The sequence below is a fragment of the Triturus cristatus genome, chromosome 6 (assembly GCF_964204655.1).
Source record: "Triturus cristatus chromosome 6, aTriCri1.1, whole genome shotgun sequence".
In the NCBI taxonomy this organism is placed as follows: domain Eukaryota; kingdom Metazoa; phylum Chordata; class Amphibia; order Caudata; family Salamandridae; genus Triturus; species Triturus cristatus.
In genome coordinates this window covers 1,377,548,150-1,377,692,328 of record NC_140589.1, presented here as the reverse complement: position 1 = coordinate 1,377,692,328, position 144,179 = coordinate 1,377,548,150, and positions in this window count along the sequence as shown.

Sequence of the window (144,179 nt, the reverse complement as noted above, 5' to 3'; positions counted from 1 at the left end):
GCAGGGAAAAAACTCCTTTTTTTAATATTATTAGGTCATCCCTAAGAAGGCCTTGCAACCCACAATGTAGGGTGTAAGGTATGTAATGGTATTAACTATGGGAATTCATGTTACATTGTTCCCACAGTGACAAGGCCCAACAAAACTAGTTACAATTTGATAAACCTAGCTACCCTATTTAGAAAACCACAGTACAGATTACAATACTACTACTGTATCTCGGGAATGGCATAAGCTAGAAAAATAATGAAAGCACTATTTTTAATAGTTATTAAAATCCAATTCACTGCTGAAGTCGAATTTTTAATAAATATTAAGTACAAATAACTTTTAAAAATTCACCTTTCCCCTGCCTGAAGTTACTGGAGGCTAATTTGCATTTGTTATCTAGCTTTACTCAGCATGTACTTGGTCCTGAATAAGCTATGAAATTCCCCTCTGGACCCTGCTGTAGGCCTCTAACTAACCCTCTTTGAGTCTATATGTCCCTTCCCCGAGGTACTGGAGGTTTTAGCAGTGTGGTTGTTTGGGCCCCAGAAGAAAGTTTGGAACTTTCTGACAATGCTTCCTTCAGACTGGTGGGATTTAGAAACTTTTCTGAACTTTTCTAACTTCCAGACTTTAACCAGGACCAATCCACTTGGTATATCTGACCTGGGCTCCATAGCAGTCATCTTTATATTGCACCTTGGTCCCAGTCTACAACGATCATTGACTATCATTGGTGCTTTACCATTTCTTGACACTATTTCTACTTAAATAGTTTTTAATTCATATGTCCACTTATAGGATTTTTGTCATTTGTGTATGGGATTTTAATCCATTCTTTCTAATTTGGCTTGGGGTTTCTATTTTTTATGAATTTTAACTTTATTACTGTTTTGGTACAGCATAAATACTTTACACATTACCCTAAGGATAGCCTGCCTGCTCTATGTCAATCCCTACCAGGGTGCTCAGCTCAGGTTAATTTAGCGACTTTAAGGGTTCACACTGAGAAGAGATTGTAATTACTCAATGAGGTGGGCAGTCAAGCACACCAAATAATAATCCAGTTTCGTACAGCAACAATAAAGAACCATGATTTAGCACATAACAATCATTACTACAAACACACACATGCAATCATTAGGGCAAACACACAAATACAGCCCCACTGAAATTTAGCAGTTGTCACAAATCTCAGTTACAGTGAAATAGTCCTTCATGTACTACTACAAATCCTTGATCTGTCTCACGGAGAAGCCAAGTAAAGGGTGAGGAGAAGTATAATGAGGCAGCCATGAAAAACGCCGAACCTGCTATTGCCCCTCTTGAAAGAAATAATACATGTCCAGAAAAAATTAAGAAGATGTAGTGATCAAGTCCACTCAGTTGAGATCATTTAAGGAGGTTTATTAGAAGATGGTACAAGATCACAGGAAGATTAGAACAGGACCAGATCAAGATAAGTTCAGGTCCAGAGGGAGACCCCACCAGGAGCAGCCAGCAGGCAGCTCAGCCCAGTCAACTGTCATTACTCTCTGCAGATTCCCAACATTCTGACAGCATCATCATATTAACATTCCACTGGTGGTAGAATGGCATTGCATTAGCATTAGCAGGATATAACAGAAGAGAGCAAAACAGTGATCATAAATAGAATGTCTACCCTGCTGCTGCCCCTTCACACAACAACATACACTTGGCCTCTTATCCTCTTCCACCTTCCTCTAGGAGCTGCCTTTGAAACATACATAAAACCCCGCCACCCCCCGTCCTGTGCTAAACCCCTTCAGCCTTCAGTGGTCAATCCCCAGTCCAATCCTCCTGTACATCATCCTATGTGAATGGTGGTAACAGGGAGCTACCTCCATCCAAAGGAGGAACAGTACCCCACACCATTTCTTGCACACCCACCTCACTGATAACACACATACTCACCTACCCCTCTTCAGATTTTTCCACCTTTACCCATACTTAAAAATATACAAGGCTTCCACATACCTCTCTCCCCAAGTGATGAGAGTCGCAGTAACTGCTCCGTGCTCAGAAGCAGCTCTACAACGGTAACAGATCATTCCTCTCTTCACCTCACTGTCAGAGAGACCAAGATGTGACAGAGGAAGGAGAAGGCAGATGGAGTAGAAACAATTACCTCTTCTTTACTTCCCTCAAGTCCTTAAAGATTGAGAAAGGCAGAGTAGTGCGATGTAATGCCACAGGGCCCTCGCGTTCAGTGAATCACTCAGGTTTGTTGAAATTTGGGGAGTCATGGGAATGTGACTAGAGGCAGCGCTGCAGCATTTGCATATCTTGGGATGGTGGGAGAGGTGCTGTCAGCAGGAGCAAGGTTTATAGATTGCCCTCATTTCTGTGGAGTTAGGAGCAATTGTTTCTGTCAACGGTGATGCTGCCAATGGAGTTAAACTGCCAGAATCCTCCTTGGGTACAAAGTCTTCCTGAGGACATAAGAACTGGTTTTGTTGTATCAGGGCCAGCTTTAGCGCTGGTGGCGCCCCCCTTCCCAGGACCACCTCCTCCTATTCCCTCACTACCACCCTGCCAAAGTGCCCCTCATCTCTCCATAGCCCTTCTCTCACATACATTTCTATTGTTTTAAAGTGCTGGCTCTACTAATCCACTCAGCTAACACATAACATGCAGATCTGTTGTTTGCAGCTGGTATATCAACCCTCTGCTCTACTTTATGGCGAGTCAAAACAGCCACTAGACAAACCTTTAATCTCTCTCTCTCTAGCAGGAACATCCACCATCAGCTATCTTGCCATTGTTATTGCTGCCTAAAAGTTGGACGCACAAGGAACTCTGCAGCAGGTGCTTTTAAATCTTAAGTTATTGCTACACACAGCGCCCCCCTCCAGGTCAGCGCCCAGTGCAGCTGCACCAGTCACACCACCCTAAAGCCGGCACTGAGTTGTATGTTAGCCGACGCTTCTCAAGGAGGAGACTCGCATGTCTTTCCTGCTGGATGCTGTGTCCGCACCATCCCTTGGTGGTGCAATCATAATGGCAGGAAAAGCAGGATTTCAGGGCACGTTCTGCAGGCGCCATGAAATAAAGGCAATAAAGGCCTCACTGTGTGTGCTGATTATGAATGGAGAAATACGATTTTTATAATTACAATTAAATGCTTTACAGGTCTTTTACACACCATCGGCAATTAGATCAGAAAAAAACTGCACACACTGCGTTGACATTTACAAAGCCTCCTTTTTATAGTTCAATTAAATGTTATGTATTAAAATAGGAATCTTTGTTGCAAGACAATCAATAAAATACAATATTTTTTATATTATACTTTTAACACATTTCAGTAATTTATGTTGTTCAGGATCCAGGACCACTTACGCTTTGAGCGGGAAATAGACTTCAATAGACTTTCTGCTAAATGTGTGTGCAGCTCTGATTTCAATATTGTTTTCATATGTAAACACATGAAAAAAAGAGGAAATTGATTTTTCTTTAATAGATTACACGTTTATCAAAAGGTCAACACAGATACTTGCAATGTAGCCTGTCCATGCTCCTTGATAAATGGGAGCTATGAAACACAGACTTCTGATGCTGTGTTCTACAGTCCAGTTCTTAAGAATACCTTTGCTAGCTAGGCCAGGGCATCAACCCCAAGAGAAAATGCATGACGTGTTACAGCACAATCAATTCAATACTTACATAATAAAAATTCCCAAAACCACACACATTGTAAAAGGAATGATTTTACTAAACAAAGAACTTCAAGCATGATTAAAAAATAAAAGAAGGAAAAATAAAACAACAATAATATTATTTCATCCAAAGCACCCAGCAGGGGCCAGTAGTGCTTTGTGATGTATTATTTGAGGGAAGTAGCCAGCGAAAGGGAATGTTCACATAGGTCAGGTGGGTTGGGGCATAGTCAGTTACCCTATTTTGATTTCCCACTGTTTCCGTACTGAGAAAACTATGGGAAAGTTCCAAATAGTGTTCAAATTTGTATCAATCTATAGAAGAACCTCTTTGGGTGAGAGCAATAACAGTCAGCCATATTGACTTAGACATCTCACAGAACAGCATGACATTCTTTCTTGAGAGCAGGCCTCCTCTAACATCAAAACCTAAATATCCTCAGGGCTGGAGTTACAGCATCCAGTAAGTATGGTTGAGAACTCTGTTTAAACTGCCCCCTCTCTGGGGCCAGGGCTGCAGGAGCTCCCCAGCAGTCATTTTTTTCCAGCAGAACAAGGTTTAAATATCCTTGCACAGAACTTCAGTATTCAGGCCCCCACACTTCCTGGACGAAAAGATTTATGTCAGGAGAAGAGGTGTCTATAGTTCATCTGAAAAGTGGTAGAAATCCTTCTTGCAGTAGGCAGGAGGAATCCTTTTTCGTCCATTTCTTTTTTAAATTATTTTTATTTTCTTCTGCCACATAGCTCTTTATGATTCGAAACACCAAAAACTTGCAAAAGTGTTCAAAGACAGACATGTTTCATTCACAGGAAGTCGCTATATGGCACTCCTCACAGTGGCTGTTGCCATTCCACTGCAATTTTGGTGTCCCACATGCAGATTCCACTTGCTTGTGTATATTAGCAGGACACACTGAAAAGTATTTACTTAGATCTGTGGATGAGCCATGATTTAGTCTTCCCTTTTGTGACTCATCACCATAATGTTTACCAATCGATATTAGGTCAATCACAGTTCGCTATTGACTTTTCTACATTTTGAGGTATCCTAGCATACAGTAATTTGCAATAGGCATAGCTGTTTCTCCTGACTTATCTAAGCAGCCGTTTAAGCATATATCTATTTGTACCCTTTGATAAGACTGCAGTTTGTACCCGAGGAAAGTTGTCATCATTTTGTTTCGTTAGACAAAATGGTCCTCAACTGCTACCCAGAATTTCATGTCTAGAAATATCGTCTGACATAAATTTCATGTTCTAAAACTCGTTTACAAAAATATTGTTGGTGTGGATTTTGTATTATTGACACAAATGGGGCGATACATTTTTCATTGACATTTAGGAGCATATTTACAATAGGATATTGCCACCAGAACAACACTTTTAGCGACGTTCTGGTGTCGATATCCCCTTCTCCTTATTTACAAACCGGCGCCTTTTCATACTTCATTTAGCATGAAAGGGGCGTGCAATGGGTGTTGCAGTGGGCGTTCCACCGCAACGCCTATTGCTTTTTGACGCTGCCCCATATTTACAAGGCTGGGGCAGCCCAAAAACGAAGACTAGGGAATGGCTGGTCTTAGACAGGCGATACAAGGATAAATGATTAATTTCTCCTTGTTTTTTGCTCTTTCCATGTGTGCTGATTTCTACAGCACACATATAAAGAGCAATTTGCCTTTGAAGATTGTTTATGTGCAGGAAGGTGTCCCTTCCTGCACATAAACACTGGCCCCTGCAGTGCAGGCACCCTTGCAACATGGTGCAAGGGTGCCTGCCTTGGCGCTAGGCAGCTTTATTAGCGCCACCCCTAGGGGAAGCACAGGGGTGCAACGTATTTTTGTTAATACATCGCATCCCTTCATTTTAAAAATGTTGGAGCACGGCATTACCAATTTTGGCGTAACTCCGCTCTCTGACATTTGTTTGTAAATATCCCCCTCTACATATATAAAACGATTTTCTGACAACTGTTCTGGACCACAGCTACCCTAAGTTGTGGTGAACTCGCTTATGCGAACAATGGTAAGGTGCCTAATGTACCTGTTTGTAATTCAGCATTATCAATTTAGATGCATGCAGTGTTGCCTAGCAATTTCTATCTGAAAAAAACAATGGTTAGGGAATAAAGCCACTTTAAAGGAATATCATATAAGTACAGCTTGGTCACAAAAAATAAAAACACCAGATATTTCTGCGAAGTGTTTAAAGGGCACTTAAGTGGGTGGTACAATCAGTGTTTCAGGCCGACTAGTGGCATTTAATTTACAGGCCCTGGGTACATGTAGTGCATGTTACTAGGGACTTATAAGTAAATTAAGTGTGCCAATTGGGTATGAGCCAATGATAACATGTGCTGGGGAGGAGCACAAGCACTTTAGCACCGGCTAGCAGTGGTAAAGTGCGCAGAGTTCTAAGCTAGGCCATCGTCCGGAGATATGTGATTTTCTTTTATTGACAAAAGGTCGCTTTTAATCCAATAGGTAAACTCATTGTCATTTTTACTTAGTAAAGTAATGTATTATTGAGTACAATGCAGCAGTGGATGAAAGGTCTAGCGCGCAGTTGAATGTTTTAAATAATAATAAATGCGTCATTGCATTTTGTAGCAATGTTATATACATTAATGCGACAAAAATGAACGAGAGCAGTAATTCTCTGAGGAGAAAAAATATTTTGTGGATTCGAAATGTATACATAGGAACAGTTGAAAACTGAAGAGTTAAATATATGTGGGACCTTAATCAGGGTCACTCTATCATCTAGCTCTTCTGAGCCCAGAGATATCAGTTGCATCTTAAAGTGATGATTGAATTAAATTGTCCTCATCATGAAATACCTTTTCACTTATCACCTCTTCTTATTCTGCATATTTGTCTACAGCACGTGAGCACACAATTTCTGCAGAACTGTTACCCAAGGTGAACTCTGAAATATTTTTGTTAAATAGTCCCATTGGGCCCAATTAACAAAGCTGAAAATTCAGAAGCGAGGAGTAAGTCACAACTACTCACAGAAAAATCTTTGAGGCCGGCTGAGTCTGAATCAGCAGCATTCAATAGTATTTATTGTTGCCTATGAAATGCATATACTTGAAGGACAACTTGGATACTGCAAGCAACTTAGGTGTGACTAGAATACGCAACTGTATAACCCTCTGAGCTTCCATATGTTTAAAATATATTAATATGTTTCAAAGCGTGGGGGCCAAGTTGTTTCATTTAGACATTTTATTATGCACTTTCAGATATGAGCCTTTCAAGTTTTTGGAATCTAACAACATAATAATATAAAGCAAATATTTTTAGGATATGATTCTTGTAAGTATGCACCCTTTTCAAGTGTTTTTTATGGACTGCTGTTCTGGCATATTTGAGATTCTTGATACTTAGAGATCTCAAATCACAAAGGTAACCTTCCACATTTGTGTAAATGTACTACTTTTTGGTATTTACAAAGGTAAACTTAGACCTAAGGTCTAACTTTACTAATAGTAACTTACATTTGTGAATACCAAAAAGTAGTAAAGTTAGACGTTTGGTCTAAGTTTACCTTTGTGAGTATCGAAAAGTAGCAAACTTTCAAACAAATATACGTTTTCCTTTGTGAATCGGGCCTAGAGTCTGCACTGGCCCCCAAAACAGGACAAGTAACTATCAAATCCCAATTGGCATACTTGACTTTTACATAATGCCAAGGTAAACGTATGATAAACTGTGTAAATGGCATAACAGACATATGCCCCATGTGGACCACAGCGTGACCTTCCACCACTCACCTGAGTGACTTTAAAAGCCTGGCTTCATGGCTGCTATGTAGAAACATTAAAAACACAAAGAAGTACACCTGGTATATGTTAAGGGAAAAAAAGAGGAATCTTTTGTTAGAAAGAAAGTCTGAAGGAGAATGCTTCTCTTAGGATGAGAACCCTCACTCAGTCTTGGGTGACATGCTTCTTCATGGGGTTCCCTCCTCACACTCGTACCACAAGTTACTTGGGTTGGGCAACAACTCTCAAAAAGATAGGAGAGGAGGTGTTTTATAGGGGGGAATAGATGAGACAAAGATGTTTTAGTGAGGTGCAGAGTGCTGCTATGCCACTGCACCCCTGGAACTATTGTTGGCCAACAGTGCAGCAGGCACATGCTAAAATAAACCTCTTTGACTTGCTTCAACATTAACTATGTCATGTGTCAAATCTGCCTTGGAATCCCCAATTTGTAGAAGTGGAAATTGCTACATATGTTGTTTGCGATGTTTTTGAAGTAATAGAATTCAAAAGTGCTACTTACTGCTCAGGCTGAAGGTACTTTTCAGTTTGCAAAGGTCTGCTTCATTTATAAAATTCATATTTTTAGAACTCGGCTTAGGAATATCCTAGAAAATTAATCTTCATTGCATTTTTTGTTAATAGAATTTCTGGGGCTTCCTGTAGAACCCAGGATGTATGGGGAAGCTGCTCTGTTGGAGGATTCCTGAAAGAAAATGAGGGCAGGTTAATTACAGGAACTTCAACTCATATTTATATAAGAAATAAAAGGAAGCCTTAAAGAAACAGAAACCATGGATTTGTTGCTTGGGTCCCCTTGCTCAGCTCCTGAAAGTGTGGTAGTATTTGGAGTATCCAGAAAGTACTTATTCATATTTTGCAGACATTTAGCCTTAGAAATTGTCCGACCTCCAGTGGCGCAAGACAAGGTGCTGGGACAACCTCAGGAAAGCGCATAGTCAATGGAGAAAAAATTCGGGTTTATTGTTTTTGTAGCTATTTTCCTTGAGGTAACCAGATAGGCAACATTGGGAACGGGTCAGACATGTTTTTTATTCCACTGGGCATTTTTCCAGTGGGCTGCGGCCCTTGTAGGCCAGTTTTAAAAGTCCAGGGCAGACCTTTGTGCCTCTGCTACTTTCCCTAGCTCTTCAAGGCTACTTGCAGCAGACACAAGGAGGCTTCAAGATAGAGAGAGAGAAAGGAAGGGAGGGGGAAGGTAGAGAGTTGGCAATCAGAGAGGAAGAAGAGAAGGAGAGAGAGAATTGATGGATAAAAGAGAGATTGCCTTGTATGAGGCAACAAAGGGAGTGGTGCTAGTTTGAGCATGTTGTAGCTCCTATCCCCACTGCAGGATTCCAAGCTCCAAAAAAGTGACAACATCTGAACAGACAGACTTGTAGTGGAAAAATGGGGCACACTAGGGGACTTTGGTGGCTACAGTGTTCAAGTATGTCCCATTTGCAGCTTTTGGCACCAGAACTCAAGACATCAGGTGAACCTACATTCATTTTATCCAATCTCGTGGAGTTCTTGGTCACCAGAGTGTCCTTCCTTGACTCACTGAATATTTTTATTTCAAGAAAAACCTCAAAGTCTGAATATAATATAGCAGACGGGGACAAACCACTGTTCTTTACCTGATACACTCACAATGCTGGACATGCCTGGATGTGCACTTAGAACTTAGTATATGGTCACCCGCACCCCATAGGCTAACATTGACTTTGACCTTTATCACTATATCATTTTTGCTTTTCTCCCAAAAACTCATAACTCCTGATCCTGCTAACCAATTTTGAAAATGTTATGTTGTTTTAATCATTACTTTTCTATGTTTTAATAGCTTGGTGTTGGACTATTATCTTTTTAATTTCCTACCTTTAATGTTGTTGGAATGCTGCTACAAACCTTTAGGTTCATTTTCTCTGTGAAAATCTTGCCAACTTTGAGCTACAGCTACCATGATTAATCCCAGGATTTCTAGTTGAAACTATTATTTCTTAAGTACGGGGTTATCTAACCTTATAAGAATACATCATGTGCTCTCCTACCTTGATGACAATCCTTTAATAATAATAGCTCCTCTCAATAGTGAAGAAGTAGAGTCAGAAAATGAGCAGTAAGAGAAAAGGACTATTTAATAAGCCTGGGCGAAGCACTACGCTACGCTCGCGTAGTTTGCGAAGTTCACGCTACTTCGCACTACGCGAACTGCACGTAGCACAGTGCGAACACGCGTAGCGTAGTGTTGCGTAGTGCTGCGGTCATTTTTTGCTTGCTCGCGGTCCTCAACGTCAAGTTGGCGACCGCGAGCAAGCACAATGACATCCCGGTGAGACTTTTTCCTTGTTCACGATCAGCAACATCAAGTTGGCGATCGCGAGCATGGAAAATAAACCTACTGGCGAGATTCCCAACGCGAGGAGGTCAGGTTTCTCATTGCGAGGGGTCGCGTATGCTCGCGACCGCTCGCAATGAGAAACTACCAGTTCGCGTTGAGAAAGCTGCCGCTCGAGTAAAAATCTACTTGAGCAGCAGAAAACTACAGCTCGCACTGTGCAAGATGCCATTTTCAATGATTGCACAGTGCCGGTTGCTTGTCCGCACTGTGCAATCATTGAAAACAACATCTTGCACAGTGCGAACATGTTACTACGCAGTTCGCGAAGTGCTACGCGTAGCTCGCGTAGCTCGCGTAGTGCGAACTTCACTTTGCGTAGCTTCGCGAAGTGTTACTTCGCGAACTACGCCCACCCTTACTATTTAATGCGTTCTGTTTATTAATTGGCTTGTTATGTTTGGCTACATACAACTTTAAGTCTCTACCAGGGCTCAATGTGTACCAAAATGTGAGAAAGAAAGACGTTTACATGAAGGGGCTTTGACTCCTCCATATATTGATCTTTGTGTTTAAGATAGGTTGGTATTTAATTGGCTAGCAATTCTGTTAGTCGACCTACACTGTGTTGTCATGGAACTGTCCATGCACTGCAATGAAGATGCATGATTATCACATTAGTTATTGCTTTGTTTGAGTCTCATTCACATTTTGGATCAGGCCACTCAAGTATACATGGTGGTGATAACTGTAAACAAACAAAACAATGATGCGGAATCTGGAGATCTTGAATGAACATAAACACTGGATATTGAAACAGGCTGCCAAGTGAACCTCACTGGATTTTTAAGATACCTTTCATCCTCAGAGTCTGCCATGCTAGTTTAATGATGTAGTGGGCTGTATTCCAAGCATGCATGCACAAGTGCCTTCATTCATCATATTGCTTTATGAGTTTTAAGCCTGATACAACTATGCAGATGTAGCTGATATCCTGGTGTACCTCAATCATATGCCTTCTGTCTGCCCATGTGGGCTCATCCTAGGGTGTGGATTATGCACAAGAGAGCCTGGCAGGAGATTCAGGGATTTCTGGGGGTTCCAGGAATAGCTCAGAATAGGCGTTAGGCAGGCCACAGAGAGCTTGGTGTTGTAGCGCCATCTGAGCAACTGATCTAAGAGGTACCATGCTGTTGACATAGACCACCATGCCTGCTGGAATCAACTCCTGCATCAGAAATGTCCCTCCCACACAGGCTGAGCTGACCCCATCAGAGCAGTGAAAAGTCCTTTTGTGTCAAGTGAGCAACTTCAAATTCACAAAGTCTTGCCTCTAGCCAGCAATGGCCTTAGTGGCTCCTAGGAATCCTGGGACCGAGGAGCCGATATTTAAATTTGGCAATGCAATGAGCAGTGTTAGGGCTGCTTTGAGTCGTACATCTGTGTGTTTTATCTGGGTCATACTATGGTGGTACAGAGTTACATTTCCACAGTGGGATTTCAAAGCTGAACATCGCATTAGTGTTGATATTGTCACTGGAGATAGATACTAAGCATCTTAATCAACAACAACCCAAGTGCTGTACTCAATAGGCAAGATCAGCCCTGGAGACAGGTTTCCAGGTTAGTAACTCCCCATTCCCAGAGCCAACAGTCATCCTTTCAATCACTTTTGTTGTTTGTTCTGCAGATCAAGGCAAGCAAGCCCAGTGGCTAGTGATCATTTAGCAATGAGGTAAGCTTCAAATGTGCTCTTAACCAGTCAGTCATATCTAACAACCTGTTTGGGACTGGTCCTGTGTCTAGGGATTGGGGTTTATTAGATATTATTTTACATAGCAGGACACATATATTAAACAAATAAAAGAAAGTATGAATGGGGCAAATGTTGATTTTCAAAAAGAGAAAGTCAGGTTTGGCTGTTATATACATAGAACTGCAAATAATGTTATGCCAAATTGGCCACAGATTATTTGCACCTTCCCTCTGTGTAACGTGCAACAAGGAGGGCATGGGTATAAAAGGCCCTAAGAGGAATTTGCAATCAGATACGGCACCAATAGTCTGTGCACATTTGTATATGCTGGAGTTTGAATGAAATAGCTCACTAACACAAGACTGTTGACTTATCCAATGTATGTGTCCTTTACGAATGCCTCAATGAGGGTCAGATCCAGATTTTCAACTTCCAGGAACTGCCCTGTATCAAATTTAAGCTTTCTCAACAGAGTCCAGATTTGCTTGCACAAGAAAGAGATCTTATTTTTGCCACCTTTTGCACATTTCAAATCTGGAGTTCTCTTTATGGCTTCTATGTCCTAGTTTCCACATAGGAACCACATTGTGACATCGTTCTTAAAGGTGTCATGTTCTTAAGCCACAGGCCACTTATTTTTCCAATAGCTTTACACCAATAGCAGAACAATAACTGGTGGGAGATCTCATGTCTCAAAGATGCAAGAGAAGCCATCTCAGTTAGTCCGTATCACCCAGGCAAGACGGCAGCTGTGTAGCACAGCAGAGCGGCAGTTCCTTCAGAGTAGCAGTCCAGCAGAGTGTAAGTCCTTCAGCAGCACACCAGCCCATCTTCCTGGCAGAGTTTTCACAGGTTCAGAAGTATACTGAAGTGGTGGTGTCTGAGGTCCTACTCTTACACACAGCTGTGCCTTTGAAGTGGGAAGAAGCTTCTAGAGACATGCCTTTGAGGTGTGCAGATGTCCTGCCTTCCCTGCCCTGGCTCCAGACTAACTACAGGGTGTATGCAGTCCTTTGTGTGGAGACAGGACACAGCCTATTGAGGTGTAAGTGAGGTTGGGCCCACATCCTCCATCCCATCCTGCCAGTGATGGCCCACTCAGTCACACCTAAGCTCCCATTGAGTATGGCAGTCTAGGGGGAAAACACAAAGCCCAACTGCCAACTACACCCAGTCATGTGAGCACAGATAGACTGTGGGCACCAAATGGATAAGGCAAGAAAATGCCAACTTTCTAAAATTTAATTTTCAGAATTGCATTTTAAAATCTGACTTCACCATACGTTCGGATTTTCAATTGCAGATTTAGAGACACCAAACTTGAAGGAGTCATCTCTTCCTATTTGGAAATGACACTTATAAAATGTAATAAGGTAACTCCAATGTTATCATATGGGATAGACTTTGCAGTAGTGAAAAACAAATTTAGGAGTTTTTCACTCCCAGGACATGGAAAACTTAAAAGTATATATCCAACTTTTTAAGTACACTACACCCTGTTGTCTAGAGCATATCTTGGGGTTGACTAATATGTGTTATAAAGGAAGGCTTGGGCTTGGCAAAAGGGTTATTTTGCTAGGGCAACTTGGCAGGATAAACTGCACACACAGGCTCTGCAATAGAGGGCCTGAGACATGTTTAAAAGGCTACTTAAGTGGGTGGTACAATCAGTGCTTCAGACCCACTAGTAGCATTTAATTTACAGGCCCTGGGCACATGTAATGCACATTAATAGGGACTTATAAGTGAATTAAATATGCCAATTGGTTATGAGCCAATGTTAACATGTTTTAGGGGAAGAGCACAAGCACTTTAGTACTGGCTCACAGTGGTAAAGTGTGCAGAGTCCTAAACCAAGCAAAAAACGAAATCATCAAAACACAGGAGGTCTGATGGCAAAAAGGTTAGAGGGGAACCACGCCAAGGATGCCAGGTCTAACAATGACCTTTGTCTTGCAATTTATTTTTACTTACAGAATCTCCAACTTCTCGTTTGCATATCCTTCCCGTGGCCCATAAATGACTTCTAATACCTGTGTTATTTCTATCCCATTGAATGGCACTTTTGCCATATCAGAATGATAAAAGAATGAGTTCTTTCCAGCTTTGACCTTCTTTACCACACTAACTACACAACACAGCTGCAAGTGCATAACCAACAAAAGTATTGCCCTTCAGTACGACAGCAACCATATTATCCAAGTGCAAATGTATAATCCAATGAGCATTCGTGTATTGCTCACTATATATATATTTCCTGTCTCTTAATCGGGAATACCCAGATGGAATTAAAGCCAAGATGTACAAGATATTTAATGGTCACAATGGCTGCAATTTGCTGATTCATAGGGTTGGCATTCTCTCAATGACTTTTTAGTATGTGCTAAACCCATGATGTGAGTTACCAAATCACAAAATTAGTTTAGAATCACTCTTTGGAAAAGGGGTGTTTAGAGCGTCCCTTCTAAATAGTTATTCGTTAAGGGATATATCAATGTTTTGCGAATAAAAACTAGTTGCAAAACATCGAAAAGTTACCAACTCCAGAGTTGGGGTTGTAAAACATTCACGAAAGGGAAGGGATCCCTTGTTGACTCTTTCCCCTTTATGAATGGAAAAAAGGGGTTGTTGGGGAGTAGGCAGTGGTCTAAGGAATCACTGAAAACTCTCAAACAGACTTTAAAAAAATTATCTTTCCTTTTTAAATGCAGCCCTGTTTTCTTCAGAGAAAATGGGCTGTGTTAATTGTTTTTACTTTATTAAATCAAAGACATGGTGTTAAGCAGACCCCAGCCTGCCACCATCCATGTGATGGCATCCAATTGTAGTGAGTCACAATTTACGATCAACCTCATGATTGTTGATGTGATCAGATTAGTACTTACTACAATTCGGAATTTTGTGAAACAACATTTTAGTACATAGGTTGGTTTGCAAAATTGCTTTCCTTTCACAATTTTGCAAACACTATTTGTAGATGGAAATGTCATGCATCTGGCCCTATTGTCTTCAGTTCTCTGTTCCTAGATGTACAGTTCAATCAGCTACTACATATAAATGAAAAAAAACTGGGAGATATACATTGTGCTTTTAGGAATACATTCTCAACGCATCCATTGCAATTAATTGTGAGATAAGCATTCTACATGCTTTGATATTAGGATGTTTAAGATTCACTAGACCAGTTGAACTTGGCAATGTGGATGAATATGTAATCAAAAATTGGGTAATTAGGCATTGATCCGCATACTGACTATGGTGTATTGATAAAATGATCACTCACAAAAACAAAACAGAAATGTATTGAATGCTTGAATTAACGTCAGCCAAATGAAATTATTGGGTTTCACATTCCAATACTTAGTGGTTTTTCGATCCACTCTAAACAAAGATCGACCATAAGCAAATCAATTTTGGGCTTGATTCACAAAGCTGTTTGCCAGGAGGTTGTCTGAGTGAGATATCGTCTGAGATTTCCTGACAATTACCGTGGTGTGCCAATGGAAAGAGTGCATGAGCAGAGGAGGTCATAACCTGCCTCAGGAGGGTACACAAATGAGGAGCCATACAAATGCCAAAGAGAGAGTGGACGTAATGAATCGATATGAAGTGTAAAAAAAACGTGTGAAAAGCTTAGAATTCATAGATCTTTGAGCTAAGCGTATCACAGTGGCGTAACGAAAGTTCAAGGGGCCCCCTGCAATATACACGGAGGGGCCCCGCTCTGGATTTATTCCGGAGCGCTCAGGCATAAGTACTGTGCCGAGGGGGCCTCCTGCAGCTCGGGGCCCCCCGCACCGCGGGGGATGCAGGGGCATGTGTTAAGCCCCTGGCATATCACAAAAAACTGTGTCATGGGAAGGTTACCGTCTCCAACCCCAAAGAGATGTCTGTGGAGGTTGAGTATTTGCTACTCTTTTGCAGTGCTCTATGTATAACCTGCCCGGTGCAGGCTCCAAAGTCAGTAAGATTTCTTGGTTGGGTAATGCACATGGTGCACAAATTATGTGTCTGTGTAAAATTATTTTTTTATATGTGTTATCATGAACCTAACTCCAGGAAGTAACAGGGTGCTTTACATAGAACATTTCCATTCAGAATGAACATATCAAACTTAAGATTCTGACTAAGGAGCAATATTGTGTGAGCAGGATATTCTTGAAAACACATTGCATAAATGTTATAAAGAAGAGTCGAATAGCAGTTTGGCACATTACGAAGTATAGCAAACCATTAAGTACCTACATATGCTTACTTTGTCAGTATTTTTGGTCATCATTATTTCCGCTATGATAGTTTTGTTGTATGATGTTTAAACTCAATATTTCTGTGTGATACTCTACACAATGTAAATAGAGTTTTTACATCACATACATTTTTAGATTACACAAATTGATAGTTTGGTGTCAAAGAGATACAGTGATTTGCCCAAAATCAAAGTATTTTGGTGGCATGACAAAGCCGGGCTTAAAACACATGGGCTGTATTTCACAAGAGCCCTGGGTTGCAATGGGCGTGTGCGTCTGCTTTGTGCACCCATAGGGCACGTTGGTCTCACAGAAGGGGCTGCAGATGAATGTGCGGCCCTTCTGTAACTCTGATAGCACCGGTGCACACGTAGCACAAGCGCTATCGCAAAAAGGCATTCCCTCATTTACATGGTGGTGTCGCCTGATGGAAATGAGGGAATCTCTTTGCCTTTGCGCTCCTGTCAAATTACGGACGTGGACGCGTAGGGAAAGAAGCCGTCATAGACCCCTTAGACATCCCTCTGCAAGTGGGATCGATCACTCATTGCATCTGTCTGCAAGGGGATCTCCATCTCCTCTCTAGAGTACATGCAGGTGCCACCTGCAAAGGGAAACACAGAGAAGCTGATTAAAGTAGCCTTTCCATATTGCACTGAATATGTGCCTCCAGGGCAGGCACAAGTTCATGGAGGCCTTCATTGTAATCCAGTGCACTGTTCATGTTTGCGTCTGTCGCACCTGTTTTAAGGTGCACCATAGCACAAACATGAACAGTGCACCCGATATATAACATGGGGCCAGGTGTGCAAGATCCATGGTTGAGTTTAGAATAAGTACATTAGAACATGGTATTGAAAAAATGTTCGTCAAATTAGAATTGATAAGGCAGTATTCAGGGGAAAATGACAGGCTAACTCTTCCACTGTTCCAGTCTTAACAAATATTTTAAAAAATCACTTTTTGTTCAGATCGACTGTTTCCTCCTTCTCACACCCCTGGCTCCTCTCTCCTGTCAACATTCTCTTACTTCCACTCAGGGGAGTAGCCAGAAAAAAAATTACCCCCCACCTAGATCCACGTTTGATATGATCTTGAGTGAGTAAACATTTAAATTGTGCAAGCCCAAATTTATTTAGTTAATTTCAAGGGATGGACTTTGTACAGTATGAATATTGAAGAATTTAGAAAGAATAGCTTCACATTTTTGACTTATTTTTCTAGGCGTGGCAGAAAACTTAGGGGCTCATTTACAAGCCCCGTGCACCGCTGGTACATCACTTTTTCCCATATTGAAAGTGACATACCAGCGGCACGAGGGGCTTGTAAATAAGCCCCTTAGTCTGCTTACTGTGGCTCACGTTCCACAGTGTTTTTTGTGGGTTCCTTCCAAGAAAGGGGTGCATCTAATAAATTCAACCAGTCTCACATCCACACATCTAATTTGCTATAATCCACTACCGTTTTCGTATTTGCTTTTTGAGAAGTTTGAAATTCAGCAACCAGTGTACATGAAATTATTGTTTGATACATGTCAGTAACTAAATACTCTGGGTTAAAAGATCTTTGAAGGCCAATATATTCCCTCTGCTACTCGTTCAAGGCAGCGCGCTGTTGACGGAGAATGATGGTATTCAAGAACCATATTACTTTCTGGTAACTGCCTTGCACAGCAAAGTTCAACAACTGCTGGGCATTTAACTTACAACTGCAAATTTGGAGAAGAAGAAAAAATAGCATCATTGTAATTCAGTCATATACGTGAAGGGATACAGTTTTGCAGCAGTAGATGTACATTTAGTTATCTGTCAAATGAGGAAGAGGGGTACATTTAGTTATGCCAATAATTACATTTTAATTTTAATCCAAACAAGAGAAAACATTGGGCAAATGAGTGTTTGGAGTGGCATGTAATGAGGCAAGCAAGGGTAAGCCACTGATGCACTCTGACTCATAAAAGGAACTCTGGAAGATTGTGTTCTGCTTGTGGGTTACAGCTCCTATAAAGCAGCAGGTCTCCAGTTACTTGGAGGTGCATCCCTTACGGCCACGGTAGTGTTGCTCATTTCGGTACCTGGTGCTCTCTTCCTGTCACCAGCCTAGCGGGTTCGGCAGGAGTTAGCCAGCCCCCGCTTAAGCTGGTGGAGTGGGAGCCTCACGACACACTGCTTCCACTTTCCTGACTTCTGGTTGTTCTTTTCTTGCTCCCGTCTCCTAACTCAGCTGATTTCTAGCTTTCATCTCCTGCTCACTTTGCCACTGGATTCAAGCAAGCCTGGCTGAAGACGGCTGAAATGCCAGAAACCGGTCCTAGGAAGCTTGTTTCCGGTCCAGGAAAGACATGGCTTGGCAGTTCGGGCTGGACTGTTCCCATGAGGCACAGGGTCAGACTGATTTGCATATGGCCATGTCTGAACTGGGGTGGCAGAGTGGGCTAAAGAACGGTTATGGATTAAACCCAGATCAGTTGACTGGGGGTAAGTGCTTGCAATGTTCAACACTCCGTCCATCATTTCCTTTGGTTTTTGCTTTGTTCGCCATAAGTTGGCAGGGTATGCTCAGACGTGAGTCCCTTGCTCACTTTGCCACTGGATTCAAGCAAGCCTGGCTGAATACGGCTGAAATGCCAGAAACCGGTCCTAGGAAGCTTGTTTCCGGTCCAGGGAAGACATGGCTTGGCAGTTCGAGCTGGACTGTTCCCATGAGGCACAGGGTCAGACTGATTTGCATATGGCCATGTCTGAACTGGGGTGGCAGAGTGGGCTAAAGAACAGTGATGGATTAAACCCAGATCAGTTGACTGGGGGTGAGTGCTTGCAATGTTCAACACTCCGTCCATCATTTCCTTTGGTTTTTGCTTTGTCCACTCTTTTAATCATCTGCCTCCATTCTTTTGATTCCGGTCTCCTGAATCAACTGAGTGCAGACTGCTCTCTCATGACGTTTGACAACAATGTCTTGACACTGCTCACTTGGCTGCATGTCCCTTACTAAATTGTCGCTTGATTGCATCATTTGCACTTGTAACCCCATTCCTCTCCACTTCCTGCACTTCATTCCCTTATGGCTCAAATGATGCCTCACTCTGCTATTCCACAACATTACCATCCTGGCCCCTGACTGACAGCCTAACCATCCTGACTCCACTGTCTAGACTTCACTGAGTCCTAACACCACTCCTGCCTCTCCTATGCTCTGCGCTCTGTCCTGACTCCATATTCTCCTTGCTCCGTGATCTTGACTCGTATATTCAATGACCGATTAAGCGACTTCACTTTAGGCCTTTGTAATCGAGGGACAAAGGTCCATTGGTGTATTGATTTCATTTGATTCTATGTACTGGGTGACATATTCAGCCAATCCTAGCTTTGTAGCAAAGAGGATATTGCATTCTGAGACTTGTAGATTCACTTTTAACACTGCAATATCGAATCAGAAATCATGTTGGCTGAAAAGTTAAGGCTAGCTCCAGGAGCTATTGGACATGGACTTACTTTCCAGGGCCATATTGCTATACAAACTTGCATTGAGATGTAATTGTATCAGCATATGCCCAGCCTGAACATAGATTAGAAAGTGAACTCAACCAAGTGACTGGATCAGACTAGAGATTTGGGTGTGGAACAGAAGAGGTCTTGGAATGTGAGGGAGAGATGAAACCAGCGCCTGAGTTCCATCATGTCTCACTGACACCCACCCACTTATGCAGGCCCCTCAGCACACTGATTTACACACGTATTCCACCAAGTTCATCCAACACTCAACTGTGGATATTCCCAGGACTGTGAGTATATCTCAAAATATGGGAGACCTACTGGGTTGCCATTTGTTATGTAATGTGAAAATGCTTACATAGCGCAACAGCTACCCACTCGGATATTCATTGTGCTTTAGATACAATTTAGGTTACTCCGAGCACTTCTAATTCAGAACAGCCATGTTTTTAGTTGTCTGCTATAAACTTAAAACATTTGGAAAAGCGTATCTTTCAAAAAAGTGGTAGCACTTGGACCACTTCCACTTTTAGGGGTCCCTAACTTTTTCTGTACTGAGAGCTACCCATGTTCAATGAAACGCATTGAGAGCTACTAATATTATTAGTGTCGTATAATCTCAATATTGCTATATGTATATTAATTCAACCAAGCAAAAGCTTTCTAATTTAATAAGCCGGGCTACACACAGGTGAGCTACTCAGAGGTAGCTGGAGAGCTACAGTAGCTCACGAGCTCCTGGTTGGAGACCCCAAGATACTTGTACACATGTGTAGTCGTCTGAGTTGCTGTGTATCATCATACAATTAAACAGTTCAGCCCAGGAGCTCTACTTGCATACATTCGAAAATATTCCCAAATGAGATCCATATTTTCCAGCATGGCTTTCAGTGATTAATATTGTAATAGAATTTGCCCTCACTTCTTCACTTCAGAAAAAGATGCCTGCAGAAAGAAATCTAAACAATAACCAGTAACTTAGTTGTAGCCTCAGATTTGTAGCCATTTGAAGAAATTACACTGGCTCCCGGTTCGTTGTAGGATTCTTTTTAAAGCACTAACCCTTGCTTTTAAATCTTTGCACGGGTCATTACTTGCGTAAAAGAGTTTGTTATTACATCCCGTGCAGATCGCTTAGATCAGCCCATCAACATTTGATCTCAGAGCCAAGGATCTGCCGAGCACGCTGTGGAGGACGGTCTTTCCAGGTACAAGTAGCTCGTGCTTGGAATACTCTGCCTCTCCCCCTAAGACAGTCTACCTCCCTTTTGGAGTTTAGAAAACTATTAAAATAGCCAATCTGATCTGCTTCTCCTCCGTTCAATTGTCTGGGTGCATAGCCTTTGCCACTGTCTGTACTGTCATAGCGCCGGGACATTCTGTCGAGTAGCTGAGCGCTTTATAAATCCCTGTTTAACATAACATAACAGATCACAGAACCAAACGAGCTCTTCCGCTGGTGACCTGCACCTGTTGGTGTTTTTTTACAGCACTCTCAATTCCTTTTGCATCTTACTCAGTAGGTCACTGGTTGCAGATTCTCGATGAGAGAGGGATGTGCAGCTCTGGAAAAGTACTATCCGAGACGCCAGCAACATTAAGGGATTCAATAGCTGAGGTGAGTCAGGCAGGATGTGATGCAGCCGGCCGGTAAGTGATACCGCAATGACATGCTTCGGTTTTCTGTTGGTAAAAGGCACATCTGTGTTAATGTGATCCGGAGGAAATTGATTGGCTGATACAGCTAATGTGCCTAATCCGATTATCTTGTCCCTTGATTCAAAATATAATGCAACTAATCCAATGGATGCTGTCTCTGATTTAACCGGAATGCTTTTCCTGCCTGATAAGAGATGCTTTCCACTCACTAAGCAATGTAATCTCCAGGTGAAGGGCACTGATGATTTATGGTCCGTCGTTGGTTTCACTCGGTTGTACTGTGTGTCAGTTACCGCATCCGCCCATGTACCTAGATGCTAAGTAATGTCATACCTTTAAGTCTGTTTGAGCATTTTGTTCTTTTTTTAATGTTTTGATTTTGATTTTATCAACTATAAAAAGCTGAACATCATTTATTTATCAAAGGGCTTTGGAATAAGAATATGTTTCTATATTGTTTCATCTCGTTGATCTGGAACGTCAAAGAGTTTCCAACACTGTGAGGGCTGCATTTGCTTCTGAGTTCATAAACCTTCACCCCTTCTGCACCTCTTTAGTTTTAATAAGAGCCCAAACCAGCTTAGACCTTCGGATAAACATTGGTCTACTAATAAAGAAAAGGCTGTCAGTGACTGCAGTGGAGAGTCGGGTTTAGGGTACAGAATGATTGTATGGTCATACAGATTTGTGTACTGTACACCAGCGCCCTCCCTCCTGTCACGTATGTTTTTATAGTGTCAGTCTTCACTCAGGAAAGGTGTTCCGGAGGGACTCATAGCCTACAGGTTCAAGCAGAAACCGAAACGTGAGAACTCTCCCTGACAGCACAGACGTTGTATAGGAAGTGCTGTTCTATAGGATCTAGATCTTGATGTGTATGGACGGCAACCCTGTACCATAGGCCAGGGGTACAGTGTATACTAATCAGCAAGCTAAGGCTTGAATATATATCCATCAGACTACACAAAGCTTTTTTAAGAGGAAACACATATGTGATAGACAACAGAGCCACTGCTCAGGATATAGGTATCTCACAGGCTCATGCATCTGCAGCACAGATACCACATAGCTCTCAGAGCCAGATTCCTTTGATGGCAGAGCTTTCCTTCGATGGAGCAGTGTTGGGAAATATCTAGTCTTATATGAGACAGATATTTTTATTTTTATTTATAGTAAGTGTCCCAAGAATGATGGAAGGCATCTGAAACATATTAAGATTCACTGGACCCACTTCTAAAACACCACACAATATAAATGTAAAAGAAAAACTAACCTGTGTATGATAGGTTTCACATAGCTCTTTTCTGACATTGGGAACTTTCAACAATATGGGTGCTTTTGAAACAGCCTTTTTGCAAGGGAAACATACCAAGGTTAAAGTAAACATTTTTGTGAACATGTACTTTTGTAATTGATGCACTGCATATTGTTAGAGGTGCAGCAGTGGAAATTTACATCACACACGCAGATACACTCACATGTGTGTGCATTCGCACGAGTGCACACACACACACACACACACACACACACACACACGCTGCACTGTACCGACAGCAGCAGGACTAGCCTCTCTCAGGGGCAAAACTGGTACAGTGCAGACAAGAGCCCCAGCAAAAGTGTGATCTTTTTTCACACACAAAGAACTGTCAGAGCCCTAGAAGCTGTAGAGGACTGATCAGCCTATGCAGAAGTTCATTACAGGCTGGGGCCAGGAGCCAGAGCTCAGGTTGCACTTGCTAAATAGAGAAGTCATTTATCCAAGTACTCTGCAGAAAGCGATAAGCTGCCACATCAACTGAGATATATGGCGTTGTAGTGTGGAGACTTCTTAATTTGGCAACCATCCCTGATACTTTCTTCAATACACTAGATGAACCATATTAAAAATCTTTCTATCATCCTTGTCCTTATTGAAATGTTATTAAAGAAAAGTATGAGTTCCTGAGGGACCTGTTCAAAGGCCATTTATTTATATTTATGAGCTGGAAGGCCATCAATAGATATGCAGCATACAAAGGTCATGACCTGAGGCCCATTTAGGTTTCAAAACTTCGTTTAGTCTTCTTCCCATCATATTTACAATAAAAAAGAGCCAACACGTTTCCTTCTTTTTCCATACAGAAACTTCTTCATGGCTAATCCCATGCAATGCTAATTATGTAAAACAGTTCTCTACTGTGGCGCCATATGATCCAATATCAGTCCTTTGTGTGTACATATACCCATCAATAATTTATCCATGTAATATTGGAAAAAATCAGAGGTATCCTACAACACTGTAAACCTGAAAACTCGCACACATGTTTAATGGTGATGGTAAGGGAGAAGGTGGCACAGCGGCCAGAGCGGCTGACGCCGGAGTGTGGGGCACATGGTTCGATCGCCGGTGGCTGCTCAGCTCAGCATCATGTGACTCTGGGCAATAGCCCACTTAATCTCCTCGACGGCCCCTCAGCCTCTGGATACCCTTAGTGGTGATAAATTTGCACTTTACAAATGTGGTATTATTATTATTATTAATGGTGCTTTCAATGTAAGGCCATTCATTGCTACTGGAATGGCAACACCTCCCCAGCCTTTTCTTCAATTCACCCCAAATGGAGCTATTTCTGCTCCACTGAAGCTCTAATGCAGTAAGCTCCTGTTCAAGTAATCTAGTCTTCTAAAGGCATTTCACATGACCACCTGTGGCCCCCTCTGATAACTGCGAATTCCGTATATGAAGAAATTAGTACAAGAATGCGGCCCACTGATGATCTAATGATCTTGGCTGATTCATTGGCTGCCAATAGCACATTTTGTAAACTTTTTGAATACTTCAGGGTTGGAATTCTACTTTACTTATTTATATATTTCTTTTTTTCATTAGCTCAGAATTTATCAGGACGATGTTAAAGTGCTTCACATCCACTCAATAAAATGTACAATAGCTAATTACATAAATTGCGAAAATAGTAACAACTGCTGTTATAGATTGTTAGCAATGAGTGCAGTGAATCACTGACAAAATATCGATGGACAGAATATGGAGCTTCAAAAATATCGACACAAAAATATCAAAGTCTAGAATATCGGCATACTATCTACATCATGGTAAGTACAAAAATATTGAGAAAAAAATATCAATGTCAAAAATATCGTAAAAAATATCGTTTTTTTAAATGTTACAAAAAATAATGTAAATTAAAGTAAATAAAACATATATTTAAAAGAAACATAGTTAAAAATATAAAAACATGTTTAAAAATAATAATTCATACATATAATGTTAAAATAAATTAAACCAATACATATAAAAAATAATATATATACTCACTCCAGTGAATGCAACAGTAGGGAAAGTGTTGGATAGCGTAGAGGTTAAAATTACTATTCCCACTCCAGAGAGTGCAACAGTAGGGAATGTGTTGGATAGCGTAGAGGTTAAAATGACCATTCCCACTCCAGAGAGTGCAACAGTCGGGAAGGTGTTGGATAGTGTAGGGGTAAAAATTACTATTCCCACACCAGTGAGTGCAACAGTAGGGAAAGTGTTGGGTAGCGTAGGGGTTAATATTACTATTCCCACTCCAGAGAGTGCAACAGTAGGGAAAGTGTTGGATAGCGTAGGGGTAAAAATTACTATTCCCACACCAGTGAGTGCAACAATAGGTAAAGTGTTGGATAGCGTAAGGGTAAAAATTACTATTCCCACTCCAGTGAGTAGAACATTAGGGAAAGTGTAGGATAGCGTAGGGGTCAAATTTACTATTACCACTCCAGTGAGTGCAACAGTGGGCAAAGTGTTGGATAGCGTAGGGGTAAAAATTACTATTCCCACTACAGAGAGTGCAACAGTCTGGAAAGTATTGGATAGCGTAGGGGTAAACATTACTATTCCCACTCCAGAGAGTGCAACAGTAGGGAAAGTGTTGGATAGCACAGGGGTTAAATTTACTATTCCCACTCCAGTGAGTGCAACGGTAGGGAAAGTGTTGGATAGCGTAGGGGTGAAAATAACTATTCCCACTACAAAGAGTGCAACAGGAGGGAATGTGTTGGATAGCGTAGGGGTAAAATTTACTATTCCCACTTCAAAGAGTGTAACAGTAGGAAAAGCGTTAAATAGCGTAGGGGTTAAAAATAACGTACTTATAAATTAAAATATTTTTGTAATTAATTAATGATTTATTCATAAATTAACAATAAATTATTGAAAAATACCAATAAATAAAAATGTATAATTACTTAATTACAATTAAATTACTTCCCACCCTACTCCCTTTAAACCCACAACCCGCTCCAATAATAAATTAAAACAATTAATATAATTATCAATTAATAAAAATTAATTGCCATTTAATAATTAATTAACAATGATTTATCAATATCAATACATCAAAATTAATAATTACTTAATTACAATTAGATTACTTCCCACCCTATTCTCCTATAAACCCACAACCTGCTACAGAACTAAAACGCAAAAGGTATTTAAAAATAATTAATACTTCTCAAAAATTATTATTTAATTTACTATAATTAAATTACTTCCCACCCTATTACCCTATAAACCCACAACCCGCTACGGTACTAAAACACATAACTTACTTTAAAAAAAAATACTAACTTCTAAAAAATGTATACATATATTTAAAAAACAGTACAATACTTAACAAAAAATATAGAACACATACATATAAAATACACACTAAAATACGCAACACTAATATAAACATCAATATTATCAACATCAATATTTTTGCTATCAATATTAATAACGTCCATTTTAACAAAAACAATATTTCTTACCTTCTGTTCAATATTCTAGTGGTCGATATTCTTGATGTCGATATTCTGTCCCTACGACATTTCAAACTCGATATTAATGTAGGTCGATATATAAACTCGATATTTTGTCTGTGCACCGATTGCAGTTACAGTGAAAGACTAACAGACTTGTGTCATAGTTCCATATACTCGTGGGCAGTGAACATGGGAGTTTTTAAATAGTGATCAAGGTAGGGTGTCATGCATCTCATGAGGGGACATTTCATGGATTTGAGGTAAGAGAGGAGGAGTAATAAGTAGAAGAAAATCGTGTGAAGGCAAGGCATCAATGCAAGGGCAGTCAAGATTCACAAAAGCTAGTAAACAACGAGCTTCAGGTGTCAAATTTTTGGAGGGGTACTTAGCTAGCACACGTAGCCAGCTCCTCTTGAAAATGTTGTGCAAAAAAAAGGGACATGTCAGGAGGGATCGTTTGAGTCAAATACCCCCTCGCAGATTGACCACTTTCGTTTAGTTCCAGACTTATTGTATTGTATTGTATAGTGCTCTTGTATAGCGCAACCGTCACCCAACGGGTATCCTGGCGCTCAGAGACAAGGTGGAAAAAAAAACCGTAAAGAGTAAACGATTCAGCTAAACAAGGGGTTGCTGTCTGTTCAAGGCGAATAACCAGGTCTTGAGGCCTCTTCTAAACCCCATCAAGGATCCGGCCAGCCTTAAGTCCTGGGGAATCTTATTCCAGAGACGTGCGGCTGCCGTGCTGAAGGCCCTGCCTCCCATCCTAGCTAGTTTGATTTTAGCGGTAGAGGCTAGGCCTTGATTGGATGATTTTGGGTTCATACCATGAGAAACGCTCTCGCAAAGGAAGCGGCCCAGTATTGTGTAGAGCCTTGTAGACCAAAACCAAAGATTTAAAATTAATTCTGTCTTTTACAGGCAGCCAATGCAGATCCCTCAGGGCCTGTTGCACAGAGGAATTGCGCTGTTGATTCAGTGCCAGTTTAGCTGCCATAGACTGGATTCGTTGTAGCCCTTGCACAATGTATTGAGGAGCACCCAGGTACAAGGACTTACAATAATCCAGTCTGCTCAGGATTACACTCTGGACCACTAAAGGCCTTGCCTCGCTGGGTAAGAGTGGAAGAATTTGGCGAAGGGCTCTCAGCAAGGAGAGACAGGTGCTGATAGTTTTGTTGGCCTGAGTAAGCATCTGGAGGTTCTCATCTACCATAACCCCCAGGTTGCGGACCGTTTTAGCAGCTACTATGGGGATGTCCTCTGGTCGGAGCCTGAACTCACCCAGAATAGGATTAGGTATTCTAGCAGCATGACATAGCAGCAGCTCCGTTTTCTCGGCGTTCAGCTGCAGTGAGTTGATCTTCAGCCAGTCTGTGACCCGCCCCATGCATTCCTGGAAAGATCTTATGGAAACCGAGTCTTCCCCTTCGAGGGAGAACAACAATTGAATGTCGTCCGCATAGTTGACCACTTTGATCCCGAAAGATTTTATAATGGGGATCAGTGGACTAAGGTATACATTTAAAAGGATCGGGCTGATTGCCAATCCCTGAGGTACACCGTAGCGGACCGGGGACCAGGGGGAGGTGAAGGGAGTGATCATGACTGCCTGCTGCCGGCCCTCAAGATAGGAGCGCATCCATTCCAGGGCGCTACCCTTGACCCCTAGCTCTGTCAGTCTTGACAACAGTACAGCATGGCTGACCGTATCAAACGCGGCCGACATGTCTAACAGCACTAGTACTGAAGACTTTCCTTTGTCGGCTTGCATACGGAGTTCGTCCATTACCGTTGTCAGGGCAGTTTCCGTTCTATGTCCCGGTCGGAAGCCGAACTGATCACTGTCCAGCAGTAGATTCGCTTCCAGATGGTTAGACAGGGATTTACTAACCACCTTTTCCAGAATTTTAATTGGAAAAGGCAGTAGAGAAATGGGACGGAAATTAACGAGTAGCTTGGGGTCGAGAGAGGGCTTTTTCAACAGGGGAGTGACTATTGCCCGTTTCCAGCAGTCTGGTACTGTTCCCTCATTCAAAGATTGGCAACAGATATGCCAGAGGTCAGGAAAAAGGCTGCGGCCAGACTCCTTCCAGATTTTATGAGGAAGGGGGTCAAGAGGCAAGCCAGATGAAATTTGCTGAGCTATGATACCAAAGGCCTCCTCTGTGGGGGGTGGGAAGCAGATCAGAGAGGTGTCTGTCCTAACAACCTCACTGGTAGGCATCATATCCATTGAGCTGCAGTCAAGTCCGCCTACGATTTTGGTGACCTTGTCAGTAAAGAAGGAGGCGACCTCGTTGCACAAATTCTGCGATGGCTGGATTCTATTAACCATGCAGCCAGGGTTGCCAAGATCTCTGACAATGCTGAAGAGAGCCTTGGAGCTATTGGATGCCTGTAAGATGGAACTTGCGTAGAATTGTGCCTTGGCCTCCTTAATTGCTTGTTTGTATTGGGCTTGGATTGATTTTAAAGCTATTTTGTCAGATTCTTGGTATGCCCTACGCCACCTTCGCTCAGACTGCCGGCGGGCTAGACGCAGCCCTCTCAGCTCCTCGTTAAACCAGGGAGCCGAGGGTGTACTTCTGATCTTAAGCTTTTTCCTGGGGAGATGCTCTTCTAGAATAATGTTGATAGAGTTGCTGTATCTAGTGTAACTTTCCTCAACAGCCTCCCCGGGTTTAAGTATGGACTGATAATGAGATAGGGGGAGGGGCTTAGTTTGGAGAGTTTTACCCAGTCTCTCCCCCACCGATAGGTGGTTGAGTTATTGCCCGTCGGTTTGTTGTTTGGCAAGGTTATCCTGAACTGAATTAAAAAATGGTCAGTCCAGTTCATTGGCACTATGCTAAGAACCTCTGTTTCAGACTGATTAGCGAAGACTAAATCCAGGGTGTTACCTCCCTTATGAGTAGGTCTTTGAATAATCTGCTGCAGACCACAGTTCTCGCAAGTTTGACTCAGGGCTTCCAGATGACTCCCTAGATTCCCTGTGTTCCACAGATTGAAGTCTCCGAGGAGCAGCAGTCTAGAGTGTGAGAGAGCCAGGGTGGTGATGGTGTCTAGCAGGGTCTGATAATGACAATCCGTGCCCGGGGGCCTATAGCAGACCATACCTGACAGTACCTTCCCCCTGGGCTCCTGTAGGGAGAAACCCAGGAGTTCAAACCCTGCTATGGCGTTTATCGGCAAAGGGACGCAGTCCCATTTAAAGATTATCCCCACCCCTCCTCCTCTCCCCATCAGGCGTGGTTTTTGGAGAATTTTATAGCCTGCTGGGCATGCAAGTCCCAGCTCCACCGAGGAGTCAGGGGTAATCCAGGTTTCCGTAACAAATAGTAAGTCCAGGTCTCGGTCCTCCAGCAGGTCATGAATCTCCTGATAGTGTTTTATCATTGACCTGCTGTTGACCAACCCACAGATTAGCCCCTGCAGGGGGGCCCCTGACTTCCTCTTACCGATGTTAAGTAAGGTGTCCCTGGAGTAGTGGAGGCGGGCTGGATCAAATAGGGCAGCATTTGCTGCGCTCGGCGCGGCCAGAACGCGGACGGGCGCAGACGGGCTTGCCTCTGGCGCGCCTCCGGCGCGCCAGTGACGCACCCACTGCACGCGCGCTTGCATTCCCCTGGTTAAAATAGTCCCAGCCACTCAAGCCCAAACAAAGATGGCGCCTGTTGATTGGCCTGATCGGAGGGGGAGGAGTCTCGCTAAAAGCGAGTGGATAATCTGTTTTAAGGTGCGGGTAAGTGGAGTGTGCAGACTTTAAGACAAGTATTTAAAACAAGGTTCTCCTGACACAACAATTTTAAAAAGTTTAATTAGCAGCAGGTTAAAGTTAAAAAAGCGCTATGCTTAGGCTTCCAACCCTCGTGATCGTCCCCCTTCAATGAGAGCGTTCTACAGCGATGTGCGGGTGTTTTGGCTGAAAGTCTCTGGTCGTAGGCTAGCGCGCTTGCATTCCCCTGGTTAAAATAGTCCCAGCCACTCAAGCCCAAACAAAGATGGCGCCTGTTGATTGGCCTGATCGGAGGGGGAGGAGTCTCGCTAAAAGCGAGTGGATAATCTGTTTTAAGGTGTGGGTAAGTGGACTGTGCAGACTTTAAGACAAGTATTTAAAACAAGGTTCTCCTGACACAACAATTTAAAAAAGTTTAATTAGCAGCAGGTTAAAGTTAAAAAAGCGCTATGCTTAGGCTTCCAACCCTCGTGATCGTCCCCCTTCAATGAGAGCGTTCTACAGCGATGTGCGGGTGTTTTGGCTGAAAGTCTCTGGTCGTAGGCTAGCGCGCTTGCATTCCCCTGGTTAAAATAGTCCCAGCCACTCAAGCCCAAACAAAGATGGCGCCTGTTGAGTGGCCTGATCGGAGGGGGAGGAGTCTCGCTAAAAGCGAGTGGATAATCTGTTTTAAGGTGCGGGTAAGTGGACTGTGCAGACTTTAAGACAAGTATTTAAAACAAGGTTCTCCTGACACAACAATTTTAAAAAGTTTAATTAGCAGCAGGTTAAAGTTAAAAAAGCGCTATGCTTAGGCTTCCAACCCTCGTGATCGTCCCCCTTCAATGAGAGCGTTCTACAGCGATGTGCGGGTGTTTTGGCTGAAAGTCTCTGGTCGTAGCTCTTATCAGTGACAGTACACTCAATGGGACAGTGCCACAACTATTTCTGCGTGCCACACCTATTTCTGCAGTGCTTATCTCTCCCATGGACTTTATTTAATAATTCCTGTAGACTTCTACTTTAATGTAGGCACCCACTTTGTTACTATTAAATAGGTAGGGCCTGACTTATTAAAGAATCTCTCTGAATAATTGTGTTGAGTCTTACTTCTATCTTCAGTGTGAATTGCTCTTGTGCTTCCAGGACTGGTTTACAAAGCACATTTTGTGAGTAATGTGTGTCTTTCATCATACTTAAGTGTGAATCACTAATGAATTTCCGGTCTTAAGAAATACTTGCTAATGGAAAAAAAGCTTTGTTAATTGTAGTGGTGGGCACTAAACTGGGTTTCTCCGGTGGTGTTCACAGAGTTTTGCCCACTCCGCTCGGAGCATGGATTTTCAGAAAAACTCCACCAACTGCAGTGTGGCGGAAGTTTTATTGGCGCATGGCTCACTTCACTGCTTTGTATTCAGAGTAGCAGCCATCAGGAAGTAAGGGAGTGTAGTTTTGCTTTAACTCTTATGGAGCCTTCTATTCCCATAGAAGGTTGTGATGTAACGAATCTAAGAATGTTGATTCTGGAAAACTGGACAATTGGAAGCTGGACTCAGTGCTGGCTGTGACATTTTTAATGTACTGGAAGTACTTATAATAAAAACTGTGTTTTTACATTGGTGTCGTGTGGACCTGACTACTTCACATTGGCGACGTGGATGGGATTTGAAGTACCCAGCGTGAATAAGAGAGGAACGTTTCAACTCTTATATTATAGGAGGAAGGGGGATCTAGCTACAGAATGATCTTCAGGATGAACACTGGCTGTGGAAGGTGACTGGCTGTGGAGTATCCTAAAGTTTTGGACTATGATAATCAATTACGGCAAGTAAGCAGTCCGTGCTGCAGTCTATAACCTTACTGTTGATTGTGCGGCGCGTGCCTCTGCATACCTCTGCGTGCTTTACTGCCGCTTGTGCAGTGCATCCTACATTCTGTGTAATGCCACTGCGATGATTCCTTCACACGTATGCCGCTTGTGTGTGTGTGTCATCTTTATGCCGCCTCAGGGGATCAGCAGATCAAACCCCGACACGCTTGTCGCCATGATGGAGAGTAATGTTGGGACAGCACGATCTGTGGACTCTGTACAGGACCATAACCCAATGGTATATAAAAGTGGTGAGTTTCCACAACCAGTTATAGAAAAAGGTATATGTGATGACAGGTTAATTCTATCGTTGCGCCATGAATTTTCAGACTTCTTTAATGAAAAACTAGGTTGTCTGACTGAATATTCTCAAAAAATTGTCTTAAAAGAGAAAGCTGCTCCCAGTGTGACCAAAGTGAGGGGAGTCCCACTTGCTTTAAGACAAACCCTGGCAGATGAGATTGACAAGCTGAAGATTAAAGGAATTATTGAGGAGGTGGAAATGACTAAGTGGGGGGCTTCAGTTGTATTAGCTCACAAAGCGTCAGTGTAAAATTAAATATAGAGAAATTCTCTATTTAGGACGTAAGCTAACTAGAGCAGTAGTAATACCCAATGGTGAAAACCATTCAGACGCTCCCTAAACATGAAAACAAAGATGACTTAGTAACTTTTTTAGGAATGGGGGAATATTATAATAAATTTGATTGCCATTTTGCCAGTCACACCAATAGTCTGAGATTGTTCTTAAAAAAGAGGGTAAAGTATGTGTGGACACCAGAGTACATCGCTGAATTTGAAGATATAAAGAATGCGCTGTCTCAGGCTCCTTCGTTGCAGAGTTTTAATACACTAGAAAGCCCAATGTTTTGCAACGGATGCCAGCTCAAAAGGATTGGATGTGGTTTTAAAACAGGGTCATAGAGATAAGGAAAGAACTATCATGTTTATTTCCAGAAGTTTGATAGACCCTGTTATTGAGAGAGAAGGTCTGTGCATATTCTGGGCCATAAGGAAGCTAAAAAACATTTTATGGTAAAAACAGATAGATCATAAACCCCTCAAGTATGTGTTTGAAAAAAAGGGGTTGGATGCCATATCAAGTAGAACCTGTAGTTGGGTAATTTCATTACAAGAGTTTAATTTCAAGGTTGAAAACATCCCAGGTGCTGAAAATAGAGTGGAAGACTGTCTCTCGTGCTTGTTCACAGATTCACAAGATGAAGGAGATCAAGATGACACGTGGGATCTTGATGAGTACAATGTATGTGAGGTATTTTAAATGAAGGAGAGTGGAAAGACTTAGTCAAAGGTGATCAAGGTCTGCAGTAAATTATTGATTTGATTGAGAATGAGGGGAGTTCAAACCAAGGTGTGAGTGTGGAAGATGTAAAATATTGGAATGTGTTATCCGCACAGCATGGATTACTGTGAAGAGGAAATAGACTCATTCCCCCCAAATGTTTAGAGACATCTTAGTTTAGTTAGCACATCAAGGTCATCAAGGAACATGCAAAACCAAGGAGAGAATTAGATTGCATTTATGGTGTCAGGAGTGTATGTCAAGTGACAATGCAAAACTAGAATACAGCATATGGTGGTGAGGGAGTTTCCAGAAAAAGAAAGACCCGAAGAATGTTGATTCTAGAAACCTGGGCAGTTGGATGCTGGTCTCAGAGGTGGCTGGGAAGTTTTTAATGTACTGGAAATACTTACAATGAAAGTTTGTGTTTTTACATCAGTGATGTGTGGACCTGACTATTTCACAGGGGATCTTTCACGTTTAATTTCAGTTGGGCCCAACACAAATGACTCCGTTAATGGGCATTTCATTTGTTATCGTCTCATCCTTGACGGCTAACTGCAGCTCTAACACCTCGATACCACAACCATAGAGGAAACAAAGAGTGTCAGCTTGTCACTTGTTTGAGCCAAACTGTGATTTAGAGGCATGTTTTTGTATTTTTCAAGCTCTATATGTAAAAGGCATGTAACAATGTAAAAAGGTCAGATATATCTGTCTATATTAGTAATTAGATTAATAAAATTTCCTATATTACTTATTAATATGTCATTGTGAGAAACTGGGTCACTGGTTTACTGGGGTGTAATCCAAGGTCATGAAGCAAACACAGCCCTTGTCAAGGTAAGGCACAAGCAAACCCCAAATTAACCAGTGCTCAACTCGCTGGTAGCTTGAACAGAGCAGTCAGGCCCGGCATCAAGAAGGCATAAGTGCCCCACTAGTATATGTAAACTACTGACAAAAAGGCTTTGAAGGTGATGTTAATTTAATGTACAGAAAGGTACTATGACTTTCCTTTTATTATGGCCTAATGACATATACATTATAATGAAAGAATTGCAAATGTAGAATATTTGGCACCTGCAAATATGCAAATATTGAAGGTACTTCTGTTGGTCATAAGAAAAAAGTATGCTCTATACTCTGGCTCAGATCTAAAGAAGAGTGGTTGTGAGTCCTGATGAAGGTGAATTCTCCTGGGCGTTTTACACCGAAACATGCATCAACAACAGAATTACTCAATGTGCTCACTGAGTGGAATGCACTGGCTATTACAATACGAAGGAAAAAATAGGGGGCTCAGAACAATAAAGATACTCTTTATTGGTTGTGGATTGAGAGCAGCTATAGTTATTAAAAGTGAGAGCGTATTTGTCTGACAGTGATGGTTTGAAACCATGTGGCTGAGAAGTACAAGGGTATTGGTGGGGGTACAGAAAATTGGATGTTTGTGGGATGAGGGTCAAATAAGGAAATTGAAAAACGAAGCTAGTTATATTTCATCAAAATGGAATCAGGTGGAAATATACCTAGAAATGACGTTCTCTCATAGTGACCAATATGGGTTTTTATGAAATGTATTTCAGATTGTTAAATGATTTTGTAACAATTTTACATCAAAAATGTCCTGATATGGTTACTAAGTAAGTCTATATTTATATGTGATTAATATTTTAAAATAATTTAGTTATGTAATGAATAAAAGAAATTTGTGGACTTATGGACTAATTACTTGGTTTCTCCTGTTTTTTTTATGAGCTATGCTGTGATAAAAGAAATATAGGTCAGACTGTTTTTTTCTACTTTAATTAGATTTTGCACTATTGCCTTGCAGTATGGATGTAGCTCCTAGGTGCCAGTTAATAACTCACCGAGCTACAGGGCAATGGTTATAGTTTGTGGCCTGGAGGCAACAAAAGGTTCTATGCAGTAAAAGTAGTAGACTACTGAGCAGTCCACATAAATTTCAAATCTGTGACCTGCATTTTACACTTTGTGCTTTGCAGCAAGCACATTGACCATTTATGGCATTGAATGGCCAAACCTGTGGCTAGACAGTACACTGATTTCTCCAGTAAGTCCTTTAATCACCAGAGTTAAGGTAGTTATGTGACCATTTCAGTAAGTAAATGCTAATTTTTATGGTGTGATTTCTTTCTTTTTTTAAATAAATGTCTAACTTGATCGTCCGACTCAGTTCCTCATGATTCCACCAACTTTCAGCTGCCAATCCTTGATCCCTCATTTAAGGGATCAAAGAGCAATTTGTTCCATTTCCAGCACAGGTCTGCATCACGTGAGCATTCTCAAGGGCAAATAGGCTACCAAGATTGCCTCTTACCAATGGCGTTGTGAATATTAACGCTTCCTGGGGTGGTGTCTGGGAGGGTCCATGTAGAATCCAAGGGACACAATGAACTTGAACTGCTTCACTGGATTGGTGGTGGGGACTTGTCCCCATCAAAGCTGGTGCTGCGGGATAGGGTTTGTGCATGCACAATCATCCGCTGCGTCTGAGGGGGCATTTAGAAGTCATCTTATGTTGAGATGGTCTGCAGCGTCCTTTCATGGAACAGTGGGTAACCTGCCTGCCCCCAGCATACCATACTATGGATCTCCCCAAGGACACAGCACACAACTACACAGCAGAACACATTTCTTCTGTAGTACTATGCATGATGCTAGTTCAAACCAGTGCTTAATTTGAGCCAGTGGTTTCCAGTGCTCAGCACCAGCACTTAATTAGTAGCACCAGCGCTATAGTTTAATAATCACCAGTGAAGGACACGCTCATTTTTGGTAGACACAGGAATATTATGTGAATTGCCCTGAATCACAAGATGTTAAGCTGACACCAAAACCTGGGGGCATATCAACAAGCAGGCGATAAAAAACTGATCTCCGCTTTTGCGGCCGTTTTCGGCCGAAAAGCGGCGATAATTTTATCGCCTAATCAGCAAGGTCACGCTAACGCGTGAAACCTTGCTTTAGCGCCAGGATTCCTAACGCCCAGCTTTGTATCTCTAATGAGATGCAAAGTGGGCGTTCCTGACCTGACATGACAGGAGAAATGTCGCTAAGCGACATTTCTCCTATCAGCAAGCCTAACGCTATGAAGCATAGCGTCAGGAAAAGTAGCGATAACCCCTGTTATCGCTACTTTCCTTACGCCTGCTTCAGGACTGACTTAGCCATGATATCCTGTGGAAGGTGGATATCATGGCTAAGTTTGTGAGTCCCTATCAACTAGCTGACGTGAGATTATCGCTGGGTTTCCAGCAATAATCTCACGTTAGCCAGTTAGCGCTAGGATTTTTATCGCTGATGAGATAAGCGTTGCTAATAGCACGCTATCTCAGCGATATAAATCGGCGCTAGCCGGCGATAATTATCCGAGCGCTAAGAGCGCTCAGCGATAATTATCGCCGGTTGTTGTTGATATGCCCCCAAGTTCTCCAGCTCAGAGGTCGGCAGCTCTAGGCCATTAGGCTAGGTCCTGTCCCTAATCCCTGGTTAGTATTGGGCTCTGTTTTAAGGAGTGTTACAGGAGAAATGGGCTGGTACAAGCTACCTCCTGACAAGAGTCCCAGCACGTATTTTGTTTTACAAATTAACCACTGGTTCAAGCACACCACTGTTCACGATTTAACTAACCAGGCCCATGCATCCTAAAGGGTGGATTACATATAGTGCTGAGAGTAAAAATCCTTCACTTCGCGGATACAACTTTTAATGTAGTTATCTCGTTCTTAAATGCTAGGGCGAACCGGCGTCCAGGCGGAGATGAAATTGAAATGGATTCGCTAGCTGGTAAAAATTAATGATTTCCTTTCAACACAATTGCCAAATCCTCCGATATTCAGAAAGACAGCAAAGAAGGAAGTACCATCCTCTAGTGTCCCTTTATGGAGTTTACTTACAGACCCTAAGTAAGAGCGATATGTACCAACACATTTTCCCATAGATACAGAATGGGTAAAACCCTTTGATACATCTGGCCCTAAATCACTTGTTTGTCAAGTTGTTCTTAGAACGATATTTGTGAAATAAAGCTAAAAAGAGCATTGCATTTATGACATCAAAGCCTATATCAGTGCTATTGATTTTCAGTTTGATCTTCAATTTTAGCAACATTGTATTTGTAATATTATCCCATCAGCCACAGCGCGTTCATTCTATTTTCGCTTCAGGCAACAGATTGGCAGTGGTGTTAAATATATCATTGAAGTATAAACATCCAGTGGTGCTATTGCAGCGCAGTATAATTGATGAGCCTCTCTGTGCTCCCACATCAATGATTCTAGCATCAAAAGGGAACATGTCTTTTCAAAGATAAGCTGTGAAATAATCTGCAAAGCTTTTAAAGACAATTCCGAGCTGTCCTGCAATCTATAGCATGTAAACATTCAGGTGTTGGTCAGGTAGGGCAGTATGGGTCAGAGTTAGAAATCGATTTTGAGATTGTAAACCCTGTGGGGCATATTTACAATGAAATGTTGGCTCGCGGAGCTGCGACAAATTTGGCAGCGCTGCACTCTGACATTCCAAAAACGCCGGGATGTGCCGTATTTACAAGATTGTGGTGCACCCCTGTGTTTTCCCTAACGCTAAAATGATCTGCCTAGCGCCAACGCAGGTACCCTTGCACAATAGTGCAAGGGTGGCCCGTTGCAGAGAATTATTGTTTATGTGCAGGAAGATGTCCTTTCACGCACTTAAATAATCCATAATGGCTAGTTGCTGCTTCTGTGTGCTGCAGCACACATAGAAGTAGCAAATTGTCATTATGTAATGATTGTTTATGGGCAGGAAGAGACACCTCATTCACATAAACAGTTATTGATGGTCCTTTGCTCTTTCTATGTGTGCTACAGAATGCAGCAAGCATGGAAAAAGGAAACGAGGAGAAATAAAAGTATTTCTCCTTGTTTCGCCATTCTAACGCCTGCTCTTGCTTGGCGTTAGTTTTGGGTGCTGCCTCAGATTTACACATCCTTGTAAATCTGGGGCAGCATCAAAAAGCAATAAGTGTTGCGGTGGAACACCCACAGCAACACCCATTGCACGGCCCTTTCATGCTAAGAGATGCGTGTAAAGGGGTCATATTTACAATGCGCGTTAAGCCCCAAAAAGGGGCTTACCGCCGCTTTGTAATTATGGAGAAGGGCATAGCGCCACCAGAACGCCACTTAAAGTTGTGTTCTGATGGCACTATCCTCTTGTAAATATATTCCTGTGTTTGGTGCCAGTCACAGAGGGTCACACATTGTGACCTGCCTAATTAATATTCATTAAGCAGGACATTCGCAAATTCCATGTGAAAGGTTATTGTGAAAAGTTGCCTAATAGTACATAGGCCACTTCACAAAATCAAATACTGGTCCCAAAGAGTTGTTATGCAACCTGTTAAACTTTTTGAGACCTGTATGATGGTTCATTTGACCCTATGGTACCTATTTTTAGTTATTTTAAGCATGTCAATAGTTCAAATTTGATCCAAAAGCAAACAGAGTGCTATACCAATTCAAGCAAGATGAGACATCACCTTTGTTCAGGACGTTTTAATTGCATCCTCAGCATCTAGAGTACTATTTGGGAAACAGGCTTTGATTTCCTCGATGTTTGACATAGTTACAATTTTGTAGTGGCTTCAAGGGGGTTAAAGTAGAAAAACACAAAAACTACAGTTTTGTTTAATTTGAAAAGTTTAAATTCTTTCTGTTTCATGCTGCTTTACTTGAGAAAGAGTATGACATTTTGCTGTAACTATAGCAATAGCTTTTCCATTCACATGGTCCAACAGTTTTAGAAAAGACCAAGGCCTTATCTAGAGCTGAGTGGATACAGGACATCAGTCAAGAAATGGCAGTAGTCCAAATAAGGAGGGCATATATGTCAATGGAGCTCTGAATACACTGGACAGAACTCCTACCAACTTCTAAATAGTAACATTAATTTACTACACCAGATTTAGAATGGTCACTTGGCTTAGCCATAGACATTTAAAGATGAATGAAGATCTTTCTTTGAACTCTTCGCCCCTCTTCACAACTTGCAACTTGCATATATTTATTTGCGGGGAGTCAGAGAAGTGCCTCCAAATGAAATCTAGCTGCTTCATGACTTTTTTGTCCAACAATAGATGTGTAGCCATATTCCTGACCTTTTGTAGTCATCCAAGAACTATGGCCCTCATTAAGAGTTTAGCAGAATAGCGTGAACTATTTACCACACGGGGTAAATAACATGACCCCAGGGTGAGGTAGTTATCACATGTTGTAAATAACGTCTATTCCAAGTTTTTTAAAGGAAACTAGGTCATTACATGTGGAAAGACCTGGCCTGACGACTTGGGCTGGACTGTTCCTACTGGAGCAGGAACAAGGCTGACTTGCATATGGCTGGGTCCAAAGTGAGGTGGCATGCTGTGCAAAATAATGATGGACTGGATTGCAGTCCCAAATAATTACCAGTGACTAAGATTAATTTGAGCATTCCATCTATCGCTTTTGTTATATACATCACAGCCAGCACACTCTGCTTATCTTGAAGACAAGCTCACCACCTCAGGTGGTTCTTGGTACACCTTCAGCCAGATACACCAGCAGAATGCATACTAACAAGTTTGGAAAAGAAAAAAAAAACAATGCAGCAGGTATTTTCCATCTATGCACCCAGGATCTTGAACAACATCCCCGTATCCATCAGCACTCCTCCAATTTAAGAAAGAATTGTATACTCACCTCTTTAAAGGACAATCTATCACAATGCATTAACCGCCAACAAATCGGCTACCTGGCTTGACACTTGTTGACTTCATGCTTGTTTTTGACTCTCTACAGCACTCCACTGACTTTTGGCTAGGTTTGCCCAATAGAAATACCATATACATACATACTTACATGCATACAGTGTCAAACCAATTCATCAAGCACTTCCAATATAGGAAGCAAGGATGTGGCAGGGTTAGGTTACTACTGCTGACCAGTGCTAAAGTGCATGTGCTTCTCCCCTAAACATGCTTACATGGGTATATTCACAATTAGGACATTTAATTTATCTTTAAGTTCCTAGTAGAGCGCACTACCTGTTCCCAGGGCCTGTAAATTAAATGTTACAAGTGGGCCTGCAGCACTGATGGTGCCACCCACACCAGTAGCCCTTTAAAAATGTCTCAACCCTCTCATTGGAGAGCCTGTGTTTGCAGAGTTACTGCCATGCCAACTTAGCATTTAAAACCCTTGAAAAAAGAGTTAAACTCCTCCTTTATTACACATAGATCACCCCTAAGTTAGGCCCAGGTAGCAGGACTATGAGGCCCACCCATTTGGGAAAGTTGAACTATCTTAGCAGTAGCCTTAAAAGTTCACAGAGCCCTCAGTGATAGGACTACGAAGTCCTTCCTGTTGGGAAATATATAGAAACCCAAGTGACAGCCTTAGCAGGCCACAGAGCAAACAGTTGTAGATCTAAGAGGCCCTCCCTGTTGAGAATATGTAGCTACCTTAATCAATAGCCTTAGATACCAACTGAGCCTAAAGCAATGAAGCTCCACATTTGGCAAAGTGTAACCACCCTAGCAATAGCCTTTGAGCCTCATCGAGCCTACAGTAGTAAGTCTGTGAGGCCTATCTAGTTCTGAAAGTGTAGCTACATTAGCAATAGCCCTAGAAGCCTCATGATCCTACAGCAATAGGTCTATGAGGCCCACCCAGTTAGAATGGTGAACCAACCAAAGTTGAAGGCTTAGAACTCTATAGAATCTATAGCAGGAAGTTTATTAGGCCGACCCAGTTGGGGAAATACAGCTAGTGAGAGCCTTCAAAGCCCACAGATCCTACCATAGTAGGTCTATGAAGTGTACTCAGCTGAAAAATGCAGCTACACTAGTGAAAGCCTAGGAAGCCAAGACAGCCAACAGAAGAGGGTCTATGAGGTCCACCCAGTTTGTAAAGTGTAGCTACACAAGTTACAACTTAGAACCCACCAAGCCTAGAGTGGTAGGACTATGAGGAACACCCAATTGATAGTGTAGCTACTACAATGGTTGTAAACCCACAAAGCCTACTGTAGTTGGTCTATGAAGCCTACCGAGTTGAAAAAGCATTGTCAAATCCAATAGGTCTCCCATTTGGGAGCCAATTGGCTTTGCCAATAGTTTCAGCATATGTTACTTTATATACATTGCATATTTTATGTTAGAAAATACTTTTAATTTTCAAGCATTTATAAACGCTGTTTGCATTAGTGACGTTTTGCATTCTAATTTGTTTTTCTAAGTAAAGGCAAATCTAAGAGGTCTCAACTCTGCAAGGCTGGGATACTGGGTATTGCACTGCTTGTATGATTTGTGTGAGCTGAGTCAAGTTTAGGTGTCTGGGTGAGTTCTGGTTGTGGGAGGGTGTTCATAAAGAGCCACTATTGAGAGTTCACCAATTTCAGGTGGTTCTCGGTATACCTGCAGCAAGATACACCATCAGACTGCATACTAACAAGTGTAAAAAAGAGAAACAAAAATGATGCTGAAGGCAATGCGAGTCAGTGGCCCTAACAGTGTTCATATTATATGCTCATCCAACCCTTGACGCTCTCCAGTGCTCACATATTGATGGTCACATATGAACCATTTGTAATTACCAATTCTAATTGCTTGCAATAAAATCATTGTTCTTACTCATTTATATATCAAACTGCTAACAAGCATTCATAAATCCAATAGTTTTGGCTTGTTTTGGGCATATGTTTGTTATTGTGTGATAGCTATTCTTTAGAAAGCTGAAAAGGCGCAAAGAGGCATGTAAATGCTAGTCAGGCAGCAAGATGTGTAAAGTACAGGATTGTAGTTCACATATTGTACACAGGGGAAGCAACATGTAGGGCATATGGAAGGAAGCAAACTAGCAAAGAAAGAACATGAGGTGGGGATGCAAAGTAAATGGTTCAGAGAGCAACTAGAGAGGGTGTGGTAGAAGCACAGAGGCGAGACAGAGTGACACATGGAGTGCGGAGGAGGAGCAGAGGCACATTAGGAAGACAGCTGGAAAACACGTGACCCCTCGTGAATTGCTTAAAGAGCAAGATAATTTAGCACCTGAAAAATGAGCAGTGGAAACACACAAGTAATGTGTACATGCTCCAGGGGAGGGACAAACACATGAAGCGGAAGGAAAACACCTACAAGCTAATGAACATGAAGCAAGCAAATGACAGTTACAGTGAAGGGTGCCAATAGTTAGCAATGGGTGGAGTCTAGCTCCACTGTAAACTAACAATACATCTTACAACAGACAGTGCATGCACTGCCTTTTATGCGAAACCCAGAAAAGTAGCTATATTAGCGAATGTTTTAGATACCAAAAGCATCTACAGTAATAGGTATGGCCTGAAAAATGAGCAGTGGAAACACACAAGCAATGTGTACATGCTCCAGGGGAGGGATACACATGAAGCAGAAGGAAAACCCATACGAGCTAATGAAGAAGAAGCAAGCAAATGACGGTGACAATAAAGCCAACCAATGGTAAGCAATGCATGAACTCCAACTCCACTGTAACCTAACAGTACATCTTGCAACGGACAACGCATGCACTGCCTAGTAGGTCAAAGCTAACAAAGATGCTACATTAGCAAAAGCTTCAGATACCAAAAGTGTCTACAATAATAGGTCTGGTCCACCAGTTAGAATGTGTAGATACCCAAGTTATAGCCTTTGAAGCCCACTAATGCTACAGAAAAAGGTCTACGAGGCCCATCTAGTTGGTAAAGTGAAGCCACCATACTGATAGTTTTAGAAGCCTGCAGAGCCTATAGTAGTAGGTCAGTGAGCCCCACACAGTTGGGAAAGTTTAGTTACCCTAGCGATAGTCTTGGACACCCACATTACAAGGTCCATGAGATCCACATAGTTGCAGAAGTGTAGCTATTCTAGCGATAACCTCAGATCCCCAAAGAACCCACCATAAAGGTCTGTGAGGCTCATACATTTGGGACATTTTAGCTGCGAGTTACCGGTACAGAAGCCTGTAGATTTTATAGTAGCATGTTTGTGAGACCTACCGAGTTGAGAAGGTGTAGGTATAACCTGAGAAATTAAAATCATACTTCAATTTTATTCTGAGATGTATGTTTAAAGTTGTACAAAAGATTAAATATGCATATTTGAGGTGGCAGGTTTTGGCACACAAAGTTTAAACCACCCACAATTGCTGCTTTGAAGTAATCATCTCTCTAGCTCTCTTTGCCTTATTACCTCCCATCGCAGAAGAATTATCATTTTTATATCAGACAGATTGGCACACCCCGCATCTCTTTGAACTGAGCTGACTTAAAACATACACACTGTGCAGTTGGAACAGAATCTAAAGTTGTGTAAGTGCGAGACTCAATATGCCATATGTGCCGTCTGTCTCCATGTTACTACGTTACCATGGCATCTTTAAAATAAACGTTGAATAATTCCAGCGCATCTTGCAATGTGTTCACTGTTCTTATCTTTCTTCAAAATACATTTCTGTTGATGCCATTTTAAGTGCTGGTAATGCGATCTGCCATAACCACACTTATTATATTTTCCTGTTTTGGAAAAGAGCTTTGAAAGGAGAAAGGCACCCTTTGCTTGCTGGACGTAGGATGGTGCATTCTTTGTCTGCTGTGAGAGGACTGGTAAATCTTTGCTATTGAAAGGATTCAGTGCAGCTGCAAGGGCCCACAACGTCTCAATGTGTTTTTTGAAGCTGCAAATTAATGGGACCTCCTTGAACGGGAGAGCTTGGAGCACTACATTACACTTCCCCAAAAAGACAGGGCAGGAAGTCTTGCCAGGAACCCACTAAAAGGCAGGAACCAGTTTATGGGAAACAGTGTCAAAATGTTTTCATTGTTTACTAAATAATGTTCATTTTAGGGAGTTTTTCAGAGAAGAGGATAGCAGCCCACGAAAAGGGAACTAGAATTGCCCCCAATATCTGCTCACTGTAGAAACCAAAGAGAATAATCTTTCTGTCTGTTCGCACCACTGAGTTGCCAGAGTCCTTTTCAAGGTTCAGAAAAGACAGGATAAAATGAGCATAATCCATCAAAATCCAAGGGGCTTTGGGAGACAGAGTCGGTGGGGAACGGTGGCGAGGGGGAGGAGGGGGGAGGGGGTTCGCGGAGGGAGATGTAAGAAAATAAAATAAATTTTTAAACAACGTACCTCCTTCTCGCGCCGGCCATCTATGCCGCTCTGCTGCCTCTCCTCCATCGCAGTAGGAAGCACCCGGGCTCCCCACCAATCACAACGCATGGTCTGAGCGCCATGGTTCGGTGCTCAGACGGGGACAGGGAGTCTGGGCATGTTCCCCACCAACATTTTGAGTCACCGCACTGTAGTCGACAGCGTTTCGAACCCTAAACTAGATGTGGGGATCATCATCATCAGAACATAAGGAGTTATGCCTGAGACAAAATGCCAAAAAGGCAGCATGATTCACTGCAGCCGCGAGTCATCTAAGTGCACTACATCTTGCTCAGTCTGGCTCACTTTTCTCCACCTCTGGCGACACTGGCTTTTGTTTGCCAGCCCCATTCATTGTGGCTACTGTGCCCTGCTTTTTCCATCATACGTTACGAACAACTCAGCTTGCACTTTAGGCCGTTTTCAGTGATGTACCTTGCCAGTCTTTCCTGGCTTACCTTTTTCCTCTGTCAGGAGGTCCCGGCTGACATTCACCCATAAAAGGCCATACAGTGCTGCCTTTTTGGCATTTTGTCACAGGTATAACTCCTTCTGTCCTGATGATGATCCCTATATCAAGTTAAGGGATCAAAACGTCATTGACCAAGAACAGTTACAACAGGTTGACCTTGACTCAACCTGTTGTAACTGTTCTTTTGTACATATGAGCATGGGTACTTACAGCTTGTGACCTTACCATTGTGTTTTAATGTTTGTCACATGGAAAATGCCTGAGATTAGAAGTATTTCTTAACTTCGCTCTTGTTTGTTGACTCTTGACTTAATAAGTGCTAATGAGGTTTTCCATCTTGATATCAAACATAGACGTAATTGTATTTCTATTTATCAATGTTTTTTGCTACTTTGAGCGTAAGGGACCTGTGTTTCTTCAGATAAAAAAAGTTTGTAAGTAGATGGATTTACTGTTTGGCAGCATGTGTACAGATGTTTTTATTTTCCCATCGACTGTCAGCTGGCCATTGACCACCTCCTACACAGTATTTCACACAAATTCACGGGATGCGTAATGTGATTTGGAATGCTGTTACTTGAGCTACAAAAAAGGCCATTTGCATTTTCTAATCAAAATTCCCCCTCTACTTTAGCCACGAGTGGCTATAATCAGCTCAAGTATCCCCACTCTGTATTCATTTGTCAATCTTTTTTTTGTTGGGGCAGCATCTTGTGAATTTCTGAGTTTGGACGATTATCATCCGTTCAAAAAGACAATGCAAATGCTATTTATGCAGGTACTGAATGTATCTAGTGCCACAGCAATTCTACAGTGGTGATATCTGATTAGCATGGTTCCTCTGCGATATGCTAATTAGGGAAACTCTTTGCCTCTTAACCTGTGTTGCTTTAAAGGCACAGGGGGATATGTACAAGGAAGTGCAGGAGAGAGGCATTCCTGGCTTAACGCCTCTCTCCTCCACTTCTGAAACGCAAGGCTGCACCATATTTACAAGAATGTGGATCAGCCTTGCATTTCCCCCTGTGATGATGCTAAGTTTAGCAACTTAGCGCCAACGCAGGCACCCTTGCACCAGAGTGCAAGGGTGTCTGCGTGCAGGGGAGGATCGTTTATGTGTAGGAAAGTGTCTCTTCCTGCAAATAAACAATCCTAGAAATGCCATTCCGCCACTTTCATGCATGCTGCTTCATGCAGCACACTGAAAGTGACAAAATGGAATTTTTTAAAAAGTTTGTTTATGTACATGAAGGGACACCTTCCTGTACATAAACAAACCATGGTATTTTGATTTTTCCATGTGTGCTGCACAAGACAGTACACATGGAAAAAGCAAAAACGAGGAGAAATAATGCATCACTCCTCGTTTCGCCATCTTAAGACCAGTTTTTACCTGGTCATACTTTTGGCGCAGCCTCCTATGTACGCCACCCTTGTACATAGGGGGCAGAATCAAAATGAATGGGTGTTGTGGGGAAACGCTCAGCGCAACACCCACTGCCCACCGCTTTCACACTAACCATAGCATGAAAGGGGGCCTTATGTACAAGGCAGCGTTAAGCCATGTTAAAGAGCAGCCCATATCGCCACCACAACGTCAATATAGGTGACGCTGTGATGGCGATAGGTGCTTGTACATATGGCCCACAGTTTCAGAGGCATAGACACTGTCGGTATGTGCACTGAGTTTGCTCCAAAAACAGTTGGTGCAAAGTCAATGGCCCAAGAGACATTCCCCTCAAGTGGGTACAGTCACTCACTGCACCTGCCCGAAGGGGTGTCTCTATTACTTTTTGAAGTGCAGGCCAAATGCTGCCTGCACTGTTAATAACAGAGAGGCTGTTGCAAACATCCCCTCCATCTTTCACAAATACACTGCCCTTAGGGCAGCTACGAGTTCGGGCAGGGCAATGATTGCAATAAGGTGCATTGCACCTACTTTGCACCTGGCACACCTATTTAAGGGTGCATCACCATGCATACCAATGCAGTGCTCCTTTTCCATAATTTAGCCGAGATGAAGTATGAACACAATTATTTAGTCAATTGTTAACGTTCTCACCTCATTAAAGAAAAAAAGCCCAAAAATGGCATATGTAGGAATATGCCAAATGATCATGCATACATTCATGGGCTGAGTTACAACAAAAGACTGTGCAGAGGTTTATTGTACTCTTCCCCTGCACAGTATTCTCTAGTGACACTTCATAAAATCAGTGTGACATTAGAATGATTGCTTTGCTCTTCTCATCTGAGAAGCAACAATATTTTATACCCCAGAGACATTTTTCACTTTCCTTTCAGTCTTTCTTCAGTGATTTACCACTGTCAGAAACACCTCTAACTTGACTTCATTGCCATATACATCAAAAGATATCTGTATACCCCACATGAAAGATTATACACATTGGAACCTTTGGCGTGAGCTTCTCTAAATCGGTCACAATATACAGTATAACAGTGAAACATAAAAATCCAGAAGTTGGCCTGCAAAGCAAGCCTGTTGAAGGCGGTAATTTCCTCTTAGTATACTGAACGATCCAATACAATATTGTGTGCATTTTTACTGATGATGGAACTAAAACGATAGGTAAAAAAGATTGCTTGTTTGCAAACTGTTCATGGTGGCCTTGAACTGAGTGCAGGTTTTTGTTCCATTGAGAAGCCAAATAAAAAATATCTGTCCCTTACTGCTCATACCACAAATCGAAGCAAGCCTTGTGATAATTTTGGGCATCACAAATAATCCGATTTTGAGTTAGAGTGCTTGTGGGTTGATACATTTGTATGAAAATTTACTGTGTCTGTATGGTAAATATGTGCCAATACCATGCAATTACAATTTAAACTCTATCAAAAGGTGAATTTCCATTTGGGACCAAATTTGCCAGTTATAAAACCACACAGAATTCCCAATTCTGTGGGATTAATGCACATATTGACCTCCTGCTCCAAGCAGGTGGTAAAAGTAGGTTTCTGCCCCAGGAGTGGTGGGAGTGGGGTTAGGGAATGAGTGGAGTGGGAGGGAAGGGGGCCAGGGGCAAGGTCTGGTGGTGGAGCACGAATGTTCATTTCTGACAGAAATTATGTGTGGCTGCTGATGCAGCCAAAGCCTCCTGCGAGATTACCAAGTGGAATTACCATCTGGTAATATTTGATCTGGTGTTCCAACACCCGGGAATCCAGTGTCTGGGAACGCTTACCCACTATGAATCAGGCAAAGCGGACAGCATGGTAATTCTGCCCCTTCTGACTCATAATTGGGGTCTACCTGTTGCAACACTTGCCTGCTCTGAGTCACCCTAAGGAAATGCTAGCTAAATGTAGTGGCCATGTTTACTAAAATGCAAACAGGAAACACTAATGGCAGAAACATGAAAGCAGTGATTTTACTATAGAATGAAGGTGAAATTACAACTATAGTTCAATCTCCCGACTTCTGCTTCCAGCTAAGATTCTAGAAAAAAGTTTGAACTTAGAAATCATGACCTTTCTGGAATCTACTAACACCTTGAACCATTCACAACATGGGTTCAGACCCAATAATTTTACATAGTTAGCTCCTACAAAAGCAACGGAAGATGTCAAATCCATTGTTGATAATAGTAGAAAGGCTGCCCTGATCCTGCTTGATCTCTCTGCCACGTTCGATACGGTGGATCACTCTGTACTGATCAACTGTCTCAAACACATAGGCATCAGGGACCGAGCATTATAACTGCTTGCCTCCTTTTTGTCCAATCGCGAGCAAGTTGCCACCTTTGAAAGCTTCCCTTTACACTCTCATGTGGGGAGCCCACTGGGATCCTGGCACCATCCTACTCTTTTTAAGGTGTACATCGCCCCCCCATAATTGAGCTTATTACATCATATGGCTTTTCTGTACTTTCTTACGCTGACCACACCAATATATTGGTGTCAGGTTCCTCAAACGTAGCTAAGCAATTTAATACCTGCATGAGAAATATTTTTGAGTGGATGCTGAATAACTGCCTAAAAATTAATTCTGAGAAGACTGAGATGTTGCTTTTTGGTAGCAATACCTCCTTCTGGAATACCTCATGGTGGCCCTCCAATTTAGGTTCACTTTCATCACTGACAAAGCAAGAAACATTCTGGTCATCTTTGACTCCAAGCTGGTTTTTGCCGACCATGCTAATCAGTTGACTTCCTCCTGTTTCTTTACACTAAAAGTCTTGAAGAAAGTTCTCCCTTTTCTTTCCTTGGAGCTGCGAAAAACAGTAATTTTAGCCTTGGTAATTTCAAGACTAGATTACTGTAAGGCTCTCTATGTTCTGCTCCCAGCAGCATCCACTAAGAAAATTACAAACACTTCAAAATTTTGCAGCGAGAGTGTTGCTTCCTAAATGTAGCTCTATCTCACAGAGCATCTTGGACCTACATTGGTTACCAATCAGAGAGCTTATTAAGTTCAAAGCCCTGTGCTGGGCCCATAGCGCACTACACAAGGTTGGCCAACCCTCCTTCCTTCCAAAAGATTTTGAAATGGTATGTACCTACATGTAATCTGCGTCCACCGCTGCTAATAAGATAGTTGTCCCTAGAAATAGAAAGGCCCAGAGGGAGGAGAACTTTCTCCCAAACCACATGTACATGGTGGAATGCATTGCTTGGCCACCTCAGGTCGCAGGCCTAATCTGTTAATATTCAGAAAACAATTAAAAACCTGCCTTTTTCCCGACGGACACTAATTACGTCCCAGTTGCCATTCGATTTGGAATACTGTATAGACACTGGCGCCAAGACGCCATTTCTTTGCTATTCATGTGCTTTATATAAAATATTAACATCACATTAACATAACCTCGTTAGGATGTCGTCCTCGGGCAGGGTCCTAGTGCCCCAAAAATTAGGTCGGTCTATTACGACACTACATCCATACTCACCATAGTTTCCCTAGAGTAACTATTTACTCCTTTAGCCCTGTGTGTGCTAAATGTCTCTTACAAAAAAAATCTCCATGTCTAGGATTAAAATAAATGTAAAATCTCACACGTATTTATTTTTGTTCACGTGGAAAATAATTTTCCATGTAAAGTCGTCACCTCCCACCTTCTTTAAAAATTCTGACAAGCACTTAATATGCCTTTAGACAGACAGACATAAGTAAAAGGTGTTACCCAAAACATCCACCACAAAAACTCATAAACAGTGGCTGATAATGAAATAATCAAGAAACTTCACAGGAATGCACCATATCGATTTAGCAAGAAGGGAACCTTTACAAACCCTCACTAATGAAAGAAAACTCAGTAAACTGTACACGAATACTGACCTAAACTAAAGAATGCCTGCCTTAAAACAGGCAGAGTAGCCTAAAAAAATAATAATCCCTAATCCAAGTTGCATAGCCTGTCTGAACAATATACTTAAGGTGTCATATGATGAGAGAGCAACCCCAGGGTTGCAATTAAAAGTGGGACTTTACATCTAGTGTGTCATAAAACTGATTATGTGGAACAAACTATCTGGTCACACCTATCTTAAAATCACTAATAGCAACATACAATGGCATCATCTATTGAAACTCAGTTTGTGCAGTTTTCTAATAGAAAATTGTATGGAAATAAAATATATTAATGTTTTCAAATGCTCGGGACCCGGTTGTGACTTCAAGGTGTTATTTCAACTTTGCCAAAGTTAGTATTACTTTCTCCCTTTTTTGAAGCCTGTTGTGCATATCTGATTATCTCACTTCCAGACACGGCCGAATATCACTTTTTTATGACTTTTCGAAACAACCTTCAAAGTGAAGGCCTCTGGCTATCCGTTTAGCTATTTCTCTGCTGTCTGCTTGGACACGTTCATTTACATGGAGTAATAAAAAGCTTCTGGCCAGCAGCAGACCCGTGACCTCGGAAACAATATTCTGAGAGGAATGGCGTTCATAAAACTCTTGTCACCAGACATATCCGAATAAACTTAGTTCCACTCGGAGGAATTCTCTCCTAAAAAATAGTTATCTCTTAAATGCTCAAATCCATCACCAAAGGGGACAGTCAGTTGTTTAAAGAAGGTCAGAAGATAGTTAACACTTCATACAGTGCGTATAATGGACAGACTGGGACTAGGGTGGTGCGACTTTTTAAATGTAAAAATGGACACTTGTCGCCACTATTCCCCTGGTAATAACTTGAATGATTTAATTATTTGATAATGTACACATCCCGACCGATTTTAAAGGTCTCGCTCTGGAGTCATGTCCTTGCATGCTCCCACTTGCATGGTCAAAATGCATTTGAGGCTTTTGACTTTCCAAAAAATAGTGACTCAGCCTGCAAGAATTAGGGATTTTCCTGAAAAACATATTTGAATGGATTGTTGGTCAGCATCAAGCTATATCAACGCGTGCATTGTTTGCAACTTAAAATAAACTTGGAGTTACTGAACATTTCTTGGCATTTTCTAAAGCATTGCCCATTCAAATTTGCAAATTCTTCTTGTGTACACTGCCAAGAGTCACTACTAGATCACTAAAGTTAATTAGTAATTCACAACAGCAATGTCAGTTTATTATTTGTACTTTAAAATCTGAAACTTTATTTCAGGAAATTGCAATTATATTTTCAAAATCATTCAATTGAAATATAAATGGCTGCTAAAAAACTCCCCAGTCCAGTATCTTCCACGCCTACACAAAAAAGATCAATGCTACAATGTTGAAGATTAATGCCCTGATTACAAGTATGTCGGATGAGGCTGCACTCAGTAAATACCATTGCCTGGGGTAAGGTATTTACAAGGTGCGGTAAATTTCTCCCATTCCAAGTTTTTGACTTGGGAATGAGACAGACTATGTGGAATCAGTATGTAAAGCATCAAACTCTGCAAGTTCTGCCTTTTTTTCCGTTTTTTTCCAAAAATAAATTCGGCAGGATTGACCTGCCAAAATTTGTCAGGGGAAAAAATTTGAGGGTGCGATAGTTATTGCCCAGATCAGAACTCTGATCTCTAGGATAACTTCTGTTTGTTTAGGCATCTGAATTTAGCCTTGAAACTGTAATCAAGGTCTAAGACAAATGTATACCGACCATTATATGCAAATGTTAGAGACATCAGGGTAAAGAAGCAGAAACTATAAGCTAATTATAAGTATGGGAAGAAAATGAAAGATAAGAAGGAGATGCACCTAGAAATGTATCCAGAAAAGTATACGTATAAAGCAGTGAACATGTGACTACCAGTGTCTACGAAATATATTCTCTATTAAAAAAAGAAAGCTCACCCATGTCACACTTACTGCTGAATGCTTGTGAACACATACAAATACTCCTATTGTCCTTTCAAGAATAAACTTATGTTTGCAACACCTTAATGAAAAAACAATGCATGGTGTAAAAATCGAGCCACATGGTGCAAAGCATGTGGTGAGAAGCAAGTAAAATGTGGTTGGTTTTTGGTGCCTTTTCCCCCATCTCCTGTGCGGTGTTAATGAGGATTTTCCATGAGATACCACCCTCTGCAAAACAATTCTCAGCCATATCACTATCATTCATTGGGAATAAGGGGCCCGATTCACAGAACTAACTTAAGACAAAATCCTAAACTTACAACAATTTTGGTATTCACAGAAGTTAGTAGTCCTACCTTTAGGACTCCTAAATGCCTTCTGTGAATACCGAAAGTCTTAAAGTTCGGATTTTTCTCAGTTTAGTAGTAGTAAAGTTAGGATTCCTAACTTTACTACTCCTAAACTTAGAAAAATCCGAACTTTAAGACTTTCGGTATCCACAGAAGGCATTTAGGAGTCCTAAAGTTAGGACTACTAACTTCTGTGAATACCGAAATGAGTAAGTGCCTTCTGTGAATACCTAAATGAGTAAATGCCTTCTGTGAATACCAAAATGGTAGTAAGTTTAGGATTTTGTCTTAAGTTAGTTCTATGTATCGGGCCCCAAGTATTTTAATGAATTAAAAAAATATTTTTGAACATAACAGCAAAGTTTAATTATGTTTAGACATATTTAAACATTGTCAAATTTATAGAATAAAATAATGTGAAAAACGATGTTAATCCTGCGGCCGAATGATTTTTTTACATGGGGAGGCGCGGCATTAAAACGTTTGAAGACAACTGTTATAGACCCTTTATTGCAAGAGTGAGCATGTTCAGACATAGCCACTTTTTTAGTTCTCAAAAATATTCAATGCAGTCTTGAGCTATACCCAACGAGGATTCCACAAAATGAGATACATATTTTGGCAGTCCTGTGGCAGCCTTCTGTGCTTAATGGAAAAATCTTCAAACCTGGATAAACAACCAAATTGTAGGTAGCTAGGTTATGCTTTCTTTTTTAGCAGTTCAGTGCCTTCTCTCAGTTCTCCGGAGGCCAAAAATTGACAAAGTTCAAATTTGTTGATCGTGGTGGAAAGGTTATTTGTGTTTTTTCACACAATTCCCAGGCTTCCAGGGAAGATTTCTAATGTCCAGGTTGCTCTCCAGCCAGGTCTACAACAGGAACTAATGCAGTCCACATCCAAGAGGGCAGCAATTTCTCCCACACAGGATGGAGCCATTCTTCAATTTATTCTGTCCCTGATGCTGTACAGGAGGCCATCCAAATACCCTTTGAAGAGCACTTCCAATACCTGGGTACAAGTAGGGAGAAAGGCCCAACTCAGTTTTCTTCACCGGCAGGCCCAGACAGAATTTTCTTTCTTCTGATTCGCCACCAATCCCTGATATGTTGCTGAGATCTTGTGGTGTGATGCCATTTTTATCCTTAGCATGTGATTGGTGACAATTGCTGACTGAAGCCCTACTAAATTCCTGTAGTTCAGCCATCTCTGTTTGCAATAGTTCCTAACTGCTTGCTTGCATACAATTGGAGAAGCCTTTGTTCAAGAATGCGGGACACTGGGCTTCAGTATTCAGAGCTCATAACTCCTTGGAGGGCCAGCAATCAGACAGGAAACAAAAATAGGAAACAAAAAATCATCTGAGGATGATCCCTGTTCAATGGCTTCTTTCATGCTGTCAGTGGACCAGGGCAACAACCTGATCCTTTGTGATGTGTCAGTTCACTTCCAAATGCCACTTGTGAGCTAAGTGGCTAGTGATTAGTCGTTCCAGCATTCCTCCTCTGATAACCATATCTGCTGTTACCGTGTATTGTATTTGCATTTATATCGCGCTTACTACCCTTGACGGGGTGTCAAATCACTTTTTCGGTGAGTAGCACGCTACTCCAGAACCCATAAAGGATTAGTGGTGAATTATTATAGTGAAAATATAAAAGTAATTTGAGTGGTGGATATGTTAGTCAGTTATTTGGATTGAGAAGGATAGTGGAGGGATAGAAGCGGGACAAATGTTTGCATTTATATAGCGCTTGCTACCCTTGATGGGTTGTTGAAGCTCTCTCTCGGCGAGTAGCATGCTACTTCAGAACCCAGAAAGGATTAGTGATGAATTAGTATAGTGAAAATAGGAAAGTAATTAGAGTGGTGGATGTGTTAGTCAGTTATATGGATTGAGAAGGATAATGGAGGGATAGAGAAGGGAAAAGAGTTTGCATTTATATAGCGCTTGCTATCCCTGATGGTGAATAGCATGCTACATTGGAACCTGTACAGTGTTAGCGGTTGTTGAACTTGGCACTTTTTGCAGGGTCTTCCCAGAACATTTTGCCTTACTCCGGTATTTTTTCTGGCCTGTTGTTGGTGGTTTTAGGACTCTGGGCACTTTATCACTGCTGTTCAGTGTTGCAGTGCATGTGCTTCTCTATGGTAAGCTTGGTAAGATTGGTCTACACCTGTTTGGCGTATTTAATTTACCTATCAGTCCCTTGTAAAGTGGTATCTCATATACCCAGGGCCAGTAAATTAAATGCTACTGGTGGGCTTGCAGCACTACTTGCGCCACCCACCAAAGTGGCCTTTCAAACCTGTCTCAGGCCTCTGCCATTGCAGGGCCTGTGCCCACAGTTTACTGGCACTGTGACATGGCACATAAAGTGGTTGCCACGTCTGTGATTCCCCTTTTACTACATATCTGTCAACCCTAAGTTAGACCCTAGCTAGCCCTATGGGCAGGGTGTAGGTGAAAGGTAGGCCATGTGCCTTAACTGTGTGGCATGTCCTGGTAGTGACACACAGCCTATTCTCACTGGTTTCTCACTGTTGTGAGGCTGCCCTCTCATAGGAAGGCATTGGGGACTCCCTGATATGTGTTTCAGTGGGAATTCCTGAAAGGAGAGGGGTGGCGTGATCAAGTTTGGTATGTTTGGAATAGTGGCAATAAATGCTGCGTAATGGTGTTCGCAGATTTACTATCACTATTTTAGAAATGCCACTTTTAGAAGTGAGCAAAAACCAAAGGAAATGATGGACGGAGTGTTGAACATTGCAAGCACTCACCCCCAGTCAACTGATCTGGGTTTAATCCATCACCGTTCTTTAGCCCACTCTGCCACCCCAGTTCAGACATGGCCATATGCAAATCAGTCTGACCCTGTGCCTCATGGGAACAGTCCAGCCCGAACTGCCAAGCCATGTCTTCCCTGGACCGGAAAAAAGCTTCCTAGGACCGGTTTCTGGCATTTCAGCCGTCTTCAGCCAGGCTTGCTTGAATCCAGTGGCAAAGTGAGCAAGGGATTCACGTCTGAGCATACCCTGCCAACTTATGGCGAACAAAGCAAAAACCAAAGGAAATGATGGACGGAGTGTTGAACATTGCAAGCACTCACCCCCAGTCAACTGATCTGGGTTTAATCCATCACCGTTCTTTAGCCCACTCTGCCACCCCAGTTCAGACATGGCCATTTGCAAATCAGTCTGACCCTGTGCCTCATGGGAACAGTCCAGCCCGAACTGCCAAGCCATGTGTTCCCTGGACCGGAAAAAAGCTTCCTAGGACCGGTTTCTGGCATTTCAGCCGTATTCAGCCAGGCTTGCTTGAATCCAGTGGCAAAGTGAGCAAGGGACTCACGTCTGAGCATACCCTGCCAACTTATGGCGAACAAAGCAAAAACCAAAGGAAATGATGGACGGAGTGTTGAACATTGCAAGCACTCACCCCCAGTCAACTGATCTGGGTTTAATCCATCACCGTTCTTTAGCCCACTCTGCCACCCCAGTTCAGACATGGCCATATGCAAATCAGTCTGACCCTGTGCCTCATGGGAACAGTCCAGCCCGAACTGCCAAGCCATGTGTTCCCTGGACCGGAAAAAAGCTTCCTAGGACCGGTTTCTGGCATTTCAGCCGTATTCAGCCAGGCTTGCTTGAATCCAGTGGCAAAGTGAGCAAGGGACTCACGTCTGAGCATACCCTGCCAACTTATGGCGAACAAAGCAAAAACCAAAGGAAATGATGGACGGAGTGTTGAACATTGCAAGCACTCACCCCCAGTCAACTGATCTGGGTTTAATCCATCACCGTTCTTTAGCCCACTCTGCCACCCCAGTTCAGACATGGCCATATGCAAATCAGTCTGACCCTGTGCCTCATGGGAACAGTCCAGCCCGAACTGCCAAGCCATGTCTTCCCTGGACCGGACAAAAGCTTCCTAGAACCGGTTTCTGGCATTTTAGCCGTCTTCAGCCAGGCTTGCTTGAATCCAGTGGCAAAGTGAGCAAGGGACTCACGTCTGAGCATACCCTGCCAACTTATGGCGAACAAAGCAAAAACCAAAGGAAATGATGGACGGAGTGTTGAACATTGCAAGCACTCGCCCCCAGTCAACTGATCTGGGTTTAATCTATCACCGTTCTTTAGCCCACTCTGCCACCCCAGTTCAGACATGGCCATATGCAAATCAGTCTGACCCTGTGCCTCATGGGAACAGTCCAGCCCGAACTGCCAAGCCATGTATTCCCTGGACCGGAAAAACGCTTCCTAGGACCGGTTTCTGGCATTTCAGCCGTCTTCAGCCAGGCTTGCTTGAATCCAGTGGCAAAGTGAGCAAGGGACTCACGTCTGAGCATTCCCTGCCAACTTATGGCGAACAAAGCAAAAACCAAAGGAAATGATGGACGGAGTGTTGAACATTGCAAGCACTCACCCCCAGTCAACTGATCTGGGTTTAATCCATCACCGTTCTTTAGCCCACTCTGCCACCCCAGTTCAGACATGGCCATATGCAAATCAGTCTGACCCTGTGCCTCATGGGAACAGTCCAGCCCGAACTGCCAAGCCATGTCTTCCCTGGACCGGAAAAAAGCTTCCTAGGACCGGTTTCTGGCATTTCAGCCGTATTCAGCCAGGCTTGCTTGAATCCAGTGGCAAAGTGAGCAAGGGACTCACGTCTGAGCATACCCTGCCAACTTATGGCGAACAAAGCAAAAACCAAAGGAAATGATGGACGGAGTGTTGAACATTGCAAGCACTCACCCCCAGTCAACTGATCTGGGTTTAATCCATCACCGTTCTTTAGCCCACTCTGCCACCCCAGTTCAGACATGGCCATTTGCAAATCAGTCTGACCCTGTGCCTCATGGGAACAGTCCAGCCCGAACTGCCAAGCCATGTGTTCCCTGGACCGGAAAAAAGCTTCCTAGGACCGGTTTCTGGCATTTCAGCCGTATTCAGCCAGGCTTGCTTGAATCCAGTGGCAAAGTGAGCAAGGGACTCACGTCTGAGCATACCCTGCCAACTTATGGCGAACAAAGCAAAAACCAAAGGAAATGATGGACGGAGTGTTGAACATTGCAAGCACTCACCCCCAGTCAACTGATCTGGGTTTAATCCATCACCGTTCTTTAGCCCACTCTGCCACCCCAGTTCAGACATGGCCATATGCAAATCAGTCTGACCCTGTGCCTCATGGGAACAGTCCAGCCCGAACTGCCAAGCCATGTCTTCCCTGGACCGGACAAAAGCTTCCTAGAACCGGTTTCTGGCATTTTAGCCGTCTTCAGCCAGGCTTGCTTGAATCCAGTGGCAAAGTGAGCAAGGGACTCACGTCTGAGCATACCCTGCCAACTTATGGCGAACAAAGCAAAAACCAAAGGAAATGATGGACGGAGTGTTGAACATTGCAAGCACTCGCCCCCAGTCAACTGATCTGGGTTTAATCCATCACCGTTCTTTAGCCCACTCTGCCACCCCAGTTCAGACATGGCCATATGCAAATCAGTCTGACCCTGTGCCTCATGGGAACAGTCCAGCCCGAACTGCCAAGCCATGTCTTCCCTGGACCGGAAAAACGCTTCCTAGGACCGGTTTCTGGCATTTCAGCCGTCTTCAGCCAGGCTTGCTTGAATCCAGTGGCAAAGTGAGCAAGGGACTCACGTCTGAGCATTCCCTGCCAACTTATGGCGAACAAAGCAAAAACCAAAGGAAATGATGGACGGAGTGTTGAACATTGCAAGCACTCACCCCCAGTCAACTGATCTGGGTTTAATCCATCACCGTTCTTTAGCCCACTCTGCCACCCCAGTTCAGATATGGCCATATGCAAATCAGTCTGACCCTGTGCCTCATGGGAAGAGTCCAGCCCGAACTGCCAAGCCATGTGTTCCCTGGACCGGAAAAAAGCTTCCTAGGACCGGTTTCTGGCATTTCAGCCGTATTCAGCCAGGCTTGCTTGAATCCAGTGGCAAAGTGAGCAAGGGACTCACGTCTGAGCATACCCTGCCAACTTATGGCGAACAAAGCAAAAACCAAAGGAAATGATGGACGGAGTGTTGAACATTGCAAGCACTCACCCCCAGTCAACTGATCTGGGTTTAATCCATCACCGTTCTTTAGCCCACTCTGCCACCCCAGTTCAGACATGGCCATATGCTAATCAGTCTGACCCTGTGCCTCATGGGAACAGTCCAGCCCGAACTGCCAAGCCATGTCTTCTCTGGACCGGACAAAAGCTTCCTAGAACCGGTTTCTGGCATTTCAGTCGTCTTCAGCCAGGCTTGCTTGAATCCAGTGGCAAAGTGAGCAAGGGACTCACGTCTGAGCATACCCTGCCAACTTATGGCGAACAAAGCAAAAACCAAAGGAAATGATGGACGGAGTGTTGAACATTGCAAGCACTCACCCCCAGTCAACTGATCTGGGTTTAATCCATCACGGTTCTTTAGCCCACTCTGCCACCCCAGTTCAGACATGGCCATATGCAAATCAGTCTGACCCTGTGCCTCATGGGAACAGTCCAGCCCGAACTGCCAAGCCATGTCTTCCCTGGACCGGACAAAAGCTTCCTAGAACCGGTTTCTGGCATTTTAGCCGTCTTCAGCCAGGCTTGCTTGAATCCAGTGGCAAAGTGAGCAAGGGACTCACGTCTGAGCATACCCTGCCAACTCATGGCGAACAAAGCAAAAACCAAAGGAAATGATGGACGGAGTGTTGAACATTGCAAGCACTCGCCCCCAGTCAACTGATCTGGGTTTAATCCATCACCGTTCTTTAGCCCACTCTGCCACCCCAGTTCAGACATGGCCATATGCAAATCAGTCTGACCCTGTGCCTCATGGGAACAGTCCAGCCCGAACTGCCAAGCCATGTCTTCCCTGGACCGGAAAAACGCTTCCTAGGACCGGTTTCTGGCATCTCAGCCGTCTTCAGCCAGGCTTGCTTGAATCCAGTGGCAAAGTGAGCAAGGGACTCACGTCTGAGCATACCCTGCCAACTTATGGCGAACAAAGCAAAAACCAAAGGAAATGATGGACGGAGTGTTGAACATTGCAAGCACTCACCCCCAGTCAACTGATCTGGGTTTAATCCATCACCGTTCTTTAGCCCACTCTGCCACCCCAGTTCAGACATGGCCATATGCAAATCAGTCTGACCCTGTGCCTCATGGGAACAGTCCAGCCCGAACTGCCAAGCCATGTGTTCCCTGGACCGGAAAAAAGCTTCCTAGGACCGGTTTCTGGCATTTCAGCCGTATTCAGCCAGGCTTGCTTGAATCCAGTGGCAAAGTGAGCAAGGGACTCACGTCTGAGCATACCCTGCCAACTTATGGCGAACAAAGCAAAAACCAAAGGAAATGATGGACGGAGTGTTGAACATTGCAAGCACTCACCCCCAGTCAACTGATCTGGGTTTAATCCATCACCGTTCTTTAGCCCACTCTGCCACCCCAGTTCAGACATGGCCATATGCAAATCAGTCTGACCCTGTGCCTCATGGGAACAGTCCAGCCCGAACTGCCAAGCCATGTCTTCTCTGGACCGGACAAAAGCTTCCTAGAACCGGTTTCTGGCATTTCAGTCGTCTTCAGCCAGGCTTGCTTGAATCCAGTGGCAAAGTGAGCAAGGGACTCACGTCTGAGCATACCCTGCCAACTTATGGCGAACAAAGCAAAAACCAAAGGAAATGATGGACGGAGTGTTGAACATTGCAAGCACTCACCCCAGTCAACTGATCTGGGTTTAATCCATCACCGTTCTTTAGCCCACTCTGCCACCCCAGTTCAGACATGGCCATATGCAAATCAGTCTGACCCTGTGCCTCATGGGAACAGTCCAGCCCGAACTGCCAAGCCATGTCTTCCCTGGACCGGACAAAAGCTTCCTAGAACCGGTATTTGGCATTTTAGCCGTCTTCAGCCAGGCTTGCTTGAATCCAGTGGCAAAGTGAGCAAGGGACTCACGTCTGAGCATACCCTGCCAACTTATGGCGAACAAAGCAAAAACCAAAGGAAATGATGGACGGAGTGTTGAACATTGCAAGCACTCGCCCCCAGTCAACTGATCTGGGTTTAATCCATCACCGTTCTTTAGCCCACTCTGCCACCCCAGTTCAGACATGGCCATATGCAAATCAGTCTGACCCTGTGCCTCATGGGAACAGTCCAGCCCGAACTGCCAAGCCATGTCTTCCCTGGACCGGAAAAACGCTTCCTAGGACCGGTTTCTGGCATCTCAGCCGTCTTCAGCCAGGCTTGCTTGAATCCAGTGGCAAAGTGAGCAAGGGACTCACGTCTGAGCATACCCTGCCAACTTATGGCGAACAAAGCAAAAACCAAAGGAAATGATGGACGGAGTGTTGAACATTGCAAGCACTCACCCCCAGTCAACTGATCTGGGTTTAATCCATCACCGTTCTTTAGCCCACTCTGCCACCCCAGTTCAGACATGGCCATATGCAAATCAGTCTGACCCTGTGCCTCATGGGAACAGTCCAGCCCGAACTGCCAAGCCATGTGTTCCCTGGACCGGAAAAAAGCTTCCTAGGACCGGTTTCTGGCATTTCAGCCGTATTCAGCCAGGCTTGCTTGAATCCAGTGGCAAAGTGAGCAAGGGACTCACGTCTGAGCATACCCTGCCAACTTATGGCGAACAAAGCAAAAACCAAAGGAAATGATGGACGGAGTGTTGAACATTGCAAGCACTCACCCCCAGTCAACTGATCTGGGTTTAATCCATCACCGTTCTTTAGCCCACTCTGCCACCCCAGTTCAGACATGGCCATATGCAAATCAGTCTGACCCTGTGCCTCATGGGAACAGTCCAGCCCGAACTGCCAAGCCATGTCTTCTCTGGACCGGACAAAAGCTTCCTAGAACCGGTTTCTGGCATTTCAGCCGTCTTCAGCCAGGCTTGCTTGAATCCAGTGGCAAAGTGAGCAAGGGACTCACGTCTGAGCATACCCTGCCAACTTATGGCGAACAAAGCAAAAACCAAAGGAAATGATGGACGGAGTGTTGAACATTGCAAGCACTCACCCCCAGTCAACTGATCTGGGTTTAATCCATCACCGTTCTTTAGCCCACTCTGCCACCCCAGTTCAGACATGGCCATATGCAAATCAGTCTGACCCTGTGCCTCATGGGAACAGTCCAGCCCGAACTGCCAAGCCATGTCTTCCCTGGACTGGACAAAAGCTTCCTAGAACCGGTTTCTGGCATTTTAGCCGTCTTCAGCCAGGCTTGCTTGAATCCAGTGGCAAAGTGAGCAAGGGACTCACGTCTGAGCATACCCTGCCAACTTATGGCGAACAAAGCAAAAACCAAAGGAAATGATGGACGGAGTGTTGAACATTGCAAGCACTCGCCCCCAGTCAACTGATCTGGGTTTAATCCATCACCGTTCTTTAGCCCACTCTGCCACCCCAGTTCAGACATGGCCATATGCAAATCAGTCTGACCCTGTGCCTCATGGGAACAGTCCAGCCCGAACTGCCAAGCCATGTCTTCCCTGGACCGGAAAAACGCTTCCTAGGACCGGTTTCTGGCATCTCAGCCGTCTTCAGCCAGGCTTGCTTGAATCCAGTGGCAAAGTGAGCAAGGGACTCACGTCTGAGCATACCCTGCCAACTTATGGCGAACAAAGCAAAAACCAAAGGAAATGATGGACGGAGTGTTGAACATTACAAGCACTCACCCCCAGTCAACTGATCTGGGTTTAATCCATCACCGTTCTTTAGCCCACTCTGCCACCCCAGTTCAGACATGGCCATATGCAAATCAGTCTGACCCTGTGCCTCATGGGAACAGTCCAGCCCGAACTGCCAAGCCATGTGTTCCCTGGACCGGAAAAAAGCTTCCTAGGACCGGTTTCTGGCATTTCAGCCGTATTCAGCCAGGCTAGCTTGAATCCAGTGGCAAAGTGAGCAAGGGACTCACGTCTGAGCATACCCTGCCAACTTATGGCGAACAAAGCAAAAACCAAAGGAAATGATGGACGGAGTGTTGAACATTGCAAGCACTCACCCTCAGTCAACTGATCTGGGTTTAATCCATCACCGTTCTTTAGCCCACTCTGCCACCCCAGTTCAGACATGGCCATATGCAAATCAGTCTGACCCTGTGCCTCATGGGAACAGTCCAGCCCGAACTGCCAAGCCATGTGTTCTCTGGACCGGACAAAAGCTTCCTAGAACCGGTTTCTGGCATTTCAGCCGTCTTCAGCCAGGCTTGCTTGAATCCAGTGGCAAAGTGAGCAAGGGACTCACGTCTGAGCATACCCTGCCAACTTATGGCGAACAAAGCAAAAACCAAAGGAAATGATGGACGGAGTGTTGAACATTGCAAGCACTCACCCCCAGTCAACTGATCTGGGTTTAATCCATCACCGTTCTTTAGCCCACTCTGCCACCCCAGTTCAGACATGGCCATATGCAAATCAGTCTGACCCTGTGCCTCATGGGAACAGTCCAGCCCGAACTGCCAAGCCATGTCTTCCCTGGACCGGACAAAAACTTCCAAGAACCGGTTTCTGTCATTTTAGCCGTCTTCAGCCAGGCTTGCTTGAATCCAGTGGCAAAGTGAGCAAGGGACTCACGTCTGAGCATACCCTGCCAACTTATGGCGAACAAAGCAAAAACCAAAGGAAATGATGGACGGAGTGTTGAACATTGCAAGCACTCGCCCCCAGTCAACTGATCTGGGTTTAATCCATCACCGTTCTTTAGCCCACTCTGCCACCCCAGTTCAGACATGGCCATATGCAAATCAGTCTGACCCTGTGCCTCATGGGAACAGTCCAGCCCGAACTGCCAAGCCATGTGTTCCCTGGACCGGAAAAAAGCTTCCTAGGACCGGTTTCTGGCATTTCAGCCGTATTCAGCCAGGCTTGCTTGAATCCAGTGGCAAAGTGAGCAAGGGACTCACGTCTGAGCATACCCTGCCAACTTATGGCGAACAAAGCAAAAACCAAAGGAAATGATGGACGGAGTGTTGAACATTGCAAGCACTCACCCCCAGTCAACTGATCTGGGTTTAATCCATCACCGTTCTTTAGCCCACTCTGCCACCCCAGTTCAGACATGGCCATATGCAAATCAGTCTGACCCTGTGCCTCATGGGAACAGTCCAGCCCGAACTGCCAAGCCATGTCTTCCCTGGACCGGACAAAAGCTTCCTAGAACCGGTTTCTGGCATTTTAGCCGTCTTCAGCCAGGCTTGCTTGAATCCAGTGGCAAAGTGAGCAAGGGACTCACGTCTGAGCATACCCTGCCAACTTATGGCGAACAAAGCAAAAACCAAAGGAAATGATGGACGGAGTGTTGAACATTGCAAGCACTCGCCCCCAGTCAACTGATCTGGGTTTAATCCATCACCGTTCTTTAGCCCACTCTGCCACCCCAGTTCAGACATGGCCATATGCAAATCAGTCTGACCCTGTGCCTCATGGGAACAGTCCAGCCCGAACTGCCAAGCCATGTCTTCCCTGGACCGGAAAAACGCTTCCTAGGACCGGTTTCTGGCATTTCAGCCGTCTTCAGCCAGGCTTGCTTGAATCCAGTGGCAAAGTGAGCAAGGGACTCACGTCTGAGCATTCCCTGCCAACTTATGGCGAACAAAGCAAAAACCAAAGGAAATGATGGACGGAGTGTTGAACATTGCAAGCACTCACCCCCAGTCAACTGATCTGGGTTTAATCCATCACCGTTCTTTAGCCCACTCTGCCACCCCAGTTCAGATATGGCCATATGCAAATCAGTCTGACCCTGTGCCTCATGGGAACAGTCCAGCCCGAACTGCCAAGCCATGTGTTCCCTGGACCGGAAAAAAGCTTCCTAGGACCGGTTTCTGGCATTTCAGCCGTATTCAGCCAGGCTTGCTTGAATCCAGTGGCAAAGTGAGCAAGGGACTCACGTCTGAGCATACCCTGCCAACTTATGGCGAACAAAGCAAAAACCAAAGGAAATGATGGACGGAGTGTTGAACATTGCAAGCACTCACCCCCAGTCAACTGATCTGGGTTTAATCCATCACCGTTCTTTAGCCCACTCTGCCACCCCAGTTCAGACATGGCCATATGCTAATCAGTCTGACCCTGTGCCTCATGGGAACAGTCCAGCCCGAACTGCCAAGCCATGTCTTCTCTGGACCGGACAAAAGCTTCCTAGAACCGGTTTCTGGCATTTCAGTCGTCTTCAGCCAGGCTTGCTTGAATCCAGTGGCAAAGTGAGCAAGGGACTCACGTCTGAGCATACCCTGCCAACTTATGGCGAACAAAGCAAAAACCAAAGGAAATGATGGACGGAGTGTTGAACATTGCAAGCACTCACCCCCAGTCAACTGATCTGGGTTTAATCCATCACGGTTCTTTAGCCCACTCTGCCACCCCAGTTCAGACATGGCCATATGCAAATCAGTCTGACCCTGTGCCTCATGGGAACAGTCCAGCCCGAACTGCCAAGCCATGTCTTCCCTGGACCGGACAAAAGCTTCCTAGAACCGGTTTCTGGCATTTTAGCCGTCTTCAGCCAGGCTTGCTTGAATCCAGTGGCAAAGTGAGCAAGGGACTCACGTCTGAGCATACCCTGCCAACTCATGGCGAACAAAGCAAAAACCAAAGGAAATGATGGACGGAGTGTTGAACATTGCAAGCACTCGCCCCCAGTCAACTGATCTGGGTTTAATCCATCACCGTTCTTTAGCCCACTCTGCCACCCCAGTTCAGACATGGCCATATGCAAATCAGTCTGACCCTGTGCCTCATGGGAACAGTCCAGCCCGAACTGCCAAGCCATGTCTTCCCTGGACCGGAAAAACGCTTCCTAGGACCGGTTTCTGGCATCTCAGCCGTCTTCAGCCAGGCTTGCTTGAATCCAGTGGCAAAGTGAGCAAGGGACTCACGTCTGAGCATACCCTGCCAACTTATGGCGAACAAAGCAAAAACCAAAGGAAATGATGGACGGAGTGTTGAACATTGCAAGCACTCACCCCCAGTCAACTGATCTGGGTTTAATCCATCACCGTTCTTTAGCCCACTCTGCCACCCCAGTTCAGACATGGCCATATGCAAATCAGTCTGACCCTGTGCCTCATGGGAACAGTCCAGCCCGAACTGCCAAGCCATGTGTTCCCTGGACCGGAAAAAAGCTTCCTAGGACCGGTTTCTGGCATTTCAGCCGTATTCAGCCAGGCTTGCTTGAATCCAGTGGCAAAGTGAGCAAGGGACTCACGTCTGAGCATACCCTGCCAACTTATGGCGAACAAAGCAAAAACCAAAGGAAATGATGGACGGAGTGTTGAACATTGCAAGCACTCACCCCCAGTCAACTGATCTGGGTTTAATCCATCACTGTTCTTTAGCCCACTCTGCCACCCCAGTTCAGACATGGCCATATGCAAATCAGTCTGACCCTGTGCCTCATGGGAACAGTCCAGCCCGAACTGCCAAGCCATGTCTTCTCTGGACCGGACAAAAGCTTCCTAGAACCGGTTTCTGGCATTTCAGTCGTCTTCAGCCAGGCTTGCTTGAATCCAGTGGCAAAGTGAGCAAGGGACTCACGTCTGAGCATACCCTGCCAACTTATGGCGAACAAAGCAAAAACCAAAGGAAATGATGGACGGAGTGTTGAACATTGCAAGCACTCACCCCAGTCAACTGATCTGGGTTTAATCCATCACCGTTCTTTAGCCCACTCTGCCACCCCAGTTCAGACATGGCCATATGCAAATCAGTCTGACCCTGTGCCTCATGGGAACAGTCCAGCCCGAACTGCCAAGCCATGTCTTCCCTGGACCGGACAAAAGCTTCCTAGAACCGGTATTTGGCATTTTAGCCGTCTTCAGCCAGGCTTGCTTGAATCCAGTGGCAAAGTGAGCAAGGGACTCACGTCTGAGCATACCCTGCCAACTTATGGCGAACAAAGCAAAAACCAAAGGAAATGATGGACGGAGTGTTGAACATTGCAAGCACTCGCCCCCAGTCAACTGATCTGGGTTTAATCCATCACCGTTCTTTAGCCCACTCTGCCACCCCAGTTCAGACATGGCCATATGCAAATCAGTCTGACCCTGTGCCTCATGGGAACAGTCCAGCCCGAACTGCCAAGCCATGTCTTCCCTGGACCGGAAAAACGCTTCCTAGGACCGGTTTCTGGCATCTCAGCCGTCTTCAGCCAGGCTTGCTTGAATCCAGTGGCAAAGTGAGCAAGGGACTCACGTCTGAGCATACCCTGCCAACTTATGGCGAACAAAGCAAAAACCAAAGGAAATGATGGACGGAGTGTTGAACATTGCAAGCACTCACCCCCAGTCAACTGATCTGGGTTTAATCCATCACCGTTCTTTAGCCCACTCTGCCACCCCAGTTCAGACATGGCCATATGCAAATCAGTCTGACCCTGTGCCTCATGGGAACAGTCCAGCCCGAACTGCCAAGCCATGTGTTCCCTGGACCGGAAAAAAGCTTCCTAGGACCGGTTTCTGGCATTTCAGCCGTATTCAGCCAGGCTTGCTTGAATCCAGTGGCAAAGTGAGCAAGGGACTCACGTCTGAGCATACCCTGCCAACTTATGGCGAACAAAGCAAAAACCAAAGGAAATGATGGACGGAGTGTTGAACATTGCAAGCACTCACCCCCAGTCAACTGATCTGGGTTTAATCCATCACCGTTCTTTAGCCCACTCTGCCACCCCAGTTCAGACATGGCCATATGCAAATCAGTCTGACCCTGTGCCTCATGGGAACAGTCCAGCCCGAACTGCCAAGCCATGTCTTCTCTGGACCGGACAAAAGCTTCCTAGAACCGGTTTCTGGCATTTCAGTCGTCTTCAGCCAGGCTTGCTTGAATCCAGTGGCAAAGTGAGCAAGGGACTCACGTCTGAGCATACCCTGCCAACTTATGGCGAACAAAGCAAAAACCAAAGGAAATGATGGACGGAGTGTTGAACATTGCAAGCACTCACCCCAGTCAACTGATCTGGGTTTAATCCATCACCGTTCTTTAGCCCACTCTGCCACCCCAGTTCAGACATGGCCATATGCAAATCAGTCTGACCCTGTGCCTCATGGGAACAGTCCAGCCCGAACTGCCAAGCCATGTCTTCCCTGGACCGGACAAAAGCTTCCTAGAACCGGTATTTGGCATTTTAGCCGTCTTCAGCCAGGCTTGCTTGAATCCAGTGGCAAAGTGAGCAAGGGACTCACGTCTGAGCATACCCTGCCAACTTATGGCGAACAAAGCAAAAACCAAAGGAAATGATGGACGGAGTGTTGAACATTGCAAGCACTCGCCCCCAGTCAACTGATCTGGGTTTAATCCATCACCGTTCTTTAGCCCACTCTGCCACCCCAGTTCAGACATGGCCATATGCAAATCAGTCTGACCCTGTGCCTCATGGGAACAGTCCAGCCCGAACTGCCAAGCCATGTCTTCCCTGGACCGGAAAAACGCGTCCTAGGACCGGTTTCTGGCATCTCAGCCGTCTTCAGCCAGGCTTGCTTGAATCCAGTGGCAAAGTGAGCAAGGGACTCACGTCTGAGCATACCCTGCCAACTTATGGCGAACAAAGCAAAAACCAAAGGAAATGATGGACGGAGTGTTGAACATTGCAAGCACTCACCCCCAGTCAACTGATCTGGGTTTAATCCATCACCGTTCTTTAGCCCACTCTGCCACCCCAGTTCAGACATGGCCATATGCAAATCAGTCTGACCCTGTGCCTCATGGGAACAGTCCAGCCCGAACTGCCAAGCCATGTGTTCCCTGGACCGGAAAAAAGCTTCCTAGGACCGGTTTCTGGCATTTCAGCCGTATTCAGCCAGGCTTGCTTGAATCCAGTGGCAAAGTGAGCAAGGGACTCACGTCTGAGCATACCCTGCCAACTTATGGCGAACAAAGCAAAAACCAAAGGAAATGATGGACGGAGTGTTGAACATTGCAAGCACTCACCCCCAGTCAACTGATCTGGGTTTAATCCATCACCGTTCTTTAGCCCACTCTGCCACCCCAGTTCAGACATGGCCATATGCAAATCAGTCTGACCCTGTGCCTCATGGGAACAGTCCAGCCCGAACTGCCAAGCCATGTCTTCTCTGGACCGGACAAAAGCTTCCTAGAACCGGTTTCTGGCATTTCAGCCGTCTTCAGCCAGGCTTGCTTGAATCCAGTGGCAAAGTGAGCAAGGGACTCACGTCTGAGCATACCCTGCCAACTTATGGCGAACAAAGCAAAAACCAAAGGAAATGATGGACGGAGTGTTGAACATTGCAAGCACTCACCCCCAGTCAACTGATCTGGGTTTAATCCATCACCGTTCTTTAGCCCACTCTGCCACCCCAGTTCAGACATGGCCATATGCAAATCAGTCTGACCCTGTGCCTCATGGGAACAGTCCAGCCCGAACTGCCAAGCCATGTCTTCCCTGGACTGGACAAAAGCTTCCTAGAACCGGTTTCTGGCATTTTAGCCGTCTTCAGCCAGGCTTGCTTGAATCCAGTGGCAAAGTGAGCAAGGGACTCACGTCTGAGCATACCCTGCCAACTTATGGCGAACAAAGCAAAAACCAAAGGAAATGATGGACGGAGTGTTGAACATTGCAAGCACTCGCCCCCAGTCAACTGATCTGGGTTTAATCCATCACCGTTCTTTAGCCCACTCTGCCACCCCAGTTCAGACATGGCCATATGCAAATCAGTCTGACCCTGTGCCTCATGGGAACAGTCCAGCCCGAACTGCCAAGCCATGTCTTCCCTGGACCGGAAAAACGCTTCCTAGGACCGGTTTCTGGCATCTCAGCCGTCTTCAGCCAGGCTTGCTTGAATCCAGTGGCAAAGTGAGCAAGGGACTCACGTCTGAGCATACCCTGCCAACTTATGGCGAACAAAGCAAAAACCAAAGGAAATGATGGACGGAGTGTTGAACATTACAAGCACTCACCCCCAGTCAACTGATCTGGGTTTAATCCATCACCGTTCTTTAGCCCACTCTGCCACCCCAGTTCAGACATGGCCATATGCAAATCAGTCTGACCCTGTGCCTCATGGGAACAGTCCAGCCCGAACTGCCAAGCCATGTGTTCCCTGGACCGGAAAAAAGCTTCCTAGGACCGGTTTCTGGCATTTCAGCCGTATTCAGCCAGGCTTGCTTGAATCCAGTGGCAAAGTGAGCAAGGGACTCACGTCTGAGCATACCCTGCCAACTTATGGCGAACAAAGCAAAAACCAAAGGAAATGATGGACGGAGTGTTGAACATTGCAAGCACTCACCCTCAGTCAACTGATCTGGGTTTAATCCATCACCGTTCTTTAGCCCACTCTGCCACCCCAGTTCAGACATGGCCATATGCAAATCAGTCTGACCCTGTGCCTCATGGGAACAGTCCAGCCCGAACTGCCAAGCCATGTCTTCTCTGGACCGGACAAAAGATTCCTAGAACCGGTTTCTGGCATTTCAGCCGTCTTCAGCCAGGCTTGCTTGAATCCAGTGGCAAAGTGAGCAAGGGACTCACGTCTGAGCATACCCTGCCAACTTATGGCGAACAAAGCAAAAACCAAAGGAAATGATGGACGGAGTGTTGAACATTGCAAGCACTCACCCCCAGTCAACTGATCTGGGTTTAATCCATCACCGTTCTTTAGCCCACTCTGCCACCCCAGTTCAGACATGGCCATATGCAAATCAGTCTGACCCTGTGCCTCATGGGAACAGTCCAGCCCGAACTGCCAAGCCATGTCTTCCCTGGACCGGACAAAAGCTTCCAAGAACCGGTTTCTGTCATTTTAGCCGTCTTCAGCCAGGCTTGCTTGAATCCAGTGGCAAAGTGAGCAAGGGACTCACGTCTGAGCATACCCTGCCAACTTATGGCGAACAAAGCAAAAACCAAAGGAAATGATGGACGGAGTGTTGAACATTGCAAGCACTCGCCCCCAGTCAACTGATCTGGGTTTAATCCATCACCGTTCTTTAGCCCACTCTGCCACCCCAGTTCAGACATGGCCATATGCAAATCAGTCTGACCCTGTGCCTCATGGGAACAGTCCAGCCCGAACTGCCAAGCCATGTGTTCCCTGGACCGGAAAAAAGCTTCCTAGGACCGGTTTCTGGCATTTCAGCCGTATTCAGCCAGGCTTGCTTGAATCCAGTGGCAAAGTGAGCAAGGGACTCACGTCTGAGCATACCCTGCCAACTTATGGCGAACAAAGCAAAAACCAAAGGAAATGATGGACGGAGTGTTGAACATTGCAAGCACTCACCCCCAGTCAACTGATCTGGGTTTAATCCATCACCGTTCTTTAGCCCACTCTGCCACCCCAGTTCAGACATGGCCATATGCAAATCAGTCTGACCCTGTGCCTCATGGGAACAGTCCAGCCCGAACTGCCAAGCCATGTCTTCCCTGGACCGGACAAAAGCTTCCTAGAACCGGTTTCTGGCATTTTAGCCGTCTTCAGCCAGGCTTGCTTGAATCCAGTGGCAAAGTGAGCAAGGGACTCACGTCTGAGCATACCCTGCCAACTTATGGCGAACAAAGCAAAAACCAAAGGAAATGATGGACGGAGTGTTGAACATTGCAAGCACTCGCCCCCAGTCAACTGATCTGGGTTTAATCCATCACCGTTCTTTAGCCCACTCTGCCACCCCAGTTCAGACATGGCCATATGCAAATCAGTCTGACCCTGTGCCTCATGGGAACAGTCCAGCCCGAACTGCCAAGCCATGTCTTCCCTGGACCGGAAAAACGCTTCCTAGGACCGGTTTCTGGCATTTCAGCCGTCTTCAGCCAGGCTTGCTTGAATCCAGTGGCAAAGTGAGCAAGGGACTCACGTCTGAGCATTCCCTGCCAACTTATGGCGAACAAAGCAAAAACCAAAGGAAATGATGGACGGAGTGTTGAACATTGCAAGCACTCACCCCCAGTCAACTGATCTGGGTTTAATCCATCACCGTTCTTTAGCCCACTCTGCCACCCCAGTTCAGATATGGCCATATGCAAATCAGTCTGACCCTGTGCCTCATGGGAACAGTCCAGCCCGAACTGCCAAGCCATGTGTTCCCTGGACCGGAAAAAAGCTTCCTAGGACCGGTTTCTGGCATTTCAGCCGTATTCAGCCAGGCTTGCTTGAATCCAGTGGCAAAGTGAGCAAGGGACTCACGTCTGAGCATACCCTGCCAACTTATGGCGAACAAAGCAAAAACCAAAGGAAATGATGGACGGAGTGTTGAACATTGCAAGCACTCACCCCCAGTCAACTGATCTGGGTTTAATCCATCACCGTTCTTTAGCCCACTCTGCCACCCCAGTTCAGACATGGCCATATGCTAATCAGTCTGACCCTGTGCCTCATGGGAACAGTCCAGCCCGAACTGCCAAGCCATGTCTTCTCTGGACCGGACAAAAGCTTCCTAGAACCGGTTTCTGGCATTTCAGTCGTCTTCAGCCAGGCTTGCTTGAATCCAGTGGCAAAGTGAGCAAGGGACTCACGTCTGAGCATACCCTGCCAACTTATGGCGAACAAAGCAAAAACCAAAGGAAATGATGGACGGAGTGTTGAACATTGCAAGCACTCACCCCCAGTCAACTGATCTGGGTTTAATCCATCACGGTTCTTTAGCCCACTCTGCCACCCCAGTTCAGACATGGCCATATGCAAATCAGTCTGACCCTGTGCCTCATGGGAACAGTCCAGCCCGAACTGCCAAGCCATGTCTTCCCTGGACCGGACAAAAGCTTCCTAGAACCGGTTTCTGGCATTTTAGCCGTCTTCAGCCAGGCTTGCTTGAATCCAGTGGCAAAGTGAGCAAGGGACTCACGTCTGAGCATACCCTGCCAACTCATGGCGAACAAAGCAAAAACCAAAGGAAATGATGGACGGAGTGTTGAACATTGCAAGCACTCGCCCCCAGTCAACTGATCTGGGTTTAATCCATCACCGTTCTTTAGCCCACTCTGCCACCCCAGTTCAGACATGGCCATATGCAAATCAGTCTGACCCTGTGCCTCATGGGAACAGTCCAGCCCGAACTGCCAAGCCATGTCTTCCCTGGACCGGAAAAACGCTTCCTAGGACCGGTTTCTGGCATCTCAGCCGTCTTCAGCCAGGCTTGCTTGAATCCAGTGGCAAAGTGAGCAAGGGACTCACGTCTGAGCATACCCTGCCAACTTATGGCGAACAAAGCAAAAACCAAAGGAAATGATGGACGGAGTGTTGAACATTGCAAGCACTCACCCCCAGTCAACTGATCTGGGTTTAATCCATCACCGTTCTTTAGCCCACTCTGCCACCCCAGTTCAGACATGGCCATATGCAAATCAGTCTGACCCTGTGCCTCATGGGAACAGTCCAGCCCGAACTGCCAAGCCATGTGTTCCCTGGACCGGAAAAAAGCTTCCTAGGACCGGTTTCTGGCATTTCAGCCGTATTCAGCCAGGCTTGCTTGAATCCAGTGGCAAAGTGAGCAAGGGACTCACGTCTGAGCATACCCTGCCAACTTATGGCGAACAAAGCAAAAACCAAAGGAAATGATGGACGGAGTGTTGAACATTGCAAGCACTCACCCCCAGTCAACTGATCTGGGTTTAATCCATCACCGTTCTTTAGCCCACTCTGCCACCCCAGTTCAGACATGGCCATATGCAAATCAGTCTGACCCTGTGCCTCATGGGAACAGTCCAGCCCGAACTGCCAAGCCATGTCTTCTCTGGACCGGACAAAAGCTTCCTAGAACCGGTTTCTGGCATTTCAGTCGTCTTCAGCCAGGCTTGCTTGAATCCAGTGGCAAAGTGAGCAAGGGACTCACGTCTGAGCATACCCTGCCAACTTATGGCGAACAAAGCAAAAACCAAAGGAAATGATGGACGGAGTGTTGAACATTGCAAGCACTCACCCCAGTCAACTGATCTGGGTTTAATCCATCACCGTTCTTTAGCCCACTCTGCCACCCCAGTTCAGACATGGCCATATGCAAATCAGTCTGACCCTGTGCCTCATGGGAACAGTCCAGCCCGAACTGCCAAGCCATGTCTTCCCTGGACCGGACAAAAGCTTCCTAGAACCGGTATTTGGCATTTTAGCCGTCTTCAGCCAGGCTTGCTTGAATCCAGTGGCAAAGTGAGCAAGGGACTCACGTCTGAGCATACCCTGCCAACTTATGGCGAACAAAGCAAAAACCAAAGGAAATGATGGACGGAGTGTTGAACATTGCAAGCACTCGCCCCCAGTCAACTGATCTGGGTTTAATCCATCACCGTTCTTTAGCCCACTCTGCCACCCCAGTTCAGACATGGCCATATGCAAATCAGTCTGACCCTGTGCCTCATGGGAACAGTCCAGCCCGAACTGCCAAGCCATGTCTTCCCTGGACCGGAAAAACGCTTCCTAGGACCGGTTTCTGGCATCTCAGCCGTCTTCAGCCAGGCTTGCTTGAATCCAGTGGCAAAGTGAGCAAGGGACTCACGTCTGAGCATACCCTGCCAACTTATGGCGAACAAAGCAAAAACCAAAGGAAATGATGGACGGAGTGTTGAACATTGCAAGCACTCACCCCCAGTCAACTGATCTGGGTTTAATCCATCACCGTTCTTTAGCCCACTCTGCCACCCCAGTTCAGACATGGCCATATGCAAATCAGTCTGACCCTGTGCCTCATGGGAACAGTCCAGCCCGAACTGCCAAGCCATGTGTTCCCTGGACCGGAAAAAAGCTTCCTAGGACCGGTTTCTGGCATTTCAGCCGTATTCAGCCAGGCTTGCTTGAATCCAGTGGCAAAGTGAGCAAGGGACTCACGTCTGAGCATACCCTGCCAACTTATGGCGAACAAAGCAAAAACCAAAGGAAATGATGGACGGAGTGTTGAACATTGCAAGCACTCACCCCCAGTCAACTGATCTGGGTTTAATCCATCACCGTTCTTTAGCCCACTCTGCCACCCCAGTTCAGACATGGCCATATGCAAATCAGTCTGACCCTGTGCCTCATGGGAACAGTCCAGCCCGAACTGCCAAGCCATGTCTTCTCTGGACCGGACAAAAGCTTCCTAGAACCGGTTTCAGGCATTTCAGCCGTCTTCAGCCAGGCTTGCTTGAATCCAGTGGCAAAGTGAGCAAGGGACTCACGTCTGAGCATACCCTGCCAACTTATGGCGAACAAAGCAAAAACCAAAGGAAATGATGGACGGAGTGTTGAACATTGCAAGCACTCACCCCCAGTCAACTGATCTGGGTTTAATCCATCACCGTTCTTTAGCCCACTCTGCCACCCCAGTTCAGACATGGCCATATGCAAATCAGTCTGACCCTGTGCCTCATGGGAACAGTCCAGCCCGAACTGCCAAGCCATGTCTTCCCTGGACCGGACAAAAGCTTCCTAGAACCGGTTTCTGGCATTTTAGCCGTCTTCAGCCAGGCTTGCTTGAATCCAGTGGCAAAGTGAGCAAGGGACTCACGTCTGAGCATACCCTGCCAACTTATGGCGAACAAAGCAAAAACCAAAGGAAATGATGGACGGAGTGTTGAACATTGCAAGCACTCGCCCCCAGTCAACTGATCTGGGTTTAATCCATCACCGTTCTTTAGCCCACTCTGCCACCCCAGTTCAGACATGGCCATATGCAAATCAGTCTGACCCTGTGCCTCATGGGAACAGTCCAGCCCGAACTGCCAAGCCATGTCTTCCCTGGACCGGAAAAACGCTTCCTAGGACCGGTTTCTGGCATCTCAGCCGTCTTCAGCCAGGCTTGCTTGAATCCAGTGGCAAAGTGAGCAAGGGACTCACGTCTGAGCATACCCTGCCAACTTATGGCGAACAAAGCAAAAACCAAAGGAAATGATGGACGGAGTGTTGAACATTACAAGCACTCACCCCCAGTCAACTGATCTGGGTTTAATCCATCACCGTTCTTTAGCCCACTCTGCCACCCCAGTTCAGACATGGCCATATGCAAATCAGTCTGACCCTGTGCCTCATGGGAACAGTCCAGCCCGAACTGCCAAGCCATGTGTTCCCTGGACCGGAAAAAAGCTTCCTAGGACCGGTTTCTGGCATTTCAGCCGTATTCAGCCAGGCTTGCTTGAATCCAGTGGCAAAGTGAGCAAGGGACTCACGTCTGAGCATACCCTGCCAACTTATGGCGAACAAAGCAAAAACCAAAGGAAATGATGGACGGAGTGTTGAACATTGCAAGCACTCACCCTCAGTCAACTGATCTGGGTTTAATCCATCACCGTTCTTTAGCCCACTCTGCCACCCCAGTTCAGACATGGCCATATGCAAATCAGTCTGACCCTGTGCCTCATGGGAACAGTCCAGCCCGAACTGCCAAGCCATGTCTTCTCTGGACCGGACAAAAGCTTCCTAGAACCGGTTTCTGGCATTTCAGCCGTCTTCAGCCAGGCTTGCTTGAATCCAGTGGCAAAGTGAGCAAGGGACTCACGTCTGAGCATACCCTGCCAACTTATGGCGAACAAAGCAAAAACCAAAGGAAATGATGGACGGAGTGTTGAACATTGCAAGCACTCACCCCCAGTCAACTGATCTGGGTTTAATCCATCACCGTTCTTTAGCCCACTCTGCCACCCCAGTTCAGACATGGCCATATGCAAATCAGTCTGACCCTGTGCCTCATGGGAACAGTCCAGCCCGAACTGCCAAGCCATGTCTTCCCTGGACCGGACAAAAGCTTCCTAGAACCGGTTTCTGTCATTTTAGCCGTCTTCAGCCAGGCTTGCTTGAATCCAGTGGCAAAGTGAGCAAGGGACTCACGTCTGAGCATACCCTGCCAACTTATGGCGAACAAAGCAAAAACCAAAGGAAATGATGGACGGAGTGTTGAACATTGCAAGCACTCGCCCCCAGTCAACTGATCTGGGTTTAATCCATCACCGTTCTTTAGCCCACTCTGCCACCCCAGTTCAGACATGGCCATATGCAAATCAGTCTGACCCTGTGCCTCATGGGAACAGTCCAGCCCGAACTGCCAAGCCATGTCTTCCCTGGACCGGACAAAAGCTTCCTAGAACCGGTTTCTGGCATTTTAGCCGTCTTCAGCCAGGCTTGCTTGAATCCAGTGGCAAAGTGAGCAAGGGACTCACGTCTGAGCATACCCTGCCAACTTATGGCGAACAAAGCAAAAACCAAAGGAAATGATGGACGGAGTGTTGAACATTGCAAGCACTCGCCCCCAGTCAACTGATCTGGGTTTAATCCATCACCGTTCTTTAGCCCACTCTGCCACCCCAGTTCAGACATGGCCATATGCAAATCAGTCTGACCCTGTGCCTCATGGGAACAGTCCAGCCCGAACTGCCAAGCCATGTGTTCCCTGGACCGGAAAAAAGCTTCCTAGGACCGGTTTCTGGCATTTCAGCCGTATTCAGCCAGGCTTGCTTGAATCCAGTGGCAAAGTGAGCAAGGGACTCACGTCTGAGCATACCCTGCCAACTTATGGCGAACAAAGCAAAAACCAAAGGAAATGATGGACGGAGTGTTGAACATTGCAAGCACTCACCCCCAGTCAACTGATCTGGGTTTAATCCATCACCGTTCTTTAGCCCACTCTGCCACCCCAGTTCAGACATGGCCATATGCAAATCAGTCTGACCCTGTGCCTCATGGGAACAGTCCAGCCCGAACTGCCAAGCCATGTCTTCTCTGGACCGGACAAAAGCTTCCTAGAACCGATTTCTGGCATTTCAGTCGTCTTCAGCCAGGCTTGCTTGAATCCAGTGGCAAAGTGAGCAAGGGACTCACGTCTGAGCATACCCTGCCAACTTATGGCGAACAAAGCAAAAACCAAAGGAAATGATGGACGGAGTGTTGAACATTGCAAGCACTCACCCCAGTCAACTGATCTGGGTTTAATCCATCACCGTTCTTTAGCCCACTCTGCCACCCCAGTTCAGACATGGCCATATGCAAATCAGTCTGACCCTGTGCCTCATGGGAACAGTCCAGCCCGAACTGCCAAGCCATGTCTTCCCTGGACCGGACAAAAGCTTCCTAGAACCGGTTTTTGGCATTTTAGCCGTCTTCAGCCAGGCTTGCTTGAATCCAGTGGCAAAGTGAGCAAGGGACTCACGTCTGAGCATACCCTGCCAACTTATGGCGAACAAAGCAAAAACCAAAGGAAATGATGGACGGAGTGTTGAACATTGCAAGCACTCGCCCCCAGTCAACTGATCTGGGTTTAATCTATCACCGTTCTTTAGCCCACTCTGCCACCCCAGTTCAGACATGGCCATATGCAAATCAGTCTGACCCTGTGCCTCATGGGAACAGTCCAGCCCGAACTGCCAAGCCATGTATTCCCTGGACCGGAAAAACGCTTCCTAGGACCGGTTTCTGGCATTTCAGCCGTCTTCAGCCAGGCTTGCTTGAATCCAGTGGCAAAGTGAGCAAGGGACTCACGTCTGAGCATTCCCTGCCAACTTATGGCGAACAAAGCAAAAACCAAAGGAAATGATGGACGGAGTGTTGAACATTGCAAGCACTCACCCCCAGTCAACTGATCTGGGTTTAATCCATCACCGTTCTTTAGCCCACTCTGCCACCCCAGTTCAGACATGGCCATATGCAAATCAGTCTGACCTTGTGCCTCATGGGAACAGTCCAGCCCGAACTGCCAAGCCATGTCTTCCCTGGACCGGACAAAAGCTTCCTAGAACCGGTTTCTGGCATTTTAGCCGTCTTCAGCCAGGCTTGCTTGAATCCAGTGGCAAAGTGAGCAAGGGACTCACGTCTGAGCATACCCTGCCAACTTATGGCGAACAAAGCAAAAACCAAAGGAAATGATGGACGGAGTGTTGAACATTGCAAGCACTCGCCCCCAGTCAACTGATCTGGGTTTAATCTATCACCGTTCTTTAGCCCACTCTGCCACCCCAGTTCAGACATGGCCATATGCAAATCAGTCTGACCCTGTGCCTCATGGGAACAGTCCAGCCCGAACTGCCAAGCCATGTATTCCCTGGACCGGAAAAACGCTTCCTAGGACCGGTTTCTGGCATTTCAGCCGTCTTCAGCCAGGCTTGCTTGAATCCAGTGGCAAAGTGAGCAAGGGACTCACGTCTGAGCATTCCCTGCCAACTTATGGCGAACAAAGCAAAAACCAAAGGAAATGATGGACGGAGTGTTGAACATTGCAAGCACTCACCCCCAGTCAACTGATCTGGGTTTAATCCATCACCGTTCTTTAGCCCACTCTGCCACCCCAGTTCAGACATGGCCATATGCAAATCAGTCTGACCCTGTGCCTCATGGGAACAGTCCAGCCCGAACTGCCAAGCCATGTCTTCCCTGGACCGGAAAAAAGCTTCCTAGGACCGGTTTCTGGCATTTCAGCCGTATTCAGCCAGGCTTGCTTGAATCCAGTGGCAAAGTGAGCAAGGGACTCACGTCTGAGCATACCCTGCCAACTTATGGCGAACAAAGCAAAAACCAAAGGAAATGATGGACGGAGTGTTGAACATTGCAAGCACTCACCCCCAGTCAACTGATCTGGGTTTAATCCATCACCGTTCTTTAGCCCACTCTGCCACCCCAGTTCAGACATGGCCATTTGCAAATCAGTCTGACCCTGTGCCTCATGGGAACAGTCCAGCCCGAACTGCCAAGCCATGTGTTCCCTGGACCGGAAAAAAGCTTCCTAGGACCGGTTTCTGGCATTTCAGCCGTATTCAGCCAGGCTTGCTTGAATCCAGTGGCAAAGTGAGCAAGGGACTCACGTCTGAGCATACCCTGCCAACTTATGGCGAACAAAGCAAAAACCAAAGGAAATGATGGACGGAGTGTTGAACATTGCAAGCACTCACCCCCAGTCAACTGATCTGGGTTTAATCCATCACCGTTCTTTAGCCCACTCTGCCACCCCAGTTCAGACATGGCCATATGCAAATCAGTCTGACCCTGTGCCTCATGGGAACAGTCCAGCCCGAACTGCCAAGCCATGTCTTCCCTGGACCGGACAAAAGCTTCCTAGAACCGGTTTCTGGCATTTTAGCCGTCTTCAGCCAGGCTTGCTTGAATCCAGTGGCAAAGTGAGCAAGGGACTCACGTCTGAGCATACCCTGCCAACTTATGGCGAACAAAGCAAAAACCAAAGGAAATGATGGACGGAGTGTTGAACATTGCAAGCACTCGCCCCCAGTCAACTGATCTGGGTTTAATCCATCACCGTTCTTTAGCCCACTCTGCCACCCCAGTTCAGACATGGCCATATGCAAATCAGTCTGACCCTGTGCCTCATGGGAACAGTCCAGCCCGAACTGCCAAGCCATGTCTTCCCTGGACCGGAAAAACGCTTCCTAGGACCGGTTTCTGGCATTTCAGCCGTCTTCAGCCAGGCTTGCTTGAATCCAGTGGCAAAGTGAGCAAGGGACTCACGTCTGAGCATTCCCTGCCAACTTATGGCGAACAAAGCAAAAACCAAAGGAAATGATGGACGGAGTGTTGAACATTGCAAGCACTCACCCCCAGTCAACTGATCTGGGTTTAATCCATCACCGTTCTTTAGCCCACTCTGCCACCCCAGTTCAGATATGGCCATATGCAAATCAGTCTGACCCTGTGCCTCATGGGAACAGTCCAGCCCGAACTGCCAAGCCATGTGTTCCCTGGACCGGAACAAAGCTTCCTAGGACCGGTTTCTGGCATTTCAGCCGTATTCAGCCAGGCTTGCTTGAATCCAGTGGCAAAGTGAGCAAGGGACTCACGTCTGAGCATACCCTGCCAACTTATGGCGAACAAAGCAAAAACCAAAGGAAATGATGGACGGAGTGTTGAACATTGCAAGCACTCACCCCCAGTCAACTGATCTGGGTTTAATCCATCACCGTTCTTTAGCCCACTCTGCCACCCCAGTTCAGACATGGCCATATTCTAATCAGTCTGACCCTGTGCCTCATGGGAACAGTCCAGCCCGAACTGCCAAGCCATGTCTTCTCTGGACCGGACAAAAGCTTCCTAGAACCGGTTTCTGGCATTTCAGTCGTCTTCAGCCAGGCTTGCTTGAATCCAGTGGCAAAGTGAGCAAGGGACTCACGTCTGAGCATACCCTGCCAACTTATGGCGAACAAAGCAAAAACCAAAGGAAATGATGGACGGAGTGTTGAACATTGCAAGCACTCACCCCCAGTCAACTGATCTGGGTTTAATCCATCACGGTTCTTTAGCCCACTCTGCCACCCCAGTTCAGACATGGCCATATGCAAATCAGTCTGACCCTGTGCCTCATGGGAACAGTCCAGCCCGAACTGCCAAGCCATGTCTTCCCTGGACCGGACAAAAGCTTCCTAGAACCGGTTTCTGGCATTTTAGCCGTCTTCAGCCAGGCTTGCTTGAATCCAGTGGCAAAGTGAGCAAGGGACTCACGTCTGAGCATACCCTGCCAACTCATGGCGAACAAAGCAAAAACCAAAGGAAATGATGGACGGAGTGTTGAACATTGCAAGCACTCGCCCCCAGTCAACTGATCTGGGTTTAATCCATCACCGTTCTTTAGCCCACTCTGCCACCCCAGTTCAGACATGGCCATATGCAAATCAGTCTGACCCTGTGCCTCATGGGAACAGTCCAGCCCGAACTGCCAAGCCATGTCTTCCCTGGACCGGAAAAACGCTTCCTAGGACCGGTTTCTGGCATCTCAGCCGTCTTCAGCCAGGCTTGCTTGAATCCAGTGGCAAAGTGAGCAAGGGACTCACGTCTGAGCATACCCTGCCAACTTATGGCGAACAAAGCAAAAACCAAAGGAAATGATGGACGGAGTGTTGAACATTGCAAGCACTCACCCCCAGTCAACTGATCTGGGTTTAATCCATCACCGTTCTTTAGCCCACTCTGCCACCCCAGTTCAGACATGGCCATATGCAAATCAGTCTGACCCTGTGCCTCATGGGAACAGTCCAGCCCGAACTGCCAAGCCATGTGTTCCCTGGACCGGAAAAAAGCTTCCTAGGACCGGTTTCTGGCATTTCAGCCGTATTCAGCCAGGCTTGCTTGAATCCAGTGGCAAAGTGAGCAAGGGACTCACGTCTGAGCATACCCTGCCAACTTATGGCGAACAAAGCAAAAACCAAAGGAAATGATGGACGGAGTGTTGAACATTGCAAGCACTCACCCCCAGTCAACTGATCTGGGTTTAATCCATCACCGTTCTTTAGCCCACTCTGCCACCCCAGTTCAGACATGGCCATATGCAAATCAGTCTGACCCTGTGCCTCATGGGAACAGTCCAGCCCGAACTGCCAAGCCATGTCTTCTCTGGACCGGACAAAAGCTTCCTAGAACCGGTTTCTGGCATTTCAGTCGTCTTCAGCCAGGCTTGCTTGAATCCAGTGGCAAAGTGAGCAAGGGACTCACGTCTGAGCATACCCTGCCAACTTATGGCGAACAAAGCAAAAACCAAAGGAAATGATGGACGGAGTGTTGAACATTGCAAGCACTCACCCCAGTCAACTGATCTGGGTTTAATCCATCACCGTTCTTTAGCCCACTCTGCCACCCCAGTTCAGACATGGCCATATGCAAATCAGTCTGACCCTGTGCCTCATGGGAACAGTCCAGCCCGAACTGCCAAGCCATGTCTTCCCTGGACCGGACAAAAGCTTCCTAGAACCGGTATTTGGCATTTTAGCCGTCTTCAGCCAGGCTTGCTTGAATCCAGTGGCAAAGTGAGCAAGGGACTCACGTCTGAGCATACCCTGCCAACTTATGGCGAACAAAGCAAAAACCAAAGGAAATGATGGACGGAGTGTTGAACATTGCAAGCACTCGCCCCCAGTCAACTGATCTGGGTTTAATCCATCACCGTTCTTTAGCCCACTCTGCCACCCCAGTTCAGACATGGCCATATGCAAATCAGTCTGACCCTGTGCCTCATGGGAACAGTCCAGCCCGAACTGCCAAGCCATGTCTTCCCTGGACCGGAAAAACGCTTCCTAGGACCGGTTTCTGGCATCTCAGCCGTCTTCAGCCAGGCTTGCTTGAATCCAGTGGCAAAGTGAGCAAGGGACTCACGTCTGAGCATACCCTGCCAACTTATGGCGAACAAAGCAAAAACCAAAGGAAATGATGGACGGAGTGTTGAACATTGCAAGCACTCACCCCCAGTCAACTGATCTGGGTTTAATCCATCACCGTTCTTTAGCCCACTCTGCCACCCCAGTTCAGACATGGCCATATGCAAATCAGTCTGACCCTGTGCCTCATGGGAACAGTCCAGCCCGAACTGCCAAGCCATGTGTTCCCTGGACCGGAAAAAAGCTTCCTAGGACCGGTTTCTGGCATTTCAGCCGTATTCAGCCAGGCTTGCTTGAATCCAGTGGCAAAGTGAGCAAGGGACTCACGTCTGAGCATACCCTGCCAACTTATGGCGAACAAAGCAAAAACCAAAGGAAATGATGGACGGAGTGTTGAACATTGCAAGCACTCACCCCCAGTCAACTGATCTGGGTTTAATCCATCACCGTTCTTTAGCCCACTCTGCCACCCCAGTTCAGACATGGCCATATGCAAATCAGTCTGACCCTGTGCCTCATGGGAACAGTCCAGCCCGAACTGCCAAGCCATGTCTTCTCTGGACCGGACAAAAGCTTCCTAGAACCGGTTTCTGGCATTTCAGCCGTCTTCAGCCAGGCTTGCTTGAATCCAGTGGCAAAGTGAGCAAGGGACTCACGTGTGAGCATACCCTGCCAACTTATGGCGAACAAAGCAAAAACCAAAGGAAATGATGGACGGAGTGTTGAACATTGCAAGCACTCACCCCCAGTCAACTGATCTGGGTTTAATCCATCACCGTTCTTTAGCCCACTCTGCCACCCCAGTTCAGACATGGCCATATGCAAATCAGTCTGACCCTGTGCCTCATGGGAACAGTCCAGCCCGAACTGCCAAGCCATGTCTTCCCTGGACCGGACAAAAGCTTCCTAGAACCGGTTTCTGGCATTTTAGCCGTCTTCAGCCAGGCTTGCTTGAATCCAGTGGCAAAGTGAGCAAGGGACTCACGTCTGAGCATACCCTGCCAACTTATGGCGAACAAAGCAAAAACCAAAGGAAATGATGGACGGAGTGTTGAACATTGCAAGCACTCGCCCCCAGTCAACTGATCTGGGTTTAATCCATCACCGTTCTTTAGCCCACTCTGCCACCCCAGTTCAGACATGGCCATATGCAAATCAGTCTGACCCTGTGCCTCATGGGAACAGTCCAGCCCGAACTGCCAAGCCATGTCTTCCCTGGACCAGAAAAACGCTTCCTAGGACCGGTTTCTGGCATCTCAGCCGTCTTCAGCCAGGCTTGCTTGAATCCAGTGGCAAAGTGAGCAAGGGACTCACGTCTGAGCATACCCTGCCAACTTATGGCGAACAAAGCAAAAACCAAAGGAAATGATGGACGGAGTGTTGAACATTACAAGCACTCACCCCCAGTCAACTGATCTGGGTTTAATCCATCACCGTTCTTTAGCCCACTCTGCCACCCCAGTTCAGACATGGCCATATGCAAATCAGTCTGACCCTGTGCCTCATGGGAACAGTCCAGCCCGAACTGCCAAGCCATGTGTTCCCTGGACCGGAAAAAAGCTTCCTAGGACCGGTTTCTGGCATTTCAGCCGTATTCAGCCAGGCTTGCTTGAATCCAGTGGCAAAGTGAGCAAGGGACTCACGTCTGAGCATACCCTGCCAACTTATGGCGAACAAAGCAAAAACCAAAGGAAATGATGGACGGAGTGTTGAACATTGCAAGCACTCACCCTCAGTCAACTGATCTGGGTTTAATCCATCACCGTTCTTTAGCCCACTCTGCCACCCCAGTTCAGACATGGCCATATGCAAATCAGTCTGACCCTGTGCCTCATGGGAACAGTCCAGCCCGAACTGCCAAGCCATGTCTTCTCTGGACCGGACAAAAGCTTCCTAGAACCGGTTTCTGGCATTTCAGCCGTCTTCAGCCAGGCTTGCTTGAATCCAGTGGCAAAGTGAGCAAGGGACTCACGTCTGAGCATACCCTGCCAACTTATGGCGAACAAAGCAAAAACCAAAGGAAATGATGGACGGAGTGTTGAACATTGCAAGCACTCACCCCCAGTCAACTGATCTGGGTTTAATCCATCACCGTTCTTTAGCCCACTCTGCCACCCCAGTTCAGACATGGCCATATGCAAATCAGTCTGACCCTGTGCCTCATGGGAACAGTCCAGCCCGAACTGCCAAGCCATGTCTTCCCTGGACCGGACAAAAGCTTCCTAGAACCGGTTTCTGTCATTTTAGCCGTCTTCAGCCAGGCTTGCTTGAATCCAGTGGCAAAGTGAGCAAGGGACTCACGTCTGAGCATACCCTGCCAACTTATGGCGAACAAAGCAAAAACCAAAGGAAATGATGGACGGAGTGTTGAACATTGCAAGCACTCGCCCCCAGTCAACTGATCTGGGTTTAATCCATCACCGTTCTTTAGCCCACTCTGCCACCCCAGTTCAGACATGGCCATATGCAAATCAGTCTGACCCTGTGCCTCATGGGAACAGTCCAGCCCGAACTGCCAAGCCATGTCTTCCCTGGACCGGACAAAAGCTTCCTAGAACCGGTTTCTGGCATTTTAGCCGTCTTCAGCCAGGCTTGCTTGAATCCAGTGGCAAAGTGAGCAAGGGACTCACGTCTGAGCATACCCTGCCAACTTATGGCGAACAAAGCAAAAACCAAAGGAAATGATGGACGGAGTGTTGAACATTGCAAGCACTCGCCCCCAGTCAACTGATCTGGGTTTAATCCATCACCGTTCTTTAGCCCACTCTGCCACCCCAGTTCAGACATGGCCATATGCAAATCAGTCTGACCCTGTGCCTCATGGGAACAGTCCAGCCCGAACTGCCAAGCCATGTGTTCCCTGGACCGGAAAAAAGCTTCCTAGGACCGGTTTCTGGCATTTCAGCCGTATTCAGCCAGGCTTGCTTGAATCCAGTGGCAAAGTGAGCAAGGGACTCACGTCTGAGCATACCCTGCCAACTTATGGCGAACAAAGCAAAAACCAAAGGAAATGATGGACGGAGTGTTGAACATTGCAAGCACTCACCCCCAGTCAACTGATCTGGGTTTAATCCATCACCGTTCTTTAGCCCACTCTGCCACCCCAGTGCAGACATGGCCATATGCAAATCAGTCTGACCCTGTGCCTCATGGGAACAGTCCAGCCCGAACTGCCAAGCCATGTCTTCTCTGGACCGGACAAAAGCTTCCTAGAACCGGTTTCTGGCATTTCAGTCGTCTTCAGCCAGGCTTGCTTGAATCCAGTGGCAAAGTGAGCAAGGGACTCACGTCTGAGCATACCCTGCCAACTTATGGCGAACAAAGCAAAAACCAAAGGAAATGATGGACGGAGTGTTGAACATTGCAAGCACTCACCCCAGTCAACTGATCTGGGTTTAATCCATCACCGTTCTTTAGCCCACTCTGCCACCCCAGTTCAGACATGGCCATATGCAAATCAGTCTGACCCTGTGCCTCATGGGAAGAGTCCAGCCCGAACTGCCAAGCCATGTCTTCCCTGGACCGGACAAAAGCTTCCTAGAACCGGTTTTTGGCATTTTAGCCGTCTTCAGCCAGGCTTGCTTGAATCCAGTGGCAAAGTGAGCAAGGGACTCACGTCTGAGCATACCCTGCCAACTTATGGCGAACAAAGCAAAAACCAAAGGAAATGATGGACGGAGTGTTGAACATTGCAAGCACTCGCCCCCAGTCAACTGATCTGGGTTTAATCCATCACCGTTCTTTAGCCCACTCTGCCACCCCAGTTCAGACATGGCCATATGCAAATCAGTCTGACCCTGTGCCTCATGGGAACAGTCCAGCCCGAACTGCCAAGCCATGTCTTCCCTGGACCGGAAAAACGCTTCCTAGGACCGGTTTCTGGCATCTCAGCCGTCTTCAGCCAGGCTTGCTTGAATCCAGTGGCAAAGTGAGCAAGGGACTCACGTCTGAGCATACCCTGCCAACTTATGGCGAACAAAGCAAAAACCAAAGGAAATGATGGACGGAGTGTTGAACATTGCAAGCACTCACCCCCAGTCAACTGATCTGGGTTTAATCCATCACCGTTCTTTAGCCCACTCTGCCACCCCAGTTCAGACATGGCCATATGCAAATCAGTCTGACCCTGTGCCTCATGGGAACAGTCCAGCCCGAACTGCCAAGCCATGTGTTCCCTGGACCGGAAAAAAGCTTCCTAGGACCGGTTTCTGGCATTTCAGCCGTATTCAGCCAGGCTTGCTTGAATCCAGTGGCAAAGTGAGCAAGGGACTCACGTCTGAGCATACCCTGCCAACTTATGGCGAACAAAGCAAAAACCAAAGGAAATGATGGACGGAGTGTTGAACATTGCAAGCACTCACCCCCAGTCAACTGATCTGGGTTTAATCCATCACCGTTCTTTAGCCCACTCTGCCACCCCAGTTCAGACATGGCCATATGCAAATCAGTCTGACCCTGTGCCTCATGGGAACAGTCCAGCCCGAACTGCCAAGCCATGTCTTCTCTGGACCGGACAAAAGCTTCCTAGAACCGGTTTCTGGCATTTCAGCCGTCTTCAGCCAGGCTTGCTTGAATCCAGTGGCAAAGTGAGCAAGGGACTCACGTCTGAGCATACCCTGCCAACTTATGGCGAACAAAGCAAAAACCAAAGGAAATGATGGACGGAGTGTTGAACATTGCAAGCACTCACCCCCAGTCAACTGATCTGGGTTTAATCCATCACCGTTCTTTAGCCCACTCTGCCACCCCAGTTCAGACATGGCCATATGCAAATCAGTCTGACCCTGTGCCTCATGGGAACAGTCCAGCCCGAACTGCCAAGCCATGTCTTCCCTGGACCGGACAAAAGCTTCCTAGAACCGGTTTCTGGCATTTTAGCCGTCTTCAGCCAGGCTTGCTTGAATCCAGTGGCAAAGTGAGCAAGGGACTCACGTCTGAGCATACCCTGCCAACTTATGGCGAACAAAGCAAAAACCAAAGGAAATGATGGACGGAGTGTTGAACATTGCAAGCACTCACCCCCAGTCAACTGATCTGGGTTTAATCCATCACCGTTCTTTAGCCCACTCTGCCACCCCAGTTCAGACATGGCCATATGCAAATCAGTCTGACCCTGTGCCTCATGGGAACAGTCCAGCCCGAACTGCCAAGCCATGTCTTCTCTGGACCGGACAAAAGCTTCCTAGAACCGGTTTCTGGCATTTCAGCCGTCTTCAGCCAGGCTTGCTTGAATCCAGTGGCAAAGTGAGCAAGGGACTCACGTCTGAGCATACCCTGCCAACTTATGGCGAACAAAGCAAAAACCAAAGGAAATGATGGACGGAGTGTTGAACATTGCAAGCACTCACCCCCAGTCAACTGATCTGGGTTTAATCCATCACCGTTCTTTAGCCCACTCTGCCACCCCAGTTCAGACATGGCCATATGCAAATCAGTCTGACCCTGTGCCTCATGGGAACAGTCCAGCCCGAACTGCCAAGCCATGTCTTCCCTGGACCGGACAAAAGCTTCCTAGAACCGGTTTCTGGCATTTTAGCCGTCTTCAGCCAGGCTTGCTTGAATCCAGTGGCAAAGTGAGCAAGGGACTCACGTCTGAGCATACCCTGCCAACTTATGGCGAACAAAGCAAAAACCAAAGGAAATGATGGACGGAGTGTTGAACATTGCAAGCACTCGCCCCCAGTCAACTGATCTGGGTTTAATCCATCACCGTTCTTTAGCCCACTCTGCCACCCCAGTTCAGACATGGCCATATGCAAATCAGTCTGACCCTGTGCCTCATGGGAACAGTCCAGCCCGAACTGCCAAGGCATGTCTTCCCTGGACCGGAAAAACGCTTCCTAGGACCGGTTTCTGGCATCTCAGCCGTCTTCAGCCAGGCTTGCTTGAATCCAGTGGCAAAGTGAGCAAGGGACTCACGTCTGAGCATACCCTGCCAACTTATGGCGAACAAAGCAAAAACCAAAGGAAATGATGGACGGAGTGTTGAACATTACAAGCACTCACCCCCAGTCAACTGATCTGGGTTTAATCCATCACCGTTCTTTAGCCCACTCTGCCACCCCAGTTCAGACATGGCCATATGCAAATCAGTCTGACCCTGTGCCTCATGGGAACAGTCCAGCCCGAACTGCCAAGCCATGTGTTCCCTGGACCGGAAAAAAGCTTCCTAGGACCGGTTTCTGGCATTTCAGCCGTATTCAGCCAGGCTTGCTTGAATCCAGTGGCAAAGTGAGCAAGGGACTCACGTCTGAGCATACCCTGCCAACTTATGGCGAACAAAGCAAAAACCAAAGGAAATGATGGACGGAGTGTTGAACATTGCAAGCACTCACCCTCAGTCAACTGATCTGGGTTTAATCCATCACCGTTCTTTAGCCCACTCTGCCACCCCAGTTCAGACATGGCCATATGCAAATCAGTCTGACCCTGTGCCTCATGGGAACAGTCCAGCCCGAACTGCCAAGCCATGTCTTCTCTGGACCGGACAAAAGCTTCCTAGAACCGGTTTCTGGCATTTCAGCCGTCTTCAGCCAGGCTTGCTTGAATCCAGTGGCAAAGTGAGCAAGGGACTCACGTCTGAGCATACCCTGCCAACTTATGGCGAACAAAGCAAAAACCAAAGGAAATGATGGACGGAGTGTTGAACATTGCAAGCACTCACCCCCAGTCAACTGATCTGGGTTTAATCCATCACCGTTCTTTAGCCCACTCTGCCACCCCAGTTCAGACATGGCCATATGCAAATCAGTCTGACCCTGTGCCTCATGGGAACAGTCCAGCCCGAACTGCCAAGCCATGTCTTCCCTGGACCGGACAAAAGCTTCCTAGAACCGGTTTCTGGCATTTTAGCCGTCTTCAGCCAGGCTTGCTTGAATCCAGTGGCAAAGTGAGCAAGGGACTCACGTCTGAGCATACCCTGCCAACTTATGGCGAACAAAGCAAAAACCAAAGGAAATGATGGACGGAGTGTTGAACATTGCAAGCACTCGCCCCCAGTCAACTGATCTGGGTTTAATCCATCACCGTTCTTTAGCCCACTCTGCCACCCCAGTTCAGACATGGCCATATGCAAATCAGTCTGACCCTGTGCCTCATGGGAACAGTCCAGCCCGAACTGCCAAGCCATGTCTTCCCTGGACCGGAAAAACGCTTCCTAGGACCGGTTTCTGGCATTTCAGCCGTCTTCAGCCAGGCTTGCTTGAATCCAGTGACAAAGTGAGCAAGGGACTCACGTCTGAGCATACCCTGCCAACTTATGGCGAACAAAGCAAAAACCAAAGGAAATGATGGACGGAGTGTTGAACATTGCAAGCACTCCGTCCATCACCACCCCCTTTTGTACCGCTTTGTTCGCCATAAGTTGGCTGGACTGTTCCCATGAGGCACAGGGTCAGACTGATTTGCATATGACCATGTCTGAACTGGGGTGGCAAAGTGGGCTAAAGAACGGTGATGGATCAAACCCAGATCTGTTGACTGGGGGTGAGTGTTTGATTGGTTCTGATGCTCCGTCCATCACCACCCCCTTTTGTACCACATTTAGAAGTGGGCATTTCTGTGTGCTATGTGTCTTTGTGCCTGCCTGTTGTGTATTGCATGTCTGGCTCTGGATGACAGGGATTAGGGAGGTGCAGTGGCTCCAGAGGGCCTGGGTGAGTCAGCGCTAGGCTGAATAGGCCTGATCTGCATTTGGAGTAGTGGGAGGAGTAGCACCTGAACCTGAATAGTACTGTGCCTTCCTTCCACAATGCTGGCTCCGCCCTCCTGTGGTGTGTCTGGGCCAGAGCCTACACTAACAATGGGGAGTGTTGTGCACTTGTCAAGTGCCCCCCAGAACTGGCTTGAACTAGGTCCAGGGCCCTGTGCCATTGAAGAGCAAAGACTTGAAGTAATATACATTTTGGGGCTGTGACCCCATGAAAAGTGTGCTGTGCTCACTGAACTGGTGCTTGCTGGAGGACTGCTGGGCACCAGGAGGACATGCCACAAAGGACTTACCCTCTGCTGGAGGGCCCTTTGAGCTGGCCAGCCTGAGCCCAGCCCTGCCCTTGCCAACTTTGTGAGAGGGGCGCTGTCTGCCCCTGGTTGTGTCCCCTGCTGACTGGACACCAGCACAGGGTGATCGCTCTACTTTTTATTTTGTAACTGGTACCCATAGCACTGTATCGCCATGCAGGGTGCCTTGTGCTGCATTGTCAGGGGTGAGAAGTTGCAGAGACTTCGCTCCGTGTTCTGTGGCTGAGGCCGGAAGACAGGTGGAGGTTGCCTTGCTGTGGGCAGGGCTCCCGTAAGATAGGGGAGAGCCCCACATGATTCCTAAGGTTGAACAGTGCACACTATAATCAGGTTCTTTTACCTGTCACTTTGGCATTTTCAAATATGTATTATGTCAACACACTACAATAGTGTAGCACCCTTTTTCAAAAATTATTTACATAAATTTAGTTTAGACAACCAAGAGTGCACCTCTATCTCTTTCTGTATATATCACTACTTTGTTGACAACAGGAGGTAGCACCACAAGATCACAGAAAATCTAACTATAGCAATGTCGTCATTTGATTCAATTACCAGTATCACAGACAATAGGGCATCTACACTTGCTTATACCAACAAACAAGCAACTGACATATATGCGTTGATACAAGAAGTGAAATTGTCAGATACTCATGCGGGGTCCACTGCCCAACAACTCAAACAGCTCGAATATCTTACACGAAGACAAACTAAATCAGAAACTGTATTCTTCTACACTAGTTCAATACCATAGGGCTAAAAGAATACCACAAGGATTACGCCTGTCAATTCGACCTATGATTTTCAGATTCCATCTCAATCCCAAATTTATGGATAAATGGTTTTCAATATTAAATAAATGTTCTCTTGACCTAATAATTTTATTAATCATTGAAGAATTATCCAGAACCATAAGGGAATTAGACGAGGAGATTTTCAATTTAAAACAGGAATTAGAAAACAGATTGGTAACAGAAACCTGGACAGCTACCTTAGAAGACCTCAATCTCAAATTAGACCAATATAGCAAGGAGATACAAGAAGGAAAATCAGAAAGTACCGCAGAGACATCATCGATTATAAGCTTAATGAGGTCTATACTTGGGCGGAAATCTATGCCAGAAGACGCTTCAATGACACAAAATCCACCACATCTTCGGAAGAAAGTATAGTCACTGATCAAGACACATCTACCAACAGGCCGCCAGTTTAAAAATCCACCCTAACTACTGTTGGTCCTACAACTTCATCTATACCAACTGATTATTCACAAATAGCTACTACTTCAAGGACGTCTTTTTTATCTCATGCTCCAGACCACGGGCAACCACCATCAATAAACATCATACCGACAGGAGAAAGAAGTACAAGACCAGGAGAGGACAAGGCGGGTAAAACTTTGCGCAGTGGCAAGAGCGTAGTTTAATAATTAACATTTAGTCTACGACATTGACAAGACAACATATCACTGTACTTAACAAAGGTATGACATTCTTACCCACGAATACCACCACGAAATTTGATACGAACATAGCCCTTTACAAATTCATGCGTAAATTACGGCTACGTCACTATTTTTCCAATATGATGCAAGAATCCAGAGAAATTCAAGATGACACTCTAACCAGATTCAAGCCTAAGAGCAATTATTGTGCCCCCGTGTCACACAAGATTCTAGACACGTTTGAAAACGCAGTGAAACACGATTGCGCCAAGCTGAATTACACTAAACTTACTTCTTCAAATCTAACTGAACATGACAAACGCATCATTCGCTCAATAGCTAACAACAAAGAATTGACCCTAAAACCAGCGGATAGAGGAGGAGCCCTAGTTGTTATGGACACTAATTCCTATACACAGAAAGTCAATGAGCATTTGATGGACACTACAACATATATGGTTCTTGACACTGATCCCACCAACATGTTACTAAACAACCTACAAGTAATACTAGATCAAGCTGAGCAAATTGGGATTATTGATTCTCAACTCAAGTCATATTTAAGTACCAAGAACCCACGTAGACCCAAAATATATATGACACTGAAAATCCACAAACACCCTACCAATCCGTAATGCAGACCTATTGTCTCAGGCTGCAACCCTATATTTGATCCATTAGGTAGATATCTTGATAATTTTCTACAGAAGTTCGTACAGAGCTGGTGCACGTACATAAAATATACCACAGATTTTTTAATCAAATTACAAATGATTGAAACTTTTTTTCAAGAACACTGGATACTCTGCACAATTGATGTTACAGCACTCTATACATCAATAGCGCACTCTGAAGGTATGGAAGCAACGGAATGGGCATTACTCAGAATGGAGTTACCACAAAATGAAATCGTTTTTTTACTCAAACTGCTATTTTTCAGTCTTAACAACAGTTACTTTCAGTGGCAGGACAACTTTTTTGTCCAAATTCCGAGTACATCCATGGGCTTTTCGGGAGCCCCAGCATATGCCAATATTTTTATGTCCAAATTCGAATATGATTATATATTAACCAATGATAACTGGACTAAAGGCCTAGTCCAATATTGCAGATATATAGATGATATATTCCTCATATGGACACATTCACAAGAGCAGCTAGAAAATCTCATTCAGGAATTGAATACTAGAAACCCCAGGATTAAATTTACTTATACTGTTAGCACCAAACAGGTGAATTTTTTAGACGTTTTAATAACGAAAGACTTCACTGCATGTAAACTAACAACTGAGGTTTATACCAAACCTACTGACAGAAACAGCACTTTACACTACAAGACAAATCTTTAAATGCAAAAACAAATGCCACAATTGTACGCATTGTAATAACATCTCTTGCGGTGATATACTAACTCATCCGGTCTCTGGCGCAAGAATAAAATTGAGACATACTTCAGACTGTAATCCTACAGATATAATATACTGCTTGAAATGTCCATGCGGGAAAGCATATATAGGCAAAACTGAACGCAAACTCAAAACCCGGTTAACTGAACACAAAAGTACAATACGTACCCAAAACACCACCTCAAGTGTAGCCACACATAGGCTAGAAGCACACCACAATATATCACAATTAAGAGCACAGATCGTTGAGGTAATTCCCAGAAAAGAAGGAATAGATAATAACCAAAAACTACTACAGAGAGAGATCTACTGGATAGATTTTTTACAAACACTATCCCCTAGGGGTCTGAATGACAGAATTGATATGAGTTGTTACTTGTAATTAGATAGTTATTTGAGCTGCATGGTATTTTGTTACAGACTGTTTTAATTACTAACACGTTTTTCTGGGTCTCTCTTTAATGTTCCCCCTATATCCCTCTGTCTTCTCTCCATATAGTTTGTTCCATTCTGTTCTTTTTTATCCACAACACACACATTCATCCTGGATTACTTTCAGTACATTGCGCCAAACCAGATGAGTATTATTATTTTTTATCGAAATATTACCACTATCTAGTATCATCTTACCATTCCTTGGCATTAGTCAACACCATTATTACCGTACATTATTGAGCATTTCTGAGCTTCATCGGTGTCCACATACTCTTTAGCGTTTCCATACATTAGCAGTTGGGTCAAGCACATTAAGATACATTTTTGTAATCTTTACTGAGTAGATTGCCAGTTAGTTGTGGATTATTTAATATCAGCTTTGAACCACAACACCCATAATACACTTAGTTTCCAGTATTTCATTAATATAGTTTCTTGCAGGAAACGCGGTGTACTCGTCTACTGATTTTTTCTTATAATTATTATCCACACGTATTTTTACTAGCGGCGCAGAATCTTCAATAATTGTTATAAAAGTACACACTTAGCATCGGGCAATACACACGTAAGTCCCATTTCTATTTTGCATGCATTGACGTGCTACGTTATAATGCTACGGGTCATTTCCGTCCACACTGACTACCCGCATCGATGGAAACTTTGTTTCGAAGCTTCTATTCACATTAAGGTACTGTGTTACCTCAAATCATCGACAGTTTTTCGAGGCATACAATTTGGGAGCCTGGTCTTACGTCGCATTTATTCCCTCATTGTTTAGATTTCTGCCTGCTTAGTATCCGCAATATACTTTGGAGTCAGGTCCATAGATCCGGTTACGCTTCTGAGAGACACCCACACGTGGTAAGTCACCATTGCAACTACGTGTTTTTTTCTTAGTCTAGTGGAGGAGTGAGTGTTTTTGAAGCCGGTTATTTCGACTGAGTTTTGTTAATGCTACTCACTGTACTACTGCAATGTATTTAGCGTGTGAGGTCATCACTGCCTTACACAACCAATTATACTGTTTCAGGTGCTCAGAAACAAAGGTTTTTACAGATATATGGCAATTAAATTTTCGCCAAGTACGATTTCATTGTTCTACAGCCACTTTTCCATCACACATAGCAGTTTCTAACATTTTATACCGGTTTCTCTATCCAAGCACTAGAGTCACGTTTATTCATGTTCCTACCATCGGCACATGATTCACCTATTAGATGGTGCTAAAAAATCAATACAAACTCAGTACTCTTACATTTACCACCTTACTATTTTTCTCTATTTTTCAAACTTTTTTCCGCTGGGCAAGGGTCTATCGCTATTTTCTTCTATTACAGTTAATTAGATTATATTAATCAATATTTTATACTTTCTTATTCACAGAATATTGCCCCTGAGGAAGGGACCTGCGAGTCCCGAAATGCATTGGGCTTCACAACAGCCATACATTGTTTTTTGGCAACTGTAATATAAATGAAGAACTCTTGAGGATACAATAGCATGCATTGTGCATATTATGTTTTTTGATGCTGTAAATCAAACATTTATTTCTGTTAACCCAATACTTGTGAATTGAAACATTGTTTTAATAGAACGGTCATGTTCAGAAAAATTATATTATTTGCAACTGTTTGATCAATTACAATATTTAAACAAGATATAATGATGGTGTTAAACTGTATATCATGTTTTAAATTTTGAACATTATGTTCCTGTGAACAGTGCACACTATAATCAGGTTCTTTTACCTGTCACTTTGGCATCCTAAGATTGTCTGACATTGGAGGTGATGACTGGAGCCATAGAGAGCTCTGAACACTGAGGGCAGGACGTGACCTCCTAGCTGGAAGCCAGGCAGTAGCAAAGCCTGGTGGTAGCCGACTTTGCTCCAGGTGCTCTGCCTGCCTACCACCTCTGGGATTATGACGGGAGCCATTGAGAGCCATTGAGAGCTCCGGGCCCTGAGTGCCCCAACGCGAAGAAGAGTTCCTGGGGGCGAGACTCAGAAGGGTCATTGAGGTAATGCCACCCAAGGATACAGCTGTGACAGTGGATGAGTGTCTTGGGGAACCAGAGTGCCTTCTGCCCGGGGGTCACGCTGTCGTGTTCCCAGCCCAGAGTGGCCATTAGCAAACCTCACTTGTGTGAGGAGCGAGCACCACGTTTATTCCCGCAGAGGAAAGGATCCTCCCGCATCACTGCAACATCGGGGGCATTCTCCAGTAGAGGAGACAGGATGAGTTGCACACCCTCCCCCCCTTGCATTGCCGACCTGTTGGGGGCATTGTTTTTGCTGCATCAGCAGCTAGAGGGCTAGTTGGAAGCCTCGTATCCGCAGAAGGGACACACAGTTTGCAGAGCCCTTGCTTTGGAAAGGGGCATTACGGGGAAGCTCAGGACAGGCCCCTGAGGATAAGACTGCCTGATGTTTGCCCCTGTTTTGGTGGGACATAATGCGCTTAAGTGATGTGTGCACCTAATAAGTGATTATCATGCACTGTTGATGAGGTTTAGGCCTAAGGTGGGCAGATTTAATTATGATATAATCTTAATATGCTATACTAGGTAATGCTATGATGTTCATGCCTCATGCTTGGTGCTTGGTGCTAAGTGCGCCCCTACCAGTAGTTACTAGTTATCATCACTAACGGTGACATATGTTTTGTTATGACAGTGGCCCGATTGTCCCTGTGGTGTATATAATCCCTGTAAAGCCATACCAAGTGCCAGGTGGCACAGTGTATATATGTGATTATGTTCCAATGTGTTTTATGGATAATACAAAGGCTATTTTTATATAACCTTGTGTGGGGTTTCTTTTGTGGTGTGCCTAGTGTGCCGCTGCTGTGTGTGTGTGTTGCACAAACACTTTACACATTGCCTCTGGGATAAGTCAGACTGCTCTGCCAAGCTACCAAGGGGGTGATCAGGGGTTATCTTCTGGGTGTAACTCCCTTGCCTTGACTAGAGTAGTGCCCTAGCCACCCAACCAGAAATCCCATTTCTACAATTGGTAAATTAGTAAAGTGTAATATAAAAGTAATTTGAGTGGTTGGTATGTTAGTCAATTATTTGGATTGCGCTTACTACCCTTGACAGGCGTCAAATCGCTTTTTCGGTGAGTAGCACGCTACTCCATAACCCATAAAGGATTAGTGGTGAATTAGTATAGTGAACATATAAAAGCAATTTGAGTGGTGGATATGTTAGTCAGTTATTTGGATTGAAAAGGATAGTGAAAGGGTAGAAGAGGTAAAAAGGTTTGCATTTGTATAGTGCTTGCTACCCCTGATAAGGTGTTACAGTGCTTTTTCGGCGAGTAGCATGCTACTCTTGAACCCATAAGGGATTAGTGGTGAATTACTATAGTGAAATATGAAATTATTTTGAGTGGTGGACATGTTAGTCTGTTATTTGGATTGAAAAGGATAGTGGAGGGATAGAAGGGAAGGATTTAAATATATATATATATATATATATATATATATATATATATATATATATATATATATATATATATATATATATATATATATATTTTTTTTTTTGGAGCTTATAGCATAAGGAGGCTTGGGATGAGTAAAAGGGAGGTGGAGCGGGATGAGTAAAAGGGAGGTGAAGGGGAATGAGTAAAAGGGAGGTGGAGGGGGAAGAGTCAGGAGTAGGGTTTAGAAAGGCTGGTTTTTGGGGAATCGTAATAGTAAAAAGAGGTATTAGATGATGCAAGGAGGGACGGAGTAGGGAAGAGTCTCAAAAGGGTTATTTTGGGGATAATAGTAGTGGTATGGGGTTTTGGATGAAGGAATGAGTGGAGGTAATGGATACATTGATAGAGTTATAGGGTGAGAAATAGGCTTGTGCATTGGAAAGAGTAGTAAAAAGAGGTTTGAGATGAGTCAGCGAGTGGAGCTGCAGGATATATTGAGAGCAACATAGGGTGAAAATAGGGTAGTGCATTAGATATGCTGAGTTCAAAGAAAGTAATAAATAAGTAAAAGTAATAAATATATAGACCCAAAAGAAATAAAGATATGCAGGCACATCTGTCAACCTTTTGCGGGAGCAAAAATCGTCCGTTTGCGCCCGCAAAAAGGGCCTCTGCGATGCATGAAACTGAAAGGCTCTCACAATTTAAGAAATCGCAATTTATTGCGATTTCTTAAATTGTGATTGCCTTGCAATGCATGTTGAAATCGCAACTAGCGATTTTGCTAATAGTGGGCGCATATTACCATCAATTTAAACTTGATGGTAATTTGCGAAAACTTTGAAAAATGTACTAAAGTGCATTTTTCAAAGTTGTAGGTTACACACAAACATGCCCTTGGGGCATTTGTGTGTGCAACATGTGTGCACAGTTCAATTACAGGGGTGTAGCAGGGTGTCCTTTTGACACCGTTGCACCCTTGAAATTGCATGCGCAATTTGCGAGTACCTATTGGTACTCGCAAATTGCGTATGCAATCTCCAATTTATTCCAATGGGCCTTTAGGCCCATAGGAATGAATGGGAAGGCATTCCTTAATTGCGACTCGCAATTAAGGAATGTTTGGGAATCGCTAATTTTATAGCAATTCCTACCTGCATAGGCTTTTGCAATTCCTTAATTACGATTCCTTAATAATCGCAATTAAGGAATCGCAAAAGCCTACATTGATGCATGTGCCTGATAGATCCTTAAGTACATGGAAGGTAAATAGATGCATAAAGGAAGGTAGTATATTTAGATAAAAGTTGAATTAAATAAACTCTGGCTTTCAAGTGTTGCTGTACTTAAAATTAGTTTATTTATTTTTATATACATATATATTTGTTTTGTAGATCAATAGTGAAGCAATTGTAGATAAATAGTTATGAGCTATGTAAGCAGAACTAATGAATATCTATATATAATACTTTTTTTAAACATAAGTATTTTACATGTTTATACAAAGCAATACACATATATAGGTACATATCTATAGTACAAATAAATACTTATATACAGAGAGATATGCTGTAGATTTCTCTGTTTGCATATGGTGGTTATGTGCAGAAGAGCCAATTCTTGAATAGTTTTCTGAAGATATGGTGGGTATCTGTGGACATTATGTTGTTCCATAGTTTGGCTGCTTGAACAGAGAATGATGATCCACGCATTGTTTTTTTCTTGTGTCATGTGATTTTGAGGTGAGGTGCCACTCTAGGGCAGAGGTTCCTTTGTTGAATGCGTTTGGTGATTTTATTCCTGATGAATAGTGGTCCCGTTCCATGTATCGCTTTGTGAGTGATACAAAGCAGCTTGAATGTGGATCTTCTGGTAACTGGTAACCAATACAGGGCTTTCAAGTCAGGGTCTCGTGGTGTTATATGTAAGAGTAGTCTGGCAGCCGAGTTCTGAATCCGTTGTAGTCTTTTCATGGTTGTTAAAGGTGATCCATGGTAGAGGCTAATGGCATAATCGAGTTTAGACAAAACAAGGGAGAAGGTAGCCTGGACCTTGTGTGAAAATCCCAAATGGGGGAAGATTCGTTGCAGAGTTTTTGTAGTAACAAAGCTAGATCTTGCTAGTTTGTCCACTTGGGCACTCATCAATAGCTTGGAGTCAATGGTCATGCCGAGGTTTCTTACTTCCTTTGATATTTTGGCCAGTGTTCCCAGATCATCAAGCTACATGGTGAGTGGTAACAATGTTTCCAATTGCCACAGGTGATTATTTCAGTTTTGGAAGTATTCAATTTGAAATGGCTCCACGTCATCCATTGATCTACAGCTCTGAGACAGCTGAAAATGAGTGAGTTTCCAATATCTTTGGGGCATTGCAGCTGAAGGAGTATTTGTGTGTCATCTGCATAGTTATAGAACGTGAGGTGAAATTGATTGATCAGTGCTGGTAAGGACTTCAAGTAGATGTTGAAAAGCATGGGTGAGATAATAAAGCATTGAGGGACCCCTGCTTTTGTGAGGTACATTTGGACGAGAAAGGTGGGGTATGGATGACATTAGTTATGTTGCAAAGGTAGGATGCGACGCAGTCTGGACCAGTACCCTCTATTCCCGCTTCGTGGAGTCTTTGTTTAAGAATGTCATCGTCAACCGTGTCAAAGGCAGCCCAGAGGTCCAGAAGGAGTGGCGCAGAAACGCAGTTGTAGTCAACTGTGTTCTCAGGTCATCCCAAGTGACAAGGAGGGCAGATTCTTCTTGGATGGAATCCCGTTTGGATGTCTGAAAGTATGGCATTCTCTTAAATGAATTGTGACATCTGGGCGAAAGCTGCTCTTTCTATCAGTTTGCCCAGGAAAGGTCCATTTGAAATCGGTCTGTAGTTGTCAGGGTTCAGCTGGCCCAAGTTTGTTTACTTCAGTAATGGGCGTATGTATGACTTTTTGAGTTCTTCTGGGAATATTCCCGTAGTTAAAGAGTTGTTGATGATTCTCCTTAAGGAGTGGCAGCAGAGGTTGTTTGAAGAGTTGTTTTGAAGGTTGGTGGTGGACACGGGACAGAAGGGCTGCCGGCAGGCCTGCTTGCTTTGACCAGGTCCATAAATTCATCGTGTGAAATGTGTTGGAAGGAACGGAGAGGCTGGCTTAGAGTATCCTTGTATTGTAGCTTTGTAAAAGGGTTAGTGCTGATGCTTTGTCTCTCTTTTAAGTCTGAGTCCAACGTGTCTGCTTTTTCTGCGTAATGATCTGCCAGTTTATCTGTGAACTCCTGAGTAGCAGGATGAACGACTTCTAGGCAATTTGATTAACAAAATTCATTGAGAATTTTATAGAATACTATTTGCACATTTAGCATTTTGAATTCTGTCAGAATAATATTTTTTTGATAGCCGATTTGTACAATCTGTTAATTTTCTGTAGGCAAAGTTTGTGTTGGTTGGTGCTTGTTTTGAGCCAGTAACGTTGCAGCTTTCTAATTTGTTGTTTTATCTCTTTAATCTCTGTGTTTCTCCGAGGTGATTATTTTCTTTTGTTCTGTTGTGTGGTTTTCAGCTGTATCAGGATATCAAAAGCTTCCCGTAGCCACTATTTATTTATTTGTTTATTTGTGGGTTTATATAGCGCTAGAATCGACTCCAGCTGGAGTATCTCTGCGCTTTCTGGAGCCGGTAGAAACAGAGGAAAAAAATAGGAGCTAGATCTCGTTTCTGAACAACACAGTCTTCAGGAGTTTCCTGAAAGTGAGATGTTCTTTGCACTGTCTCAGATGAAGAGGAAGTCTGTTCCATAGGGTAGGGCCTACGATAGATAGCGCTTTACCACCGTGTCTAGATTTCTTTGCACGGGGAGTCATCAGAAGAAGACAGTTACTGGACCTAAGTGAACGACTTGGAACATAAGGAACAAATTTGTTCTGAAGATAAATAGGCCCTTGTCCATTTAAACATTTATGGATCAAGCAGCATAACTTGAACTTAGATCTCTGGCGAATGGAAAGCCAGTGCAGTTTCTCCAGAAGAGGTTTGGATGCAGTTCTTGGAGGAACATTAAGGACAAGGTGTTTTGAATGACCTGAAGCTTGGCCAGCACATTTTCGTTGGCAGAAAGCAACAGGCCATTGCAGTAGTCAATTCGACTCAGAACCAATGTCTGGACCAGAGTTCTTCTGAAAGAGTCCGGTAGTAAGGGAAAGACTCTGCGTAGCAGGCCAATCGTATGGAAACAAATTCCAGCAGTATGGTTAGCATGCTGTCCAAATGACAGGTCTTGATCCATCCGAATCCCTAAACTCTTCACAACCTGTTTGGATTCTGGAGCTACTCCCAAATCGGGGGGCCACCAATCAGGGGTCCACAATAGTTTGGCTTCTCCAAACAGCATTAGTTCCGTCTTACTGACATTGCATTGCAGGAAGTTGGAAGACATCCAATTAGCCACCGCCTTCATGCCCGCAGAAAAGGAGTTTTTAATTTCTGCGGACATGGTCTTAAATGGGAAGAGGAGCTGCGTGTCATCAGCATAGGATACTGGAATGAATCCATAGCTGCGCATCACTCTTGCCAGGGGTGCCACATAGATGTTAAATAAGGTAGGGCTTAGACAAGAGCCCTGTGGCACCCCTTTCGATATCTCCACCTCTGCTGATCGGTACGTGTCCATGATCACTCTCTGGGAGCGCCCTGACAGGAAGCTCTTTAGCCAATCAATGGCTTTATCCTCAATACCAGCGTTCGACAACCGGTCAATAAGAATGGTATGGGACACGGTGTCGAACGCTGCTGAAAGATCTAAAAGAACTAGGATTACTGAGAAACCCTTGTCCTGATACATATGCAAGTCGTCTGTAACAGACAGCAAGGTAGACTCTGTGCTGTGTTTCGGCCTGAACCCTGATTGTGAATAGTCCAGGCCGCCAACAAGTTCGATATGATTGGACAGATGACCGTTAACATATTTTTCGATCAGCTTCCCTAAGAATGGTAAAAGGGATATGGGCCTGAGATTTGTTAGATCGGACCATGGGATAGTAGTATTCTTCCTAATAGGCCTAATAAGAGCACGTTTCCACTCTCTTGGGACAGTGCCTGAGCCCAGAGAAAGATTCACCAACCTTTGGATCATGGGGCACAACTCGTCAGTCAGGACAGGCATAATCCTGGCTGGGATGATATCGTCAGGGCTACCACTTTTAATCCGTGATACTAGTGCAGATGTCTCTTGTAAAGAAATGGGTGGAAAAAAGCTTAACATAAATTTATTCAGATTGGGGTCAGCATCTATTTCCAAAGGTGCCATATCTGTGGTCAGTTTGTTATTGGTGCAAACTATTTTGTCATAGATAGTATCTATCTTGTTCGTAAAAAAGCAAGAGATGTCGTCACACAGCTGTTGGGATGCAAGGTCCGAAGATTCACAAGCTGCCGGTTTAACAAAGGATTGTAGGACTTGGTACAAAATCCTTGATGAGTTTCCTGCAGCTGTGATTTGCGATGCAATGTGAGTCTTGCGGGCAACACAAATGGCTTTGTGGTATATAGATAGTGAGTCCCAATATTTATTTTTGTCCTCGATCAAGTGAGAGGTTCTCCATCTCTTTTCAAGTTTCCTGGCATGCAATTTTAATGTCCTAAGGTGATCAGTAAACCAAATTTCTTGTTTTTTTGTGAGTCTGGGTTTAAATTGTTTAAAAGGGGCAATCTTGTCAATAGTTTCCACAATAGCTTTTTCACAATTTTTAACGGCCGTATCAATATTTTCGTTAGAAACAAAAGGTGGACAATAAAAATTATTTTTAAAAGTGGTGTTGGTAATTTTGTGCCACTGTCTACGTGTCCTCGGTAACTGTTTAGTTCGAGAGGAGATACGTTTCGGGTAGGGAGTAAGGAATCCCACAACATAGTGGTCCGTCCAGTTGACCTGCCTTGCTGGTGGACAAGAGACCAGCATAAAATTAGAAAATACCAGGTCAAGGGTATGGCCTGCCTGATGTGTGGGCCCAGAGTTGCGTTTCATAAGGCCCAATGAGGACAGGTCAAGAAGTAGGGATTGGGCCTCGCAACAGTCCGACTTATCACAGTGTACATTAAAGTCTCCGACTAAAATAAACTCGCTGTCACTATTGACATATGGGGCAAGTAGCTCAATCAATAAGCTAGAGAAATTATTGTACGATCCAGGGGGTCGATATACTAATGCACCCATTTGAGTATCATTAGATGGCAGTATTATTTTAAAAATTATTAATTCAATTTCTGGGGAACTTATTTCATCTAAAACAGATATACCAATTTCCTGTTTATGTACAATTGCAATCCCCCCACCAATTTTAGTGGGGCGATCCAGCCTAACTATTTTATAGTCACTAGGGACTCCCAAGGTTATGGCAGGAGTGGAATGTGGTTTCAACCACGTTTCTGTGAGGTAGCATAAATCTGGTTGTTTGGAGGAGATTAGGTCCCAAACTTCAGCACTGTGTTTCGAGAGCGACCTAATGTTACACAGGATGTTTTTCTTCCCAGAAAGAGTATGGTTGCTTCCTGAAACCCCACTAATATCGGGGTCGACAAAAATAGAACAATCCATATCGTGTGGATCTTGTGAGAAAATGGAGCTCTCAGTGCGCCGTTGTTTGCTTGGCAGCAGCCCATCTACCTCAAGGTGTTCGTTTACCCTGCCACTATTTAATGATTGTATGTTATATCCCTTTAACACATGTGAGCTATAAGTGAGCCTCACCGATGGACGCCTTTGTGTGTGGGTCCTGGCAGTCCCCATGGCCCCTGGCCCCGTCCTGTCGCGGACGGGCGCAGACGGGCAGGTCTTTGGCTTGTCTTCGGCGCCGTCAATGGCGCCCCTCTGCGCGCAACCGCTGCGCGCTTTGGCCGACGAGGGGCTAAATAGCCTGAGTGAAAAGCTGTTAGAGCGCTAACCGCTCACCTGTTCCGGGGTTAGTGGGCGTGTCTTGCTCTTGTCCACCCGCCCTCCGCTCAACGGTATTGGCTACCGAGTCGGACCAGGGCGGGTGGGCTGGATCACTGAGCAGAGACAGAAACCTGGCCCCTAGAACCCCTACAGTAGCGGTAGGATCGTCAGAGTGCTAACAGATTAGATAGCAGGTAGGCAATTAATTGTGCAAACAATAACCGCAGGATGTGAAGTTAAATGCTTCAAAGTGCAATGTTTTAAAATTCGCCGCAAGTGATGTTAAAAAACTCAGTTCCTAGTTCACAGTGACACAATACTTATGCCAATTGCTCAAATACGCTCCGCTCTGAGAAATTACCTGACACTAAGCGGGGTCGGGGGAACACTGCCACTGTCCACCCCTTACTCATAAAGTTTTTTAACAGAATTTATTGTTCTAGATCTCTGCTGGATGTTAGTTGTGTTTCTAAGTGTTCCAAATTGAGTTAGTTCCATGGCCGATAGGTGGATGCACATAAGGTGGTTTTAGGTGCGTCGCTTAGTGTTGTTTTATGTTGGAAGGCAAGCAAATGGTGGTCTGACCATGTGACTGGAGTAATTGTTTGAAAGGTAACTAGTTCTGTATTAGCAAAAATGACATCTAGGATGTGTTCAGCGATATGTGCGGGTTTATGGATGATCAGATGCAGCTTTACTGCTTCTAGGCCAGTGATGATTGTTTTCGTATGGGGCATCTTTGGTTTGTCAAACCGAATGTTTACTTCACCCAGAACACATAGGTTGGAGTGTAGTGTTATCAGGTTTGAAACTGTGTCTAGAAGTGCGTCTGGGAAAGTTGCCTTGCTAGGTGGAAGACTGTACAGTAGCAGGATGTTACAGGAGGAAGACGGTGTAGGATTGCATCTGGTGAAAAGGGCCTCACAATCTTTTATGGAGACGTTGTCAACATCATGATATGTAATATTTGCCTGAACACAACAGCTAGCCCATCTCCTTTTTAGCCTATACGATTTTGGGTGATCATTTCATGCAGGACTGGAGCCATATCATCTCCCAACCATGATTCAGTAATGAATAATATGTCTGGTTTTGCGTCATTTATTAGTAGACAGTTAGTAGACAGTTTAGAGAATGTGCTTTGGAGATAGTGTGACTTTGTTTTGTAGAGGAGCGAGCAGTATTTTGTGGGCTTGCAGCTGGTGTGTCCTTAGTGTTGGTATTACCTATATGAGGATAGCAATCGTTTGGCTGTTTTGTATTGTGTTCCTCATCCAGCAGGCTAAGAAGTCATTTTGATGGGTCTGTGTGTGTAGGTTTAAGGTTCTAGTGCCAGCCCTCTGGAACACCCTGCCTCTTTCCATCAGAAGCATCTCCAACCATAAGACCTTCAGAAGGGCGATCAAAACCTGGCTCATTCTCTGCCCCTGCTTCCTCTCCGTTCTTCCTCTATCTGCTGCTAGCGCTGGGACGTCCCTTTGCCGGGACAGCCATGCGCTTTACAAATATTAGAATATAACATAACATAGTTGGTGGTGTCTGCGCATTGGTGTCTGTGGTCCAATACTCATACTAGGTGCCTCCTTTGAAGTGGAAGAAACTTCAAGAGGGTTTCCTTTAAAGTGCACATATTTCCTGCCTCTCCTGGCTCCAGACTAACTACAGGTAGAATGCAGCCCTTTGTGTGGAGGCAGGACTATTCAAGTATAATTACTGCTGTGCTCAGGTCCACCCTCCCATCCTGCCAGGGATGGCCAATCCAGGCACTCCCAATCTCTCGTTTGTGTGTGGCTGTCTAGGATAAATACACAAAGACCAACCATTAGCTACTCCCCGTAATGTGACCCAGAGTCAGGCTGCAGACACTAAATGGTTAAGGCAGGAAAATGGCACTTTCAAAATCGTAACTTAAAATCTGACTTTACCATCAGAGAGGATTTCTCATCACAGTTCCAAAGACACCAGACATGAACTGCTTATCTATTCCCATTTGGAAGTTAAAGCTTATTATATATAATAAGGTCCTTCTAATGAGTCCTTCTGTAATGAAACTGGCACTCAAGTAAAGCGCTCTGATACCCAATTTCTCGGGTCTATTTCGCGCTGTATAAAACTCTAAAAAAAAAACGAAAAAAAAACCGGAGAGGTAGGCCTTGCAGTAGTGAAAAACAAATGTAAGAGTTTTAAACCACCTCAAGCCCTATCACACATAGTGTGCACTTAAAACAGGTGCGCCGGGTGCAAACAGGCAAGGTGAGCCCTATTACATTAAATGCGCTACCCCCAGGGCAGCCGCAAAGCCGTGTTGCCCTAGAGTCAACGCATTCAAGTAAAATACTGAGCGGCTTTGAAGCAGCTTCTCGGTGTTTCACTGTGCAGGCGTCAACCCGTCTGCACTTTTAAGAGAGGAGAGTGATCCCCTTGCAGGCGGGTGCAGAGAGTGGATGTCTGAGGGATCCATAGGACTCTAGAGGGCTGCCATCAGGGGCAGACTGACATCTTCTTTGCCTTTGTGCCCGTATCTATAATACGGTGCAGGCCCAGATGCAAAGGGATTCCCTCATTTGCATGGGGCCAAGACCCCATGCAAATGAGGGGAAATCCTCTGGTGACAGGTATCACTGGAACTATATATGCACCAGCGTTATGTCTATTACAGAAAGGGCCACACAACATAATACCAAAGTGCCCTGGGGGCATTCAAAGTGTGCCTCCGGTGCCCTTCCCTCAATACTTTCCCAGGATGTGTAAAACTTAAAACTACATGTCCAACCTTTTAAATACGGTGTTCCCTCCCTTGTGGCTGTCCAGGATCTACCTTACGGATGACTTACATCGAGTGAAAAGGAGGGTATGGGCTTGTTAAGACGTCTGGTTTCCAGCTCAAAATTGGAGTGTAAAACTACACAAACAGGCTCCAAGGGCAGGCCTGAGTCATGTTTAAAGGCCAACTTAAGTGGGTGACACAATAAGTGCTGCAGGCTCACTAGTAGCCTTTAAGTTACAGGCCCTGGGTACATGTAGTTCCTCTTTAGTAGGGACCAATAAGTAAAGTAAATATGCGAAATGGGGATAAGCCATTAGTACCATGTTTCAACAAGTGGGCACCTGCACTTTAGCACTGGTTAACAGTGGTAAAGTGCACAGAGTCATAAAGCCAGCAACAATTAGATCAGTAAAATGGAGGAGGAAGACAAATTGTTTGGAAGAAGACTACAGGTTACAGGTCTAACACATATGAACCAGCAGAGAGGAGAGAGAGTCATTTGCCCCAACACCATGTCGCCTCCCCAGGGTGGCAGAGAGACGTATTGAGCTCTGGGGAAATCGGCTACCCGGGAACCTTACCACAACTGGGCATTTCTGAATCAAAGAGGCCAAGGGGAAAGAAAGGTGGTGTGTGCATAGATCCCAGCCCTTTTTGTTGCCCAGATGCCCAGCCAACATCAACGTATGGGTCAAAAAAGACTATTTTCTTGAATTTATGTGAGAGAAAACTCAGGCACTTGCAGTCAATGACCAAAGTTTGCCACACTATGTTCGAAACCCTTCTGCCGATGGAAATGCTGCTCCCTATGTGTGAATAGACCTAATGTACATTATAGGAATGGATCAATTTATAAAGATATCCTTGTGCCAAACACGAGAGGAGTGACTAAAAGATAACATATATTTATTATTTCTAGTTAGATCATTAACCTATTCTATTTGTGGCATGTTTTATCATCAGGTCTCATCCTAGTTCCTAGAAACAAGGATATTCTCCATGCATCCATATTTCTGTCATTATGTTCCAGCCATTCTCAAAGGGCCTCTATGAGCATTCAGCTTTCATCAAGACTATAGATCGCCCCTAGTGTTTAATTACACTGTCCTATCCCTGCAAGTCTGGTGCATTTTAGGAATTATGAAGAACTTTTTTCATAAATAAATCTCACCCTATGTTCAGATAGTCAATATGGTTAAGGAATTGGCGGTGACATGCCCCTGTAGTCACACGCTAGGAGGTAAAATAAGGCAAGAAATGCATTTGTTAATACATTTTTACACAGGAAACTTTTCCCTGTCCCTCCATACCCAACAAAATGCTGGAACTTACTTTGTCAAAGGTGCTATACCATCTTACCACCTAAAACTGACGTCCTAGTTGCCTGTTAATCATGTCACAAAAGGGGCTGGTGATGGACGGAGCATCAGAACCAATCAAACACTCACACCCAGTCAACAGATCTGGGTTTAATCCATCACCGTTCTTTAGCCCACTCTGCCACCCCAGTTCAGACTTGGCCATATGCAAATCGGTCTGACCCTGTGCCTCATGGGAACAGTCCAGCCTAAACTGCCAAGCCATGCCTTCCCTGGACCGGAAACAAGCTTCCTAGGACCGGTTTCTGGCATTTCAGCCGTCTTCAGCCAGGCTTGCTTGAATCCAGTGGCAAAGTGAGCCAGGCACTCACGTCTGAGCATACCCTGCCAACTTATGGCGAACAAAGCGGTACAAAAGGGGGTGGTGATGGTGATGGATCACACTCGGCCAGCTGCATCAAGTAGAGCCGGCGTCTGACTCAAACACATGCATGCATTAGTACGCACACCAGTTATCATGTTGACGCATGATTTCACCTCAAATATGCATGGTAAGTAATCCCATAATATAGCCTCCGTAGGACAGAATGTCATATTACCACACAGTACTCATATTAGCGCTAGTCAAAAATGTTTTGAGATCCTTAGGATGACCACTTTCCTCCATGTCATTACGCTGTTTCCAGTCCCAAACTTTTCGGCAGGTGCAAGTTCAGGGCTAGAGACAGTGTTTTGTAATAACCTGGGAGGAAGTGGTCACCCTAGAGGTCCAGATCTCACTCTCTCTCTAATCCCTGATTCTCCTTCCTTAACACTCGGCTGAAAAACATAATGCCTACCTGGACATGCAGAACATTTTTGCAGCAAAAGTGTCCTGTCCCATGTGTCAAAGTAGTCATAATTTTGATGTAATCATATGGGTGTAGCACAGGCCCCTGAAACCTAGCAGTGCAGGGAGGACCCCAACACTTCACGGGCCTAATTCAATGCAAGGAATATTTGGAAGATTTGGGAGACTCCGAGGTCCCTCTTCACATTCTGCAGGGGGGACCCACTTTTTTGTGTTATGCCACTGTGTGATCTGCCTATTTCAGCAGAATTACTGACCACCATTTATGTAGTTCAACTGCTCGAGACTCTTATTATGATACAGTTATGCATGCCAGATTTGACACAGTCTGTCCCAAACACTCACTTGTGAGTCTTCCTGCACTGCTAAAATGCCACTCCCTTGGGGTTTGCATAATTAATAAACTTCAGGTTAGTTTCCAAGGGGTCATTATGACCTAACACTAACAACTTACAAATGTCATCCTTTGGAAATCCTGATGGCTCCCTTGTAGGTCAATGTACCTTGGATACCATACTTGAATGGAGCTGGAAAAAAATGAAAGTCATGCATACATCATCAACTGTCAGATTTTTAATGTTCAGTTAATGATGAGAGGTTGGTAAAGTTTTAAAACCCTTGTTTATCTTAAAGGATTAGTATGTTTTTGTCATCTTTATTCAATTTAGTTCGACTTACAGAAATGTCAAATAAAAGACTGATTGGTGATAGGCATAAATCAATACAGTATTCCATAAAGAAAAATTGTCACAAAACTAGCTAAGAGCCTGATCTGTCCTACAATGGAACCTATGAAGAGTTCATTTTCGGAAAAGAGCAAATTAGAACTTCCCGTAAAGAGTTGTTCTGGAAACTCAGCCGAGTTCCCTACAGTTTTTTTGCCCAGCATTTTATATAGCGCGAACTTGACCCGAAGGTATCAGGTATCAGAGCGCTTTACATGAGCACCAGTTGCATTACACAAGGACATATTCATTTTTTGTTAGGCACGGGGAGGTTAACTGATTTGCTCAGAATCACCGGATGCTGAGTGTCATAGCCGAGACTCAAACCTGGTTCCCGAGATTTGAGATCAACTGCCATAGCCTTTAGGAACCATCCAGTCCCTCTTGCAGTAGCAACCATAAAATATCTGTAATGGATTAATAATTGTTGGTGTAGCATTGATCAGAAATAGGGTTTAGGTAGGTGTAGAATAAAGTCACCTTTAGCTGTGGCTGTTGGTATACAAAGAGGAAGAATAAATCAAGTCCCAAAAAGGGTCAAGAGAAAGTGCAAGAGTCTGCTTCTCTGCCCGTGAGAGTTCTCTTCTGCCACTCATTAATATAAATTCACCCAATAATGTATCAAACTTAGAAATTGTTAGTAGTTATTCTCCAATGCAAACCGCTCTTCCGATGGTGTTGTCAACTTCCTATGCTTCTCTTGATTCCCACGGTAAACATTCACACTGGAGTATAATAAATCAATGTATCATACATTAGCAAAATGGAGGAAAGTTCTCATGAGAACCTTTTTACCTAAGCTAAAAGATGCACTCTATGTCCATTGTGCATACAAAGCAAGTCGAATGTGCTGGGACAAAACTAGCAATAACGTTCTGGTGACACATACATAAAATAGATCTAAATTATTAATAATTCAAACAGTCACAGCATAGTCCATTGTTTGATACAGATGAGCCAATATGGCATGATGGCTAAAGAAACATAAGCATGAAGTCAGCACATTCTCAAGCAAGATGCTCCTGCTAGGCAAAATGTTCTAAAGAAACCTCTATTAACCATGAACAAGACTCAAAGAAAGGGTTTGGGGCATACCTAAGGGGGCACATTTAAGAATGATACCCTAGTACTAAAATGTATTTACATTATTTCACATGCATACAAGTAAGCACACTTTCTTTTATTTATTTATCTATTATTTTGTGACATTAAAAAATGCATTAAAAAAGATTATGTCATGCTATGAAGCAAGCACCTTTTCCTATGTGTCATTTTCTCTGACAAAATGTTTCTGCAGAAGGTTTTAACCCATTCTAAGGTTTAATTCTATTATGGGTTGCAAGTCAAAACTGTATTTTAAAGTTATTTCCCACAATTCTAATAGGCAAACCCTTTCAGAATCGTCTGAGCGCTTCTAATGAGTGCTGCAGATTTCCTGGAGTACTTTATGACAATGTGGTATTGCATCCTCCACAGCAGGAACATGCTCAAAACTTATTTTGTGAGGAATAATTTTGGCGCAGTCAAAAGCACTTTTTGGAAACACGCGACATACAGCTGAAAAGTAATGTGTGCAGGAAGCTTGCCCTTCAAAGGAGAATACATTGATTCGGTAAGACGTTTCTTCTTAACCCGCAATGTGGACGAGCTCAGACAGATTCATTAAAATGCAATACGGCCTGATAATGCATGCCATCATTTGCTTTGAGAGTTGTCTGCTTTTCTGAATAAAATTTACATTCATATAGGGCGCGAGGCATTTCAAAATGCATTTAAAAATCCAGTTATTAGCATAACCATAACAAAACTATATCAAGAAAGCACATCATTTGCGTGGCCCACTTATGTAATGGGAATCGTGTTTGTTGCATACAATCTTGTTACTCGAAGTTGTTTCATGAGGCTGTCAGTCCGTGGGTTACCTAGAGACAGAGAATGCAGGTAGTGGAGTGTGACATGAGAAAAATAAAATGTCCTATTGAAACACATTGAAAGGACTTCCCTTGATCTATGGAATCGTTGGTATTGAAGTAAGGCCTCTAATTCTACTCCAAGGGCGCCTAAATTCAAGAGGACCTGATTGCACTTCTTTTCTTTAAGATCGCATAAATGAGGACAACATAAAAAAAAAAAAAAAAAAAAGGACTTCCCTGTGGTTCTCTCTGTTTCTGTGAAACGTCTTTAAATGTGAATAATAGCCTCACAGGAGTGGCATTTGACAAGTGTGCATGTAGACAAGCAGCTAGTGTTTCCGCAGCCATAGATTACCTCCGAGTCCCAGGATAATGTCAGCAGCTGAGGCCAGAGCATGTTAGTGTGACTCACGTCAGAAAAGGTGAGCCCTGCTCAGAGGGCTCGAGCCTTTCCTAATCTTCTCTTATAACATGTACATCATGTTCCCTGTCACATTATTTCGAACCTACTCCAGCCGCTGCAAGGTAACACAATTGACTGCTTGGTAGCATAATCCCCAGTCTGTGATAATGCTGAATTAATTCCAATAACATATTTCCAGTCCTGCTGTGTGGTATAATAGAGAGAGCAGATGTGCTATGATTTATTAGTGAAAAAAAACCTGTGAACGAAATAACAGCAAGAGTAAACTACAAATGCAATAACCATGGCCTTGTGTGTTGCCTGACGAATATAACTTTAAAGAAGCTTTGACAAAGCCAATAGCTATGAGTATGTTATGCAGCAAACAGACCTCATTATGAGCGGACCGTAAATCCAGGCCCGGACTGGGCAACCAAAAGCAGCAATGGCAAACACGCTCAAACCAGTCCACCTCCCTTTCTCGCCTCTTTCTAACTCTTTATTTCCATCCATCAGTTCTCGCTCTCCTTCTCTCCTTTTTCTCTTCTCCCTGTTTGATCTCTTCCTTTCCACCTCCCTCCTGGCCGCTCTCTCTCATTGAAGCTCCCAGTACCTGCACAATTAACCTTGTGGAGCTGTGAAAAATGACAGTGGCAACAGCAGTAGTCCTGTGCTTGCAAACCGGCCTCTAAACTTCCAGCCCACTAAGGAAATGCCCAATGGAATTTAAAACCTTTCTAACCTTGTGTAATTCCCAATGGAGAAAGTAGTTCAAAGTACCAACACCATCAGGAAGTATACATTCCCTGAAGGTACAATGGACTTGTCATGTTTCCCCATAGATATCAGCTGAAGAAAGCATCCAATACATCTAAATGAAATCGTAGGGAACAAAGAGGTAGTATTGATATAACTGGATTCAGAAATCTCAATTCCCCTACTAATTACTCATTGTTCTCTCGGTTAATGTTTGCTAAATCTGCATCCCTGATATTAACGGGCTCCTCAATCTTGTTCCTACAGAATATATGACTTTTAAGTGCATGTCTTGACCATGCAGACTTTTACCGCATATATATATATATATTATAGGAAGTATTATTACCATGAATACACTTGCCATGCATATCTATACCACATATTTCTTTAGAACGCATATTTTGTTTTTCAAAACAAGTTTTTAAATTATAAAAAAAATTCTAATAGCTTATTTGAAGATTAAGGGGCCCATTAGGGTGGCGGGCAGATCAGCACTGCCCGTATGGCAGTGGTGATCCGCCCGCCATTCTCCACCGCCGCATAACATTTCCTCCCCACCATATTATGATGGCGGTGGGGACACAGGTGGACGGAAAGACCGTCTGCCGGTTTTCCGCTGGTAGGCAATCTGCCCGATTTCCTACTGAGCGGAAAAGGCCAGCAATATGGTGGCGGTGCTTAGGATGATGGCGGTGAATTGCCTTTCCATGGCGGAGACGCCGCCATAGAAAGGCATGCGGTCTTTTGTTTGAGGGCCCGTTGCGGACCCCCAGGGGGTTGGGGGGGTGGCTGCACTTGAGGGGTACCCATGGTACCCCCTACATTTACATGCACAAGGTAGAAGGCACCACGTAGTGCTTGTCACGTTGTGCACCACATGCAGTTTTTACACTGAGGCGGGTGCTGCTTGCAGCACCGTTCGCCTCAATGTAAAATATGCGTGATGCGCCTGCCAGTGTGGCGGGCGCATCGTAATCGTCACAGCGAGACTGCCACACCGCTGGCTGGCGGCCCCACATCCCGTTACTGTGGCGGGCGTACATCGTAATGGTGCCCTTAGTCTTAATACTCCTAATATTAAAATCAGTAAATGTATATTACAAATATTTTTATGTAGCGCAATGACTTAAAAATACAATTGCATTGCAAAAACAATGCAGAACAACGTAAAATCACGAAAGTATTAAAAAAGATAACTATTAAGCTGCTCAATAAATGGAAAAAACAGGTGCATCACACAACACAATGCAACACACTGCAACACACTGCTACACAACATAAATGGTTTCAGATTTACACTAAAGCATCGCAATGTTCAAATGGTGACCCCTTCTATCAGCATGTTAATTAACCTAATGAAACCTAAAACTCTGTCCCCCAACTAAGATAATGGACATATATTCTGAAGACGAGCAAACAGAAAACACCGTTTTTACTATTATACAATTACAATTATATACGTTTAATCATGCGTTTGATCACAGAATTAAACACAACGGACTACAGGAGATATTTTCTCAAAATGTGTGGTTAAACCTTACAAAAGATATAAAAAGGGTTGTCAGCTATTTTTTGTTCAGTTGGACACAAATCAGTGAGGTGACTACACACACTGCAGGGAGGTGAAGGTAGTCAACCAGAGAGTTTCGTAAACTGCCATCTGCCTGTCAAAGCAAGTATTACTACACCCAAATAAAAATATTTATAATTTAAACAAATAAAACAATAGTATGATAAACGTCAGTTTTAATATATTTTCAGATATTTGTTCAGCTGAATGAACTATTTTTCAGACCATGTCCATTTATCAACTATTTCACATTAACAGCACTAGTACGTAAAGGTATTACCATAGTTTTTAAATGTAAAACCTACTCTAGAAAGGTGCTGAACAGTGACTTTGGGGCAGATTAACAATTCTAACTCTGCCAAGTACCAACTTGGGGTAGGTGCTGGACAGTAATTAGAGAGCATATTTACTCTACTAACTCTACCAAGTGCCAAATGTGGAAGGTGTTTGTCAGTGTCTGGGGGGAACGTTTACTGTTCTAACTCTGTCAAGGGTAAATTCAGAGAAGGTGCTGTCTTGGGGCAGCTTTACTATTTCTACTCCACCAAGTATTAACTCGGGGAAGGTGCTAAACAGTGTAGTGTCTGAGGGCCATATTTACTATGCATGCCCACCAAGTGCCAACTCGGGGAAGGTGTTGGATAGTGTTTGGGGCAGATTTACTATTCGAACACCACCAAATTAAATTTGTCAATCATTTGAAAACATTTTTATTCAACAGGTTGAAATAGTTAACCCAATATTTTTCAGTTTTTCTTCAACAGGACCCAAAAAATTGAAAAGTATATACAATATTCTAAAAATGCACTCTTATAATTTATTTTCTATTTTTTAGATCATTAAAGCTGGAACATTTGGGTCAGCTACGGCATGTTCTCCTAAAAACGGGCAACAGACTATTGAAATGTGGAGGGTACATTTATTGTAAGGACAGATTAACTGAGCCCAGGAGTCACTGGAGCTGTGTAGAATATTTTTTTAACTGTCACAAAGGCAGAACGTTACCCTTTGCGAAACTGTGGAGAGGGCCACCAAGTTACCACTCTAAAATGAAGTTAAAAGTTGGAGGGGGGTCCGAGTGAATTACACTAATTTATTAACCAAGGGATGACTATAGCACAAGAATAATGCTCCCTTTGCTGGCACCTCTTCCCCTTTGCCCCAGAAGAGCTTGCAAGATAAAGTTCCATCACCAACCCACCTTTCATTGGAGAAATCATGGAGAAAGCAGTTTCCATTCAACAACAAGATCTAGTCAACCTGTTATGCAATGTCAAAGAATAAATACGTGTTGAGTCAACTTACTACCCCCAATCTTGACCTGATACCACACATCCTCTAAATATTTTCATATTTTGAAATATGTTTTTATAGCAATTTCAAATATTTTTATTTCAAGTCGTTTTTATTGAATTTTCAAGAAAACAACAAGTGAAAAAAGACACAAAGTTAAAATGATGATAATGAACACAATAATATTGACAAATAATAAAAATAAGCCATGAGAAATACAAAAGAAGTAGAAAGCAGCAAGTTACTCAAGTTCATTACCGTGGAGGTCACAGTGAAGCTGGAAAGAGATACATGTAATCTATTGAACACAATTTTCGCATGTGTCATAAGGAAAATACAATACAATACAGGTGTACCAAGTGGACATAGCATTCTAAAAGTAATGCATTATAGAAGGTTGAGGTAATTTCAAGGTGGGTCATATGTGAAGGAAAAGGCAGAAAGGGATCTCCATAATTACCTATTTGTTTTACGCTAGGAAGAGTCGTTGAGTGAGATGTTGTCAGCCCCTGCGAGGAAGGACAACCATTCTTGCCACATCCTAAAGGAGACTTCTTTAGAGTTTTTCAATAGTGAGTACAATTTTGCAGGCCAAAGTGAGCATAAGATCTAACAAATAACGATCATTCTCGTCTGTGATCTTTGGGTCAAGAAAGCCTAACAAGATATAGGAAAATTCACTTGGGGGTGTCTATATTTAATGTTTTGCTTATACATTCGTAAATTTTATCCCAATATGTGTGAAGGATAGGGCAGTGGAAGGGTATGTGGGCGAGGTTGCAAATGTGAGTGTTACAATTCCAGCATGTAGGGCTCTGGCTGAGGTTCAGTTTAAAGATCCTCTCTGGGGTCCAGTATGTCCTGTTTATTAGCCTAAGTTTAGTTTGAGATAATATTGGAGACATTTTGTTTGAGAAAGGAGTGATATGTATCTTGTCCCAGTTGAATGAGACTTCACTGGAGTTAGGTTCGGATTCCCATTTTACTTCACACTTCGTGTGGCATTTGCGAGGCTTAGGGGATAAGAGTTTGTATATTTTAGAAATGGTGTGAACTGACTTTAGTAGCTGAAGCATCCTTGAAAGGATCGAGGGATCAGAAGGTTTTATAGAGCGTAGCGTGAGGAGTGACTTTAGTTTTAGGAATTTATAAAATCTAGGGAGTTCAGTGCATGTCGGGTCTGGCGCTAGGAGAAAGGCAAGGGGAGATCCCTATAAAAAGGTCTTTGACTAGATTTATGCTATTTTTTTACCATTGTTCCCAAAGGAGCATCTCTCCGTCGATCTTCAACCTGAAGAGCAATTTCAAATATTTAACAAGGTTTTCTCCTCTAGTCTGTCACCTTTTTCAATAGAAAGATCTCTTCTATGTTTCATTAAGGTTCCTCATTCTCGGATGACTACAAGACAGCAGTTTCTCTAGCACATTTTACAACTTTCCAAAAGCCATCGTGATTGCACTATGTTTAACCATTCATGATACTTCTCTATTCTTCTATGACTAGTTTCATTTAATGTGTGATATATAGTCCATCCACCTGAAAAAACTTTGTGCATCATTTGACCCTAATTTGTTATTCTAGTCATGGAAATCGAACATTCATAGTGGATTATGATGCAATTAGTTAAAAGTGTTAGTTCTTAAATGTTTGTATTTCAAATTAGGAAAGGTAAGTTTAGACTACTGTGTTGGCAATTTTTGATTATTTCAATTTTTAATGAGCAAAAAAAGACCCATAGTGGACGAAGTAAATTTTGGCGTGGTGTAGTGTATGTAGTTTCCATAATCCTTCTTTTGAATTCAGCCCATGTCACCTTCATGTACTTTCATCTTAAATTAACAGTCTTAGCTGCATCTATCTGATTGCCCTTAATCTTTTACCTACATCATTTTCGTTTTTCAGCTTTTTCGTACCTATAAACTTTTACTAATTCAGCCTATGGCCCTCATGAATCATCTACTTATTCCTGCATTTTGGACTGTTTGAGGCTCCTGGGGTCATTCAGAGTTTTTCAGAGTGGGAGTTCCATTACAATTAGGCAGAGCTCTCACATCACCAAAGAGTTCTCCAGCTTCATTTAGAGGTGGTGAATTGCTGGATTCTTTGCAGCAGACTTAGTTGATTTCTGTGCTGCAAACCCTTGATCCGATTGTTCATCTGCCACAAGACAGGGGGGTCAGAGATGAAGTCACAACACATGAATTAGAGCAGGATGAATATCATTGTTTTTAAAAGCATTCCATTGATGTTTTGTTGTTGTGAAAATATTTCCACTTTGGGTGCCTCATTCAGAAAAACATAAGAATATTGAGAGGACCAAAAATATGGCATTTCTCGGCATTCAGCTCTGCCTACAGGACCCCGATGCAAAGGCTGAGGCATTTTAGTCATAAATATCACCCTCAGGCAGACAGGTATCTCCAAATATGTCAATTGATTTTCTGCTGGTGGAGCAGAGGTGAAGCCTTCTGTTGACCTGATGGGCTGTCTGGTTGCTTTACAAAAGCTAAATGTGCCCTTTCTCTAAAGAAAATCTCAATGATTTCAAATCACAAATGGTTACAAATTATTACAAATATACCCTTTGTTAATGTAATGATCCCAAGTGTCACCCATGTTTTTGCACCACTAAAAAGACAAGTGGACAATGTTTGGTTATACATGAAGTTGGTGTGGTACCTTGATACAATAAATAAAGTTTTATTCAATTTGGATGAGTTTAATCTGGTCTCCAACCTTTTCTGCTGTGAGAGCTACTTATGCTCAAGGAAAGACTTGCAGAGCTACTAGCATATTTTATCACTGTAAAATAGCGACAAAACGTGTTCACATTTCACTATGACAGCCATAAACAGGATTGAATAGCACTCATTACAACGCATGCGCTTTCTACGCATGCCATTACAACGCAAGTCGTTACAACAACATGTTGTTACATCGCATGCCGTTACAACGCAAGTCGTTACAACGACTTGCTCTAGGGGGGCGCTGGAGTTTGGAATAGTATAATTTACTATTCCAACTCCTGTGTGTGCAACAGTAGGGAAGGTTTTGGATTGTAAATCCAACAACTCCAACACCTTCTGCCTCCTACAGCAAGTCGTTGTAATGACTTGCATTGTAATGGCATGCAATGTAACAACTCATCTTTGTAATGACTTGTGTTGTAATGGCATGCGATGTATCGCACACGTTGTAAATGATGTTTCCCACAGGAATACCAATAGTGACCACAAAAGTATTCCAGGCAAGGTGACCAACAGAAATGCCTGGAAAATGTTTATCGTTGTTAAATGCCTCGACCTGAGTAGTGAATTAACATTCAAATCTTCACATACCTTGTGGCACCAAGGACATAACCATAGCAGTAAGTCTCCTCAACTCAAACTGTACTATCAGTAGGCTATCAAATTTAATGTGTTTTAGTTTGTCTTCATCAGCATATTAGTTATTAAAAAATTTCACTTTTTGGCAAGCAACTCCATTTTCCTGGACAAAAACCTTTTCTGAAAAAAGACAATTTTTGTATTCAAAAACAGTTTTCTTTAAAAAAAAAATACACACTACCCAAACATCAATATGTCATTTTCATCAATTCCTCACATGGACAGGTTCAGCTTTGAATACTCAGGTATTACAATCAGAGGCCATCAGTGCTCTCCATAACACAAAGAATGTCTGTGTTATGCTAATATTAAAACCACAATTATACCAGAGCTACCACTATGCTAAGGTTGGACGCCAGAACATCGAAGGTCCCCATCCTATACCAGTCATGGTCATTATTATGCAAGAAGCGATCACCATTCTGCCACAGATGGCTAAAAGTAGGCCAGTCATGCTCTTAATATGTCAATGATGGCAGTCAGTGTGGCACAGCTTGACCAAAAGTGCCCAAAGTAGTCAAGGATTGACTTTTATTTCTAAGCTAATGGACACAATCGCACCAAATATAAAACCCTTGACTCTAGACGTGGCTTCGGAGAAACAACACTGTTTGTTTGGGAGGGACTAAATGTCAGACAGACACACACATAAATAAATGCAGATAAGGCTCTTAATTTTCTCTCCCCTGAATCAATACTCTGCTCTCATCAGCTCTTGGGTAATCATGCTCCCAACTAACACATGTTCACTCTGGCTCCTGCAGTCAAACACTTTGATTGGTCAACACTGGTACCTGCTGGCATTCTTCTTTGATAGTGCATTGTTTGAACATGTGGTGCAACTGTAAGACCAGTACATATAACATGGGCAATCTTGTTGTGACTTAGTTAGATTTATAGTGGATACAGATGGTCATTAGGCAGACCCCATTAGCCAACACAGTGCTTGTTTGAGTGTTATCATAAGTCCCTATCATTGATTTAGCTGATTGTCCCTTTATGGGTCTTGAAATGAGCTTTGCTGCTTTGTTTAATATGCACAGATTCTGAGATTGGCTTAGCTTCACCTTTGAAAGCTACTTTGAGGGTGCTGGCGACCTACCAGTAGCTCCAGAGTTACTCTTTGGAGACCCCTGGAACTTTACGTTAAACTTATTAAAATGTTTTCAATAATGCTAACATCCTTGAGTGCATTGTAGCACACAGGTACAGTAATCATAAATTAAAACACATATGTTAACATAGGCCAAAAACATAATAGGTGAAAGTGTATACAGTACATAAAAGAGCACTGAATTACTCCAAGAGAAAATGTGATAAGACGCAACAGGAAGTTATATTAAAAAGGGAATCTCTCTGAGAAGGTTTACTAAGAGCATCAATGAAGACCCTCAAAGAGACTGAATGAACATTCCAAGCTTTTTTTGCCATGACTATGAGTGAATGATTGGTAGTTCAGGGCTTTTTAAATTTAGGAGTCTTTGGCTTAGGAAGTCTGGTCTCCAAGTCCTTCACATAATACTTGTGATTGTTTAACTTTCTTACAATAAATTCTGGAGTTAATTAATGGGTTTACCTTATTGCCTGGTTTAAGATTTGAGATCTCATCTGTCCTACAAAGAATCCAAAAAAGACTTGCTGTGATGGAAGAGAACAATTTGATTGTTTGCAATATTCATTGTTCACACCAGCAAATGAGATTAAAGGTGTTTAAATTAACTGAATACACAGTATCTGTCACCTAGATCTCATTTAGTAAAAAAAGATCACATACCTATGTTTGTTTCATGTTGCATACCAATTATCTTATATACTAAATCGATGTTTCAACCAGTAGTGGAATTGAGTCATACTTTTCTTTGGTCCACTGACATATACTTGATATATTTAAAAGGCAATGGTGAGATTTGTGAACATTTAATAATATTCACTATGAAACCATTGGCATACTTTTCACAAAGCATGTCAAGAGTCTTAATGCTTGCATTCCCTATGAGGGCGAACTGGAAACAGCTAAGAAAGCAGTTGCACAAGAAGGGGATACTGGTGATCTTAAAGATTAATCAGGGCCTTATGTTTTTTACATTCTGTCTTATAGCACAGTCTGTTAGACCGATAATTTGATAAGATAGGGCAGGTCGGACAAAAGCACCATATTTTTTTCATGTAATCTCTATTGCTAACATTTTAGATTTTTAGTAAGAGCTATGTAATCAAGACAATAGATCAAGAGTTATCTGTTATATACGACATGAGTATATAAATATATATATATGTATGTGTGTGTGTGTCACTGTTGCTTCTGCTTCATATTTAGTACATTCAGTGGAAATGGCCTAGGACGCATGAAGATAGAATGTTTGTGGTGATATTCGGTGGCCTCCACATAGAGTTAGGTGTATGGAAAACCAGTGGTGACTACCTGAAAGGCTCTGGGTGGTCAAACTCTCTAACACAAGCAGGACTTCCCTTGCCAGGGGCAGACAATTCTTTTCTCAGTTGCTCACATATCAATAGGATGAGACATGCACATCAAGTACGTGTTATTGTTCTGAAGAAACTCCAGAGAGATGCATTTCTTACATCACAGTCCCCAGAAACTGAGGGACCAGAAAGAGCATTGAGACAGAAAATGGTCAGAAAGAGCCCTACATTCCTGAACTTTGATACCATCTTCAGGCTTGAACTCCTTGGTTTCCTCCTTATCAGAGCTCATCGAGAAGCTGACTTTGTTTTGTATGTAGAGTCACTGAAACACGGACATGGAGAACCTGCCACCGCCCATCTTGGAAGAATTTGTGAAACATGGCCACTGGGTTGTTCATATGACAACAAACGAGTTCTCAGCCATGCGTCTTGATCAAGGCATGAACAGAACAATGAGCTGGTCAAGGGGTCTGGTGAGTCAGTTGAACTCACTGAAAATCCGTCTGTGTTCAGAAGTGGATGCTAGCAGGTCCTGAACAAGCACAGTTGTTCACAGAGTTTGGAAACTGTTGCTGCCTGGAAAATGCAAAGCATTGTCACCATGAAGAAGGCCTCAAAACACAGGAGAGCTTCAAGCAACAGGTACTGAGCCTTACAGAGACTATCCAGAAAATGGGCAATCCATTTCTAAATTTAACTGAAGAACTGCTGTCATGATGTTCTCAACCAGTCTGTATTGAATACAGTGCGTACGATTGGAGAGGTTGGCGAACAACAGTACAAGGACTACTGCAAGTCAGTCATCGTTGACTGTGACAGGTCTATTTATGAACCAATTAAAAAGAACTTCCTCCAACTGTTCTAGTCTCCTGCTCCAAAACTCAGTGGCAAACAAGCTGCAAGTCCGAAGCCTGACGTCAACCTTTTCTCAAGACTGTATATTGTCGAACAACACCGGGAGTGTGATATGAATACTTTCATCAGCAATGAAAACCACCCATTTCCACCGTCCCAGTCTGATAAAGGAAAGCTTTGTTTTGGGAGTAAGTCTGACCTAATTACATGTTTGGTAAAGACAGAGAAAGAAGCACCAAAGTACTTGAATTCAATGACATTGATGATGCAACTATGTTGTTGGTTAACTTGGAAGAACTGAATGAAGAATAATCTTCAACAGAGGTAACATTCGGGATCTTGCTCCTGAGCTGGTGTCTTTGGAAGAAACAACTGAGACAGATGTGCTAACTTCCCTTGATGTAAAGGTGTACAACGGTGCTGCTGTGGTGCACCTCCTTTCGCAACTGCAGGTGTCAGGACCTTTGAAGACTATGCCATTGATGTTTTCATACCTTCCATAGTGCACCAACCTGATAGCTCGAGAAGGGTATACATTGTCTGGGACAGGTATGTCAAAGGCAGCATCAAATATTCTGTCAGAGTGTAAAAAGGAAAGCGAAGAAAGATTGTAAGTCAAAATAAGATTCCATGACAGTGACAAAACTTCTTGTGTGATGCAGACAACAGACAACAAACAGGAATTGTTCATGTTCCTGGTCAAGAAGATCAAGAGCAATGAATTCCCCCCAGCAAGGAAATAGTGACAACATATGGAGACTACATTCTGGACACATGCAGCAGCCTATCCATGCGAGCCTGTAACCATGAAGAGGCAGATACAAGCCTGGCCTTACATTTATAACATGCCCTGCAACAAGGCTCTATGTTTTTTTTGGTCCACACTCTGGACACCGATGAGGTAGTGACTCTGACAGGAAAGTTTCCCCAGCTACAAGACTTGTGTCCCAAGGCCAAGATCTGTGTAGCATTCGGTACAGGGAGGAACTTGTCCTACATCTACATTAATTTCATTGCTCAGACCTTGGGAAAGGAGAATTCTACGGCCTTGCCGGTGTTTCACTACTTCAATGGCTGTGACACTGTCTCGGCATTCCTTGGAAAAGGCAAAAAATAAGGATGGATGGCCTGAAAATCTAATCGGAAGTTTACAGCAGCCTTTGCCAGCATTGCCATGAATCCATTCATAGCAGTGGACGTTCAGAGTGAGAGCTTTCGAAATTTTAAACACTTTACCGTAATCTTGTACAAAAGAACAAGCTAACTGGAGTTAGTGAATAAAGCCTGCAGAGAAATATTTTGTCAGCAAATTAAGACAATGGAAGCGATCCCACCAACACTGTCTAGTCTTCTTGAACATACTAAGCATGATGTTTATAAAGCAGGGATCTGGTCAACATGTGATGTACCTCAGCAGGAGCTACCCACTACAGAAGGATGGGGTGGAAAATGGACAGAGACAGTCAGTGTTGAACCCCATTGTGGATAACACTACCAATGGCATCTAAGGCATGTGGTGTACTTGTCAAGTGTGGCTACAAAGCTGCAACTGGCGGCACAGGCTGGTATGCTTGCAAGAAGGTGATGTGGATTTGAACTGACCTATGAAAGTGCAATTGCATCAATAAACAAACTCACTAAAGGATTTTTTTGAAGAAAGTTTATTGAACACAGATCATACGTAAAGATTTCAAAGTGCTGTGTTCACTTTAATTTGTTTAAAGTTTATTTAGCACAGTAGAACTCTGCAAATAAATGAGTTCTGTATATAAGAGGTCTGGTTTGACTTTTCTTTCATGTCCTCTTCTGAAGCAAATAGCAGAAGCATTATTGCTTACCCCAAATGTGATGCAGTGCACGCAGCGAAATTCATTTTATTAATTTATATGTTAACTTAGCTGTAAACCTCCGTAATCCATAGTTTACTACCCCCCACCCTGCCCCTCCCCACGTCACCGCCCTGCAGTTACTCCTACTACCGACCGCGGCTGTATATAATCTGTCTAGTTGGGATGACAAACAACAAATTTCCACCAAAAGAACATGTATTGGCAACGCCAATGGGTCTTGACAGGTTTTCAAGGCCTTTCAAAAAGAAACAAGAGACTGAAAGCAGGAGACAGATAGCAGAAGAGAATTCCATAGCTTAGCTGTATCAACTGAAAAAGCTTTGCCACGCCATCTAGACTTTTGATATTTAGGAACAACCACATGGTTAAGGTGTGCAGAGAGAAGGCATCGAGACGAGATGTACCAATTAAACATTTTTCACATTCCTCACGGTCTAGCATTATATGGCGTCTTACGGACAATACATGAATCTTTACACATAATATGCTTGTTTATAGGTAGCTAGTGAAGCTTTGAAATCCCTACAGAAATGGATTGATGTTTGGGCATGTCAAGAATCAGTCTCACTGCCGCATTTTGTGCTAGCTGTAGCTTGGTGATGAAAGATTTATTGATCCTGAAGTACAACCCATTACAATAATATAACCTAGATGAAATCAGGGCCAGAGTTACTTGTTTACATGCTGAAATAGTAAGAAAGAGCAACACCTTTCTGAGAATCCAGATAATCAAAAAACATGCTGATTCAGGTCAATTGGCAATCTATGACATGCTCCCTTCATATCAAAGACTTGCAACAATTTTCTTAAGCTCTTCGAAAAGGTAGTAGCATGCTCCAGTGATCTTGTTGATATATGGGTAGAAGGTGAGGTCAGCTTTGATAATAACATCTGCAAAAACAACAGTTGATGGACAAAATGCAGAACAATGTCATACATTCACCCCAGTACAGAGATCTGGGCCTAAATCCATCGTTTTTTTGCTCACCATACCGTTCCAGTTTGAACCCAGCCATATGCAAATCAATCCTGACTCTGTGCCTCATAGGAACAGTCCAGCCCGAACTACCAAGCCAGGTGACTGGGGGTGAATGTTTGCATTGCCCAGCATTCCGTCCATCAATTGTTTCTTTTGCATTTGTCGCCCTATGTGGGAAGGGTATGCCCAGACGTGGGTCCCGTGCTCACTACACCACTGGATTCAAGCTAGCCTGGCTGAGGAAGGGTGATGCCCTGAAACCGGTCCCAGGATGCTTGTTTACGGTCCAGGGAGGACCTGGCTTGGCAGTTCGGGCTGGACTGTTCCCACAAGGAGCAGGGTCAAGACTGATTTGCATATGGCTGGGTCCCAACTGGGGTGGTGTGGTGAGCAAAAGAATTATGGGTTAAACCCAGATCTTTGTGACTGGGGGTGAATGTTTGCATTTCCCAGCGTTCCGTCCATCAATTGTTTCTTTTGCATTTGATAATAACATCAACATTTTTGGTAATTGTAAAATGGCGCTGGTGGAGGGCCAAGAGCCAATGACTACTGAAGGAATGTCCAGTTCTAAAGATGATTCCCTAAACCAATACCTTTGTTTTTTTGATCTGCCTTGAACATGTTACTGGAATAAGACATTCCCAAGTTACTATCACTTTGTTTTAATGGGAATTGAGTATCAACAGCATAGTTAAAAAAAAGTAAAGCCAGAATTACTAATTAAAGCAGCTAAAGAGAATAAATAAACTTTAAAGAACTCCACAAAGGGCACAGTAATTCTTAATGAATTAATGTTCTTTGTTTTTACTTTTAAAGAGAAAAAGTACTTTAATTCACACACAATTGTGCTCTAATCATAAAATCACAAATTAGACAATGAACCTGAGACCTCTCTCGCACCACTTGTACTAGAGATCTGTGTCAGAATGCTTCTTAGTGTTAACAAATGAATAACCTCCTACTTGTGGCGTATTTGCTAATGAGTTCCCAATTGAAAGTTCTTTTATGGCAGTTGCATTAGACATTTTATCCTTAGGGTGGTCTCTCCCACAAACATTTTGCCTTCCTCCTCCATTTGCTATTCTCGTTTTTACTGGTCTTGGGTCTCTGCACACTTTACCACTGCTGCTAAAATGCAAGGAATCACTCCTTAAAACATGGTGGCATTGGGTGTAATTTTAAGTTTTTGTATGTTCTGGTATTGAAAAGCTATTAAATTATTTTTTCCCTACTGCAAGGCCTACCATAGGCTAATAGGGCAGCTATCTTATTACATTTAATAAGCTGCAATTTCCAAGTGAGATCAGGTAACCAGTTCATATCTGGTGTCATTGGAATTGTAATGCAAAGTTCTAACTTATGGTGAAGTCTGATTTTAACTGTTGAACTTTTAAAATTTGGAAAATGCCACTTTTAGAAAGTTGACATTTTCCTGCCTTAGCCATGTAGTGCCTGTAGTCTGTCTCTAGTCAAATGACTGGGTGTAGCTGACAGTTTTACTTTGTGTATTTCTTATAGACAGCCACATATAATAGAGAGCAATGGTGTGCCTGGATGGGCCATCACTGGCAGGATGGGAGGGCGGAGCTGGACTTAGCCCTACTTACTCTTGAATAGGCTGTGTCCTGCCTCCGCACAAAGGGCTACATACTGTTGTAGTTTGTCTGGAGTCAGGGCAGGGAAGGTAGGATGCCTGGGGACTTCAAAGGGAAACCTCTAGAAGATTCTTCCCCACTTTAGAGGCACACCTGGGTATATATTCTGGACCTCAGACACCAGTTCTTCAGTGCACTTCTGGATCTGTGGATACTTTGCCAGGAAGATGGAATGCTGTGCTGCTGAAGGACTGCCACTCTGCTGGATTCTGTCCTCCTGGATTGCTGCCTTGCTGGACTGCTACCTTGCTGTGCTGCCCTGCTGCCTGCTGCCCTCTACCTGGGAGAGAAGGACTGGAGCTAATTCACTTGAACCCATAACCCCAGAGTGATTCCAAGGGCTAGTTGGGTGGACTCCTGACTTGAGCCTCAGGGACAGCAGACTCCAACAATCTTCCTCCAGGAAATGGCTTTTACAACATGGGCTGAGCCATGCATGTCGTTTCCCTGCAAGCAGAACCAGACTTGCCTTAACAATGCATATACCCAGAGAACGCATATAATTGGTTACGGCAGTGTGCAGTTTAGATGCAAGGATGGTCAGGCACAGGAAGAGGAAGGATCGGTCTGGTAAGTGGGGCTGGGGCACGGTTTTGGGGGCCATTTTTTTATTTTAGTTTTTAGGATGTGGGTAAGAGTTTTAGGGCTCAGGGCGGCGGGGAAGTGGCAGTTTTAAGGGCTGTGGCAGTTATAGGGCTCAAGCGAAACTGGGGTTGGGGTAGTTTTAGAATGTGGGGCCAGGTTTTAGGACTCAGGGTTGGAGGGCAGGGGGTGATCTTTACCACACATATTCCTTTACCAATCATGTCTTTACTACAAAATTGCATGGTAAAGGCATGTGTTGTAAAGGAATGGGTTGTTAAGATGCATTTGTTGTTGGGGCAGCGTGTTAGAGGCACGCATGGTTTAGCCATGCTTGCTTCTGTCATGCAGCCCCTTGCTCCTGCACCTGGATTCTGCCCTCTGTGGGTCTACCAAGCCAACTGGTGCCACACCAGTCATGGACCCTTGAAAGTAGGCCTAAGGGGCTCTGCCAGCCTCTGTGGCTCCAGTCAAATTAACGCATCTCCTCTGCTGCATGGCGCAACCCCGAGCAGAACAGACACATCGCTGCTGCTGTGTGGATCGGAACTGCTGCAAAGACCCTGTGGAAATGTGGATTTTCCTGATCGGTTATGTCCCCTATCTTGGACCCCAACGATTCTATATGCATGTTACAAGTACATGTATGTTCCCTCCAGTTCCAGTTTCCAAGACGCAAACATATGTGCGTCCACCATCAACATGTTCTCTGTCAGATCCGCCATCAATGGGCTGGATATTCGAGTATGAAGTATGAAAGGCCACCGACTTTATATGGCTAAGTTACTCTATTTTTACAGTTCAGGCAGAATAGGCCCGATTCTGTCCTCAAAGCCTTTCCCTGCTCTCTGTCTCTGACAGCTTCAGCTTGAGCTCGCATCTGTATCCATGAACTTTGTCCTACTCCCTGTGCAGCTAACGGTGCCTGCCTCTGCCAGTTTCGCCTGCCTGCCAAGAAGCTGTATTTCACCTTCGAATTATCTACTTTGCTTTTCAGCCGATGCATTCCTGTCTAGTGATTTAGGCAAACATTTCCTTTAGCTCCAAGCAAAGGACTCGGCCTTTCCGTCCTCATGCAAGTAATTCATAGCCCTGTCACCATGGAATATTCCCATCCTCTCGCATTCAGTGTAGACATTTAGACGCTTGTACACACACGCACAGTCAGTATAGAATAGATTCTGTCCGAGAGTCCTTCCTTGTGGATAACATAGTTCTCTAAACATAGGATGTTAGATATGATTTGGGATTAGGTTGACTTGACCCCCCAGACTTTTCGTCTCCACATGTAGAGCTAAATGTCAAGTCCCCTTCACCCCCTAGTTGCACGTCAATTACACGTCATGCTGCTGCGCGCGCATCTATGTTAAGTATTATCTTATAGATCCACCTATGTGTGATAATCAGAGCCAATCATGTTTCTTCTTGCTCATTATTACGCCTAGTTTCGATTACGTATTTACTATGTCATTTCTCTTATCAATTGTTACACCCTCTACATTCGTTTCATTGTAATGTATGACCTATAAAAGTTACTTCTTGTCAATAAAGTATTGTACTTCACTTCCTGAACCCTCGTGGTGACGGAACCTGAAGGCCGCCACTCGAGTCGGCCATTTTGGAATAAAGCCCATTCAGAAAACCTCTTATACCACGGATTCTGCCTCTTATTATTCTGAGCTATTTTACTTTATTTTAGATTCCGTATGAAATTCAGTCTAGGTAAAAGAATATTTACCACATAATGGCGCCCGAACAGGGACACTTTCTCATCTCACGCGCCGGCGGTGCGTTGCAGGCCCGGTCTCCTGCCACAGCTGGACGGACCATAACGCGTACCAACAGGATTTCCTGTAGCTCCCTCCGGTCAAGCGGGGGCGACTGAGGCTGCGATCAACCCAGACGAGGCGGTGAGAAGTGCGAAGTATCCCGACCAGAGCCTAGCTGAGAGAGCAAGATCCGAGGTATACAGAGGCCCACCAGGTTTTCGAAGTCCCGATGTCCAGAGGGTCCGCTGTCCGCAGTCATCGAGTCCCGTCCATTCTCTGAGGCCTTCCGTTTCAAGGAGCTACTCGGTGAGTACCATCGCCGGGGAGGCGTGTTGACGCGCACATAGGTTGTGCCGGTCAAGACGGATTTGGGTACACAAATCCGGTCTGCACTGTTTAGCAGTGTATATGTACTGTTTAGCAGTATATCAAGTATTCCGAAGTATCTAGTTATTGTCAAGAATTCTGCTTGGTGATTAGTTATGCAGACTGTCATCATTGTTGGTCATTTTTAAAGGTTAAAATGTTTAATGTTTAATGTTTAAAGTATTTAAATGTCTTGCATATTGTGGTATGAATGATTGTTCATTGTTCACTGTTCATTATTGTGTTTTTTCGTATTAAGTGGGTTCAAGAGTAAGTATCAGATCAGTTGTCAATATGCCGCTCTTCTCGAAGTTAAGACAGATTACTACTAGAAAAGGGGTGCTTGAAGAAGCAGTTCCTATTCCTCCTAGGGACACTCCAGGGCATTTTATGTATCACAAGCATGGCTTAGATGCCATATTATTTCTTGATTTATGGGTAGATTATACCAAGGGATTGCCAGAAAGTCAAAGGTGGCCCGCAGCGGGAACCTGGGATGCAGAGTGCATCATGAAAGTGGAGGAAGAGTTATGGAAAAGAAAGGTCAGACAGTCACAGAAAGACGCTGTTGAGTTATGGCGTAAAGAATCTCATAGACGTACAGAAAAAGCACGTAGACAAGAAGAGAGGAGTAAAGAAAGTTCAAAGGAAGTTCAAGAAAATCTATTAATTGAGGAGGGTATCCGAATGAAATCAGAACAAGTAGATAGACAAAGAAATGCTCTTATGAATGGTATGTATCCCCTTCTAGCCGAAGGACTACCTAAGGCTGTTCCAGAAATGCCAAAAGACTTGCCACCCCCATTATTTCCAATTAAGGTACATCCTAAAGGGCATCCCAGAACCGCAGAAGATGTTTTTCTTTCCTCATATCTAGACGACGCAGCTCCCGAGTATGCCAACCCCGCACCACATAGACCGTCTGGCGGAGGGGTTCAACGTCAGGATCAGGTATCTGTTCCTGTGCAAGTCCCGACACAAGCTCCGGCAAGCACATCTGTTTCCGCATCTGTTTCCGCAATCGATTCTACAGTGGTATCGACACCTATAGTTGCTGTGTCACGTTCGACGAATCCATTCACACCCGACGCCCCAGATGGGGCCACGGGAGGTGCTAGCAATACTTTTACGCCACCTAGAATAAATAAACTTGTTTTTCAAGAGTCAACGCATTCACGTACACCCAAATTCGTAAGTGAACGTGCGCTTAAGGAACTCCTTATAGATTGTAGATATGACCCGGTGGTCGGTAAAGAGGACGAAATGGTCCTGGCATCATTACGTATCAGACGAGCCGCAGAGTATTTAGCGAGGTTACCAGGAATGACTACGCATCTAGATAAAATATATCATTTTGTTCAAACAGGGCGAGATCCAGAATGTATTAACAGAGCTATGGAATTCCAGAAAGTAGAGATACAGGGGGAACTGTTACGTTTCCTCATAAACTGTATGATCAGAAATCAAGACCGACCAGGGGTAGACCCGAATGCAATGCTTATTCTTACAAGATGGAGCCAGAATATATCAGAAGGGAGACACGATAAGCAAAACTGTATAATAGCCATGTGCCGAAAAATCCGTAAAGAAATAGAACGTATTCATGAAGAAAGATTGGAAACAGACGAGTTCGAGCAAGATGAAGTGTCCGAATCAGGGAATTCCGCAAGACAGTCAGAGACCATAGCCTACGTAGGCAGAGGAAGATCCTGTAATAATACTAGATGCTTTTCTGATCCCATACACTCTGTATGTCCAAATAATAGCAGAACGTATCCGACGCCTGTAATAAATCTGAAGTCTCCTGAACATTTGTTTCAAGCCGCAGATAAAATACTACGAGAACGAAGGGGTTACCACCTCCTCGATTCCATGGATGAGAAAGAATTAGCCAGATCAGCCGTTCACTGGATTGACAGTCCTGAAAAATACGGTGATGAGACCGTAGCACACACGTTTTTTAACCTCAGTGCAGATGAACAACGTTTAGCTGGAATCTATATGATTCAGCAACTCCTTATATTATATAAGAGCCAACATGCTGACCCTGGTCCTTTACCTAATATATTAACGGAACTACTCGCGAACAGATGGAGAGGTTCTAGTAACAAGTTAATTAAAGAAATACTAGTGTCACGTAAACAGTATGTCCTTTTTGTAAGTCCGGATTCATTCTCGCTGTCCCGCAAAGAAAGAATGCCGTATTATATGGATAGACAAAATCCCTTACGAGAAGTGCACCCAATAAAAGGCGAAGACAATCAGTTTCACCGTGTATTTGTATACACACCCATAACAAAAATTGAATTGTTAGAAATGAAGAAAGTAGTACCCAGTCATGACAAAGACCCAGCGGGTTTCCACCGAGAAATTAAGGACATGTTACTGATGGGAGAGTATACCTATCCTGATATTATGACGATATTAAAGGTGCTCTTGCCTGCTGGCATTTATGAAAAACTGAAAGAAAAAGAGTGGGAAGTGGGCGACCAAAAGATAGATTGGACAGCATTAGAAACGGAAGAAAAGGCCCGAACTGCAGGTTCAGGGCTCGGGGATAAAGTTAAAGCATTACCAGGTTTACTAGTACAAGTACTGCCACGTTTATTAACTACGAAAAAGGAAGATTGGGGTGCAATCACAGCCTGTAAACAAAAGCATGATGAAGACACAAGTGATTATTATGCCCGATTTGAAAAATGTTTTGGAATAAATAGTGGTATAAAAACAAGTAGTGAGTCGTATCCACATTTATTTGTGACAAAATTAGTAGAAAATGCATTACCTCCAGTAAAGAATAGAATATTGAAATTCGAGAGTACCTGGCAAAGTAACACTCCGTCACAAATGCTACAAATGTTACAGTATCATCACAATAGAATTAGAGATGAACAAGAGCACGAACAGAGACGTATGAAAGATACAAAAATGAAAATGCTAGTGTCTCAGACAGTACCAGCTGAAGGACATAAAAAGGGTATGATACATTCCGATTCAGCAGGACCGGTAAAAGGGACATGCAATTATTGCAAAAAGCCAGGTCATTACGTACACGATTGTCCAGTTTTAAAACATAATATCGCCATAGGTAAAACACAAGAAAGACAACGGCCACTCAGACAGGATCAGAATGAACAAGGAGCTATGCAGCATGCCCAGGCCATGCCAGCCGCACAACAGCCAATACAGTTTGTGCCAGCTGCACCACCGTTGCCTGCTACTGCCACACAAACCACAACACGACAAATGTATCAGACCGCACAGTATGAATACCCTGAGTATCAGCGTTACGCATGAGCCAGCCTAGAGAGGGAAGTTGACTTACCCCTTATCGAGATTCCTGTAGATCAAGAAGGACCTTATGTACATAGTGAATTGTTAGGTCAAGATAGAAAATTCTTACTCGATACAGGGGCAAGTCGAACAACTATAAAACGTAGTGAAGTTCCAGGGGCACCCCTCTCAGGCTCTCAGAATATCTCCCTTGGTTTTTCAGGAAAACCTATTGTTAATGAAGTATCACAGCCTCTTCCACTTACGATAGGACCTTTGACACGAACTACAGATTTATTGCTTACTAAATCATGCCCAGAAAATCTGTTAGGAATTAAAACTCTGAAAGCCCTAGGAGCCATAATATGTTGTTCTCCGGAAGGAGTAAGGTTGTTTTTACGCGATTTTAAAGGTCACTATGTGTCTAGAGACATGGATCCCCGACTACAGACTTTACCTACACATCTATGGGCACAAGGCCCTACTGATGTTGGTTGCATGAATATTACACCATATCGAGTCACACTCAAGGCAGGAGTGGTACTACCACGAATGCGACAATACAAGTTACCGCAAGATGCTGTAGTGGCTTTGCTGAAAATCATTGATGAGCTAATTGCCCAAGGAGTAGTTGTAGAAACAGACTCCAATGTATGTAATTCACCGATAATTCCGATTCTTAAACGAACTGATCCTACTGCTCCGCCAGTATACCGATTGGTTATTGATTTGCGTGAACTAAACAAGTGCATTGTGCCACAATTTCCTGTGGTCCCCGATATATCATCATTATTGACAGCAATTGATTCCGAAGCAACATTCTTTACTGTAATTGATCTCAAGAATGCCTTTTTCAGCGTCCCCATAGATCCGGTAAGCCAATATTTGTTCGGATTCAGTTTAAATGGGCGCAGTTTTAAATTCTCACGCGCTCCCCAAGGATTCACAGAAAGTCCCAGCATCTACAGCCAAGCACTGAAACGAGAACTTGACAGTATCCACATGCCAGTCAATACTGCACTACTTCAATATGTCGATGATCTACTGATCACCGCGAGAAGCGAATCCGAATGTGAAAAGGCTTCTCTGACAGTTTTACATTTTCTAGCCGACAAGGGGCACAAGGTGTCTCCTTCTAAGCTGCAATTCTGTGTCCAGCGAGTTATTTATCTTGGTCACTCGCTGTCCAAGGAGGGAAGGCAGCTTACGCCAGATCGCATCCAGTTAATTGCTAACATGTCAATACCCCAGACACAAAAGGAGGTGCGGGCTTTCATAGGCCTCACTTCATATTGTAGGCAGTGGATCCCTCAATATGCATTCCTAGCAAAACCACTCATTCAGTTAACCACACAGGAGGCAGCCACATCGACTGTTCTCCCTTGGACTCAGGAACATACACAAGCTTTTGAAAGCTTAAAGAAAGCTTTATGTCAAGCACCTGTTTTAGCAACACCATGTTATAGCAAACATTTTACACTCTTTGTTACAGAACGCGAAGGTACTGCCTTGTCAGTACTCACTCAGGAACAAGCAGGATCACGCAAGCCATGCGCTTATTTTTCCAGTACATTAGATCCCGTAGCTCAGGCTTTGCCTGCGTGCCTGAAATCAGTGGCAGCAACAGCTTTAGCAATCAGACAGAGCGATGCCATAGTGTTAGGACATCCATTGACAGTACAAGTACCACATGCAGTAGAGGTTCTTGTGAACCGAACGCAAACACAACACTTGACCATAGCAAGACTTACCGGTTATGAACTGACATTGTTTCAGCCACACATAGAGATCCGACGTTGTAATACATTGAATCCTGCTACACTGTTACCTGTAATTGGAACAGACCCACTAGCTCATGATTGTGTTGAGATTATTGAAATAAAGACGAAACCTAGACAAGACTTGACAGACGTTCCATTGTTAGATCCAGACCTGACGTTGTATGTAGACGGATCGTGCATGAGAACAAGTACAGGAGATTTAGTGGCCGCGTATGCAGTCACAACAGACACTGAAGTTATTGAGACAAACTGTATAGATACTTTGTCAGCCCAAGCAGCAGAACTTATTGCTCTAACACAAGCCTGTATTCAAGCCACAAATAAGAAAGTTAATGTATACACTGACTCACGTTATGCATTCGGAGTTGTACACGACTTCGGCGTGCTGTGGCGAGAGAGAGGTTATTTAACTTCCCATGGTGCCCACATCCAGCACGGACCCCTCATTCATGCCTTGTTAGACGCAATACATCTACCCACTGCTATATCGATTATGAAATGTAAAGCACACACGAAGGTTACTGATATCATTTCTCAAGGCAATGATTTAGCTGACAGAACAGCTAAACAGACTGCTCAGACTCGCACATTCGACATGACAAAGCCAATAGTTCAGACACCAACACAGTGTATGACAATTAAGGATCCCGCACTTGACGTAATTGACATACAGACACATGCTACTGCAGAAGAATTAAAGAAATGGACTGAACTAGGAGGGATCCAGACAGATCAGGGATGGATGACGAAGGAGAAATCTGTATGGTTTCTTCCTGACTCTATGGTCCAAGCCATTATAGCTACAATTCACAGTCCGGCGCATTTAGGGGAGAAAGCTATGCTAGATAGCATTCAACACATTTGGTTCAATAAACATTTACGAGCAGCAGCTAAACAAAAAGTCCGTACCTGTATGATATGTTGTCAGTTCAACCCAGGAAAAAGTGTTCCCGTAGAACAGGGTGGATTTCAGACTCCTGATCATCCTTTTGAAGTACTCCAAATGGATTATATCCAGATGGAACGATGTCGAGGATTTAAATATGTTCTTGTAGTTGTCTGCGCTCTCTCCCGATGGACTGAGGCGTACCCAGTATCAGATTACACGGCCCCGACTACTGCCAAACAGTTAGTTCGAGAATTCTTCCCACGGTACGGTTTACCACGTGTTATATATTCAGATAACGGCCAGCCTTTCTCATCCGAATTAATGAAACATGTCTCACTTTTGTTGGGATATCAGTGGAAATTCCACTGTGTCCGACACCCCGAGGCAGCAGGTCTCGTGGAACGACATAATCAAATTTTGAAAATCAGATTGTCTAAAATATGTAAGGAGAAAGGTGTTGACTGGATAGTAGCCTTACCAGTTGCACTGTTTTACATAAGAATGGTAGCACACTCTCGAACAGGGCTATCCCCGTATGAGGTGATCTTCGGAAGACCACCAAATATGTGGGGGACGCCTATACCACGTAAAATAACTGATGTTAATTGTGATATGCGAACAGATTACTTGGCTTCCTTGATGTCTGCACTACAATCTTGTCGTTCACAGGTGGCTGCAGCCTTTCCTGACAACACTGAGGTGAAACCCCATGACGTTGTTCCGGGTGATCTGGTGTTTGTGAGGAATTTCGACCGCAAGACCCAGTTGGAGCCCAGGTGGAAGGCACCCAAGCTAGTCCTGTTGACCACAAGAACAGCCGTGAAAGTTGAGGGCCGCAAGGGCTGGATACATTCCAGCCACATCAAGAAATTTCATGGACTATCCTCGGATATAGACACTGTGCCCTGCACTCCCTCACAGACTGATTCAAAACTTCCCTTTGTTGAACAGAATGACTCTCAGAACTATAAATTAAAGCTTAGGCCCAAACAGTCGAGCAATTTGATTGTTTAAGTCCTCTCCAAGGTGAAGCGGTTGAATTGTCTCTGACATGTATCCCTTGGACCTGAGTAGAGAAAATACCCGAGAAATGCTGAAACGACAGGCGTATTGTAAATCACTGCGTAGCTACTGTATGAGGACATTATTAATTCTGTTTTTATTGAGTCTTTTAATAATTATTACGAGTGTGATTTTGCACATATATCATCCTATTTCTAGACATGTTTATAATGTTGCTGCTGAACATTCTTTTAGTGACCTACCGCCACATGAATTATCTTATAGACTTGCGCTGCGCAATAACACTTTCATTGGTGTGTTGCATCGTTCCCATCAGACTGGTAATGCCACCAATTGTTGGGTGTGTGGCCGACTCCCTCCCTATCAGAATAACAAAGGAGTTCTGCCTTTCTTTCCACATCCGTTCACACATAATGGCTCCTGTGGAGCATGGTTTAGCTTACTAAATTCCATAGACCCAGACACAGCAGTTTATCAACAACATTGGATATGGGGAAATCTGAATCTAGTTTTATTCAACGTCTGTCACCCTAATAAGGAGGGTCACCCCAGTAGAACAGGAACTGATCTAGAAAATGAAGTGTATAAATTAGGTAATTTTACACCTAATCTTATGATTCTGAATGTCAAATCCGAAGTTGAAATAATTCTGCCCACTATGTCAGTATTTCCAGTTAAGGGTGAATTATGTGTAAGAAAAGTTGGTTCCATATATATGGGCCATAGCCAATGCGTTACTACAGTAGAATATAGTGATCGAGGTAAATCTTCATTTAGAGCTTCTCGCCATTCTTACTTTATATGTGGTCAGACGGCATATATGCGTCTGCCTCTAGATTGGGATGGTACCTGTTACATAGCATTCCTTTTGCCACCTGTTTTCCTAGCTCCTCCTGATTATTATCGAAATGTTCATTTAGTACACAATAGAAAGCGAAGAGATCTCCCAGTTGTCGATTATACTGAGACGGCATGGGACAAGTATGTAGATTTCAATAAAGGTATCTTTCCCTATATAGGTACAATATCAAATAGTAAGCTGATACGTAGACTAACCAAGACTCTTGAAGCTGTAGTAAACGAGACTATAGCCGCCCTAGGCAATCTGACAGAGGAACAATCAGCGATGAGAATTGTTGTTCTTCAGAATCGTCTTGTTCTTGACGTCATCCTGGCCGATAGGGGCGGAGCTTGCAGGGTCATCGGATCCAGCTGCTGCATATTCATACCAGAAAATTCGCCATCTGTATATAAAGCTATAACACGCCTTCATAAGATTGTGAGCCAGATACACGAGAATCCAGGCACTTGGACGTGGTCCGGGTGGTTTTGGAGTGTGATATCAGCCTGGGGATGGAGAGTTCTATCCTTCCTAGGAATTGGCCTTCTTATGCTCTTCAGTTGCTGTTTATGCCTGCAATGTGGACCAGCGATTTGTGGTCTGTGTGCCACATCGTGCATTCCATATCAAGGTTCTCGTTCAAAATGCCGGAAGAAGAAGGAAGAAGAAATGATGCTCCATGAGCAAATCGATGGAATAATGAAGATTGATATCTCTTGAAGGGCAAGTAGGGGACAAGGAGGGAATGTGGAAATGTGGATTTTCCTGATCGGTTATGTCCCCTATCTTGGACCCCAACGATTCTATATGCATGTTACAAGTACATGTATGTTCCCTCCAGTTCCAGTTTCCAAGACGCAAACATATGTGCGTCCACCATCAACATGTTCTCTGTCAGATCCGCCATCAATGGGCTGGATATTCGAGTATGAAGTATGAAAGGCCACCGACTTTATATGGCTAAGTTACTCTATTTTTACAGTTCAGGCAGAATAGGCCCGATTCTGTCCTCAAAGCCTTTCCCTGCTCTCTGTCTCTGACAGCTTCAGCTTGAGCTCGCATCTGTATCCATGAACTTTGTCCTACTCCCTGTGCAGCTAACGGTGCCTGCCTCGGCCAGTTTCGCCTGCCTGCCAAGAAGCTGTATTTCACCTTCGAATTATCTACTTTGCTTTTCAGCCGATGCATTCCTGTCTAGTGATTTAGGCAAACATTTCCTTTAGCTCCAAGCAAAGGACTCGGCCTTTCCGTCCTCATGCAAGTAATTCATAGCCCTGTCACCATGGAATATTCCCATCCTCTCGCATTCAGTGTAGACATTTAGACGCTTGTACACACACGCACAGTCAGTATAGAATAGATTCTGTCCGAGAGTCCTTCCTTGTGGATAACATAGTTCTCTAAACATAGGATGTTAGATATGATTTGGGATTAGGTTGACTTGACCCCCCAGACTTTTCGTCTCCACATGTAGAGCTAAATGTCAAGTCCCCTTCACCCCCTAGTTGCACGTCAATTACACGTCATGCTGCTGCGCGCGCATCTATGTTAAGTATTATCTTATAGATCCACCTATGTGTGATAATCAGAGCCAATCATGTTTCTTCTTGCTCATTATTACGCCTAGTTTCGATTACGTATTTACTATGTCATTTCTCTTATCAATTGTTACACCCTCTACATTCGTTTCATTGTAATGTATGACCTATAAAAGTTACTTCTTGTCAATAAAGTATTGTACTTCACTTCCTGAACCCTCGTGGTGACGGAACCTGAAGGCCGCCACTCGAGTCGGCCATTTTGGAATAAAGCCCATTCAGAAAACCTCTTATACCACGGATTCTGCCTCTTATTATTCTGAGCTATTTTACTTTATTTTAGATTCCGTATGAAATTCAGTCTAGGTAAAAGAATATTTACCACAACCCGCGTAGCTGCCTATCACCGTATTAGAATCACATCTGTGCAATGCATCCAGGCCCTCACACCCATCATTGATGGCAGCCTCAAAGACGACTTTGGAATCTGCATTTCGGCCTCACAGTTCCTTGGAACTGAAGCGTCACCTGAATGTGTGACGTAACCTCTACGCTGGACTTAACATCACAAGCCTTCATCGACGGGATCTTTGATGTTGATGCAGCAGGACCTCGCATCTCAGCCTCATCGCATTTAGGGACTGATGCATCGCTTCGCCTGAAAGATGCATCTTCAACACACATCCTTGCAAGGTACTTTTTTCAATGGGTCTAACTGAGTACCTGTAGCTGACCCAAGCTCCATCGTGGTTGGCCTGAACTTGTGACTTTGTCCTGATCTATCACAACCAGATATCCACAGTTGACGTTTTATGCCTTTTGGTGCTATTTTTAGTAAGATCTTTAAAATGTTATATCTCCAATTCTACTAATTGTATTTTTATCATTTTGGTCTTGTTTTATTTATTAAAAACTGCTCTGTCTTTCTAACTCTGTTGTGGGTTCCTTTTGGGTGTGTTTTCACTGTGTTGCTGTGTGAAGTGTGGCACAAATACTTTACAAATTTCCTCTTGGTTAAGCCTAATTGCTCTGTGCCAAGCTACCCGAGGGTTGGACACAGGTTAATTTAGGGTTGCTTGTGAATTCGTCCTGAGAATAACTGTAGTTTCCTCTTTAGAAGGGTTTCACCCTCCTCAACCAGTAACCTGTGTTCCTACAGGGTGTCAAAGAGTTCTTTTCCCAGTGGATCACTGTTTGAGGATCACTGAAGAGGGCAATCCCCAACCATGTATCTACCACTGAGGCATTTCTTATGGGGGGGCTAGTAGCACATCCTGTGGCAATGAGCGAGGAGTACCTTTACGTCTGCAGTCGGGGCAGAGATCCGCCTGAGTGTGGACATAAAGATATTACTCATTGTTATCTCCCGTGCACACACACAATATTAAAACATGATATATGAATGTCAATTACAAACACAATTGAACAATAATCTTTGTTGCTGTATTGGATTCTTTAATATAAGTTGTATAGCACAGCCAGCCGACACATGTTTCGTCAGGGAAACAGGTGGTCTCCTGACTCTTCAGGGCTGAATGGCAAATATCAAAGCTTTGAATAGTCCCTTAACCGGTGATAATTCCAACCCGTTGAGGCAAATGGTGATGTATGAAAATGGTTGGATTTATAAATATGTGGCTGTCAGGTAGGTCAGAAATTGGTGTGATCGTAATGCCGGTGATAATTCCAAACCGGCACCACTTTACTGAGTCTATAGATCCGAAGTGTTCTGGTTTAATCTTAATGAAGCTGTATTTGAAAGTATACAACGCCAGTAAACTTGCAAGGTGAAAACTAGTATTGTGTGTGAATCAAAAGGGTAGCAGTTGCCTGGCGCGTTTAGGTCAGGCATGTGTGTGTGTTTGCCTAAGTCCTTAGAAGAAATGCAAGTTGCCGGCGTCCTGGCTGTTACGAAACTGCTGAACCGCTGAGGTGGCGTCATGCAACAAAAGATAGAGGGAGAACCAGGTCACACCTGAAAATGCAATCCTCTTTACCATCCACAGTTTTACCTGCTTCTGGATCATGATAGGCTGATTACTCAAGGATTCAAAATGTTTTGCTCTGTTCTCCTGACCCCCTTCTTCCCTGCTTATCCAAGTTTGAACCTTATCAAGGATGAAATATTCCGCTACTTCAAGTTGTGAAATGCACACATGCAGGAGATGAACGTTTCCACTCGCCTAACTAAAGGCGTTTTTTCATTTTCCTAACAGAACCAGCAAGCGTTGCTTTGGAACCCACCTTTATTACCTAACTTACTATGCCACTATCAGTTTTAGATATTTTGCGAGATCCCTACACTGATCTGTCTGAGCATCATACTTACCCAGATGGCTCGAAATATGACCTTGATATATGGCGTTCAATGTAAACTGAATAATGCACTTCACCACCAGAAAGAAAGTTCTCTCTCAGCTAGAATCCAAGAAACCTGTTATATTCTTTTAAAGGAGATTCACCTCTCCAAATTGGAATCTGAAAAACTAAAAAGAAACTGGATTGGAAAGGCCATCTCCTCTTCACTTTGTGACAAACTAAACCAAATCCCGCAATGGTGGACAGTAACCATCAGGAAAAACGGAGTGTCTATCCTTATTCATAAGAATCTTGCTGCGATGATTCAGAACACATGGAATGATCTGGTGGGTTACTTGTTTTCACTAAACTAATGTTTCAAAATGTCCCCCTTGTGGGGATCCATTTATGCCTCTATTGACCCAAAGCGGGACTTCCTCATTATCTCGTTTATTCTCAGAATATGGACACAATTAGTAGTGGGGGGAGACTGGAATATGAGGCTGGATCCTATCATGGGCAGAAAGGCCACTCAGATCCTCAACATGACAGAGCGAAAAGCATACAGCAAGACCTAATATCTGGCCACCCGCGACTGGATCAATGACAGCTATACCACCCCACAGTGAATGCATATACATATCTTTCTCTGGCATATGGGAACAGAATCAACACTTCTTCATTATGAACAATACTGCATTGCCCATGGTCTGTAAATGTGGTTTAGGTTAGCAGTGCTTCGGTTCATGCGCCAATCTATGCAATAATGGATTTTCATCTAATAGCCCTTTAACATGTACATGACAAATACTGACAGTTGTGATTCTACCAGCGTCTCACTTTTCTTGGCTATTGGCATGCTTAAGTTCAGCAGCAGGTCTGTAGAGGCACAACTGGTGCACCCCTGCATGCCTCAGCCACTCCACCTATCTATTAACCTCACATTCTCTTCATCTTTGACATAAATACCCATTGGAACAGGCCAACAGTGCCATGAATGGAGCACCCCCCTCCCGGCCTTCATGCACTACACCCAAAGCTTTCAATATTAGTGACACAATACAGATGAAATCTACCAACCAGGCAGATTCAAAAGGGCATTAATAGATATGTCTCATCAACCTTAAACTCTTCTGCATCACTAAAGGGCATATCAGCAAGGGCCGGCGATAATTATTGCTCAGCGCTCTTAGCGTGAGGATAATTATCGCTGGCCAACTCTGAATTTTATCGCGGGGATAGCATGCTATCAGCAACGCTTATCTCCAAAGCGATAAAATTCAGAGCGCAAGCTGCCAATTGTGAGATTATCGCTGGAAATACAGCGATAATCCCACAAGGTTTGGCGATAGCTTGCTGATCGGGATAGACATACTTAGCCATGATATCCACCTTACATAGGATATCATGGCTAAGTCAGAAAAATACCAGACGTAAAAAAGAAGCGTTAACCGTGGTTAGCGCTGCCTTTTTTATCTCTAACAGGGTTAGCGATATCCTTGATATTAAGAGAAATGTCGCTCTGGAACGCCCCCTTTGCATCTCATTAGAGATGCAAGGGGAAGCGTAGATTAAAAGGGTGCTAACATGCGAATTTGCGTGTTAGCACCCTGTTGCTGATAGGGCGCTAGTTTTATCTCTGCTTTTTTGGCTTTTAAAGCCAAAAAAGCAGAGATAAAGCCCTTGTTGATATGCCCCCAAGAAGCTTAAGCGTAGCTCCAAGCCCACAGCGATATCCTAAAATCTAAAACACACCTCTGGCCCTCCCTAATGACTCCTATAACTTCATTCAATGGTGAAACTATCAGTATGCAGTCTCATAGCCATACATATCATGCAGGGTGGGCACAAATCCAGCAGGTATTGACCATGCTTCGATGCCACAACAGCAGTATGAATATGCTGTATAAATAATATAATTCAATATAATGAATTCATATCTGCATTCAGCCCAGACAAATACATGCGCGCATTTAAAAAACTTGTAATTAAGGGAAGAATGTGATAATTGGTGTTAATTATGCTGTGAAAATATAATTTTAAATGCGAGGGTGTAAAGACAGCGAAAGTAAATCTTGCATCACATACCATAGTACTTAATCGAGGCCGGCCGTACCGGGCATCAGGCGTTTCCCAGGGAGGCTGGAAGGGTGGGGGCCAGATTTGTCACTGTGGGCCGGTGCTGCAATATCTTGCCCAGGTAACAAAAGCAGCAAGCAAGTGTTTCCTGCCTCCCAGGGCCAGGCAGTGCTTTCCCAGGGGCTGGTTTGAGAAAATTGCCAGGGCTACTCTGGGTTCCCAGTCCGGCCCTGTAATTAATCATGATACTTAGCCAAAGGTATGTCTTCATCAAGAACACTGTGACTCTTCCAAAAACTCCTGCCCTTTCTCCCACAACTTTAGAACATGTTTTGGTGACAAATGCAAAAACATGTACTGAGATTATAGAGAAAGCTTTTAGTCTCCCTGCAGATTCTGACACCATCGCGTGCCTCGATTTGCAGCAAGACCCAACAGAGGTCTCGTAGACTTTGCAGATTAAATTAAAACTGTTTGCCCGCTTTTTATGAATTATGTTCCATAAAAAAATAAGCGGGAATCTTATACGATTACCCTTCATAGAAAATGTAAAAATCGAACGGAATGCGAGTCTCACAGGTCCTACTTTCGCTGCAGGAAGCAAAATAAATATTTCATATGCGAGATTACTCACACTTCAAAGGTATGCGTTTTGTCACGGATGTATAGTTGCAAGGCACGCACGGCTTTTTGAGCACCAAACGAGTCTAAACGTGAGTGGGCTATGCTAGAAATATTTCCTAGAATGCAGGCCACAATCACACATAAAAATATAAAAAACAAAGAACATAACTACCAACTCCTAGCACCCGGGTCCAATAATTTCCTGCCTTTTCAAACAATAACTAAGGGTTAGTTTAATACTCATCAGTATTTTAAAAGCAGTGGCAAAAAATGTGACTAACAAAGATGCAGATATAATATGCAAACCATAAACAGACCTAAAGTACAGTCATTTTGTTGGTGCTGTAGTTTATATTTTGAAATGTGACATCTTATGTGGCACAGAATATTCTCTGTTGCAGTTGCAGAGGCATGTGCTGTATAGTGGTGGCATGGAGGGGCAAGGCTTAGGTTGCCCAAATTGTTTTTGACCACTATCAGAGTTCATGACGGTGTTCAATGATCTAGGTTGATTTGGATATAATTGACCCCTACCTTTAGTGAAACAGTTAACAGAAACAATGGACTGAAATGTGACCCAGCCCTGTGGCAGAATGTAGTGTAATGTAAGGTGGATTTGTAGAGTGCCGCTGTCACCTGTGATGGTATCCAGGCACTGAATTAAAGGGCTCAATCGATCAGTTTCTTGTTTTTCTCAAGGCCTGATGGCATGAGGTGGAACTCTCTTGCAGCGTGGTTGTGGCTGCCTGGAGAGAACCCATTGGACTAATAATGGTGCTGTTTGGGCCTGATATGAGTACAGGGCCATCAAAAGA